The sequence below is a fragment of the Meles meles genome, chromosome X, assembly GCF_922984935.1.
Source record: "Meles meles chromosome X, mMelMel3.1 paternal haplotype, whole genome shotgun sequence".
Lineage (NCBI taxonomy): Eukaryota > Metazoa > Chordata > Mammalia > Carnivora > Mustelidae > Meles > Meles meles.
The window spans coordinates 129,279,541-129,423,719 of record NC_060087.1 but is presented as its reverse complement, the minus strand read 5'-3'; the positions used below and the strand labels follow the sequence as shown (position 1 = coordinate 129,423,719).

Genomic DNA, 144,179 nt, shown 5'->3' with positions numbered 1-144,179 from the left:
CCTGTGCCCTAGGATGTTTGAACACTCTCTTCTAGACCCCTCCCTGCTCACCTGGCCACCAGGAGGCACCAGTTGTAGAGGACAGGCATAGCAATGACAAATAGCCAGCGGTAGTACCAGTCTCCAGCTGGATCCAAGACAAATAGTTCAAATTTCTTCCTGAGGAGATAGACAGAGGCCAGGCTTAGGGACTGGGTCCTCAATGTGGCAGCACCCCAGTTCCCAGAGGCCAGGGGTCCTTTGAAAAATAATGCTTAAGAGGATGTACAGGACTGGATTGGCTCAGGACCCCATTTTCAGGGAGCCACAACTTAGTACTAGGCATCTGAGTAGAGCCCAGATGGGCAAGGGTCACCCCCTTCCTATTTTAATCCCACATAGACCCATTTTTTTCCCATGCCTTCTGGAGGCCCCTTGCCCAGAGGGCATGGCATGGCAAGGGGCAATCTTTTCAGTGGAGTGGGCCTCAGGGCCAGAGAAGGGACTTCCACAGGATGGTAATAAGTGCTCAGAACCCATTTCCATATCTCTCCTGGGAAGAGAGAGGCACTCCAAGAATGTAAGTGCCACATGCATCCTGCCCACTCCACCCCCCCGTTAGGTCCCTGGCCTCCATCTCCCAAACTGCTTTCCCAGATGCTACATCCTAGCTTGGCAAAAGCTCTTTTGCTCCACTGGCCAGAAGTGGGGAATGTCGGCTTGGCCAGACATCCCCAGTCGCCAACTCATTCCTCAAAGAACGACCCTCCAGCTCCACCTTCTCCATCCTCCCCAATCCCTCCTGCTCAGTTGTTCCTAGGCCTTGTCTAGCCAGTCAGCCCCCAGGATGGCCTCCTCAAAGGCCCACCTCTGTACTGACATTAGGGTTGATGTGGGCATACTCTCAGCAGCAATCCCTAAATGCACCCTCTTCTGCATTTACTGACTACAGGAACTAAGACTGGGGCTGGCACACATTCAGGTGCCCCTGTTGTTTGTTTCATGATCAGCAGGAGGACATCTGGTGAGGGGCAGCTTGTGGAAGAAAAGCTACCAGGGGTTCCCATGGTAATTGGCTGCTGGATGTTGGAAAGGCTGTGAACAGGGACAATGGAAGTGTACTAGAGTTAAAACCATAGGATGGATGTCTCCCCTGCCAACTCCTTTCCCTGCCATGGCAAGGCTTGGTATAGACCCCAGTCTTCCTCTGTCAGTGGCATAAGAAATCCCACCAAGCCCTACAATTTCATGCTTGAGAGCCCTGCTAGTCCTACAAGCTGGACAGCTATACTTTGTGTCCTTGTCCTCATTGTCCTTGTTGCCTTTGCCATCCCCTTGCTGCGTTGTCACGGTCTGGAGCTCAGGTCCACGGAAACGCTCAAGGAATGAGTCAGGACGAGGTTCCTCCTCACGGAAATTCTTGTTGGCCCACTCTCTGATGATCCCCACCAGGCGGACAATCCTAGAGATGAGAGGAAACATGAGCCAGAGAGGAGAATCATGCTGTTCAGAAAGGATGTGGACTCAAGAGCTCACTCTCTTGTGAGGGAGATGGAGAAGGGAACTTGGAAACAGGCCAGTCTATAATCTCCTCCATGCTGAGCTGGGATGGGGGCCAGCATTGAGAGCAGGGGGCTGGGGTTCAGTATGACTCTAAATGCAGCCTAAGGGGCAAGCACTTGCTCTTGGAAGACTTCCTGTCAGAGGTGCCATCTCAGTTGATTGTGGTGAACAGACAGTGCTCTCCAGGGCAAGATAAAAGTTGTGCTAATGGAGGACAGGCCAGGAGGAAGATTGACCCAGGCTTCCTGATTTCCCTATGGAGCCTATGACTCCAGGCTGCAGACCTCAGGAACCTCTACCTAGACCCCTTTTTTGGGAACAATTCTTCCCCTCTCTCCCAATAGTGAGAAAGACAACTCTGAAGGCAATACTCCACCGATTACTCCCAGCTTGTTCACAGGAGTCTCCTCAAGAGAAAAATCCTTCCCAGGGTTCCTAGCAGAAAGGCTCACTGCGATTGAGAGAAGGTGAGTTATTGTAGCCACTCTGACAGGCCCCATGGGCAGAAACAGGGAGCAGGAATGCAGTACTGGAACTCACCTATGGAAGCCACCCCTCCCCCGCTGGGGGGCATCCATCTCGGCCAACCTCTGCAGTTCTGAGGAGGTGTCATCGTCGGCTGCAGACTGGGGCCTATAGAGAAAGGAGCAGAGATGACCAGGGTTTCTCTGAGCATACTTTGTCTCCTATCAGCACTTTTCTCTCCTGGGAGGTACCTAGAAATCCCATAGTCCCTTTTTAGAGGGTATCCTTAAGCCAAAAGATGGTTTGCTCTGTGATAATGAGGCAGAGCTGGGAGAAAGTAGCTTACCAGGCCATCTCTGAAATGATCCAGCCTCAGCAGACTCACCTGCTACTGGTCCTGTGGTCATCTTTGCCATTGGCCTTGATGGCCGGAGGTACATGGTGGTTGTGGTTATTGGCTGGGGAACTCTTCACGCCATTGGATTTTTCTGTCATCCTCCATGTACAACCAGTATCCTCACCTGTCAGGGAGATGGCAAAGAGGAAGTCACAGAAGATCTTGGATACCATGTAAGGCAGAGGAGGTGCAAGTGAGCACTTAGAACAGAACCAGGGCTCACCTGGCAAACCCCAGCCTTCTTGGGTAGTGCTGTGGCAATGTAGGACAGAGGGATTCAGCATTGCCTAAGTTCCAGGCTCTAAACACTAAGAAGATGAAGGTGCTGTCTCCACTCTGCCAGGTGATTTAAAAGGCAAACAGCACTAAATTGCAAAATGTGCTTATTTCTCTTTCACTCCAGTGAATTTTTTGATATATGAACTATCAAAGCCAAAACAAAAAAAAATGGATTAAAAAAAAACCTAAGTTGGTACACCTGGATGGTACAGTCAGATGAGCATCTGCCTCTTAATTTTTCTCAGGTTGTGAACTTGGGGTCCTGCCATTGAGCCCCAAGTTGGGCTCCATGCTCAGCATGGACTTTGCTTGAGATTCTCTCTCCCTCTCCCTGCCCCTCCCACTTGTGTTCTCTCTTACTCTCTCTCTCTCAAATAAATAAATAAATCTGTAAAAAAAGAAAAAATATCCAAGACATCTTCTGGTACCCTGGCTTTGCAGGTATCTGGCACATGATTAGGCTGCTGAGTACCTCCAAACCAGCCACTGCCCCAAACTCTTGCCCCATGGGAAGAAATGTATCTCCTTGGCACAAAGCAGCTGCCACTCCACTACTCTCCCCTGCTCTCTGATTCTTCTGACCTGAGACCACCTCAGAGCTCATGTTCCTCAGGTGAGAGTCATCTCTCATTGACTTCTTCAACCTGTGGTACTGTCTCTAGGGCTCCTTCCTTTCGTCTCTACTCACATTCTCCCCAGTATCCTCCCAAGTAATGTTACACAAGCTGAAGAACAAAGAGGAGCCCATGGTTGGGACAGGGAGTGAGGGTGAGAGAAGGGAAAGCTCCCATGGGCTCCATAGGCAGTGGTACCAGTCAGAACTCTCTCCTTTGGGCTACAGGGAGCCTTGGAAGGGCTGAGGAGGTACATGGATAGAACAGAATTATATTCCAGAAAGAGCCTCTGGCTGCTATGTAGAGACTGAATTATATGGGGAGAAAGATCAGAGGCAAAGTGGCTGAAGAAGATGGTGCCAAAGGAGCTCGAAACAAGTTGGCAGTGTGGAGAACTATTCAGGAGGAGAAAGGACAAGACTCAAAGATGGATGGGGTGTGGGAAGCACTGAAGTACAAGTTGGTGGGATTACACAGAGAGAAAATACAGATTGAGGGACCAAGTCAGAGCTCTAGAGAATGCCAAAGTTTAAGATATGAGTAGAGGAGGAGGTGTCCACAAAATAGACTAAGAAGGAGCAGCCTGAGAGAGCAAAATCCTGAAAAGAAACAGGAGATTACATTCATTCTGCCATGTTTCTTGCCATGGGGTCAGACAGGCTGGGAAAACAGATTCAGAGTAGCTCTTCCCTGCTCAGGCTGGTCAGCATGCCCCATCAGATTTGATCAGAAATGATCAGCACACCCCTCAGGATGCCTATGGCCCCTACTGCTAAAACTCTGCCCCACTCCCCATCACCTCATCCCCCCCATCTACCCATTCCAGCTTCCAAAGCTGTCACCATGGTGATGGCAGGCACACCATGCTCTGTGGTGAGTGGTAATAACAAGCAGCCTCAGAGCTGCTCGCTTGGTACTCTCTGTGGGACTATGACACTGGGATGTTAATGAGGGTACCTGAGGGATAGAACCTGCATCTCTGAATCCCTGCTTAGACCCTAGAGGTAGCAGACCATGGAGACAGAAAGTTCCAGGCAATGCAAACAAAGCTGGTAAAATTCACACTGATCAGAGTTGGCCTCAGTGGAGCACTGTTCAGTGAATGAATAGCAGGGGTACAGGTGGGACAGTAAAGGGCAAGGCCTTTGCATGGATGGCAGAGACACTAGTGTGAGGAGGTTGGACCCAGAACAGAGTAGGGCAGAGGCGGCCAAGCCAAACCAGGGAGGCTGCAAATAGCAGGCAGAAGATCACTGATAGAGATCCAGTGCAGGCCCTGCTCACCACCACTTGAACTTCTTCCTTACTAATCATCCCTAATAGCAGTGGCCCTCAGCCCACAATAGGGATAGCTCTGGGGGCACATGGCAACGTTATGGCCTTTCTAAGTTTCTAGCATCGAGACGAAGTCCTCTCCCACTATTCCTGCTCCCTTTCTGCAAGGAACAGGCCTTTCTTTCATTCTGGTCACCCTGCATCTGCCCTGCCACACACGATTCTGTTCATCAGAAACTCACCCTCCCTCCCTGCCACAAGGCTGCTTGCCAGGGAAAAAAGGAAGGCAGCTATCTCCTGGCACTGCACACAGCTAGGCCAGTGGTTCTCACCTGCACTGTCTCCAAGAAATTTCATCTAGTCCTAAGGTTTCTATTACCATCATGTTCCAAATTAAGGTGCCAACCCAGGCATCTCTCCCAAGTTGCCTACCCATATCTCCAATTGCCTGGTAGACATCTCCTCTCAGGCACCTCAAATACGACATAACTAAAACTAAACTTGACACCCTTACTTACAAATTGGCTTCCTCAAGTTACCCATCTCATAAAGGAGAGCTGCCCTCTACACAGTCATCCAAACCAGAAACTTAGATGTCAACCATAATCCCTTATATCCTTCAATCATCATATCCAGATAGCCTCTGTCCTCAATCAGTTTTTCACCAAAAGTGTCAAAGATCTGTCTGTCCACTGCCTTGTATGCCCGAGGCCCTGACCTGGTCTCAAGCCTTGACTGTTGCTATCCAGACATGCTGCAACAGACTCTGACTGCCCCAACCCTCACATGACTCTTGAATGGAGGGGATAACATGGACACCATCAGGGTTTTCTGGGAGTTAAAGCTCTCAGAGGGGATGAGAGCAGAGAAGGAGGTTGAGGGTAACATTCTCAAGATCTGCATGGATGGGACTGGAGAAGATTATGCTGAGTGAACTAAGTCAAGCAGAGAAAGTCAATTATCATATGGTCTCACTTCCTTGTGGAGCATAAGGAATAACATGGAGGACATTAGGAGAAGGAAAGAAAAAATGAATTGGGGGAAATTGGAGGCAGAGAAGAAGCATGAGAGACTGTGGACTCTGAGAAACAAACAGGATTTTGGAGGAGAGGGGGTGGGGTTTACATGAGTCTGGTGGTGGGTATTAAGGAGGGCATGGATTGCATGGAGCACTCTGTGTGGTACATAAACAATGAATCTTGGAACATCGAAAAAAATAAAATTAAATTAAACAAATATACATATAAAGGTGACATGCAGCCCAAGGAGCTGAAAGAGTGGAGGAAACTGGTGACCTTATCAAAAGCATCCTCTTATCCTTCTCCCCTCTAGCAGCAATTAGTTTGTTCTCTGTACTTACAGATTTGATTCTGCTGTTTGTTGGTGGGAAGATAGATAAAATGGGTGAAAGGGGGTGAGAGATACAGGCTTTCAGTTACAGAATTAATAACTAATAAGGATTAAAAAGATACAGTGTGGGGAATATAGTCAATGGTGTTGTAATGGCTTTGCATGATGACAGATGGTAGCTACACTTGTGGTGAGTACAGCACAACATAGAGAGAAGTTGGATCACTATGCTGTACACCTAAAACTAATGTAAGATTATGTATCAACTATGCTTCAATTTTCTGTTTTTAAAAAGGCAGCCTCAAGGAGAGGTGGTAAAAGACATGTTTTGCAGGGTTTCATAATGAGTAGTAGTAGGTGAGGAAAAAAAGATATGAATATGTCTAACTCTTTCCAGAAACTTGACTGAGAGAGAAAGGGGAGAGATAGAGTAGAAACTGGAGAATATGGGGTTGCAAAAGCTTTTCTGTGTTTCTCATGTTATTCTTCTACTGGAATGAGATAATAATGCAGGTATAAAGTTTCTGAGGAGGTATTCAACAGATAATGAAAGTATCTGTGCATTTGACCAACTCCAGGTAAGGCTGGAACCCATGAAAGATGGATAAAATGGGTGGGTCCACATACCAGAGGAATAAAAGGGGACTTATCAAGAACATGGGCCAGGAGAGAGGGAGCTAACAGTTTAGATGTGCATAGGGGTACAATAAGAAAGAGCTGAAGGGGCTCACTCATGTAAAACTCCAGCATTCTCAGCGAAATGAGAGGAAGTTTCATCTTCAGGAGACCCAGGGGTACAGACTTTGGAGACCAAACCTTTTGCAAACCAAAAGGTTTGCAATAGCTGCCACAGAGATGCACAGGGGAATCTGAGCAAGTATGAGGGCGGGACTAGGCTGAGCAAAGAAGATAGCAGACCACGTAATTGTCAAAGAGAAGTGAAATGGGCTAGATCCTAGATGGAAAGTGGGATCTTCAAGGAAAGAGGCTTTCAAACAGAGTAAGGCGCAATGATTCTGTAAGAAGCCTGACATCAATCATTATATACTTGTGGACCTCTTTCTTCCTCATCTACAAACTGAAGAACAAACCCAAGACTTTTATAGAAAAAACAGCCCTGGCCCAAGGAGTCTCTTGGACCCTCGTTGAAAGCATTCTGAGGACAATTACTTCAGAGATGCTAAGACCAGGGACAAAAGGAACAAGTTAGTCATACAGCAAAGATAAGAAGCCAGAACTACTAACTTTCAATTTGTGGTTCATTCAAGTGTTCACTGCTGCCTGGTGCTCTTTTATTCACTCATCTAGCCCAGAGAGATATTCACACATATTCCCAGAGAACCTGTTGTGCATCAGATCTGTACTAAGTGTTGAGGTCAAAGAGATGAGTCTGGCAATTCTCTGACCTCAGTGTTGCTCTCAGAAGGGTCCTACTACTCTAGTGGGGAATAATTTGTCCCTATACTGAACACTGTTCTGGTCCCACTGAAAAAATCTGAAAAGCAAGACTCAAAAGGATCAAACTCTTTCCAAATAAGTTAACTTCACATCAGAGCAAGACCCCAAAATATTATTTTTTAAATACTTTTTTAAAAAGTATACAACATCCAACAAGGTAAAATTCACAATGTGTTGCACCCACTCAAGAATTATCAAGCATATTAAAAAATGTCTCCATAATGAAGAGGAAATGATCTATTAATTAAAACAAACCCAGAACTGATATAAATGTAGAATTACCAGACAAAGGTGTTAAAACAGTTAATAAAACAAAGAGAAAAAAGAATCAGAAAAAGAAAGAGCAAAGCATCACTGAGCTGTGGAACAACTGCAAGTGGCTTAATACTGCAGCTGGTTCCTGGAAAGCACTCCACACATATTGATGGAAGGAAGTATGAAAGGAAGGCAGGCAGGCAGGCAGGCAGGCAGGCAGGAAGGAAGGAAAGATGGAAGAAAGGAAGGGAGGAAGGAAACATAGTTTGGAGTTTAGTCCTTGGTGCAGTTCTGAGAAATTTCAGAAGACAGAGCTTAGAAGAGGGAAGTGCTATTAGGGAGACACTCCAGTGAATCCTTTCAGGTGACTGGGTATCCCAAATTCTTTTATAGTCCTGGCCATCAAGGCCTCAGATTCAAGTTAATATCAGCCAGATCTTTTCTATGATTGGGAAGGGAACTCTTCCATGACTGATAGCCTGGAGATGCAGGCTTCAAGTCTCAGCCAGAAGCTAGTTCTCCAGATATTCAATTCCTGTCATTACAGCGGAGAAAGTCCTAGGCTGTAGGCAGAGAATGGTACCAAGGGGTGAATCATGCACATTATGGGTGGCAAGGCAGTAGGGGCAAGAAGCAGGAAAGCAGGAATATAGGCAGGCAAGTAGACAGTGACAAGGAGAGCCAAGAAGAAGCTAGAACCTGGGGGTGCAGGGACAGTTTCTCATTCCTTGAGCAACTACCATATACTAAATCCTAAACCTATGTTAACTCATTTAATCCTCATAACAATCTGACAAGTATGATGTTATTATTAGCCCCACTCTACAGATTCACACCCAAGCAATCTCAAGCACTCTCGTTCCAAAAGCACACTCAGCCACAGGGCGAGCTTGGCAGGTGAACAGAGCCAAGGACCTGGGTATGAGTACCAAGAGGAGAGTTAGGTCAGAACTGCACCAAGGACTGCAGGCTCTTGTGGAGCTGAAGCTTCAGTGACCACCCTAAGTCCCAGAGCTAAGGGTAGTGTCAGGTATTTATTGAATGGATGAGGGAATCATCTACATGACAAATTCCAAACTCTGCATTGGGGCATGCAGATCCCTTCTGGATCTCACCAGACCCATCTTTGCAGCCTCATCTCTTGTGGGACCATTTCATGTTGGAGTTTGGTGAGGTATGGCTATGTCTGGTCCTAGCAGTTCTGAGGTAATCATGGCACCTAAAGGCCAACCAGGTATACACGCTGTCAACCAGCTGGGGCTCAACTCGAAGGTCATGTGCCCAGTCCAAGCACTCAGTGTCAACTTCCTCTAGGAAAGGCAGCCATCATCCTAGAGGCCCTGCCTAACAAGTAGTGCTAATGGCTCTGCTCATTATCTGCCAATAACAGGGCCAGGACAATGGCAGGAAATCTAGAGCCTGGCCACCCCAACATTAGCTGCTTCTTATGGCTACAAGCCAACATGGATGGAGCTGACACTTCCTGGTCTAGGGTAAAGCTCAGCTGAAGAACCAAAATGGAGAGTCTGCCCCTGCCCTATGCCTGGTTATGGAATCTTCCCTCAGCCAGAAGCTCCAAAAACTTCATTGTGTACTTTTGCTCAAATGGCAGAGAGGCTGGGTTCCAAAGCCGGAGAGACCTGCAGTGGGCACTCTACTGCAAGTCTCTTCTAAAGACACCAGAGTGCATTTGAAGGACTGAAAGCAAAGACTGCAATCCAGTAGAATTTCTGGGAGAAGCATAACATAACCCTTCCCCTTACCTCCATTACTTCTCATATGCAGAGAGCCATGGAGCTCCAGGTAGCATATCTGACATGTTTTGAGGCTGGGATGTCCAGAAGTGCCCTGGGCCAGGCAGGCAGTGGATGCAGGGGCAAGTGGTAAGGTCTATAGACTTCTCTGTCCCTCCCACCAAAGCTTGCTTGGCCAAGCAGCCCCTCAGCCCCTCAGTCCCTATACTCCAAATCTTCTTCAGTCACTCTCCTAGAAGAGAACGAAGACTCAGCTGCTTTGGGCCTAGCATGGCACTCAGTGTCTTCATACTCCTAGAGCCCCCAGGATTTCATTCAGCTGCTTTGACAAGAGTCAATGGTTCCCCACACAGCCACTTTCCCCCAACTGAGAAAGACCAGTCAAATGAAAGCACATATCAAGACAGGCTCTAGGACCTGCACACTTTCATGGACTCCAGCTCCTACCCCATGGAGGCCATCAACCCTGGCTACAAGAAGGTGCCAGCCTTTGATCAGTGGCTGCCTCAACCCAATGCCATCCCCTTTCCTTACCAATCAGATGGCTTCAGAGGCAGGGTGTCCCCTGACCACAGTCAGCATCCGTTGGTCCGTCTATGAAGCCTCCAATCAGAGACAAGCCCTCGGGGACTCATCAGTGCCTGAAGCCAGAAGTGACCTCCTGGTGTTCCTGTTCCCAGGCCAGTGGGGTCCCTGAACTCCCACACAGCTGGCAGCCTCTCAGTCAGAGAGCTGCGTCACCCTGCCTGACACCAGCAGGGGAGGCTGGCAGTGGCCTAGAGGAGCTCATGCCCACGGCTGCAGCAAGCTCAAGACCCTGGTCCAGGGTGGCACCCACCCACTGGAGAAGCTGCTGGGCCTGCTGGCTGGATGTGCGACCCTCTCACTATGAGCCTTGTACAGCTCAGGCTGTAAGCAGGTGAGGGCTGGATGCTGGGCTGCCTGGCTGTGGAAGCTGCTTGCCTGCCCAGATCCAGGAGTCAGCCCCTCCCAAACTCCCTGAGGAATCCTCCCTTACATGCATCGCTCAGGGCTTTGTGTCTGGGGACTCAAAGCTGCCAGCTCACTGCCCCCATGTACCTGCCTCCCACGCTGGTCACAGTCCCAGCCAGCCTACCTGCCAGATGGCAAGCCAGGGAGAATACCTGGGAAAGAAAAGAGGTTCCTGGGGTGGAGCAAGTTTGGAAAGGAAGCCATTCCTTTTTCTCCAGGGCTACCTGGACTTGGCCTCTAAGAGAGGCCATGGCTGGGGAAGTGAAAGAGGGCAAGAACCCTTGGGTGCCAAATCCTTAGATCCTTTTCAAGAGGCTAGGTACAAAAAAAAAAAAAAAAAACCCCTCCGTGCATCCCACATCTCTCTCTCCCCATGCCCACTTTCTTCTGCTTGGCTTCCCCTGCTGCTAGGAAGCCAACCTGAGACAGAAGAACCAGAATATTGAGTTTCAACATCTGCATCTGCCAGGGATGGCAAGGGTTTAGGTGCCAGCCCAGTGGGGCAGGCATGACCAGAGGCTTTCTGATTTCCCCACCTGTCCACACAGCTGGGGAACTGACCCATCTCTCAGTGGGTTGCATGAGGTGACTTACATGAGATCCCATGCACAAAGCCCGGAATGCATACAGGTACACATATCTGCACAAGACCAAGAGGTCACTGCTAGCTGTGTAACATATGTGGCAGTGAGAATTTACAGGGATGCACACCAAGCTGATCATGGGAGTTAGTTCTATAGCAGGGCTTAACATTATGGAACAAGGGACTTTGTTAGCTACACCTGTAATGTTTGCCTTTTTCAGGAGGATATCATCAAGCAGGACTTGTGTAATTATTTTTTATGCACAATGTGCTGGTGCATAGTAGATGCACCAGAGAAATTAGTGGTCAGTATTGGCTTACTTTTATGTCCACTTTTCCACAGTGGACATGCCCTAAAGACCAGGCTTGTATGACCAAGGCAAGTCCAGCCCTCAATTCAGGAGGCCAGAATTGCTCTCCAGAGACCCTAGTCAGAGGCCATCCTGCAGGCCTTTATTTCTGCTAGGTGCCAGCGATGTGGAAGGCAATGGAAGTTAGTCCCTTTGCTTTAGCAGCTCCTGATCCAGCACAGGGACAAACTATGTACCCCTCTAGGGCCAAGCCTAGGCAGCCCATAGGAAGTTTCACAGAGGAGCAATGAACAACACACTGCAGAAGAACCCCTTCCCCCATACCCAAGTATGAATGAGTCCCTCCCCTCCCCTACCAGCCCATGGGGAAGTTCAAGGCTTCTTGGAAGAATGGGTTGCACTAATGCTGGAGGGCTTGGACAAGGCCAGGGCAGCTTGGTAGGGAGCTAGCATCAAGGGGTGAAATGAACTGACAGATTTTAGCCAGAAGGTTTGGTAGGAGGTGCCAGCCCCTACAATAGGGCCCTTCCCAGAACTCTGCAGAGGAGCCTGGTGCCTGTCTCCCAGGTCATCATGGGGACCAGCACAGGGCAGCTCGAGCTCCTTTTCCCTTCTGGAGGCCTCTGTAGATGAAGCAGGCAGGCAGAGTTAGCAAAAGCCAAACAGTCACACCACAGGGTAAGGTTCCAGGCTAGTGCTCCACCTTAGCTCACCTGGCCCAGCAGGCATTTCTCCAGGGGGTTGCCACACTGTTTGTTTGCAACTCAACTAAATTGCTCCCAAGGGTGAAACTTTGTTTCGCAACATATCTTCAGCCAGACTTCTGAAAACATGTCCGTGTCTGCTCACATACACACGCACACCCATGTCCCAAAGGGTAGGCCTTGCCCCAACCTGCAGCAGCCTTCTCTTCCTCTGAGCCTTCTGGCATAGACAGCTGGAACAGAAGAGAGTATCAGCTTTCAGAGAACTACTCAAGGGCAGCCCTCATGGCATACTTAAATCCACGTGTCTCCCCTTTGCTTAGCTGGCCTCCTTCCATTTGCTCAAAGGCAGTGGGGACTTTGGGCTTATGGCTGTTGCCCTTAATAAGTCCCTGCAACTTGGACCCTGGTCTTTCTTGAGGCTATGGGGAGGGAAGAAGAGGGGTGGTCTTCAACAAGTTTTCCCAGCCTTCCTTTTAGTCCTCAGTTGATTCCTGGGCACCAGTGGCCATTTGGAGGGGGGAGGGAGGCTCCCCCGAGCCTCTTGGCTGTCCCAGCTAGAAGCACTTGTGTCTGGATGTGGCTCTTTCCCCATTCCACAGAGGGCTTTCCTCTGGCACTCCATTACCCTCTCTACTCTGGGACCACAGAGGAAAGCTCCTAACTGATTCTTCTTTAAGTGTTCTTATATCCACTTTCAGCAGGGCCCAAGCCCCAGTGGCCACATGCATGGTACTCCCCAGGGCTAACAGGAGGCCTCTGAAAATCAAGAGTAGAAGAACCCCCTCATTGTATGAGGGTCACTGAGTACCAGAGAAGGGTGGGGAGGAGGCAGAGCATGTTCACATCTCCAGGCTCTGTCTTTCCTTCCTTCTTTCCTTCTTTCCCTGTCCCAGTCTCTTTCATCTTCCCTGTCCTCCTACTGTCTCTTTCTCTATTTTTTGCCTCTGTTTCTTCATCTCTGTCTCTGTCTCTGTCTCTCTCTATCTCTCTCACACATACACACATACAGACACAGACTTACACACACATACAATCATGTTTGTTTTACATCTAATGACTAACATACCCTCGTATTTTATAGATGGAGAAGCCTTGACAGATTTGGAAGTTCCAATTAGCCATAAAAGCCAATGAGAACTTTCTGGGTCCGTGCCCCCAAGAGATACATATTTATTCATTGGCCACAAGGAAAGGGGCAACAGCTCTTCCCAAGGCCTCCTGTAGTCCAGCACATCTACCCTGTGGTTGGGTCCCAAGCAGCAACATTCCTGTCCGCTCAGCCCAAGTCCTACTGCTCCACCAGCAATCTGCCCTGTTTGAGGTTAGCTTCATGGGGCTGTGGACATAGGGGAGTGGGGTTCAAAGTCCCTCCATGTGGCCTCCCGTCCAGCCTCCAGAGCTGAGGATGGGCCTTGCTCTCAGTCAGTCTATATGAGACAGGCAGAACCCTAGGCTGGAACACAGGAAAATCCATTCTAGACCTAAACCTGTCCTGGTCTTGCTGGATGACCTTGGACCATGTTCTCCCTCTCCAGCACTCAGTTTCCTCCTGGGCAAATGGAAAGGTTTCTGGTACATTCCAGGTTTCCTCTGATTGAGTCCCTGCAATGTCTGGCCCGGACAAGCTGCTGAAGAACAGCTTATCCACAAGCCCTCACTGGCACGATAACAACAGGAAAGACTTTGCCAAGCTGTTTCCCTAAAAAAGCTCCCTGCCTGGACAGGGGACTTTGGGGAGGAGGGAAGGGAGGGAACCAGGACCCCTGGGGTGGGGCATCAGCCCAGTCCTTGCAACAATGACTCTGTTCAGAGGGGCTGTCCCTACATGAATCCTGGATATAAGAAACTCAACCACCAGGGTTTGCTGCTATCAGTGAACTTTTATTGAGCGCATTTTCTGTGTAGAGCCCTGTACACAAAGTGGAAGAAAACTGGGAAAGCATAGCCAAGCCCCTTCCACGGAGGATGGAACAGAAGGGACGATGAGGGCACAGAGGCAAGGTTCAGCTCTGGGACAGTCACTACGAAGCACCTGCCACTGGTGTTACTGTGGAGATGAGATGCCACCCACCTCACTCTCCAAAGTGGCTACATTTCAGCCAATGCAGACCTTCGGAACACCACACTTCTTTTACCTCCCAGCAGCTAGGGCCTGCTCCAGGCAAGCAGAGTAACCAGAGTTGGAAAATGGCTCTGATGCTGCTAAGGACTGCTGGCAGATAAAAGGAAGATGGGCAAGGGCAGCCCAGGGAGAAAAGGGAAGAAGAGGAAGGAGAAGCGGGCTCAGGCAGCATGAAACATCACTGGCGCATCCACAGCCACAGGTTGGCAATGCAGGCCGACACCAGCATGGTGAAGAACAGAGCATCCCTGTGGCGCCAGGTAGCGCCCTGGTCCTCCAGGGCACGCAGCCGGCCGGTGATCACGTGCAGCTGCAGAGACCAAAGGGGCTAGTGAGAGATCCTCCTGAGGAAGCCCACGGTTTACCACTGGGGAAAGTATGAACTTAGTATAGGAAGGGGATGTGCTGCCCTTCTGGAAGCCAAAGTGCTTCTGGGAGAGAAGCAGGCAGAGCAACTGAAACAGGGGGCTGGGGTGGACCAGTGGGACCAAGGGCCAGGCTGTGTATGTTTGCAGGCCCAGCAACCTTGCCCCCTTGCTGGTGTTCACCCAGTCATCTGAAAGAAACCAGCCTGTCCCAGCTGTACGGGGGGAGAGGCGGAACAAGACATTTCCGTCCTGGGGCAGGCTGGCATGGCAGCAGCTGCAGCACCAGAGACAGGGCAAGGCTCCAGGATAGGTGACACTCAGGGGCTGGAGAGGGCCTGCTGTGGTCTCTCCCCAAGAAGACAACCCCTCCTCTTAGTGCCATTCTCTGCACAGTGCCATTCTCTGCACAGATTTCTGTCCTCTTCTGTTGCCTCTTCATTCTCCTTTTGACTTCCCCTTTTCCCTTCCCACACATCTCAGGGAGAGAGGCAGGGCTGAGACTGCCATTAAGGTGGGACACTAGAGCCCTGAAGACTGGGAGGAAAGAAGGGGAGCCTGACCTCACCTCCACTGCTAAAGGCTAAGATGACTTCAAAGGGGGTGGTCTCATTGTTGCCAAGGCCCACTTGCCCCAAGACACCATGATTCTGCTTCTACCCTCCCAGTGGGAGATGCTTACCTGTCTTCTCATGACTTCCATCTCCAATCCATTTAGCTCTTCCAAGCCGATCTCTGCCACCATATCTGCCTCTGGGTCACTGGGAAATAAGAAAAGAAAGAGGTTTGTGAGTTGCTGGTGGTCCCAGGCCAGGTATGGCAGGGACCATAGGAAGGCCATGAGGGCAAGCAGGCAAGGTCAGGAGCTTTTCTAGACAATGACTCCGTCATCCTCAGTCCTTCTCTTTCCAGGTAAGCAGGTCCTGGGGCCTGAGGACTATGAGTTACCCCAGCCTGGCCTCAGTGTGCTCAGAGGCCCCAAATGGGCAAGAGGCGAGGAGGTTCAGGGGCTCTTGTGAGGAGACAATAGAGCCCCAACCTTCCAAGCATGACCAGCTACTCAAAGCCTTCCTGGTCAGTCGGCTTGCTAGCCCATCTGATCCACCCTGGTCCCTGCCCAAAGAGCTCCAGCTTTCCTCCTACAAGATCCCTGGGATCCTTCTTACCGCTCATAATGGAACCTCATGTTCTGGAAGCCACCAGGATACTCCTGAGGGTGAGCATTGCCATGGCCTTGTTCTCTCAACATTCTGGGCAATGGCAGCTGGGGCCCCTAAAGAAAGGAATGGTTAGTAAAAGTAGCTTATTCAGTCTCAGCTGAACAGCTGTCCCACACCTGCTCCAGGACCAATGGTGTACCCTGTCAAGAGTCATGTGATACCTGATCCTCTAGAATCAGGGGTTGGCAGCTTCAGACCACTAGAAGAGCTTGGGAATCTCACAAGTTGGCCAACTGCCACCACTCCACCCACACCATGCTCCTCAGTAGTTTCTAGCCATCCAAGCTATGGGAAAGGAAGCGCAGTGACAGGGATCCCTGTGATCTGCCAGTACTGTCACAAGCAAACATCAGTCAAGTCAGAGAGGAGAGTGGGAAACCTCAATTTTAAAGTCAAGGAAATTGAGGTCTGGCAAATGACTGCACTTCCCAAGGACATACAGTAAATATTGGAGCTCAGGATAGAACCCAGGCCACTGGGAGACCATAACATCTTTCTCTGGGTGAGCACAGCTATCCCAGTGGTTTTCATTTTCATCCATCTGCTAATTACTGCTTGGAGTGGATGTCTCTGCCCCACAGCTCTGGGGCTAATGTATCTCATGCCTTGAAGAGACAATGTGGGCTAGAGGAACAGAATGTGCCAGACCCACCTGGGTTCAAATCTCGGCTCCAGGTGTCCAGGGCAAGATGAAAATTTTCACAGACTATTTGGTTTAACACATGCCACATGCTGCCCTCTAAGCCCTTACCAACATGAAGTCATTAAATCCTCTTCATGACCATTCAAAACAGGTATTACTATCATCCCATTTTGAAAGATTAGAAAACTGAGAGAGAGAGAGGTCACATTAGTTGTCCAAGTCTCACAGCTGGTAAGAAGCAGAACAGTTAATTAAAGCCAGGATAGTTTGCCACAGAGGTTGTGCTTGTAACCATTATCCTAGGATGCCTCTCATATTTGACGCCACTTCGCCTTCAGACTCCATTAAAATGAAAGCGAAGTCAGTAAAATGGTATACAACCTGCAAGAAAGAAGGTAACGGGAGAGGAGAGGCCACAAATGAGAGAGCTCAATAAGACTGTGGCATTGAGAGAATGCTGAGAACAAAGCCAGGGGAAGTGGGCCTTGTGGCTCAGAAGCAAATGGCAAGCAATAGAGGAGAGAGTCCTCCTCCTGCCAGTGTCCAGAGGAGACCCAGACCTGGAGGTTGCAGGGACACTGGGGTGGTATTGAGGACCCAGTGAGTGGGGGTAGGGGACAGCAGAAGGTCTGTACATGGAACAGTCATCCAACCCTCTTACCCCACCTGGCTGGCAGCCATTTCTCCACAAATTCAAATGAGCTAAATGAATGGAGAAGCAGGGGCGGTTGTACCACAGAGCAGAGCCCTCTCCACTCTGGCATTTACAGGTTCCTCCTACACAACCAACTTTGCTGAATTAGAACCTACTGTCTCACAGGCCTCACCAAGACACAGAATTCTGAGTTGTCTCTATTTGCCTCACTTTTAACAAGAAACAGACAAACAATAGTAAATGCAAGGTTGAACCATTTCTGTATAAAGGATTTTCATAGAAACTTTACCACCATGTTCCATTTGTTGTAATAACGCAAAATTTCTTTCTTAAAAGTGCACACTGATATTGGTGTGACATTTTCCATGTGAACAGTACTTGACAGTCATGCTACTATTTTATTTTCCTCTTCATCTTCTTCTTATGATACCTCAAAAATCGGTTGAAAATGACAGTGTGTGTCAAGAAAACCTTAGGACAATGAAGGGGAATTTGATTGAGAGTTTCTCCTAGAACAATTTCCACACCATCCCTTTGATTTTCCTACAGATTGGGATCAGAAAGACCAAAAGGTTTTTTTGAGATATTTGAGAGCAAATAAGGATGAGTAACTGGTGGCTGGGGTTTGTTTGTTCAAAATAACATAGTTTGTTTTTACACATAAATATAACAAGAATTAATGTGACAAAATCTGCAAGTCAATGATAGCCTATTGAGGTTGCCCATCATAAGACAGGTCTAACTGTTCAAAACCAGTTGTTTTTTTTTGCTTTTTTTTAATTTTAGAAACACTTTATTTAGAATTATATGCATTATAAAGCATAAGGCTTTTATAGCAATTTGACAGAGATCAAGAAAATCTATGAACTTAAGCAAGTTCTAGCTTCCATCTACTATTTCAAACAGTGTTATTTTTATTTTCATGTACTTTTTAAGGCACACTACTTCCCCCACACCCAAATCAGCAGAACAGTATAATGAATATTTTTTGTCCTTTAATGTTGTGGTTCTCAGAGGTGGTCACGGTTCCATTTTGGGGGGGGGGGGGACTCAAAAGTAAATAATAAATAGAACTGATAAATTTCTTAATTTAAATGTCTAGTTTCTAAATTCATTATAATGACTGTTTCTTTTTAAAGTACTCCTGTGGTCCTAATAGGTAATTATAATTAATTCAGAGATTAAATCTCCCCATTGCCCCCAAAGATCCCATTCTCCCTCAATCTCATGGGCATGACTGGCTTCCTGGAGCCTGAGCTGTTGGAGTAATTTGACTTGACTTCCACCTTTGGACATAAGAAGCCAATTCAGTATTTTTGGTTTATTTTCATTCCCAGAAGGTCCCTAATCTGGGAGCTCTATTTTTCTTTATTCATTAGCTGTGGAATCATTTGGGCATTTATCATAACTCATTCCCTAGAACAGCCAGGCCTCCCTACTCTCCAACCCTGTTGCCTTTCCCCACTAACCTCTGCAACACTGTAACACCAAGGTGACGCTAGCTAACAGAATCCACTACAGAGCTACCAGACTTAAGTGATTCCCTAGAATAGTAAGGTCATCCTCCTCTCCAAAATGACTGCCTTTTCCCAGTACAGTTTGCGGCAATATGGCTGCCATTTTTTCCCCTAGAACATTCCCTCACCCCAGGTGAATGTAGCTTAAAGGATTATCTACAGAACAATGGGACTCAGGTGATTTCCTAGAACATTGGGTCTCCCTCCCTTTCCAACCCAGTTGCCTTTTCCCAATAAATTTTGCAACAGTATAACAACCATTTCTCTAAAACTCCCTCACACATAGTAAAAGTAGCTTTAAAGGATTGGCTACAGAACTTGAAACTCACATGATTTCTTCCAACTTGGTTATCTTTTCCCAGTAACCTTTGCAACAGCATAGCAACCATGTTTCTAAAACTTCCCCTCACCCACCAGTGAATATACTCTAAGGAATGAATACACAGTGAGAGAACTCACGTGATTCCCCAGAACACTGAGATCTCCCTCCTCTCCAAAATGGCTGCCTTTTCCCAGTATCCTTTGTAACAGTGTACCTGCCATTTTTCTTCTAGAATATTCCTTAACTCATATTAAGTGTAATTTAAAAGACTGGCTTCAGAACAGTTAAATTCAATTGATTAGAATTCCTAATAGTCAGGGAGCATAGGAACCTACCTTGCCTTACCTTTGTCCCAGCCCTGAGAAATATATTTTATTTATATATATTTATATTTAATCTATTAAATGAGGCCCATCCACATATCAAGGATTAGGAATGTCCTTTACTTAAAGTCCACAGAGTGTAGATGTTAACAAAGCTACAAAATACCTTCATAGCAACACCTAAACTAGAATTTGATGGAATACCTGGGAACTATAGGCTACCCACATGGACAGGTAAACTTGACCCTCACAGTAGTCTAATCACTGGGGAAGCTGAGGGAAAATTTGGACTTTGACCAGGGACTGTAGGGCTGGCCTGGGGACTTCTTTTCTGCCCTTCCCTCCTGTGGTTCTCATGGTTCCTACCAAGGCTTATTATTTAATAATTAAATAATTTATATAATTATAATATAGATATTTATATATAAAATATAGCTATAGAGAGAACTATAGATATAGATTTGTTTATTTAAGAAAGTGTCATTTCACACATATTAGAGTTTTGTAAAGTGTATAGGTAGTCCCCAAGTAATATGTGATTCAGGTGTTTTGGACTCTTAAGGTGGAACTCCCAGCCTACCAAAAGATAGCTGTGACTTCTTATTGGACATCCCTGCCTTCACTGCCTCACTGGTACACAGGAGCTTCCTTCCTTGCCCCCAAGTCAACATCTGGCTTTGTTCAACCTACCGTCATCAGCCTAAAGCCCCTAGAGCCTGTACTCCCAACCCCAACCCAGCTGTTGCATGTTGAGGGCTCCATACAGTACCGCTTTCTTGGGCCGGTTGGCCGTCATATTCCAAGCCGGTTGACGTGTACCAGAGCCGGCAGCCTTTGGATCCAACTTTTGTCGCCGCTGAGAGGTACCCAGGGACTGGGATCCACGTGCCATCATTTCTAGGAAGAAGAAGAGAGGCACCAGGAACACTCATAGTGGCTGTGCCAAGGTTTCCTGGGCACAGGGTACACCAGACAAAAGACAGGATACCCAAACTTCTTAGGAATCATTCAACAGTCATTCACTGCTGTCCATTGGCAGATCCCAGGCCTCAGTCTGTTCATCTATTCAAAAGTTTTGCAGCCATACACACACTTTCTCCATCACACATGTGCAGGTAGGGACACCCAAGGAAAGGGGCATTACAGGGGCTCCTCACCTGCTATCACCAGATGCTCTTGGCTTTGCACATAGCTTTCAGGAACCAGCTCTTCAGCCATGGATGTTTCCATCTCCTCCTTGATGCTAGGGGGGCCTCCTGCCATCACAGCCAATTTTTCACTTTAAAGCTATAGCCAAGGATACACAAGAAGCAAGGCCAGAACAGGCACTTGGAAAATCAGCTCTGAGAGGGGTAGGTGCTCAAGCAAGATATATCTGGAGATGGGGGTGGAGCTAGACTCCCTCGCAGGGCTTAGGCCTTGGACCCAGTACCTTGTGTTCCTGCTGTATCTTGTTGGCTGGGTCCACAGCCTTCTCCCCTGCTACTCTGTAACCAACTTAGGAAGAAAGATAAGTGTCAGAAACTTTGCCTGGGAGGACTACACTGGCTCTCAGGTCACCTGATTTGGCCCTATTGAGGAGCAGGTGGGATCCACTCTCCATCACTTCTAAAGAGAAACAGGTACTGAAAAATAAATAAATAAAATAAAAAGAAGCAGTTACTGGCACAGTACCCCAGAGCCGGTCAGTAGCCAAAATAAGGTTAAATCCCAAGCCTGACGTGGCTTCTGCAAGCCCAGATCTGGCAAGCAATCCAGGCCATAGCACCCCTTGGAAAGCTTCCTCTGCAGAGCACATCCTGTCTCCCCCTACCTGGGGTTCCCAGGCAAAGGATATGGCCTTTTGATGCCCTGGATCAGCCTGGGCAGGAACCATGAGAACCACAGGAGGGAAGGGCAGGAAAGAAGTGATCTGCCTACAGCCACTGGGGAGGCCCCACTGTCCCCAGGCCAGCCCTACAGTCCCTGGTCAAAGTCCAAATTTTCCCTCAGCTTCCCCAGTGATTAGACCACTGTGAGGGTCAAGTTTACCTGTCCATGTGGGTAGCCTATAGTTCCCAGGCATTCCATCAAATTCTAGTTTAGGTGTTGCTATGAAGGTATTTTGTAGCTTTGTTAACATCTACACTCTGTGGACTTTAAGTAAAGGACATTCCTAATCCTTGATATGTGGATGGGCCTCATTTAATCAGTTGAAAGGCCTGAAGAGCAAAGCCTGAGGTTTCCTAGGGAAGAAGAAATTCTGCTCAAAACTGCAGCATCAGGAAACAAAAGCAAACATACACTACTGGGATTATATCAACATAAAAAGCCTTGGCACAGTAAAGGAAAGTGAATGGGAAAAGATATGTGCAAATGTTATAACTGAGAAGGGCCTAAAATCCAAAATATATAAAGAACTGATACAACTCAACACTAGAAAAACAAAAACTCCAATTTAAAAAGGAGCAGAGGACCTGAATGGACATTTCTCCAAAGGAGACATCCAGTTGGCCAACAGATACATGAAAAGATGCTCAACATCAGTAATAATAGGGAAATGTAAATCAAAACCACAATGAGATACCACCTCACACCTGTCAAAGTGGCTAAAATCAACAATACAAGAAATAAGTGTTTGCAAGGATGTGGAGGAAAAGAAACTCTCATGCTCAGTAGGGGGGAATGTAATTTGGTACAGCCACTGTGGAACATAGATTTGAGTTTCCACCAAAAATTTTAAATAGAAATACCATATGAAACAATAATTCCACTACTCAAAGATTTACTTTGAGTAGGTATTTACTCAATGAAAATGAAACAAAACAACAATAACAAAGAAAATGAAAACACTAATTTGAAAAGATATGGTCACCCCTATGTTTATTGCAGCATTATTTATAATAGCCAAGATATAGAACCAGCCCAAGTGTCCATCCATAGGAATATTGGATATTAAATAAGAAAGATGCGGCATATACATATACAGTGGAATATTGTGCAGCCATAAAAAAGATGAAATCGTGCCATTTGCAACAATGTGGATGGACCTAGTGGGTACTGTGCTACTGAAATAAGTCAGAGAAAGACAAATACCATATGATTTCACTCAAAAGTGGAATCTAAAACAAACAAAAAGCAGAATCACACCTATAAATACAGAGAACAAACTGATGGTTTGCAGAGAGGAGGGGGATAGGAGGATGGGTGAAATGGGAAAAGGGGAGTGGGAGATACAGACTTCCAGTCCTGGAATGAATAAGTCATGGGAATAAAAGGACAACATGAAAAATATAGTCAGTGATATTAAAATAGCATTGTATGGTAACAGATGACAGGTACACTTCTGCTGAGAATAGCATAATGTATAACTTGTTGAATCACCATGTTGTGCACCTGAAACTAATGTAACATTGTGTGCCAGCTAGACTCAAATTAAAAAGAAAAATTTAAAGACTGTAGCATCTATCCCTATTTAAGCTTCCAGTGTGCAGGCCTGCCCCACAAATTTTGGCCTTGCTAGCCCGGCAGTGGCAGGAGCCAATTTCTTAAAATAAATATCTATATACATACACGTAGGCATATGCATACACATACACATACATACATATATCCTACTGGTTTCTTTTCTCTAGAGAACCGTGACTGATACAACCACCAGAGGTGCACCCTCAGCTCTTGGGAACAACTCCAGAGTCCCTGGGGGAAGAGGAGGCTATTTGCAAAAGGAGTCAAGAACAGCTGGGGCCAGGTGGGAGAAAGAAGAGGAAGCAGGGAAGGAAAAAGGAAGGGAGGAAGGAAAGCGTGAGAGAGAAAGGGAGGGGCTGGAACTTGCCTAGAGAGGGTGGCATGGGATGCCTGGCCCCTCCCTGGCCCACCTGTCCAGCACTGGGACTAAGCACCCTGGAGCAGAGCTGACATAGGCCCTGCATTCCTGAGGGCCCTGAGGAAGCCCTTCCCAGATCCAGTGGAGCAGCTGCAATGAAATCTGAGCTTTCTGGAAGGCCACCTTAGGAGCAGAGAAGTGTGCTTTTGTGGGACTCAGGAGCCTGGAAAGCAGTAACCATGGGCTTCTGCCTGGTCAGAGTTGCCAGACTGAGCAAATACAGATACAGAATGCCAACTGAATTTGAATTTCAGATAAACAAGTAAATTTTCAATTGTTAGTACACTCTGTGCAACATTTGAGACAAACTTGCACTAAAAATTTATTCATGGTTTATCTGGTATTCACCTTAGACTATGTATCCTTTATTTTATATCTGGCAACTGTATGCCCTGCCCATCCTCATCATAATCTCAAGATTTGACCTTGAGCAAGTTTTTCCTTTTTTTGGGCCTCGGTCTCCCCATTTGACAATGGAGCTAACAATCCCTTCCTTAGCATGTGGCTGGAAAGCCCCCTCTGTCTAGTGTGCCAACCTTGGGGGCCCGAAGGCCTAGAGCATCCCTAGAGCACAGAGAACTCTGCCAGGCCTTCTGGGGACCCAGAGAATGGCTCATGGTTAGTGTAGGTATTGGGCACAGAGACCTAGGCCCCCATGGAAGGCTCCCAGAAAAGATGGGCAGAAAGCCCAAAGCTCTTTCCATTCCAGAGATTAGACAGATTCCACTGTAAAGGGGAAGGAGGGGTCCAAAGAACATCTGGCTGAGATGTATGTATACATATACATTTGAGATATGTGCCCATTCTGCAGTTTACTTTATTTTTTTGCAAGTACCTGACACATAGTAGGAAAGCCCTTATTAAAAAATTTAACAGAAAAACACATTAAAATGTGTAACCATACATATACACACTTACATGAAAGAAAGGCCAGGGGATTCTTATCTATCACTTTTTTTTTAAGGTTTCATGGTATTTTTTCCCAGTTTTACTGAGAAATTTGCAACTTATTTTTTTAAGTGCACAGTGTGCCTTGGGGATCTCACATGTCAGAACAGATCTCCCTCTTGTCTTTTAAACACTGCTTTCCTGCACAGCTGCGCCCCTGTTTATTGACCTGCTTGTGGACATTTTGGGTGTCTAGAGCTTTTTCACTTTTATAAACAAGAAACAGTGAGCATTCCTGGACATGCCTCTCTGCACACATATGTAAGTATTTTTGTAGAACAGGTGCCTGTAAGTGGGATTTGTGCAATTCTAGGGTATGTGTGTTGACAGTTTTTACTAATACTGACCCATATTATCAGTGGCCCTCCTAAGACACTGCACCAAGTGGGACCTCACCAAGGGGAATAAAGGTCTGTTTTCTTCACAGACTTATCAACAGAAGATATTATGGAACTTCCTAAAAGGCATCAGTATGTTTGGTAGAAAATGTTATCTATCTCATTGTTGCTTTAATTTTATTGCTTTAATTATGAATAAACCTGAGAAATTTTTCATATGTTTATTGATCTTCTGTATTTCTTTCTTGTGAACTGTCTGCTGGAGGGCTTGGATGTTTATTAAAATAAGAGCTGTTTTATTGACAGAAAGGGATGGAGATGAAATCTCTCCCTCCCTTCAAGCTTAGCTTTTCCAAAGAAAACATATCATCTTTTTCCCTAAAGGTGATCATGAGCACATAGCCTCCACTGGGGGCCAAACAAACCCAGTTAATTGCATCCAAGTTTGTGCTGAAATCTAGAGGGCATCCAGCCCCCCCCCCCCCCCACAGAGCAGGTGTCTAACTCAGGCTGTTGCCTGCCTATCTGCCTGCCTGTCTGCCCTTGTCTTATGTCTGTCTGTCTCTCTGCCTGCCCCACCACCTGCCTCCACCAATGCCTTCTAACCACTGGCCTCTTCCAGCAGTTCAGCCAGCCGTGCACTTGACTCAGATTTCCGACAAGCACGGGGAATCTGGCAGGCCTGTGTGCTGCCTGCTTCCACCTCCGTTGCAAGCAGGAGCAAAGGATGGCAGGAACCCAGGCCCAGGATCAGTACACCTGGGAGTGACATTGAAGCATCTTAGGCAAGTTGTTTCCCATGTTCTGAGCCTCTATTTCCCATCTTCACATGGAAGGTTGGGCTAACACCCAGTTTTAAACTATGTTTTATAGTTTGAGGGGTATATGTTGGGGCTACCTGGGCTTCAGGGCAAACTCCAGCCTCTCTTCACAGAGAACAGCTGGCTTTTATTACTTTCTCATATTGAGGTTCTGTGGATGAGACCATTCAAAGCCAATGAGTACAATGGTCTACCACATCCCAGGGCTGCTCAGAGCCCAGTTTCAGGCAGCTACAGTCCCAAGCCCAAGCGAACAACCCTGATTTGGGCTGCAAACCCAGATCGCAGACATCTGGGAGCTTCCTCCCCACTTGCTAATGAAACTTACAAACCTGTAAACAATTCACTTTCCTGCTCCTGGAAGCAGCTGGCACTGATGTCATCTCTAGAGCCCCAGGGCCTCCCAGACCAGAAGGGAAGGAGAAGGGAAAGGGAGAGTAGCAGAGCCTTGCAGCTGTCTCTTCATTCCTTAAAGAGACAGGAAGGACAGAGGCATAAACTTCAGGGAGTGTCAGGTCTGGGGAATGAGGACCACCTCATAAGCAGAAAGAGGGAAATAATCTTCGACAAAACAGGAAAAAATATGCAGTGGAAAAAAAAACAGTCTCTTCAATAAGTGGTGCTGGGAAAACTGGACAGTTATATGTAGAAGAATGAAACTCGACCATTCTCTTACACTGTACACAAAGATAAACTCGAAATGGATAAAAGACCTCAACGTGAGACAGGAATCCATCAGAATCCTAGAGGAGAACATAGGCAGTAACCTCTTCGGTATCAGCCACAGCAGCTTCTTTCAAGATACGTCTCCAAAGGCAAAGGAAACAGAAGCGAAAATGAACTTTTGGGACTTCATCAAGATCAAAAGCTTCTGCACAGCAAAGGAAACAGTCAACAAAACAAAAAGGCAACCCACGGAATGGGAGAAGATATTTGCAAATGACAGTACAGACAAAAGGTTGATATCCAGGATCTATAAAGAACTCCTCAAACTCAACACACACAAAACAGATAATCATATCAAAAAAGGGGCAGAAAATATGAACAGACACTTCTCCAACGAAAACATACAAATGGCTATCAGACACATGAAAAAATGCTCATCATCACTAGCCATCAGGGAGATTCAAATTAAAACCACATTGAGATACCACCTGACACCAGTTAGAATGGCCAAAATTAGCAAGACAGGAAACAACGTGTGTTGGAGAGGATGTGGAGAAAGGGGAACCCTCTTCCACTGTTGGTGGGAATGCAAGTTGGTGCAGCCACTTTGGAGAACAGTGTGGAGATTCCTCAGGAAATTAAGAATAGAGCTTCCCTATGACCCTGCAATTGCACTGCTGGGTATTTACCTCAAAGATACAGATGTAGTGAAAAGAAGAGCCATCTGTACCCCAATGTTTATAGCAGCAATGGCCACGGTCGCCAAACTGTGGAAAGAACCAAGATGCCCTTCAACGGATGAATGGATAAGGAAGATGTGGTCCATATACACGATGGAGTATTATGCCTCCATCAGAAAGGATGAGTACCCAACTTTTGTAGCAACATGGACGGGACTGGAAGAGATTATGCTGAGCGAAATAAGTCAAGCAGAGAGAGTCAATTATCATATGGTCTCACTTATTTGTGGAGCATAACAAAGAACATGGAGGACATGGGGAGATGGAGAGGAGAGGGAGTTGAGGGAAACTGGAAGGGGAGATGAACCATGAGAGACTATGGACTCTGAAAAACAACCAGAGGGTTTTGAAGGGGTGGGGGTTGGGAGGTTGGGGAAGCAGGTGGTGGGTAATGGGGAGGGCACGTATTGCATGGAGCACTGGGTGTGGTGCAAAAACAATGAATACTGTTACGCTGAAAAGAAATTTTAAAAAAGTGAAAAAAAAAAGAAAGAGGGAAATAAGTGGCAGGAGTATGTGGAAGCAGCCGTCAGACTCATCCCCATCCCCAAAGGGACAGGGCCACCAGCGGGAGGTTATAGGGAGCACCTCGATTTCCAAATGTGGACACCTCTCATTCAGCATGACTGTCTTGAATAAAGACTGACTGGGTGTCCGGCCCTGAGACTAGGGATAAGTTTCCTGTCTTCATGGAACTTATGCTTAGAGGGCAGATGGAAACAAGCAGACAGGCAGGAAGTCATGGGTCTGTGGGGACAGTAGCAGGGGCTTGTTTTTATGGCAGTCGTGCCCCAAATCCTGCTATGTTCTCCCTTCCTGGAAGTGTGGTGGGTGGTCCCTCGAGCTTTGTCAACCTAAAAGCAAGAGACTGACTCTTGCCCCCAGCACTGACAGCCTCTGACTGCATACCTCCAGGACAAGTCATAACTTCCTGAGGTGGCTTGGACTGGGTGGAAATACTGGTCATGCCCCACCTCTCCCCCAACCCCCACCAAACTCTGATCCAGTCTGGAGTGAGCAGCCCCAGCAGAAGTGGGTTGAAGACACAGACACAGTGTCACAGTCCTGATGGACAAGCTTACAGCTCAGGAGTCATGGCCCTCCTTGCAGCTCCTGGAGAAACCCCCACAGGAGCAGCCTGCCTGAAAAACTTCAGGACAGTTGCAACTGAGTATAGGGGAATTGTTGCTACCTAGGTGTCCAGAAAGAAGTTCAGGACTGCCCTGTGTGCAGGTGGGACAGAGCAACACCAAGGAGCAAGACTGGGAAGCTTGCTTTCTGCCCCCTGGTGTAGCCAGCTGCTGTCTCTGCTGCTCTTTCCTTCTCCCTGTCTCTTTGCTGGCCTGAGAATCCCTTGCCCCCAAAGCTGGCAGCAGATTTGGAAACCTGGAGGGGTTTAGCTGTCTGCCTGTCAGTTACCTTTGCTCCATGTACAGGGAACTGTTGGAGCAGGTGGGAAAGGCCCTCTTTCCTGATCCCAGGTGAGGACATTAGACGTCCGTGGCTTCGCCCGCATGGTGACTCCTCAGACTGAAAGGCATCTGCTTTCAATTGTTTACATGTCCAGTGACTGAAATGTGATATGTATGTAAAATTCAAGAGAATCAAAAGTCAAAGGAAAATAGCCGACAATAATAAAGAGGTGGAAAAAATGGTGCAAAGTCTCTAATACTGACCAGCCCCAAATCACAAGCAGCAACGCTCCTCTGAGCTAGAGAATGAGGTGGAGGAGAGGAGAAACCCAAGGTGAAAAACACAGACTTAAGAAGCCGCATGTTTTGGTTTTTTTTTTTTTCCAGACAAGCAGATACTCTTTCCAGTAGCCTCCATTTTGGGTGGATAAGCTGGACCCAGTTCACTTCACGATTCAGTGGCAGGGCCTAGAAGCAAAGCAGTGTCTTCAGACTGGTGATCTGGGGACCTTGGCAGAAGAGGAGGTAGTCCAAGTGGGAACTGGCTCAAGAGAGCCTCAGCAGGCATCCTCCAGCCCTGTGCCATTTTGATCTGCCCTTCAGACAGAGCTAGCAGGCAAATCCTAACACAAGGGGCACACAACAAGGAGGATGGTGTGGATCAGATCCCAGGCTCTGCACTCCAACTGTCCCCTCCCAACAACCCCTTGGGGTTAGAGTCCCAGGTCCTCACTGAGTAGCAATATGCCTCTGTGATCCTGTCAGGGAAAAGGCAGGTCAGGAGGCATGGAATATGAAGCACTCAGTTCCTTGCAGAGCTCATGCCTGAAGCCGAGCTGCTGGGATTCTCACCGAGGCCACAAAGCCTCCTGCTTGTTCATTATAAAAGAGGAGCTGGCAGAGCTGCTAGGAAGGCTGGTGGCCCCTTGTGCTTCGGCTCGTCTCCAGCTTTATCAGTGACCCACCTCTGCCTCCTCCAGAGTCTTCAGCACCTCCTCCTTGCCAGAATTATTGTCTTTAGTCAGAAATATCATCACATCTTTCCCAGCATAGGGATATTTGTTCCACGATGGCAGAGATCTTGTCAGCTTCATTCACCACTGTCTGTCTTCCATGCACTCAGCACAAGGCCTGACTCATGGAAGGAGCTCATTAAGTAGTTGTTGAGTTAAAATGATCTGAATATTAAAAAAAGAAGAAGAAAACTTCTGTCCTCTCTTGGAGTCTTGTCTCACTCGTGTTACTGTCCTTTCTCAACTCCTTAAAAATGTAGCCCACCACCATGGACAGTGTCTCCATTCCTTTACTTCCCAGACATTCTTCTCCTCATTCTAGTCTGCCTTTCTCATCCACAACTCAAGTGAAACTGCCTCAGGCCAAAGTAACCAGCAGCCTCCTGGCAGCTCCATCCCATGAACCCACTTCGCTCTTCATCTTACTTCTCATCTTATTTGACTTCTTTTTTTTTTTCCTTACTTGACTTCTTAGAAGCATTTCACATCATTGTCCTCTCTCTCTTTCTGGAAACCTACTCTTTCTCTGCTATGAAACTTCCCATTGAATGGCCCTGCCATCTGCCCCACAACATGAGCCCCTAAGCCTCAGAGTCATCTGGAACTTCAACCCCACCACTCCCAATAAATCAGTCACTATGCATAGTTCTATCTGACCTATGATCATTAATTTTATGTGTCACTTTGACTGGGCCATGGGGTGCCCAGATTAAACTGTTTCTGGATGTGTCTGTTGGGGTGTTTCTGGATGAGATCAACATTTGAGTCAGTGGGCTCAGTAAGCAGATGGCCCTCCCCAGTATGAGTGAACATCTCATAATCCACTAAGGGCTTGAATAGATCAAAATGTAGAAGAAGGGGGAATTCACCTGCTCACTCACCTTGTTCTCTCTCTCTCTCTCTCTCTTTCCCTCTCTCTCTCTCTTTCTGTCTCTCCCTACATGACTACTTCATCTGGGACACTGATCTTCTCCTGTCTTTGAACTCTCTCTGAACTTTCTTTCTCAGTGAACTCTCTCATTGGCTCTCTGGATCTCAGACCTTTGAACTCAGCTGGAACTTTACCAGTGGCTGTCCCTGGCCTCCACCTTGCAAAGGACGGAATGTGAGAACTCTTGGCCTCCATAATTACAATTGTATGAGGCAATTCCCTATAATAAATCACTCTCAGATAAATAGATTGACAGATAGATATGAATATAGATACATAGATATATATCTATAGATACATAGATACATATATAGAGATCGAGAGAGAAAAAAAGATAGAGATAACAGATACAGATACAAAGTCTGATTATTTTAAATGTAACAAGCCTGGCCATGTCACCTTGCTCCTCAAAGCACTCCTCAGTGCCTCCCCATTCTCACTAGAGAGTAAAGAATACAGCCCTGAGTGTGGCCTTGAAGCCCTACATGAGCTGCCTTCCCTTGGCCTCTCTAGTCTCATCTTGATCTAGGATTTCCCATTATGCTTCTTCTGTTTCCTTAAAAATATAATGGCCTTGCTGGACTCTAGGTCCCTTCACATGACATTCCTCTGCTTGATTTAATTGTCTTCCAGCCCTTTGTCTGGCTGATTCCTACTCATCCTACAAGCTTTAGGTGGGCCTGGCTTCCTCAGGAAGCTTTCTCTGGGAGCCCACAGGCCCAGCCCCCCAGACTTCCCTTACCAGAGAATTCAACATGATTCATTGTTATGGCTTATCTAATGCCGTCCCAAAAAGTTAGGCCCAGAGTTCCAGAAAGGCAAGATCTAGCATGTTGTTATACTCCCTTCTGGGGCCCCATGGCTTGGCTTGAAGCAGGGACACAGCCAGCTTCTGGAACACCATGCTCTGTCAGTACCTACTCCTGTATGCCCTTGTCAGTCCCAGGATTCAGGAACGCTACGCTGTTGCGATTTAGTGTAACCCGTCTGATATGAAATGTTAGCCAGCCTCTATTTTTGTAGCACATAAAGCCTGGTGAAACTGAATCCATCATGCAGTTTGTGTTCTTCAGAGAAATTGCCAAAAGTCATGGTTATTGGAGCTGCTAGTCTTGTGATTCCTAAAAACAACATATTTTGTCTATAAAAAAATCTGAGAGGACACAAAGACTTTGTCTATTCTTCGAGCTTTGGCTTCTCATATCAATCTTCACAGAGAAAGCCTGGGAAAATTATTTTGAAACCCACTTCTGTCCCAATCCCACCTGGCTTGTTGGGACATTTGGCAGGTGGCCCAGTCCTGTCCATTCGTGGTAGGGAAGAAATTGCTCTGGGGGCTTGATTTGAGACTGACAAGAAGTCTGGTGTCCATCCCCAAGCTTTTCCAGAGTGCATAATATGCTCAGGTTTGAGATAAGGAGCAATAACATCTCCCCCTGCTAGAAATGGAATGTTATAACCTGAATTGTGTTTCCTGCCCAACCCCCCTCCCCAATTCATATGTTGAAATCCTGACCTCCAATACCTCAGAATATGATTGTATTGGGAGATAGGCTCTTTAAAGAAGTAACTGAGGTTAAATGAGATCAAAAGTGTTTGCCCTCTATCCCTACACTTTGAAGAGTTTTGATCAGGAAGGGATGCTGTACTTTGTCAAATGCTTTTTCAGCATCTATTGAGAGTATCATATGGTTCTTGTTCTTTCTTTTATTAATGTGTTGTATCACATTGATTGATTTGCGGATGTTGAACCAACCCTGCAGCCCTGGAATAAATCCCACTTGATCGTGGTGAATAATCATTTTAATGTACTGTTGAATCCTATTGGCTAGTATTTTGGTGAGAATTTTTGCATCTGTGTTCATCAAGGATATTGGTCTGTAGTTCTCTTTTTTGGTGGGATCCGTGTCTGGTTTTGGGATCAAGGTGATGCTGGCCTCATAAAATGAGTTTGGAAGTTTTCCTTCCATTTCTATTTTTTGGAATTAGTTCTTCTTTAAATGTTTGGTAGAATTCCCCTGGGAAGCCGTCTGGCCTTGGCTTTTGTTTGTCTGGAGATTTTTGATGACTGTTTCAATCTCCTTACTGGTTATGGGTCTGTTCAGGTTTTCTATTTCTTCCTGGTTCAGTTGTGGTAGTTTATATGTCTCTAGGAATGCATCCATTTCTTCCAGATTGTCAAATTTGTTGGCGTAGAGTTGCTCATAGTATGTTCTTATAATTGTCTGTATTTCCTTGGTGTTAGTTGTGATCTCTCCTCTTTCATTCATGATTTTATTTGTTTGGGTCCTTTCTCTTTTCTTTTGGATGAGTCTGGCCAGGGGTTTATCAATCTTATTGATTCTTTCAAAGAACCAGCTCCTAGTTTCATTGATTTTTTCTATTGTTTTTTTGGTTTCTATTTCATTGATTTCTGCTCTGATCTTTATGATTTCTCTTCTCCTGCTGGGTTTAGGGTTGCTTTCTTGTTCTTTCTCCAGCTCCTTTATGTGTAGGGTTAGGTTGTGTACTTGAGACCTTTCTTGTTTCTTGAGAAAGGCTTGTACCGCTATATATTTTCCTCTCAGGACTGCCTTTGCTGTGTCCCACAGATTTTGAACCGTTGTATTTTCATTATCATTTGTTTCCATGAAGTTTTTCAATTCTTCTTTAATTTCCTGGTTGACCCATTCATTCTTTAGAAGGATGCTGTTAGTCTCCATGTATTTGGGTTCTTTCCAGCTTTCCTCTTGTGATTGAGTTCTAGCTTCAGAGTACAGCAAGAGGAGATTAGGACACCAACATATACATAAGGAAGAACATGTGAGGTCACAGGCAGAAAAGGGTGGCATGTAAGCCAATGGAAAAGACCTTAGAAGAAACCAACCTGCCAATACCCAATTCTCAGTGTACCAACCTCTAGAACTGTAAGAGAATACATTTCCATCATTTAAGCCATCCAGTCTGTGGTACTTTGTTATGGCCGCTAGAGCAAACTAACACAGGGAAGCTTGGGTCCTAATTGGAGAATATAATCAATCAACACGTTTTATTTCACTGAATACTGACCCAGAGCCAATGTGCCAAGTTCTAAGGAAGAAGTGAGGAGAAAAATGTTTTATATGGTCCCTGTTATTGTGAAATTAACAGTTGGGCAGGAGGAGGTGTGGGGACACTGGCAGGTTGGACAGTCAACAGGAAAACAAAACCAAAGTGACCTCCAAAGGAGACAAGTAGTGTCATATGAGTGGCTGGGGTGTGGGGCAATCAGGGAAGATGTGAGTGCCCGTGACAAGGACAGCACTTCCTATCTGTGAGCCCTTGGTCAAAGGGCCGTCCTTCCCTCAGCTCTCACAGGTGTGTTGGGAGGATTGTCTCAGTTAATGCATCCACAAGGCCTGGCATACCCTAAGTGCTCAGTAAATGCTGGCTATGATTATTTCCAAGCACAACTCAGGGATCCTTCCCACTATCCCTCCATCCCTTCACTCGGTGCAGTTTCGGACCAACAGCTCAAAGAGTTTGGCAGTAATACAGGATGGAAGCTTGGGGAAAGAATGACAAAAGGGATCCAAACCACAGCCGGAAGCAGTCTCTGCCCCCTTCCCTGCCATCATTCCTTTAAGACCCTGCCCCTGACTTGCCCTCATGGTCTATAAGCAATCCCAGTGCCTTGGCCCAACAACCTGTGGCCTTGTGGTACAGCAGGCAAAAAAGAAAGGGAGGCCCAGTCCCTCAGATGGGGCCCCAACAAAAACTTTTGGACCCTGAGGCCTCCCTCCTATATTACCTTCTTCACGTGGGCTAGCCTGGGACTCTAAGTCACTGCCTAGAATGCTGGTTTCTGACAAAAAGAATCTAATGTTCAAACCCCATATCTAGAATGTGATTCCACCTGTGTCCTGGAGTCTCCTTGAAGACTATTCATTTGACTTCTCCACATCCCCGGAAGGCTGGCATCACTCAACAAGCCAGTCCCTAATAAGAATGAAACCCAAGGCCCCTGGCTGTCAGTTCTGGCATTTAGCCTCCACATTGAATCCTCGAAGGAGGCCCTAAGATTCACTGTCATTTTCTCATCACTTCCATAGCTTTTCTTATTAAAGTGTGAATTATTTTCATTACTGGGGATTGGCCCAACTTATACTGGCAATGTCCCACAGCCATATCTCACCCCACACCAACAGGTGGGAGTGTTTGGAGCTAAGACTACACTTCCACGAAGGGGAAGCTAGGGCATCCTTGCCCTCTGAATGGTCTCTGACTTTTGCCATCATCTGAATTTGGGAAACAGAGCCAGGGCAAAGCCTGAGTTTTAAATTCTACCTTCACAGGAACAGAAAAATTTCTCCCTCCCACCCCTCCCCCAGTCTGAAACAGAGCAAGGCATCCTTTTAGCAAGAGACAGCTCTGTTAGTAACCAGGGATCAGGTGACAGGGAAGTTGCTAACTTGATTTGTGACAGACTTTACTAACCGCATCCCTGGGGGATGGGTCAGGAGATCGTCTTACACACATGAGGACAATCTTTAGGACCCAGGACTTCTCTACTTCCTGCTTCTAAACTGGTTTGGTCTGTTTCCTTATCTACAGTCAGACTTTTGGGAGAAACAAGTTTGGCCCACAACCATCCATTCCCCTGTGAAAGTTTGGGAGTCGGCATGAATCCAAGATTGATGAGGAGAAGACACAAGTGAATGCCATGTGCTCTTTATTATTATTAATTATCTTCTGGTACAGAAAGAGACGAAATTTAACAGCTAAACGCAACAATTATAAAAAGAGAGAGAGAGAATCAGAAGCAAGTGTGTTGCTTGCTCCCAGGCTCCAGCGAAATTCCGACATACTACTGAATGCACAGATTTCCCAGCTGACATGGGTCAACACATGAATACAAGCACAGTTTAAAGTGGTACAAAAATGAATCCATTTCACAGTAATCATGTCTATAAGCTCAGTTGCACATATCAGGGCTTCCGCTGTCACAAATTCACAATCACAGAGTGAAATAGCAGGTGTGTTCAGGCCTGGGAAAGTGGCATCCGGAAGGGGAGACAGATTGGGAGGCAAAAGCAGCTGTGGGATTTGTTCCAATCTTGAATATCTGTATTAATGCTCAGGCTGGGGGAGGGGGAAGGGCAGGCACTGTTCAACGGTCAGATGTCTCAGGACAGCGGAACAACTGTTGAGGCAATGATCCCGAGGGGATGTGCTATTTGGATATCCTTGTCAGAGAAATTCTTGCTGGAGAGAGACTCACTGCCCACAGCCTGTGAAAGGAAAAGCTCCCTACGTTTAACATTTGGGGGCAAATGATGGGAGTGGCCAGTGTGATAGCAAAACATCTGCCTTACAGAATATTTAGCAAGATACACAGTTACGTTACTTTAAATTACAGGTTGGGGGAATGACAAGCGGCAGCACCCACCCTTCTCACAATGGAGAGAGACCAAGAAACCATCCTACACAGAAAGAGCCTTACACACGAGAATTGCTGAACCCCAAAGCTGAAGGCACGGTGAAGGGATCCCTGATATCGTGAGCCTTTTATTTGAAAAAGGTGCTCATTTTAACTAGATCCCTCTTACACATAGGACTCCGAAAATTGACTAAAGAGAAGACTATTTCAAATTTTTCTACAGAGCAAGAATGGCAGATACCATGAATTATCTTAAGTTGTGATTTTCTGTAAGTTCTGAATCAGTGGGCTTCAAATTAATAGGCTTTTACCATAGTTGCAGGCAGTCTGATTACAGTACTTCGAAATTAGCTAATTATACTGATTAGTATGAGCAGAGTTCAGTGGGGAGGATGTGCTTGTTTCTGAATCGGCACAAGCCTGAAATGGAGCTTCATTACTTGTCAAGCTGAAAAGATTTGCTGCCCAGCTCTCCATCTCAGCCTTGAACAGGAGAGCACATGCAAGACATAGCACACGGGCACACTCCCGGAAGCACAGAGTGTAGGTGAATAGGAGTCCCGCACCCCCCCCACCACCTTCCCCCACCCCAGACAAAAGAACAATCTAGAGGCAGTGTTGTTTTTTCCTTCTTCTCATGGGATACCATTTGGTTGTCAAAAGATCAATCCTCAGCCAGAGAGGAACCATCTGGCTCCAACTCCTTAACAAAAAGACTTTCCTGTCCCAAATTCCTCATATTCAGGCCACCAGAAAGGCCACATCCAACACACCGGGCAGATTCCTGTTTTCCCAAGCACCCTAAGGAATTCGCACTAATGGCAGTGGCATTCGCCAGCTGAAGAGGAGGCACCTGCGTGCCTCACCCTTTCTCTTGTGCTTTCGTCTTGAAAACCCCAGGCAATGGGGAGTGGCGTGTAAGGACAGGTTTGCGATTCTTGTTTTAAAAAGTCTTAATACAAAGTTTTTTAAAGCCTTTTCTCTTTTTTCTTAATGAAAAATATCTGAATAACTAGCCCCACCAGTCCCAAAGTCAATAGTCACACATTTTCCCACCAAAAAATAAAAAGTAAAAAGGCCCAGGAGTGCTCAGATCTCCTTCAGCTGTTGTTACCCACAGAACAGGAGCAGAGGCGGGGGACACCATGCCAAAAGGGCGCGTGAGTGGGGGTCCCACAGAGCGGAGGCCCGCAGGGTGGAGCTGCTTAGTCTTCTTCCAAAACTTTTTGTGAAGTTGGGGCAGAAGGCGGTGACTTTGTGGGGCTTGGATGATTAATCTCAGCTTCCTCCCTCAGGGCCCTGTGAAAAGGCTGTCCAGCCCCAGGAGGTGACATTCCTCCCTTCAGACCAGAGTCCTCCGGGTACAAATATAGCCACACACTGGCTACGGTTTCAGATAAGCATATGAGAAAAGGCAACGTGCACACGTCTACAGGCACGCATGCACGCAAGCACGCACATGTGCATACACACACACGCACACACGCACACACACACACACACACAAAGTCCAAAAACAACCAAAAGTGGCTACTATAGATTTAGCATCGTATCAAACCAACGACCACACAAAGACAGAATTTGAAAAGATATATACAGAGCATTCATAAAAACCAAATGTGCACCACGAGCAGTTATGACCGTTGTGTACTGTACAGTCTTTGTTTCAACAATGTACTGCAAAAACGTCCCAGAGACCACAGTGGCAATCCTACCTGGGAAAATCCTGCAAAGCAACTTAACAGAACACAGGCTCCTAGGAGCTGCCTGTGCGCTCTCCCTGCAGGCCCTTGCTCAGCGCCTGAAGGACGGAACACGTGCTGTCCTCCACCAGGCCAGGCTCCCGCTGCCCACCTCCTCCCATCCCCACCCAGCTTGGCAGGGAAGGGCTCAGCAGATGCCAAAGGCGGCGGGCATTAATTGGCACACTCCCTTTGGCTCTGGTCACCGGGGCCCACGCCTGGCTCTCTTCTCCCACGCTCCCAGGTCACACACAGGCACCTGCCTGAGGAAATGCTGGGAGGGAAGGGCTGGCCCCAGAGATTCGGGCTGCCCCAGGTCCTCCAACATGGCCAAACAGGAGTGACTGCAGCCTCTGTCGTGGAAAAAGCAAGGCCTTTCTAGGCCAAAACTAACTTTGTGGGGAAGGGCAGGAGTGTAGTGTTGGAGGCCCAGAGAGAAAGGGGAAGGAAAGGTGGAATGTACCTGGGCAGCACCTCTAGCATCAGGGAGCTCTCCGGGAATGAGGAGGGGCAGAGAGTGTCCGCTGACAGGAGACTGGTTCCCCGAGTTGAGACTCACCGTTAGAGTGACATGAGGGCCTCCACTAAGACTGGTCTCCTATAAGCTACACCTTTCTAGAAGAATCTTCCTAAGGACAAACTGCACTAGCTCCCTGGTGCTTCAAGAACTGCGCAGGCCTGGTAGGTAGAAGGAAGGATGGAAACCCCCAACTGCCAGGTCAAGTTGTCAAAGCTGGTGGTCTCGTTGGGATAAGAACACAAGTTTCCTAAACTTGAAACTTGTCCCAAGCAAGTCCTCAGGATGGGAGAGGCCTCCAGAAGTCATATGGGGCCTTGAGGCAGGGCTGCAGTCCAAGAATGAGGCCCGATGCCTGGCTTGGAGAGCTGTTTGGACAGAAAGAAGCTTGTCTTCTCAGTGGGTTTTAAACTGTTGCGGTTGCTGATAGACCCTGGCTGTGCACTCTTTTGGACCCCACAAAAATTTGCTACATTTTAAAAAGCACCACAGAGGAAAGGTAATTTGGCACTGAGGCCTAGAGGATGGACCTGTAGGGGTGAGGGGATGCGGTGTCGAGAGTCTTTTACATGGTCATGGTCAGTTAAAGGGCAGGTCACTTCTGCCCCACTGCTGTCCAAAGCCTCACTGAAATGCAGAGGTGGACAGCTTCTGGGCCACAGAAAGGGGTTACTAAAGATGGACCAGCACCTGGCAATAACACAGCAAAGCCTAAATGGGCCTTGGACCCCACATCACAGGCCTCCCCACCTCCCCTGCCAGGAAATCTTTAAAAAGGTACATTTTGGGATCTTTTCCCCAGGTGGCCACCATCATTAAGGAGAAATCAGTCATCTGAAGTTCAAGTTCAACTCAATGCACCTGCTCATGAAAAGGGAAGTTTCCTAAAAGTTCAAAGCCAGAAAGCACAGTGCTGAGGAGGCTAAGTTCATGAGTTTAAGTCATTCTATTGGCCAGTCAGCCTCAGTAGGAGAAAACTGCAGCTCTCGACCGCAGGGCGATGACTGAGCTCACTCCAGTGGGTAGCACTTTTAGCACAGCCAGTCCACATGTCTGGAAAGGCAAGGTCTTCAGAAGGCCAAGCACACTAGAACCAGAGTTAGCCTCCGGGATGGCCAAGTTCACAGAGTCCTCTCACTCAGCCTGGCAGCTAGGCCCTTTCCCCTCATCCTTCACGTACCCTGTCTTCCTTCCCGCTTGCTCTAAATATTCCTATTAGCCTGGTCAGGAGGGTGGGGATGGATGTTGGGGCAGGGGAGCATCACAGATCTGATTGTCGTCAGTCTGCTATGAGTGGCCCAGGTTCTATTATTTTGTTTTATTGGGCTGGTCATTTATTTATTTGATATTACTCTTTTTTGTTGTTTTTGTTCAGCCTTTGTCCCTGTCCTCAAAATGTAAGTAAGGACAGAAAGCACAGGACAGTTGAGGAAAAGGGGTTGCTGAAGGGCTAGCTTCTGCCTCTCATCTCTGTGGCCTAGGCTTCCAGACAAAGACAGGTCTCCAGCCAGTCACGTGGCCCTGGGGCCTGAGCCTACGGACATTCTGGCCACAATCAGCTCAGTGGGGTAATACCTTTGGCATAAGAGAAGCCAGTTCCTGATGGGAGGACAGGATGGTGGGAGCATGGGCGCTTCTGGAAGAGCTGGGCTCTCTAGCCTGTGGCTCTCCCCAGGGGCTTTGACGCATGCGTGTTCCCTACCCCTCCTCCACCTGTCTCTGACAACCGACTTCCTACAAATCCAGGGTTAGGAAATTATTTGGCAACAGGAGGCTAAGGCTGTTTTGTGTTGGCACAGTCTTTAAAAGGTTAAAAAGAAAATAGGAGACCCCTGAAGGAGGCTTTCAATCCGGACAGGACAGAAGTCCTACTACTTGTCCGAGCCAGGGTTGGTGGCCACTATCTCCTCATACTTTGGGGGTGGGTCACTATAAGAGACACTTGCCTCCTCACTGCTGCTCTCCTGGGGTGCGGTCACCTCCTCATAGGATGGGGGAGGAGTGGCACTGGATAGCCTGGATAGAGAGAGCTCAGGGAGGTAGAGGGTGCTCTCAAGACGGACCGTCGTTCTGCCCCCTCGACTGGGCCCCAGCACCACCTGCGGGTTGCTCCCTGTCTCGCGGTGCCCAGAGGACTCCCCCTGGCTATGCACAGTGCCCCGGTACACCATGACCCGGGGGAGGCTGTGCCCGGCGCGACTGGCTAGGTACCGGTTCTGAGCATACGAGGGGTGATGACGAGTGGCTTTCTGCAGCTGGCATCTCCAGATGATGAACAAGGCAATGACAATCAGCAATGCCACCCCTAGAAGGGGCACCACCACGTACATGGCATCTGAACTCTGTGCAGGGTCGCGGACTGAGTAGACTGCATTCGGGTACCCCTTCCAGAACTCCATCTACGAAAGAAGAAGGGCTGCTTACACTTGCATGCAAGACCTCATGTCCCGGCTGAACCTCGGACACCTGCAGCTCGTCTGGCATGTTAGGCAGGGCCTGTGGCCGCTCTCTCCACCCTGCCCCACCTGACTGGCCTCTCGGAGGCATCCAAGAGCCTGTGGGGAAATGCTCCCAAGTGAAGACGCCCCCAGAATCATGCAGCTGGGACTCTAAGGACATGTTGTCTGTCCTCCTACGGCCCAAGACTGGGCTGCCTTTCCTTTGTTGCTTCTGACTGGCCTGAGATACCAGGGCCTGCTCTTGTCATTCCTGAGGCTCCCCCTGCTCCCAGCAGCCAGCCCTGGGGCAGCACATGCCGTTTTCTCTTTGTCCTCGAACACCTCCTTGACTTCTTCGTAGCTGCAGACCTCCTCCATGCACTCGCGCTCGATGGTGCCCTGGCGCAGCTCCTCCAGGAATTCGTTGGCACGAGGGAACCGTTTCAGGACCGAATGGGCATTCTTGGCCTCCAGAAACACTGAGGAGAGAGTTGCACTGAAGCCTGGAATGGGCAGGCGCCCAGGGACGCCTTCAAAGCAGACTCAGCCCAGAATCAGGAGTACAATGAGGAAGGGAAGCAAGACAAAGCCGGCAGGCAGGACATGGCCCCAGATACGGCGAGGCCTTCCTAAAAGGGACTAAAGGGCTGACTTTCTCTGATAACACAACATACCTGCTTAGAATACCACAGACCTGACAGGCCTCGGGCCTCGGGTGTTTCGGAGGAAAATGGGATCCAACTGAGAGGGAAGGGCATGTTGCTGCAACCAATACCAAATCACCCCATTGGACTCTACAGGGTGGCATCCTTCCATCTGAATGGCCTCCTGGGTCGTCTTCACTAGCCCGGCCCCAGGCAATCTAGTACTACACAGAGCCTTCGGGTGCATTCAAACCTGAGAGTGCCTCTGGGAAGGGGGTAGCAGGATCCACGCGAAGAATCTAAGCTTCTGTATGTCCCGGAGTGCCAGCCATATCGACTTATTCCAAAGGGAGAACCCAGCTGCTGTCGAGACGCCCGGCATGGTACCATCCGTATGTCTCTGCAAACCTGAGCTAGTTTTCCTGTCAACAGCCCCTCGTAGGGCCCAGGCAGGCAGGGCTCTACCAAAAAGCAGGCGCCCTTTCCCACAGCCTGTCATATTAGTTCCTCTCATAGTGCATAGCGCCCGGGCAGGCGTACATCTCCAGGGACAACCTGGGGACAGGCAAGCCGGAAAGGACTTGAAAAGCGAGCGTGCACCTTTTCTGTGAGCCAGTGGGCCTGGCCCCTCACCCCTCGGCCCGGGGCCTGGCAAACTCACCTGCCATTGCTGCTCCCTCAGGTCCAGCGTCTCACTTGCCTGGCAAAGAAGAGAAGCAGAGTCACAATGAAATCACACCCTCTTGGCCCTGGGATGTGACCCCCACCCCCACTGGTCAAAGGTCAATGAGGCACATCACCCTCTGTGCCACTCACAGCTTCCCATCGTTGCCCGAGCTCCCTGAGGCCCAGCAGAGTCCAAAGCTAACCTGCCAGCTCTTTGCCCCATGAACAGATTCAGAGACTGTAGAAGACCGAAGGGTTGACTTTATTCTTTGGAAAAAAAAAAAAAAAAACCCTCCTACAGGCCAAGGTTTCTCATTCCTCACTTCCCGCAAAAACTCTTTGCGCTGTTGAGTCGGAAAGGAACTCAGAGAGAGGGAGAATTACGTGAGATCAAGCACATCAGCCATGACAGAGACAGAAGCCACTTTCTGGAACTCATCTTTCTCACAATGGCAAGTCCCAGACACCTCTAATGACAAACATGTTCCCTGAAAACGGGCAGCACCTGTTGGAGAAGCAGGTCCTGGCAAAGCTTAATGCGGCAACGGCAGGTGACCCGCCGCGTCTGCCTGCACCAGACAGGGCACCGAGGATCTCCGGAAACCGAGATGCTAACTCCATGCAAGTGTTGCCTCTAATGTGAGCTACAGTCCAGAAGCCTTGCTCCTGCTCAGGAATCATCCTGCCACTACGGAAGCTGTGGCCACAGCGCAGTGCTCTCCTCACCGCACACGCCCCCTCACACACGCATTCCAGTGCAATGCCCGAGCTGTCCACATCTGAGAGCAGTCACCTTGCTGCTCTGCTCCCCAAGAAAAAGCTCTGGTTTTGTGACTAACTGGATGCAAACACATGAATGGCATTGTGCCGCCCTTTTTGCCTAGGCTGCCAGGAAGTTCAATGTTGACATTGACCATCAAGCACGTATGCTTTTCCCTTGCAGCGTGGTACACACTTTTCTATTTCTGCGTTCAGAGCCTCATGTCTGCGTCAAATATACCTTCTGATCCTTCCCGCAAACAGGTAGGCTACAAATCATACATAAAATTATAGCTAAAGGAAAAATAGCCCATCTCACATCTGTCTATGAAAGCACTGTGTCAAGGGAGATTTTCTCTTTTGAACCCCACAATGATCCCACCCAAAACTATCTGAGTGAATCTGTCAACAGATGGGTCTACCATTGTAAGAAAAGTTGGCCCTCGATGTTTTAAGAATGAAGACGGACTGTTTAATCTCAAAATTCTGCTTCATTACTGATCTCTGGGGTTGTGGAGGGGAGGGGCAATGCCAGTCACGGGGTGTTCAGGGTTTGAAAAGAATGAGTAAAAGCTGGACTAATAAATGAAGATAGAAAAACGCACACTTCATTGCCTATCACAGAGAACTGCCGTGTTGTTTTTGTTTGTTTTTATGTAGAGAAATTACATAGCAGCTTACATATAGCCCCCTCTTGTCCCCAACACACCTGACTTTGGTGCATACACATCCACGCAGATCAGAGCCATGAATGCGTGCTCTCCTGACACCTGCCAAAGTTACTAGCTCATTTTTAAGCCTCAGACAAGCCAGGAACTCCCCCCAGACAGCTCACAGGGCACAGCCTACTCCGTTAATAATTCTGTAGCTGCTGCTGCTATGAGGCCGCCTCCCCCACCTTCCCCAAAATTTAGCGCCTGCTTCTTTCCCTATAAATACACCATCAATAGGGCGTTGCTATGGCAACAGTGAAGAAGCATGAGGGCTCCAGGACAGAGAATGCTGCTGCAGTCACGCATGTACGTGTCCCTCCTACCCCTGGTGGATACTGTAAGGCTGACTGTAGGCCAAGGAATTTTTAACCCACTCCCCCCAGGAACACAGCTGAATCCTGAAGGCCTGGAAAGGAAGGAAGGCAGGGACGGGCCACCACAAAGACCTTCCTTAACCCCAGCCTAGGCTGAAGCTTCCAAATCACAGCCCTCTGAAACACTGCTCCCAAAGCCCCTCGCATGGGCACAGGAGGCCTTCAGAGCACCGGGTGTCCCAAGACGTGGCCTCCAAATCCTAGCCCTTTCCATTCCCCTCACTCAGAACTGGTCGCCAGGAAAGGCTTCTGTGATCGCCAAAGCTCATGACTCATCACCCTACCCAGTGACATGGAACTCCCAAATTATGCTCCAGCTCAAACTCTGGGCCCTCCTTGTCCCCTTCCACTCATGCCAGCCCTTAAAGCGCCCGTCCTTGCCCACCGTCGCCCGCCAGCTGCACCCTGCCCAGGAACTCCAGCTTCTGACCCAGCCACACTCTTCTCCTGGGTCTGCTCAAGACCCCCAACGCACTGGCCCGGCCGAGCCCAACCCCAATAGTGCCGCACGCCCAGCTCAGTGGCCCTGGACACCGAACCATGCCCTCGGGGCTGGGGCGCCCAACCCAAACGGCCTCACCGTTCTCTGGGCCCAGGAGGCGGCCGCCCTGTTTGCGCACGCAGCCCGCCACCTCGCTGCGGTGCCTCTTCCAGCAGGGCCCCTGTCCCCGCCCACCTGCTCCCCTTCTGCCAAGCCCCCGGCCCAGCCCAGCCGTCTCCTCCCTCCCTCGCTCCCGGCCCGCCGCCCTCCCGCCGCCCCGGGGGCCCCCGTAGCCGGCCCGCCCAAGGCCAGGGCCGAGGTGCGCCTGGAGCTCCCGCCCCTCGCAGCCGGGCGCCCGGGCCCTGCCCGTTACCTCTGCACCCCCCTGCCCCTGCTCTCCTCTGGGGACTCCGCCGCTGCCTGCCCCCCACTCCCCGCTGTGCCGGGTCTGGCCTCGCGCCCCGCGCCTTGCGCGCCACCCTCGAGCGCCACGACCACCGTGCCCTGATCGCCAGGCCGCGATCGTCGTGCCGCACCGCGCGCCGGGCCGCCGGGCAGAGGGCAGGAGAGGGCTGGGGGCGAGAAGAGCGGGCCGAGGGGGAGGGAGGGCAGGCCGGCAAGCTGGGCCGGAGGGGCGGCGGCGCGCACCGAGCACCGCGCGCCCGCGCCCCACTCCAGCGGCGCCGCCCCTGCCCCCGCCCGTGCTGCCAGGGGGCGGGGCCTGGCCGGCGGGCCAGGGGAGCGCCAAGGACCCCCGGCCAAAAGCGCGGGCACCGTCGTGCCTCCGGGCACCAGCCCTCGGAAGCCTGGGCACCAAGGCGGGCTGGGGCAGCTGCGCCCAAGGCCCATGCGCCAGGGGCCCCGCGCAGCGCACCCGCTCCCCAACCCCCGACTGTCCCCGACCCAGGCTCACCTGTCATTGTGGCCAGCCCGCCCCCGAGTGCCAGCCGAGAAAAGAAGGGGCTCGGGCCAGCAGCCAGAGCCCACCTAGCCGGGCTCCAGCGGGCCCGCAGAAGGGCTGGGTTGAGGCTGCGTTCCGCCAATGACTGGGTGACCTTGGCTTCTTCACTTACCTCCCCCCAACCCTGCCCCAGGACGGCAGGCTTCTCTCCTGTCAAATCTGGCAAATGGGGAGAATCCTGCCTCCTTCGCGGGACTGCAGCGAAATAACGGAGGAAATGGGCTTGGGAAACTCTTAAGGCTCAGAAAGGGGAGAGGAAGGGGAGCGCGGGGGTGGGGGTGTGTGGCGGGGAGGGGGCTCGGGAGCCCGCGGTGTGGGAAGTTCGGCATGACAGAACCAGACGCTGGTAGATGACACTAGTCCAAGCAGAACCACGCGACGAGAGTGACTGCTAAGGGAAGGCAGGGCCGTTCTGGGGGAGCTCAGGCTCTGGGTCTGCCAAATGTTCCGAAGAAGAGTCGAGTGCATCCTACTGGGTTTTCCGGGTTCTTTTTGTTCCCTGAACCTCTGGAGCCCACCTTGCAACTGAAGTGGGTGCCTTTCCCACCCCTTTTCCCATTTTGATGTTTGCGGCAGGATGATCCTGAGAAGGCATACCCAGAACTACCCCCGCCCCCATTCCGCGCCAAGAAATACCAACTGCCCTGCCGCCAGGGTCGTGGAAAATAAGGGAGAAGGCCTCCATCACCTTGGGCCTCTTCCAGTCCAGTTCCCAGAGCTGAGCAGCCCCTCCACCCCTCCTTGTCCCTGCTCTACTTTCTCCTCCCCCTCCCCCAGGGCTTTGCCCTCCACCCCTGCTGCCTGTTCTGAGAGTCTTCTCTGAGGCTTTCACAGAAAGAAATCAAGATCCCTGGAGATAAGAACGGGGGTCCTTTGGGGCCCAAAGGGCTGTGTATGCTTTAGAGCCTCTCTCAGTTCAGGGGGAGAGAGGGTGGGCCCTGGTTGGTAGTTTGGTTCTCTTCAGAAACTTACTTCCTGGGTCTCCTAGTCCACCACCAATTTCCCATCCGGATCTTAACCGTGTCCACAGGCAACTTCACACAACTTGCAGTGTGTGAGGCCTGGGTCTGTGGCTTTGGCACTCTTGGCAGCACCCCCACCTAAGCTTCTAGTCCCCTCCCTGCCCCGAATGCCTTTCCTCCCACTATCAGCCTCTGTGCAGCCGCATTCATTCTTCCCACATAGCTCAAATGACATCTGTCCTCAGGTCTCGCAGGATTCCCCGCCCCAGCCCGCGCTGACTGCTCGGTTCTCAGCACTCTGTCTGCAGATGCCAAGGGTGGGAAGGGTGAAGAGCAGCCCCTCTGCAGCGCGCTGCCTGCTTCAGCTCCTGACAAGACCCGCATAGCAGTTGGGATCCTGAGCAAGAGATTTAACCTCTCCGCATCTCGTCTCAATTTCCTCATCTGTCCAAGGAGAATGATGAGCATAAGAGTTCCCTCAAAGGCGGTTGCTCACTTGAGCTGCACACTCACCTCCTCTACCTTGGGGCCAAGGACCTTGTCTCTTCATGTGTCCCTTGCATCCAACAGAGTCTCGTCCATGGCACACTCACCTCATGCTCACAGAGCTAAGGTAAGGAGCTGGAGTAAAGGTCTGTCTTCAGCTTACCACCAGGATGTTGTTCCCAATACACCAGAAGCTCTAGACACTGTTTCCTCCCTGTGGGGATCCCAAGTCTAGGCTTCCTCCAGGCCTTGGCTTCCTCATTAGTTTTTCTAATTCCCCCCCAGGAGGGTTCCCACATTCCAGGGACCAGCTTCGGGGGACTGAAGGCCTCCTTTTCCCCAACAACTGCTTTGAGATCTTGATCTGAACAGCCCCTGGTCTGTGCCAGGATGGGAAAAGCTTGGCCACTGGCTTATCCACCTTGGCTAGGCACCTGACAGACAGGTTAGTGCTCTCAAGGACTTTATTTTCTAACCAAATTACACCTCCCCCACTAATGGTGCAGTCCAGACCCTCATTATCTAAACCCTAGAGAGAGGCTCTGGTCTCCCTGTGAGACTTCACTCTCCTCCATCTCCATCACACCCAACGTGCACCCTTCTCTTCCTTGCTACCAAGAGGTGTTTGCTATCTCAACAAACACACCTGGCCCACATCAAAATCACGTATGTAGGACACTAAGGATTGTGGGAGGACCCACCTCCAAAAGAGTGTACAGTACAGTTGTTAATAACAATAAAAGATGGCAAAAGGCAGACCATATTTTATTAAAAATTCCCCATGCATTGCAAGAGAAAAGACCTTTTTTTTTTACCCAAACTTGTCCTGACTTCTAACCTATCTCCATTCCTGATCCATATCCCATCAGGCAGGACCAGTTTTATGAGTGTGTTCCCTACGCTTGGTTTAAGGCTCTGCTATCTCCATCTTGAAATTATTAATTCTTAATACTTTTTGAACAAGAGACCTGTATTTTCATTTTGCACCAAGACCCACAAAGTATGCAGGCAATCTCACCTATTCTCAACATTCTCAATCCTATTCCAGCGTCTCAACCACCCCACTGCTATTCTGATTTCCTCCCCTCCCTTCTGCAAGCCTTGGCCAATCCTTCCTTTCCTCACCTCTCAACTGCACTGATTCCATCATCTTCTGCCCCATGGCCTCTCCCCAACCGCATCCTTATGTCTCATCTATTGGCTGAGACAAGTACACTCTTCCAGGGTCATTCACTCTTGGCACCTCATTCCCTACCCAACCCTCATCCATCCCAGAATTGAATCCTTCTATGAACTCTACTGCCCCCTACTCCTTTATATCCTCACCAAGCCTCACCTCTCCCTGAGCCTAAACACTGATCCTTACCCCATAGGAGACTCAGTGCATCTTTGCAGATGGAATAACCAATCAAGCAAGTACAGGGGCTGAATTGTGCCTCCCCAATTCACATGCTGAAGTCCTAACCCCCTTACTTCAGAATGTGACTGTATTTGGAGACAGAGTCTTTACAAAGGTCATTAAGTTAAAGTGGGGTTATTAAGGTGGGCCCCACTCCAATTTGTCTGATGCCCATGTGAGAAGAGGAGAATACGGCACAGGCACACAGCAAAAGGCACGTGAAGCATGTGAAGACACAGGTAGAAGGCAGCCATCTACACGCCAAGGAGAGGGGCCTCTGGATAAACCAATTCTGATGACACTTTGATCGCAGATTTCTGGCCTCCAGAATTGTGTGAAAATAAATTGCTGTTGCTTAAGCCAGTCTGTGGTACTTCGTCAGGGCAGGATGAGCAAACAAAGACATCAAAAATTTATTTATTTATTTATATTTATTTATGTGCCAGGAAGTATTCTAGGACTTGGGATTACAGGAGCCAATAAAATAAACAAAAGTGCCTACCATCATGAAGTTTAGACAAAAAAAAAAAAAGTCAAAGATACAAGATGTTGGGTAATGACTAGTGTTGTGGAGAAGAATGAAACAGAGAAGGGTCCTTGAGGTGCAGAGAATTACTGTTTCATTCAGGAGGCTGTTGTGCTGAAGTGGAGGGACTGAGAGAGGAGGACAGTGGGGATGAGGTCAGGAAGGTCACAACAGAAGGTGGTGAGAGATCATGCAGGGCCTTGCGTCCCATTGCGAGGACTTTGGCTGATAAAGTGATGTGGGGACACATTGAGGGGTACCATGATCTATTCTTATACAAGTGATCAATGGAGCGCCTTCCTGAGAACAGATTAAAGAGAGAGAAGAGTGGAAGCAGGGAGACTATTTTGGGACTCTTTGAAATAATCCAGGTGAGAGATAATGGTCTTTTACACTAGGTGGTGCAGTGAAGCACTGAGACGCAGGCAGATTCTGGGTAGGTTTTGATGACAGATTGGTATTGGGCTACCGCAGAAAGACAGGAGTCAAGGACAGCTCTCAGGGTTTTAGCCAGAGGAATGGGAAGGATGGAGGTACATTAATAGAATTGAGGAAGACAGTGATGAAGTCAGTTGCATAGAGGAGAGTGGAGTTCAGGGAAACTAGCAGGACTGGAGAATGAGAAGCGGTATTAAAAGTCATGAGACTGGATGAGGTCAACTACGGAGTGAGTATAGAAAAAACAAAGCAACCCATGAACTGAGCCCTGGGTAGCCCAACATTTAGAGGTAGGACAGATGAAAAAGAACCAGCAAATGAGACTGGGAAAGAATGAGCAACAAGGTGTAGGCAAACAGTGAAGAAAGTGGATCAAGAAGGAGTAATTGGCTAATTCTTCAAATCCTACCAACTGAACTAGAAAAAGGACAAAGAATTGACCACGGGGTTTAACAATGTGGAGGTCACTGGCGGCCTTCCAGAGCAATTTCCATGGAGATGTGGGGGGCTACATGTGGATCAGAGTCAGGAAAGAGAAATTGGAAATAGTGAGTGCTGACTAAGGACTCTTTCGAAATGTTCAGCTGTAAAGGAGAGCGGAGACCTAGGAGAATGATGGTTATAGGAATATGAGGGAACAAGATAGAAGTATTGTTTTAATGTGGGAGCAATTACAGCAGGGAACATGTTTGTGTGCCAGTTAAGAATGAAAAAAGTGATGGGGCGCCTGGGTGGCTCAGTGGTTTAAGCTGCTGCCTTCGGCTCAGGTCATGATCCCAGGGTCCTGGGATCGAGTCCCGCATTGGGCTCTCTGCTCGGCAGGGAGCCTGCTTCCCTCTCACTCTCTCTGCCTGCCTCTCTGCCTACTTGTGATCTCTCTCTATCAAATAAATAAATAAAATCTTTAAAAAAAAAAGAAGAATGAAAAAAGTGATGATGCAGGGAGGAGGGAGAGGTGGTGTTAGAGTTTGGAGCAGGTTCCTTCTAGTGGATTCTCTTTTCTCAGCAACACAGGAGGTCAGGCCATGGCTGGGAGTGGGGGTGGGAGAGGAGTATTGGTCGTTTAAGGAGACAAGGCTTAAAACAGTGTTCTGGGAGACAGGAAGGCTGGGTGCTCTATGGAAATGTAGCATGATTGCTAGGCTGCAGTAAGGGCCCACTTGAAGTTTAATGGCCATTAATTTAAAGTGAAATTACTCAGCGTGTCTCGCTGGTTTTCACCAGACATGTTCAATCTCAGGAACGCAGACCCAGAGTAGGTAGAAAGTTGGATTTTATCAACCCTGAATTTTCCTACATGAGTACAAAGAAATGACAGAGAGACACAGGAGTTTTGCATGGTTCTAGGGAGAAATGAGGATGATTGGTCATGGATTAATGGGCAAAGAGAGAAGTAAGGATAGAGTCGGTGTTTGGTGAAGTGAGAAAAACAGCAGAATTGTTTGTTGAAGGGTCCTGGTAGCAGTCAAAGGATTGCTGGAGTTCTTGTAGTTCTAAAAGGAAGAAGCTGGTTTTCAAATTTGGGGATATAATAGAGATTGTGGAGATGTGGTGGTGAGAGATAATGGCAAGATCTTAGGATATGACCACAGGAGTAAGGGGGAGGGAAAGAGTATCAGGGAAGAGCAGGTCAAGAGACTGGGAGACCAGGGGTTTGAACCATTTCTGTGGCTACTGACATCACCAAGAATGTACACATTTAGCCACGTCTTATACCAGACTCCTTGAAGCTTTATCTCCTCCCCAATCCCTTATTCCATTATTTGTCTTTAGCATCAACCTGAGGGGCACCCCATTCCTGAGACTCACCAGTTTCCAGAACCTCCTTCCTCTCTCAACTTCACTTCCTCTGAAGGTCACCCCACCACTGAGCTTACACCCTAGCAAGTGCCACACCCCATGTCTCAATCCACCATAAGTTCCCTGAATCTTGCCCCTGAACATTTAATTGGGCACCTACTATATGCCAAGTGATATGCCTGGTGCTGGTGACAGAAAGGTGAATCAAACAGACCAATGTCTTCTCTGCTTCTATTCTGGTCAGTGAAAAGAGACAGTAAACTAACAAACATGGAGGATACCTAAGAAAGCAGTTGGCAGAAGTACAATGGAGGACACCAAAGCTGGGAAGGGGGATAGGGGACATCGGGTCATCCTGATTCTAACCGGTTCCTGGAGCCTCCCAGTGCATGGGCTGCACAAGCCAGGCCAGTGCATGGTGACAATTTGTAGCTTCATTTATGCTCCCAGAGTCTCCCCACTTCAACCCTAGCACTGACCCTCACCTCACCTTCTCCTTGGGCTTGACCTCCAGATCAGCCCCCAGTGACATTCCTGCTTCTCATCTGTTCCTCAGCCATTAACTGAGCTTCACCATCAAGCTTCCTCTATCTGCTCCCTCAGCTTCATGTTGCCCAGAGGCTTACTTCCTCCACAAAGCTCCCCCAGCCCTGACCATCTCTCCTACACAAAAACTCTGTGTGTCTGTCCCTCAGCCCCACCCCATCTTGGACCCAGACCCCTTCTGGTTCTAGGTCTATTCCCGAGCATCAATACCTTCTCCCTTACTCCTATTCCAGCTCCTATTCTGGCTCTGACTATGTGAGAGCAGCTTCTGAAGGACAGCTGAGGAAGAGCCCAAGGCTGGAGGCTAGACTTTCCCTAAAGAGGAAGAGAGAGTTCCTTCAGAATCCCTGGCCCCTCTGCCTTGGCAGTGGAATTCTCTCCCTTTCCCTGGGCAGTCATCGTCCCTTTGGCCACCTGCCCTGATACGAGGGTGGAGGAACCTCTAGACCAGTATTTCTCAAAGACTTTGCTGCATAGGACTGGGGAACCAAAGACAGGTGTGCGTGGCCATCATCTAGCTCATCACAACCACACATCCCTACTGTCCCAACATACACACACACACATACCCTCCTCCGGAAAAAGATGCTTAAGCAGACAAGCAACCTCAGTCCTGCATTTTGTTTTCCCTACTGCCACCTCCTGGACACAGTGGACACTGTAGCCACCACCAGGGCCCCCCACAGGTCCATTCCTTTCCTGTGTCAGTCTTGTCTGGATCCCGTTATCACAGGAGTTCCATCAACCATGCTGGAGGGCTCCCACCTGCAATCCAAATACATCCCTTGTCCCTGACTCTTCTGTTTGGGGGGTGGGAAGCCAGAATCATGCTGGTGCTCAAAAGAGGACTGAGCTTCCCAGAGCCATTGACTGACTGGAAGGCTCACCAAGCAGCAGAGTTACCAGCCACCAGCCTCGGTCTTTGAGGGCAGACACTTAAGGGAAAGGATGCTAATGGAAGGTATGAGGTACCCAATGACAAGTGTGGTGGTCAGAAGGTACAGGGCTCTAGCTACAGGCCTCATTGCTATTCCAGGAACATCACGAACTCATCCCCACCTCAGGATGTTTGCACTTGTTCATTGAGCACTCACTATGCACAGGTATGTTCTAGAGGCTGGGGGCCACAGCATCCAAGTCAACTGAAGCCTTTGTCCGCAGGGACAGTGCAGTAGGGATGACAGATGACACATTAACAAATAAGCACAATGTAGACGTTTCATCAAGTCTGAGATGGCATCAGTTGCATGACCTAACAAGAGAGGACGACGGGGGAAAGTCCCAGCACTGACCTAACACTTGCCTGCATCCGGTAAGTGCTGGGACTTTCTCCCGTGGCCCTCTCCACCTTTCGGCGACAGTGCCAACTACACCAGTGCCTTGCTGAAGTATGGAATTGGCTCCTCAGTGCCAGAGCGCCCGCCTTATGTGCTGCCTGTCACCAGATCCTTGTGGAACGTGAGGCGGGGAGCTCCGTGTGGAGGAGACCACTCCCCTCTGCTCCCCGCTTCTAGTTACTTCCCAGCCCTGGGGTGCTTTCCTTCAGAGCACCTGCCACTCCCTGCCATTTTTCTGATTCATCTGTGTTTCCTTGCAGCGGGTTTGCCTCCCAGACCTGTTTGTAATTTGGACTCCTTCCCCCTTTTCTAATCTTGTTTCCCACCACCACACAGCCCAAGAATTGTATATTTTTTTTCAATTCTGATCATAAAAAAAGTAATATGCTCCCATTGTGGCAATTTTAGAAATCCCACCAGCCAGTAAAGCCATTATTAAAATTTGTATATATTGCCTTCCTGTTTTTCATTCCACAAATCTGATTTTACATCATTTAGTTCACACGATGTAAAGACTTTTTTAATTTCCTTTGTTTTTATCAAATTATGAAAGTCATAGCATGCACATTATTAAAATATTAAGACAAAACATCCATACATAAACCAAAAGGTTGAAATCACCCCTAATCACACCACCTGGTGAGAATCACGTTAGTAATTAGTAATTGGGGTCTATCCTTCTGATATTTTCTTCTACGTAGGTATTTTCTCTCACATACACACAAAGGGATGGTGAGTTTTTTCCCCTTCAGCAAGGCCTCGCGATCCCATGGGTGTCTCTCCCTGGCAGGGCAACAACGACTTCTCTCGGGCTTCCTATTCCTAGTTTCCGTTGTAAACAATGCTGTCGCTGGTACACACATCTGAGGCATTGGACCATTTTCTCCCTTTGCTATCTCATGCTTGAAACGGCCTTCTCCGCCCCCAACATTTAAAACGTTTATTGTTTTCACTGTACATATTTATGTTTTCATTAGTTAACGTAAGTTTTTTAAAGATTTGATTTCTTTATTTCAGAGAGGGAGCGCGCCTCGTGACACAGCGGGGTAAGGGAGGAGTGAGAGGGAGAAGCAGGCTCCCCACCGAGCCCGGAGCCCGATGCAGGACTCGATCCCAGGACCCTGGGATCATGACCTGAGCTGAAGGCAGAGGCTTAACCCACTGAGCCACCCAGGTGCCCCAACATGTAAATTTTTCATCTGTTCAGAATTGAATTTGGTTTAAGATTTAAACTAGGGTTTAAGCTGTATTTTTCTGTTTAATATTTGAGGAACACCATCATTTCTCCAGCAGCACTGGAGAGAAGACAAGGCTTATGGGGCTTGGGCCTCTGCCATATCCACTAACTGTCCCTTGCCCTGCATTTCTTTCATATGAACTATTTCCTGAGGCTTCATGAGTCCTCCCCGGACAGTCCTTCCTGACCCCGCCAAAGACTCACCTGTAAACAACTCTGAAGTCTCAGCTATGACACAGGGAAGCACCAGTCCTTCTGTATTGTTGGCTCTGTTTCTGGTCTAGTCCATTCATCTTCTTAGTCCAGTCACACACAGTGAAGTTCTAACGCGCAGGCAATACACAGTGGGTCAAGTACCCTCTCACCTATTGCCCCCAGTCAATTCTATTTCTTTCCTCCCAAATTTCATTATTGCTTATTTGCTCCGCCATCTAGACTCAGGAATAGTTTCATCAAGTTACGAAAGAAAAATAACACCTTTGTTATCTTGCTTATAATTGCTTTACATGTATGGATTAAATTTAGGGAGAACTGATACCTTTACAATGCAATTTCTTTCAGTCAAGCTTTTGGTATTTCTCAGGGTCCCTGGCTGGCTCAGCCAGTGAGCATGTGACTCATGATCTCAGGATCAGGAGTTCAAGCCCAAGGTTGAGGGTATAGATTACTGAAAAACAAACAGAAAAAAACAAGGTCTTGGTATTTCTCTTTATTTTCCTAAGTCTTGTGTGATGTCCCTCAGTAAGGTTGTCTACCTTTTTTCTTATTTATTCTTATAGGTTCTGCATATTTTTAAACATTTTTGTATAATATATATATAAACTATATATAATATATATATAAACTATATTATAAACACATTTATATATGTGTATGATTTATAATTTATATATATAAACCACACATGAAGCATTTAAAAATATGCATATATGTTATACATTATGTATTATAAGTATTCTATTATACATGGCATACATTATATATTTATATATTATATAACATACATATACTTCTTGCAGTTGCAAGTTGGATCTTTTTTTCTGTCTGCTTATTGTTGGCTTATGAGAAAGGTGCTGGGTTTTGTAAAAGTTATCCTGTATTTATCTGCCTTGTTAAAAACATTTCTTACTTTTATAAGTAGACAATCATAGAATTTGCAAATAATGATAAATGTGTCTTTTCCTTTCCAATATGCATGCCATTTGTTTCTTGTTCTGTTCCTACTGCAATGTCCTGTCCTTGGCTTTGATGGCAATGTCTCAGACTCAGGATGCATAACAACATTTTATCTACGGTTGGTTCAGATACATTTAAAGTATCATGTTGATGAAGAACTCCTTTATTCTGAGTTCACTACTTGTTATTTTAATCAGGAGTAGAATTGAATGTGATTAAATAACTTTTGTTTATTTGCAGTATTTTTTTAACAACAGTATTTTTAAATATTTTTAAATGTTCCTAACAATTCCTCAGGTAACTGGAGGCTTAGGTTTCTGTTTCTCACTATTGTAAATGATGCTGTGTATGGAAAAAAAATTTTTTAAATAAATATGCTGTTATTGCTCTTCTCCTCCTCCTCCTCCTCCTCCTTCTCGTTATCTTTCTTCTCCTCTCCTTCTCCTCCTTCTTTACATAAACAGGAAGACAAGCGACTGACCAAGATTACCAAACAGCACTTATGTGTATTGGACGGGGCTGGGGTTTCAAGTGTGAAAGTGACCTTTCGGGTTCACCTGTACCTGAATTAGTTGGGGGGCATCTCCAGCAGTTACATTTGAGTGAAGTTTTACAGAGTAGTCTAGTCCTTTCAGAGTTCTATTCATTTTTCAGCTTAATCCAACTCAATGAATAACCACTGAATTCTTGTAAATCAAGGGTGATATGGATTACAGAGAGTCTACCCAGCTCTGCATTCACCATGTCCTCATGTAAGTGAGAACTTCTTAAAAGTAGTACGGTGATTCCCTAGCAATAAAAGTCCTTGTTACAGAATATGAACCTTGAAAGGGTTTGACCCTGAAGAGCTGAGTTGTTATACAAGACTGTAACAAATCCCAGTGCAGAAAGGTGTTTTCAGCTCACCCTTTCCAGCAAGAAACTGTAACTCAATTTTTTGGTAAAAATTATTTAAATATTTCATTGTTTTGGATTATATTTTTATCATGTTTATTTTTTCAAACATTCACTATATCCCTTTTCTGTGAATTGTTTATGCTCTTATCTGGGCTGCAATCTTAGTGTTTTTCTTACTGATTCACATATGCTCTGTGCACATTAGGTACACGTATTTAAGCTCTTGCTTGCCTTTTACTGTTGCTTATCTTCTTGGCATACAAACATTTATTATTCAAATGAAGATAAATCTATTGTTTTGTTTCTCTTTTGCAATTCTTTCCACCTTTTTTTAAACATAAAAAGCCCCATTCACGCACGGATCAGAAAGATATTTCATACTTTTTTTATGGCTTTGCAATTAAAGCAAAACATAAATCCAGAAGCTTAGAGGGGGTTGAAGCTCTTGGAGTGAGGTGGGGTTATAACACTTTCATAGCTCCCAGGCCTTTATTGTGTCTATTTCCTCTTCCTATAATGTTCACCCCACCCACCCCCAACCTTCTCTAACTGGTGACATCCATTTAGAGCTAAGACCATTAGAAGCCTGTGCTGACATTCCCCCACAAACCACTGCTTGCTTTCATTAAACATCTCTATTTCTTTCTTCTTTTCAACATACACCTAATGATTGGCCACCCTATGCCCTGGACTTGGAGAGAGTGGGGAATCAATCTCCACCCCACTTTGCAATATAGTTCAGCTGTGGGGGCAGAAACTACATTGTTATTTATTCAATATGGGTAAGTCTATTTACCTACTTATTCAACAAATTCATATATGAGTAGAAGTGGAGATGATTTGTGTTGTTATGAGAGTTTCTAACAAGGGAGGCGATTTTAGTTAAAACAGTGTACTAAGATTAGGACAAGAAACAAGAGGCATACATATTGGAAAAGACACACTGCAGAAATGTATCATTTGCAAGTTCTGTAACTGCCTGCTTAGAAAGCTAACATGTTATGTAGTGTGGGAAATGATGGTGGGAACTTCTGGGGTGGAGAGCAGTAGATGGATTCTGGATCAACTTTGGAGGGAGAGCCAACAAGATATGCATGTTGGGTGGATGCAAAGGGTTTGGGAGAAAGAAGTAGTTCAGAGTGACCCTGAGTGCATTGGTTGTCTAGAGTGCCACCAACTGGGTACAGAATGGGGCAGGCTTCAACAAAAGACATCTATTTTCTCACAGTTCTCGAAGCTACCAATCCCAGATCAAGGTGCTTCAAATGCGGTTCTTGGCGAGGGCCTCCTTCCTGACTTGCAGATGGCTGCCTTTTCACTGTGTCCTCACATAGCCATTCCTCTGTGTGTGCCCAGTGAGAGAGGAATCTCTGATGTTCCTCTTCTTATAAAGACACCAGTCCTATTGGACTAGGTCCCAGCTCCTGACTCCATTTAACCTCAATTACTTCACTAAAAGCCCTCTCTGGAAATAGTCACATTGGGGTTTAGGCTTTTAACACATGAATTTTGAGGGGACATAATTAAGTCCACAACAGTGGTTTAAACAAGAGAAATGTATTATCTCACAGTTCTGGAAGCTAGAAGCAAAAGATCAAGGTGTTGGTAAGATTGTTTTCTTTGGAGGCTGTGAGAGACAATGTTCTCCCCCAGATTCTTGTAGTTCGCTGAGGTATAGAAGCATCCCCCCAACCTCGCATGTTCAAGTTGCCCCTTTTTGAGAGGATACCAATTTTATTGGGTCAGGGGCCTTCCCTACTCCAGTATGACCTCATCTTGACTAATAACATTTGCAATGACCATATTTCCAAATAAGGTCACATTCTGAAGTATTAGAGAGTTAGGGTTTCACCATATGAATGTTTGGAGGATACAATTCAAAGCATACCCCTGATAGTAGCTTAAGGAGTTAGATGAATGAGGGTCTGATCTACTGAAAGAGAAAAAACTATGAGGCAGGCTTGTGGGGTCTCAAGGTTTTGTTTGGGACATATTAAAATTTAAATGCCAATAAGTTATTTAAGTTTTGAATTATAAAGTGGGTAGTTGTTTATGAGTCTGGTTCAGTAAAGGAAGGGGTGTGTGTGTGTGTGTGTGTGTGTGTGTGTGTGTGTGTGACTGACTTAAAGCTATGGGACTGGAGGTAAAGAAAAGCCCAAGATTCCAGTTCTGTGCTTTCCAGGGTTTAAAAAGTGAGGAGGAAGAACCAGCACAGGATTGTAAGAAGGAGCAGCCAGTGAGGTAGGAGATGGGGGCAACAGAAGGGACTGTCCAGTGGATCAATACTGCAAACAGCCAGAGTAACAACACTTGGGAAGAGAAGTGCAGAAAGAACTTGACAACATGGAGTTCATCAGCAACCCTAGTAAGAGCTATTTCAGGGGTAGGAACTGAGGCTGGATCTGAGCTGTTGATGACGACACTGGGGAGAGACAGGAAGAAGAGACAGTACTTGCAGCCGGCACTTGAAAAGGAAACAGAAAAATGTGTTTGCTGAGGAGGAATGTGGGAGTCGAGGAAGGAGTTTTGTTCAAGACAGGAAATATTACAGCATGTCTGCATGGTGATGAAACTGGTCAGGTAGAGAGGGGAAATCAGGTGATGTGTGAGAGAGAGGGGTCTGTGAGAGGGGATGGCATTTAGAATGCAGAGAAGGCATTGGCCTAGAAAGAAGAAAGGATACTTCTGCCATTTTAGCTTCAGGAAAGGAGTACAGAGGAAGATAGGCTGAGAGGCTTGGTGATGGGATGACAAGGGAATTTCCATTCCACATCCTCCTATTTCTAAATCAAACACAGACGAGGCAAGCAAGAAGGAAATGAAAAGACATAAAGACTTTGAAAGAGTGAGTCACCATTCTGAGAATGGGACTGGCAAACACAAAAAATGGAAGACCTTCTGAGCACAAAGGTGTGTCTGGATGAGGCTGGAGATCATAAATCTATGGTAGTTCTCCCTAGCAGCCCAGAGACACTTAAGTGCAGGCACACAGAGGACAGATAGTTGGGTTCATGCAAAGTTGGGGATTTGCCAGCGATTTTGACAAAGCAAAGAAGGAACAGGAGTGACTACATAATGGACGGTGACTCTGAAAGCACTTGGAGAGTAGAGAAGTTGGGGATACCAGGGAGCTGACCAAGGGCTGGACCAAAGTCTTGAGAATAGAATTTTGCCAGCATAAGGTCTGGGCCGGAGTAGGTGCTCAGGAAATGTTACTTGGTTTGGTCACAAGGGAGGCCACGGGAGGGCTGCAATACTGCAACCGTACGCCAGGGGGCAAGAGACGACAAGAAATGAGTCTGACCAAGCCCCGCCTAAAGTTTGGGGGCCTGTGGCCAGAGCTCCAATGACCCTTCTGACTGCTCTAAGCTTCCCTAAGGCATGGGCGTGAGTGGTGGTGCCTACCAGCTGGAGCCTACTGTTGGTACCACCAGATGACTAGTGGTGGGGTGTGTAAGGCAGGAACAGAAGAAACCATGAGCCCCAAGGCACAGATAAGGGAAACATCTTCACTGGTACCAGTCCTGTGCTCCTGGCCCGTGTCTGGGCTCTGTCCAATACCCCAGCCTTGAGAAACCATAGGAAGAGACTCTGAGTGTTCTCTTGGGCACCCTGAGGTCTGGGAAGCTGGCACCAAGAAGCTCAGCCTATGTCCTAGCTCATCAAACCTACTTCTTGAGGCTGTTACCATAGTATATAGCCTCACAGGCTGGCCCCGACATCAAGGGCCTCTAGAGCCAAGTGTCCAGAGCTTGGAGGTGTGTTTGTGCCCAAGTAAGGGACTGGAAAGGCTCTGGTGGAGGCGAGAGAGTCCATTGCCCAACAGATCTTCCCTGATATCTACATGCCCAGACTGTGCTGGGCTCACAAAGACCGTATAAACCACCTAGCCCTCTGTTTATTCATTCACTCCCATATTCATTCACAGTTTCCCTGCTCCAGCTGTGTGTCAGTGGAGGAAACAGAGTGTTATGCCTAATAGGATAGTCTGGGGTAAGGCAGGAGTCAAGGACCATGTCTGACTGCTAGCTTGGGTGACTGAGAGGGGAGCTGGTGAAGAGATTGGGGGACACCCACAGGGAGATGTCCAATGTGCAGTGGGATCTTTTTTTGTTGTTGTTATTACATTCTATTAGCCAGCATGTAACACATCATTAGTTTTTGATGTTGTGTTCAATGATTCATCAGTTGCATATAACAACCAGTGCTCATCACATCAGGTGCCCTCTTAATACCCATCGCCAGGTGTGCAGTTGGATCTACAGGACTGGAGGCCAGCAGGGAGAGCAGGGGTGGGTTATTGAGGTTTGGGAGTCATGTATCATTTCCAGGTGGGGGTCAGAGAGCTGAGGGGGGAGGAAAGTTCAGCCATTAAAGAGGAAGTGGGTCTGAAGTGGGGGCTTGTCCTGAGAATGCTTGTAAGTTGAGCAGAAAGGACCAGAAAAGGGGACCTGAATGGACAAAGAGTGGGGTTGTGAAGGCAGCAAGTATCTGCAGTAGGTCAATCCTCTCAGGGACCAGACAGCCCTCTGTGTCTTCATTAGCACTGAGGAGGAGTCAGACGGGCGGGGGCCAGACTGACATTTGTTTGCTCATTCATTCATTTGTTCCTTCACCCAGGAAAGCTCATGGCTCTAGTCCCGGCTCTGGAGCAGGTCTCTTGTCTTTGTCCTTATGTTCCAGAGAGTCACCACTGGCATAGGGAGGTTGAGTGATCCGCCCAAAGTTTCACAGCAAGAGGGTAGATAGCAGGTAGAACTCTTCCATAAAAGTTCAATGTCCTGCTTTCCTCAGCACCACATTCCGGATGGAAACTGCTGGGCTTTGCCCTCAGGCAACTGAGGGGAAAGAATACAGGAGCAGCACTTACGTGGGTGGCCCCAGCTCCTTTCTGGGTCTCTTGCTGTCACAGACACTCATCCATGTGTGCAGTCTGCCTTTCTGAGCAGATCATGTGCTCCAAGGTTGTGAGTGTAAATCCTCCCCTTTGCCAGGTTCTCAGCTGAAGTCACAGCCCACCTCAGCTGAACTTTCAGCCCCCTCCCACCTACCTTCCCCACAAGCTGGTGGGCTAGAACTCTAAATAGATTACACAAACACTTGAATGCACGATTCTAAATACTGCAATTTGTCTGTCCTGTCTGTTGACCTTTGCCTCTGTGCCTTTGACATGTTTTGATTCTTCAGGGTTGTGGGTTTTGTTTCATCAACAAGGTGACCATGTGGTTAATTACCCTTTGACCCTCAGGGCCAAGGCCTCCATCTGGGCGGGAAACATCCATGGCTCTGGAAGTTTCAGGCCTCTTGGCATTTAGTTGTCACTGTCAATTCCCCCTGCTCTCCCCTCCCTGCCCCCATCTCCCTGCAGGGTTCCGAGTCTCTCCTTGAGGAAGAAGTCTGAGGAAGGGCTACAGGTTTACTGGTTAACACTGAGAAGCTTATGGGCGTATACACCTGAGCTAAATATTAGGTGAACAGAGGAGGAAGGCTTTGCTGGGGCCCAGGGCTGGGGCAGGGGGATACTTTTTGGCCCCAGGGACTTCATGGCCCCTCCCAGCTGCTGGGAAGTTGCCCAAGAAGAGGGCCTCACCAGCTTGACTTCCCACTCGATGATCCTGCCTCAGGTAGCTGGGTTTTTCTTTATGAAGTTTTCCAGGTGACTGCTAAGGACTCCATTACAAAGATGTTCACTGGAACATTTGTAGACAAAAGGCTCAATCTGTAAGGCAAGGTATTCTGTGGGCCTCTAAGACCTGTCCTGATCTCTGCCCACTGTAGCTCACTCTAGAAGGGGCCACGTGTGTAGTAGGAGGTGAAGAGAGACACAGATATTCTGAGTGAGGCACAAGCAGAGGTGGAGGGGGACATGGAACAGACTAGGGCTTCCCGTCTGAGTTCTGCATCAGGGACAAAGGTTGGAAATGCAGAGATGGGAGGGAAGGACATGCCAGGTATACAGAATAGGGACAAATCCACGAGTGCAGGAAGACCAGGGCTTGTGTCAAACCCAGTGTTTCAGAGAAGCTGGAGGCAGAGTCTATGAAGGGAAGAGGGATAAGAAGCTGGTAAGGAAGAGTGAGACCAGACCATGCAAGGCCGAGAACTTGTATTTTATTTAATAAGCACTGAAGAACCATTCAACATTGTCTACTTACCCATGAAAACAACACATCTCAATTATTTAATATCCCCTACAAAACAGGTAATTGGGTCCTAGCTATAAAGCAGTGGGTTTTCATTACAATTGTGGTAGCCCATTTTGAGAGCTGGGGATAAGATTTGGTGTGCTCTCTCCTGAGGCTGGATACAAGTTCTGGCCTCACCCTGGTGAGAGAAGCTGCTGTTCTAAGCTTCCATGCCTGCCTTCCCTCTTGCCCTCTGCACAGTCTTTCTCCCTCACCCTTTCCTTCCCAGTGATTTTGGCCAAAAAATGTTCACACCCAGAATGTCCCTTCACTCTCATTCACTACCTTTGCTCTCATTATCTTCAAAATGCTTGGAACACTGGAGATGCTGCAGAGGGCATCAGCCAGTGATGCACTGTCCATGGACATAGTCTTCTTTATTCATCAAAGGCATTCAGGAACAGGGACATTTATAAATTTCTGATGCCACATAAAACACATGAATATTGAGTTAAGGCTGTGTGTGGAGTACTCTATTCTGTCCAGACTTAATCTTGCTCACTGAGGAAGCTGTGCAGTCCACCCAGGGATGAGTTGATGTGTGGGTCATGGGAGTGGTGTCTGGAAGTTCTGACACATATAGTAGCTGGGGCACTTCGGTCACGTCCTTCCAGCCTCCCTGACCCCCACCAACCCAGAGAGAAAAGCAACTCCTGTGCTTTCCCAGACAGAGGAAGCCAATGTGGCTGGATGCTGGAGAGGTAAACAAATCCACACTGAGCCACCGTCGAGTCTTGTGCGCTCATGGTAAGGTGACAATGGTCTCAGCCAGCGGCCACCTTCTTTACGGCATTGCTGTGGGCCACCCTCTTTTGAATGTTGGGACTGCTGGTGACTGTGTTGTATGAAGGACAGCCAGGGCCCGAGGCTCCTGGATCTCCTGTGTAAGCAGCTGGGGTGAGGGAGGAAGCCACAGCTGTCCCAGCAGAGGTGCATGGCAAAGCTGGGAAATTTAGGGAACAGGCAACACTTGTATCCCAGCCAGTGATCAGAGTGTGGGCCATGGTGGTCAGGGGCCAAGACAGAATGATGCTGCCTCTTGGAGGCCACCCAGGCAGGAGAGCCAGGCAGCTGAGCCTGGGGTGCTGGGGTGGGTATCCTAAGAGCAAGACCTGCTTTGCCTTTGGAATCCCCCCTCCAACCCATTCACTGGGATCTGTCTGCCCTTGGGCTGCTGGAGAAATAGCTTTTCTTCCCCAGTTCACTCTCCCACACCCAAGAAGAGCCTGAGAGAGAAGACAAGGTGGCCCAGGCATATCATGCACCGTGTGTACAGAGTGTGGGCCGGGAAGGAGGGTGATAGAGCAGTTCCAGGTGTGGCATCTGAAGATTTCTCTGATGAAACTTGGTTGTTGTGGGCTGCGAAGTCCCCAGGGCCTCCTGGAGCAGTTTAGTTTAGCACAGACCGTGAGAATAGCTGTTAACTCTTTCCAGTTTGAGCAGTGGCCTTAGAAGCTTCTGTGACCACTCTTTTTGACTCAAGTCTTGTCCAAACTTCTGTCCTGCCCTGGGCAAGGCTAGTCCAGGCTCCACTCCTCAGTTCATGCCTGTTTCTGAGTCTGTTGTTGCTAAAAGCACACCAGTCACCCCTTGCCCTCGTGCTGCCCTGCCCTCCTCCACCCCGGTCAGCCTTGCCCCCTACAAAGCCTGAGAACACGCAGCTTTCTCCCTGGCTACAATCATCAGGAGACTCTCTGGAGCTGGGGGAATCAGTTCTCATGCCCGGGAAAATGAACCAAAAGGTAAGTGCCAGCCAACCGCAGTTAAAGCCCAGTCCAAGGTCTGGGCCAGGAAAAGCAGGAATGCCTTGGAGCAGAGAGTGGGCCTGGAACAGCCAGAGGGGCAGCAGAGAAATATTTGCCTGGTTCTCACCATGGTTTGACTTCAGTAACACACAGAACAAACTCACAACTGGCCCATCTTGCATGTGGGCATTGATTCTGGGATCTGGAGCCCTTGTGTCACTAAAATGGGGTGTCCTTCCAGCTATTCCTGTGGGGGATCTCTGAGAAAGAGCAGACCAAGATCTCTTTCCCCTCTGACCCTCTGACAACCTCATCCCAGGGCTGACTCAGGAGCTAAGCCGTTGATTGAGGCACAGCCCAAGGTGACCAGAGACCTTCCTAGTTCAGGGTCCTTGTCTGAATCCAGGGAGTGGTGAAGCATGAATCAACTGGACCCATTCAGACATGTCCTGGCCCAGCAAGGCACACTCTAGACATTGCATTCAAACAATAATCACGACCAAATGCCTTCAGGCTCATCAGCTTTTATGGTGCATTTCCCAAAACCTCTTCCAGCTCTACCGTTCCATTTATCCTTACCTACTCTGAGAGCTGCGCAGGAAAAACATCATCTCATTCTCCCTCCTTTTTTTTGGATGGAGAAACTGAGGCTCAGAGAGCTTAAGTGGCTTGTCCAAGGCAGAACAGGGCCTCAGCTGCATCCTGATGGGAGTGTGTCATTCTTATAAAGGGAGAAAGGAGGCAGGAGCAAATCATGTTCATATTAGGGACAGCAGGCCCAGCCATGGGAACCATTGTTACTTCACAGTAAGCCTCTGAGCCTCCCCCATGGTCGGAGTGGTCAGAACACTACCAGCTGACTGCATAGACTGAAGGAGCCTGCCGAGCCACATGCTACCCTCTACCCGCACAGGGACTACAAGGCAACTTCAGGACCTCTGAGCCTGGGCTTCTGTGCACACCCTCTCCTCACTCTGACAAGTGCAGCATGGTTTGTACACATGCAGTCCTCCCTGTACAGTCCGGCAGGAGGGGAAGGTGATCCCACGATCAAGAAAGGCAGCTACCAGGGCAGGAGGCCACAGAGTCCCTGCCAACACCCCCAGAATGCCCGTCACTTCAAACTCTGCTCATCCACAGTCAAGGTGGGTATCAAGGGCCTGACTTCTCCACTGCCATCTCTACAGGGCAGCCCAAGAGAACTGGTTCTTGGAAATTTTCTACCTCTGCCGAACACAATGGGCCGAGGAGTGACTGTGGCAGGTGAGCCTTCAGCTGCTCTTTCCCAATGGCTACAAAGGGACGTGCCAAGAAGCAAATAGCCCCTGTGTTTTGGTCAGCCCAGACTGCCATAACAAAATACCATAGATGGGGGGCTTCAACAGCAGACCTTTATTTTTCACAGTTCTGGAGGATGGAAGTCCAAAATGAAGGTTCCAGAGAGGTAGGTTCTATTCTGATACCTCTTCTCTCGGCTTGTAAGTAGCCACCATCTTGTTCTGGGCTGACATGGCCTCTTTTTTGTGCACACAAGGTGAGAGAGGGAGAAAGCTCCTTGTGTCTCTTCTTATAGGGGCATTAAGTCCACTGTGGGAGGCCCACCCTTATGACCTCATCTGAAGCTGAGCACTTGCCAAGGGACCTACCTTCAAATATGATCACATTGTTGGGTAGGGTTTCCATACATGAATTGGAGAGGGACACATTCAGTCCAGACCACACTGGTAGAGATCAGATTTCCTGAAGAATGCCCAAATCTTCCTGTGTGTGTGAGGCCTCATGAGCCCCCTTTAACTTCTCCCTAGAGACTGGGGGCTTCCTTTCACTTATTCAAAATAAGTAAGTAAGTAAGTAAGTAATAAAATAATGACTCATTATCTAAAGACGGACATTAAAGGCTCCGGATGACTTCTGATAAGGTTGTTCAAGCGCTTCCTGCTCTCCTCCTCTTGGCCCCTGTGCAGACAGTTGGAAAGATGCTCTATTTGGTATCTAGCCAGAGAACAAATCACCTTCCCTCCAGGGAGCACCCCCCTGGAGGAAAAGCTACAGGCAGGAGAGAAGGAACATGCATGCAAAACATCCAGGCTCACCTCAGGGGTGATGCATGAGGCAGAGCATGGTCTCCACAGAGTGGGTAGCCTAGTCTAAGCCCACTGGTTTGCACCCAGTAAGCCTGTGGCTGCCCTCAGCATCAATGAAAGAGCCAGCAGGCTTCAGCCACACAGAGGGCCTGGGTACACGGTTACTCAGGGTGGCAGAAGCCATCGGTCTCTGCAAATGTGGCAGGGAGCAGAGGTGCCCATGAGGGGCTCAAGTGCAGGAAATGAGCCCTTTACTCAGGACCCCAGTACCAGTCAACTAGGTCAGTACCATTTCTAGGTTCCAAAGACCAATCATAAGTTCACAGAGAGTTGCAATGAAAGGTATTTATTAAGCACTGGGCTGTGATTATTTTAGTACAAAGCACCTATGTTCACCTGATTTCAGCTTCCCATCATTGGAAGGCTGTTACCTGTGATTTCCCCAACATAACTGTGGCTTAAGACAAAACAGCATCTTACTAGATTGCACACCATGCTGGAAGATGTTTCTTGGCAGAAAAACAAACAAACAAATAAACAGACAAAAAAACAAAAAACGGTATTTGAACTTGAGTAGACTCTGCAGCCTGCTCGCCCATGGTAGAACAGGTGTGTGCAAGGCCAGGCAGGAAGGTGAGGGACAGCAGTCTCCTGCTGGGACCCAGCTGCTGTCACACATCAGCACACTGGAGATCACAGGCTGCCTCTGCAATATACCTTCCAAGAAATGGGTTGTGCTCGACAATCCCAGACAGAACTTATCAGGAAAGAAAAGAAAATATACACCCCCCCAACCCCTACTCCAGGGGACTCTGTGAGCCTTGGAGGTCCCCTGGCCACGCAGGCCTCATTGGCCTGTCTGCCCCTCTTCTCTCAAGGTTCGTTATGAAAGTACTGCTGGGGCTGGTTCTCGTCCAAGCTAGACTGCTCAGCAGACATGAAATAGCTGATATGGCCTGGTGAGTATTCTTCAGGGTCCTGGAAAGCCTCAGGACTTGCCTGAGGAGCTGACACCTGCCAAGAAAAAGGCAGACGAGGTGAAACGGTCCCTCTAGTCCAAGTCAGCAAACTGCTGAGAAGTATGTCTTTGGAACACAGATGTACAAGGCGCTGGCAGAAGGTGAAGATGGGGACAATGGGGTTCCTCTCCACTTTTGTCTTCCAACAACATCTTGCCTTAAAGACCAGCAAGAGTTGCCCTGGTCTCCCCCAAAGTTTTCTTCATGCCTAAGACTACGAGGTTCTGTGTCTGGCCCTCCCTAACCCAACTTCTCTCCCAGCCATGGCTAGCCGAAGGCTTGGAAGCTCTCTCCCTGGCCCTACACTTGGACCTTGCTATTACTCTGCTCAATCTAAGTAACTTGCATGCTGAGCTTGATTGCCAACTAAGGTTGTTGGGAGAATGCAGTAATACCAGCATGGGTTGTTGTTACCTTTCCCATCACATCGCATTCTCCCAACAACCTTCCAGGCATCCTCCCTTTTCCACTTCCTTGGGATACCTGTTCTGCTCCTAAGGGCCCATCCAGATGGTAGTGCCCTGAGAGCAGACATGATGAAGGGTTTCACCAGAGTCTGCCTTGGGAACTGAACCACAGGGTCCACTGAGCATCTATGTGCTCTTTTCATGTGAGCAGTCCCTCCTGTGGGTCAACTTTCTGGAGGATTGGCAGCCCAGCTGGTCAAGGTGTATATGTGCAAATAACCACACATTTAGCCATTTAAAATTCCAAACTCACTCATTCTGCCTTAACTTACTGGGTTCTTTTTGCCTTGTTGTTGTCATTTGTTTTAAAAAATCAGAGGTTAGGCTCCATTAAGATTTCTAAAGCCAGAATCAAAACACCCTTTATGAGTACTCTTAGTCAGATTGAGCGTGTTTGGTCCCAAGGAGCCTGCTGAGAGTCTCTCTGGGACCAAACCCAGTAAATGACTTCCATCTGGATCAGCTGCCAACACTGCCCTGGAAATATGACCGCAGCAGATGGTCCTTGAGGTGGGGGTCTTTACTGGCAAGTATGGAGCTCCATGTGGATAAACACCAAGTACATTGCACAGAAGGACCCTTGGTTTATTTTTTAGTACAATGAAACACACCCACACTAGGCCCAGGATTTTGCAGCAGAATGAATGTTCCACAAGTTCAGAAAGAGGTCTGGGCTTGGGCAACAAGCTCAGGATATGGCATGACTCACTTTATCCAGCTAACGTGCTTGAGAAGTTTCTACCTCTGATTGCATTTAATATCCATGAGGACAGCTCACTTTTTCACGGAAACTTGAAGGGAATCAATTTACTCAGCAGTGTGTGCCGCCACCATACGAGTAACTGCTCTTGAATTTACTGAGCTTTGAAGTCTGGATTTCACACTCAGAGCGTACTGCTATGGTGTGTCCTTTGGGGAAGGGGCCCAGCATCCATGCCGAATGCCCTGACCTAGGCTGGGAAGCATAGGGGACAGGAAAGGGTTATACCTGCGGCCAGGTAGCTTGGTCCTGCAGGCTGTTCTGCTCACTAGAAGGCCAAGTATTCACTTGGAGGTAAAGGTGATGCTGTTGCCAAAGCTGGATATAGTCCTGCGGGGTCTCCAGGGTGACTAAGCTGGAGTCGGAACGTGCAGGAGACTGAGGAAAGCTGGTAGAAGCGACTGTGTCAGAGCCGGGGCTATACACCACGGACACCTTCTGCTGCTCCTCAGGAACAAAACTGAAAAAAACATGTTATAGTGACATGGGTCTGGGACCCATGACCCAGGAGCCATTGCCTTGCTCTTTGGTAGGTGCTTATGGCACTACTGGTTTTGGTGGCTAAATCAGGATTCACTGGTTTGTATCCTCATCTTGCCCAAAGAAGATTCCATTTGCCGAAGTCAGGTGAATGTAAAGACTGAGGCGAATTAGTCTTTTGGCTCTAGTGGTTTTATTTGTATTACTTGGACTGTCCTGAATCTCCCACAGTGGTGATATCTCTGTGGCCTTGGGCCTGTCACTTTACCCACCCAAAGTCAGGGACATGCCCTTTGTTGCTGTTTGGGGCTGCCGGGCTAGTTCCTCCCTGCAAATCCAGTGGTGTCTCTACAAGAGCCCCGTTTATCTTGGGTAAATAGGGATTTCTGAATCTGTACTTCCTACAGCCTCCTCAAGTGGATTCTGGTGATCAGGCCTATGGGAAACACGGCACTAACCCACCCACCAGACATATCAGGGTCACTGATTGTACAGGGGAGGCCCAGAAGGAAATCTGGAGAGCTCTGGGAAGCCCGCTCAGAGAGCTGGCATTTGCTCAAAAATATTTACTAGACACCAAGCATGTGCTCTACCGCCCCTTCATTGCTGAGCAGAGCCTTCTCTTTCTGGCTTTTGGGACCACAGACTTATTACTGAGCAGAAAATGTGTTCATGTCTTCATAGTGCCTCCGAGAACTTAGTTCTTCTGGGAGCTTAGCTCCTTGGTATCCAACAGACATCTAGCAATTGCATCACACCCACTTCCCTCACATAGTCAGTTCTGTGGAGACCCCTTCTTCTGGTCTGCTGTGATCAACAGATTACAGCGGAGTGGGAGAAGAAAGCTGGGAGCCCTGGAGTCACTCAGCTATGGGCACATAAGACTTTGCTTTAGACGCCCTGTGCCCTAAGACTGGGCTTAGGTGGGTGGAGCCAAGAGATTTCAAGATCTGCCAGTTCCCTAGCTTGGAAGCTGCCTTATCTAGGCCTCCTATTTTCACAGTCTCCTCCGTTCCACCAGCACATGCGTGGCCATGCACTGTGCATGCAGAGGCGGGGGTCTGGAAGCCACAGAGCAAGGTGAGTGGGAGCACACTGCTTTTGATGAAGGGGCTTGGGTGCCCTGTGGGTAAGTCACTCATGGTCTCAGGCACAGTATCTGGCCATGAGGGGAAAGCATGGACTTCTGCACTTATCACTGTTCCATGCACTTCTTACCTAGAGCTGTCATCTTCTTCGTCCCCCAGGGTATCGCCTTGAAAGTAGCCAGAGGGCTGTTGTCCAGCTGCTAACTGGACAGGAACACTGGGCTGGGTCTGCATGAACGTCATGGGGTCCTCACAGAGGGGCACAGCTACGCCAGCCCTGGCTGGCAGGTATATCTGCAGCTTCTGCCTTCCCTCCACGGTGCTCGGCGGCTGGGGCTGCTCCTGCTTCTGCTGCTCTGACAGAAGCTGGTCCTGTGCCTGCTGCAACGGCTGCTGCAGGAATGGGTCCTGCCCCTGCAGCGGTGGCTTCAAAAGGAGATATGAAATGACCTCAGTGCCCGCAAGAGTCCCCCAGAAGCCAACTGAACAGCCCTGCTCCATTCTCCTAGAGCAGATGACAGCAGCCCTGTGCCTGCGGGTGTGGTCAGGGTGATGTCTATGTGTTTATCCGGGCACAAGGCGCTGCCATCCGGGACACACATACGTGTGCCTGGGAATGAGAGTCTGGGTCTAGCTTGCCAAGAACTTTTATCTCAGGCAAGTGAACCGTAGCCAACTGAATAGGCACCAACCCCTCAGGAGAACCAGGTAAGCCCCGGTGTTTATGACAATAAAATCTCCTTTCAGCTCCCCAGTTGAAACAGGCTTTCCATACCTGGTTGGAGTCATCAGAAGTCTCCTCCAGCTCCTCAGAGAATTTGAAAGAGCGGGGTGAACATGCACCACAGGAAAGGCTGATCTCCTTGAGGTCTGGGAGGGACTCCTTCATTTGCTCAGTGCGTTGTTTCTTGGGCACTGGCTCCAAAGACTGGAACTCAGGATGGTCAAGGTCATGTGAGATGGTTGGCTGCATCTGGAAGGACAGAGTATCATGGAGGTCTTATTTAGAGGCTGCACCTTTCCTCGGGGAACAGGACATGCCCGAGACAGAGTGGGACAGGTCCCCCGGGAAGCCTTGGCTATATAGGAGCTGTGTCTGCCACTGCCAGAGCCTGGCTGGGCCGATCTCAGCCACTACAGCCAAGAGACAAAGAGCACAGGCAAAAGTCCCTGCTGAAGACCACTCCAAATGCCCCATGCCGCCCTGGAGGCCTCAGTGATCGACTGCTTGACAACTGTCAAGGTCTCTTTTTTCCTCTCCCTTCTGCCACTTACTTACTTGGAACTGGCCTCTGACCTGAAAGGTGGAATCCTGTATTCTCTGAAGCTGTTCCTTCATCATTTCCATTGCATCCCGCTGGATTCGGATGTCAGCCTGCAGCATCCGTGTCTGCTCTTCCAGCTGCTCCCTGAACTTTTTCATGAGCTCCAGCCCCCACTTGTTGACGTATGACAGAATTGATGGCGGTGGTTGTATTGACTGTGGGGAGGAATTGCTTGTGGTTCACAGATAGGGACACCAGAGTCTCCAAATCCTACCAGACTGTTTTACTGCCAAGTCTGCAAAGACTGAGAATGAGAATGATTCCCGCACTCCCAATTTCCTTCGTGACTAGTCTGAAGAAATGGCTAGAGAATCCAAGAATTCAAGATCAGAAATGGATCATGGGAATCATGCAGTCTGATTTTTTTCCTCAAAATATAAAACCATGGAAGTGGACCCAAAGTGTGAAGCAGTGACCTGCCCAATATCCTTAGTGGGAGAGTCAGAGCTCAGTGGGTCATCATATCACAGACAAGGCACGTGGGAAACGTCTATCAGATACCCTCATTAGCAATGGGGTGAGCAGAAGAAGTTCAAATGGCACTTCCTTTGTTCCAGGCACTCCTCTAAGCACTTGCAAAGAAATTCATGGATCTGACCTTCACAACGTCCTAGAAATTACATACCTTCCATACACAGTTACAGTAGAGATAACAGGGACCTGAAACACACCAGAGGCAGGAGACATAGAAAGAAAGGGACACATTTGAAAGAAATTAAGTGGACATGGCTTCTTAAGTGACTGGCTGAGGGTGGAAGGAAGAGGCAGGGTTCTTGGGAAAGAACTATCTGTGGAAGCTATTATTTGCCTTGATCTGGGTTGGCACTGTGTGCATCAACAAAATGAGAGAGCCACAGTCCCGATATTAATGATGAGAAGGCACATATACATGCAACCGCTAGAGAACAAAAACAAGAGTCTATTCTATCATATACTGTGGCTAATGGAAGAGCACAGCTGAGTTATTAAAAAGAGACAGAGCAAAAATTACACAAGCTGTGTTTCTCGCTTGGAATAAAAAATTCTGTGAATTTTTAAGCCAGTGAAAATTGTCCAATTGTCCTTCTTTTGTTGTAAACTATGTCGATATTCATATAAAAAAGGAGGCATTCATTAAGCAAATAAATAAATGAATGAATAAATAAAATACTCTAAACTCGGGACTGGCAGCCACAGACCTTACAGGTTATCACATTCAAATCCCCATTCTCCAAGCAGGAATCTTCTCTCTGCTGTCCCTGGCAGATGAGCTACCAAGCTTGTCTCAGACGTCTCCTTTGAAGGGGAGGAAGCACACCACCTGGGGAAGGGACCTAATGCATCTGAGAATGGCTTTCTTGAGGGGAATGGAAAGCTGCCTGCCCTGAGCTGCTAGGTCTCCACCCTAGTTTGATGCACTGGAGACTCGCTTCCACTTCAGGAGCACGACGGCTGTTCAGCTACTTGGAGCAGGCTGTCTTGTCCCTTGCCAATCTCCCTTCTCCAATGCCTTCCACGGTGACTAACTTCCACTACTGACAACATGTCATTTTCCAGCCTCTCTCCATCCTGGGCTCTAGCTTCTGGATACACTCCAGTTTGTCAATCCATGGTACCCCACATAAGTCCAATATGCTACCACATGCAGGGCTGTACTACCCACACTCATTGCTGCTTATTCTGACTATTGTAAACAAAAGTTACATTTAAAGTTTAGTTATGACTTTATTCAAAGCAGAAGAGAAAGTTGTCAACGGGAAAGGGGAACCACAACTTTTTGGCAAATAAAAACATAAATAAAGACAACATGGATTGCTACAGAAATGTTTTTTAATTGTTCAAAAAATTTTCACAGCAGTCCAGAAATCCCTGCAAGGCAAGCAGACCATTTCGAGGTCGAGAAACTGAGGCTCAGGGATGTGGCAAGGTCAAGGTTGGGGGCAAATTCAAACAACTGTCTTCTAGCCCTCAGTTCTTCTGATTATAAAAGAGGGAGGGACTCATCTTAGGCTTTGTAATTAATGTACACAATTCCACATAACAGACCATAAACTCATTATCTTGCCTGCCAATCCTGATTTTAATAATCCTGCTATTATAAAAGATCATTGTCCAAATCTGTGATTATGTACACAAATTTGCGGATAGAAGAGCAACAGAATAGTAAATCCAACTGCACTGATTTGGCCTCGAACCATACACTGGTGCTGACATTTGAAGGTTGGATAAAACTAGCATTCTGAAAGGCATGTTTCTAAACTAAAAAAACAAACCAAAACAAATCAAAACAAAAAAACCCCACAAAAACCAAAAACCAACCAACCAAACAAACAAACAAAAAAACAAACTCCATTGGAGAAACCTAGCTTGTGGTGGAGAGGTGTTGGTATGGTAGCCAGGAAAGTCATCTTCCCCTGAGATGGTTAGCATCCCCTCCCAGGTGATAAGGAACATAGCTCTTAAAAATACTGCCTTTTCTTAGTAGATAAGCTGCCTATTTGGCCCAAACTTTCTCTCAAACCCAAAGTGTCTTCACATATTTTACATTAAGAGGAGAACAGAGATTTTGTCTTTCTTAACCTCCCACCTCCCTGTTTGCTGGGGTCCACTGGACTCCCAGCTGCATGTGAAAATCCAGTACGACAGAAAGAGTGATAAAAATAGGATGTTTTCTACAAAGCAAACTTGAACACAAGAGTGGAAATTCAGGGCTTTGCAGGGTTAGTGGTCCAGACAAATATATGGAGCAACACTCCCAGGTACCTCATCACTGATGCCAGCAGCCGCACTGGAGGGTGAGCTGGCCTCCTGCTCAGCCTGGTCCGCCTGGTCCTCCTGCTCCACTCGGTCCAGCTGTTTGTCCTCCTCCACCTGCTCCAGCTCCTCCATCTGCTCCGCCTGCTTCTCCTCCTCCACCACCTGCTCCACCTCTTCCTCTTCATCTACTTTTCCCTCCACATCCACCTCATCCATCTGCTCCATCTGGTCCACCTCTTCCATCTCGTCCACCAGTTGGACCTCATCCACATCAGACACCTGTTCCACCGCCAGCTGGAAGTCAAAGCTCTGCGAAGATGATGCAACTGAAGAAGAAAGCCCAGTGGAACGCGTGACCAAGAAAGCAGAAGTACCAACATTATCAGTGAGATTTACACATTTCTCTTTATTGCCTTTATAAGTCATAAAAAAACAGGAGAGTCCAGCGTTGTTCCATGTTAAGGATTAGATGTGCCAGGTACCAAGAGTAATTCAGAACATTCCTTTTAAATGCGTTCATATTTGAAAATAAAGAAAAAGGAAGGAGTGTCTGACTTCATCTCCACCCACCCAAACCATTCGTGTTGAGTGTCTTTTCATCATAAAATTCTTCTGGCCATGCTTCTGGAAATTTGGTACCTTCCAACTGATAATACCAAATCAAACATAATCATAAATCACTTCCCAAAATGTAGGTTCCCCAGAATGTGAGGATCTCTGGAGTGCTCTTGAAGTGCTGGTGGAGGTGTTGAGAAATGACTCTCCTTCAAAAAAGCAAGCTGGACAACATTATTTGAAGAATACAAAAGGGCAGAGTCATTTTGGATAACAGTTTGGCAGTTTCTTTCACACACACTTCCCATATGACCCAGTTGTCCAACTCCCAGAAATTTAACAAAGTCAATTAAACATTTCTATCCACACCCAAAAGCCTCTATGCAAATGGTTATAGTAACTTTATATAAAGTCACTGAAAAACATGGAAACAACCCAGATGTCCTTCCGCAGATGAGTGGATTTTTAAACAAATAACTGTGGTACATGCACAAGGTGCAGTACTACTAAGCAAGGAAAGAGGAATGAACCACTGATTCACGCAACATGGATGACTCTTGTACGCATTTCATTAACAAAGCCAGACCAAAAAGGTGAGAGACTGCATGATTCTGTCATTTATGTGACATTCTGGAAAAAGGAAACCAGAGACCAAATACAGACCAATGGTTGCCAGAGAATGAGGGACGGAGCTGGAGTTCAAAGACAACGCAAAGGAATCTGGGGATGGCAGAACTGTTCTTTCTGGCAGATACAGGACTCCTTGCCTTTGTCAAACGCACAGAAGCATACATCCCAAGGAGTGAACTTTACTGTGCGCAAATTCAAAACTAAATTTCTTCTTACACGTTTCAGAAATCACAAGCATGGGTTCACGGACATCCCCCTCCCCCCCCCCCCCGCAAATCAATTGTTTTGAAAAGATTTTTTTAAACAAAATTTGAGATCAGCAGTCATAATGTAAGAGTTGTTAGCTAGCTATTAAAAAATAGAGGTATTAGAGGTGCCTGGGTGGCTCAGTGGGTGAAAGCCGCTGCCTTCGGCTCAGGTCATGATCTCAGGGTCCTGGGATGGAGCCCCGCATCAGGCTCTCTGCTCAGCGGGGAGTCTGCTTCCTCCTCTCTCTCTGCCTGCCTCTCTGCCTACTTGTGATCTCTGTCAAATAAAATCTTTAAAATAAAAATTGAGGTATTAGTTAGCTATCAGTTTAGTTAGATATTAGATCAGTTATTAGTTAGTTACTAGCTAGCTATTAGGTTAGTTAGCTATTTAAAAATAGACGTATTAGTTCTATATATGAAGATTCCACAATGCAAACACTGCCTGCTAGGGTCAGCAAATTAGAGGACAGGATCTGCATTAAGCATCCGGCACCACCTCAAGTTTTGCATTTTTATACAATTATATTTATGAAATGTCTTTAATATTGAAACTTATATAATAAGTATCACTGTTTCTAAGAGACTATCCTTTTTGCCCTATACTAAAAATTCTTCTTATAGTACATTAAAAAAAAAAAAAAAACAAAGGGTTTCTTTGGACTACAACCACTGTGGCATAGCAGTGAAGATTGAGTAAGGACAAAGAGATGAGATGCTACTCCTCCAAGGGCTGAGCACTAGCACGAATCTTTAGAAGATTAAATGTTAATGGGACAGAATAATACCATTCCCAAGCACTTGAACCATTGATGAGATATTCACTTTCATCACTCTCAAATCATCATCTCAAAAAAACTTACAGAAGATGAAATAAGTTCAGTCTTGTGATTTTTACATCATTATGAACAGAACATTCTCATCCTCTGAAAAAACAAGAACTACCCTATGGGCCACAGTTTTTCTTCTGATAATCCCTATCCACACATCCAAATGTACCTACCTGGTGATGCCAGTATGCTTTCCAGAGACGATGTGCTGGAATTATAAGATGTGTCAGACTCTATCCTAATTACATGATCAGAGTCTTGGGGGCCATACTGCTCAGCTGTTCCAATATCAACTTGATCCTGGGAATTTCCAAATGAGGAGAAAATGACATTTCAATTTGGAGACAGATACATAAACAACAGGAAACACAGGCAGAACACAAACCATCATGAAACATGTCCTTGAAAAATATTGCTGGAAGGGAATAAGCAGTGATTATAGGTGCCACATGCTATACTCTGACAAAACTGAGAAAATAAACACAGTACAGATGCGCTAAAAGCACAAGCCTAAGAAAACTGTGTGTCACTCAAAGGCTGTGGCAGAAGAAAAGGAAAAGAAAAGAAGAGAAGAGAAGAGAAAAAAAAAACCCCGCCTTTCCCAGATGTTGGTAGGATGCTAACCCGGCCATGGGAGAAGGGCACTGCCACCAGAGGGCCTGCCAGATGGAGGCTGCTGGACAGCTGCTTCACGTCCTCAACATAGGTTGAAGTCAGAAGTATTATTACCAAAAAACATCTTTACTATAGTTGCACAGAGATGGAAATGGCTCTGGAGAGCTTCTAGTGCAACGTCCCCCTTTGATAGTGTCAAAGAGGACAAGGTCACACAGCAGGGCAGCAGCAGAGAGACAGAGAGAGTCCAAGGACTTCAAACCCAGTGCTCTCTTCCCTAACCCTGGTACCTCAATTGAAGCCATTTGCTGCTTTAAATTGTACACATCATATTCTGAGTTTAGTGATCCCCTTCCACTTCCTTAATGACTAGATCCTTTTTGAACGTCTGCAGCTCACTGCTCATATGAAATACAAGTACCTGGTTTAGCACAGGAATCTTTTACATTTCTGCTAAAAATTTTAGTGCCTCGGCTGTGTTTTATTTTATTTTGTTTTTTCCAGCCTGGATTAAGACATAGAACCATGCCAATTTTTCTACAAGGAACCTGTTTGTTGGAACATACTGGCCAGGATCAAATCCCAGCATTTGATCTTCAGGACACTGCACAATCTCCCCCGTTCAAGCGCACTATGTTTTGTACTCCTTAAAAGAAGCGATATGTTGCTGGGAATGTAACAATCTTTTCATTATTGAGACAGAAATTCTGGTGAGATGGTATTCAATAAAATGGGATATGACCTTTTTTCCCAGTCCTTTTCCTTTTGCTTTTTATCAAAGTCATATATCAATTTAGTCTTTAGTTCCTTGCTTCTTGGATGTTTCAATAGAAATGTTTATACTCGGGTATTGATTAAGATGTCCATTTTTTGTGTGTTCATATGTTTTATTTAGCCTATCAACATAAACTCACTAAGCTTAAACAAACTTAAAATGACAGAATCATGTGTACCAGTGGTAATTGGCCTGGGTGGGGGGGGACAAAGCAAGTAAACTATTTCAGAAAAAAAAAAAAAAAAAAAAAGATACCAGCGAAGGGGAGCAGATTTGCCACCTGGAAACTTGCTGTGGCAACTGCAGGGCTCTGATTGTTTCCCATCTCTTAGGAGTCCCTGTCCTTTGTTGCCTAATGACTGACCATTTTCTTGAAAACTATTATTTCATACATTTTTGTCATGGGTGCAGGAAAGTTAAATCTGGTCCTTAGTCACGCCATCTTGATTAGAAGCAGAAGTTTCTCAATTCTGTGAAATATCATACAGTTACTGAAATGATTAAAATTGGCAGACTGAGACTGAATGGGAATAAGCAAAACTAAACAGGAGTTGTGCCATAGTGGTGGGATTATGGGTTTCTTTAAAAAAATTCCATTACATGTTATAATTACTTAAGTTTTATAAGTTTATGAAGTGAGAATTTTTAAGGCCAACTTTCCCCAAGACACACTAAATTGAAGAATTCTGGGTGTTCACACATTACACACTGCAGATCCTCGGTGAGTATTTGTGGACTGATGAAGTCAGGCTGTCAGCAGTATAGACACTAGAATGATGGCCAGAGTTCTATGGATGTCTTGGCCTCTTTTCGTAGAATAACAGCAATTAGTTTGTGTGTAAACAGAGCACTGCTCTGTTTAAATTAGATATTTTCTACCTAATTTCAGCCATTTCATTCTTTCTTGAACAGAATGTTAGCAGATGTGCTGTCTTCAGAAAGTTTCATCTACATACAAGTAGCTTATTACCCTTGAAGTTTCTTCTGACTGGTCTAAGAATTTAAATTCACATTAGACAGATTAATAGGAGAAAATCAAACATGGATACCTCCTGTATCATGGGAGAGATCCGGGAAAACTGACTGACTCCCCAAGGTGGGAAAGCCATCACCTTAAATACATCTCCAGCTAAAGACAAAAGAAGATGTTGAGACTGGAGAAGTCATTTATGGGAGGTGACCAGGAGAAGCAGAATAATAAGGGTAAGATTGTTATGCAGATCTAAATCATTATCTTCTCCACTGAAGAGAGCTATCACCATGTACCATTATACCATGAACTAGGAATGGTGGACAGGGAGGAACCTAGTAGTGCCTGTCTGATCAAAGTCCTCTCTGTGTCCCATTGTTTCTGAGGGGCCCACCAACCATTTGTTTTCCAGACATTTAGCCTTTCTCATTCTTCCTGAGGACTGCATTCCTTCCCTTTGAAATCCCAGACCCCCTACCCTCTTTTCCTTAGTTCAGAATGACATATATACCTCATGCTCCTTGACTTCTTTGAAATGCCCATGCCTGTGTAGGTTCCCTCCATGTACGCTATTAAATTTGATTTTCTCCCATTAATGTAGCTCTATTTTCAACTTTTTGAGGAACCGCCACAATTTTCCAAAGTGGCTGCACCAACTTGCATTCCCACCAACGGTGTTAGAGGATTGTCTCACGTAGATTTGATCCTTAGTCTGGTTAGAGGGGCTTGAAGGGGACAGGATATTCTTGCTCCCCAATGCAAGCATGGTAGTTGCCAGCTCCCAGTAAGAAATGGCTACGAATGGGCACCTGGGTGGCTTAGTGGGTTAAGCGTCTGTCTTCAGCTCAGGTCATGATCCCAGGATCCTGGAATCGAGGCCCGAGTCAGGCTCCCTGCTCAGTGGGAAACCTGCTTCTCCATTTCTCACTTCTCTTGCTTGTGGTTCCCTCCCCTCCCTGTCTCTCTGTCTGTCAAATCAATGAATAAAATCTTTAAAAAAAAGAAAGAAAGAAAGAAATGGCTACAAAATGGCAGCTGTGGAACACTGCTCAAGTGCTATGCCCACATGGGATACTTCTCAAAATGAAAACTTTTTTCTATTGGGAACACACAGTAACTAAGGAGTCAATACTATAGGGAGAAGGATCCATCCATTTACCCTATGACTCTCTTATGTACATACCTCTGAGGCAGCAGCAGCAGCAGGACATTCAGCATGAAGCAATTCTATTCTAGAACTTCTCTTTTGGCCCTGGCTTCTGTAAAGAGATGAACAGAGAAATGGTAAGCACATCCCACTTGCCATTTAAATCTAAATTTTCTATTGTACGGTAAAAATAAGGTTCAAATAAGAACAAATATCTGAGGGATGCCTGGGTAGCCCAGTTGGTGAAGAGTCTGCTCAGGTCATGATCCAGGGTCCTGGGATTGAGCGCCACATTGTTGGGCTCTGCTTCTCCCTCTACTCCCCAATTACGCTCTCTGTTGCCATTTCTTTCTCTCCCAAATAAATAAATAAAATCTTTTTAAAAAAGAACAAATATTTATTTTTTAATACATCATATTAATCTTTGAGGTGCTACTATTCCTACAGGGAAAGTTGTTCTGCAGCATATCTATAAAATAAATCATCTGGACCCTCATTAGAATGAAGTTTGCTACAGGTCTCAATGCCTTTGGTTAACAGTGCTGAGCAAAGGAAGCTTAAAAAAAAAAGGCAAGGCGTATGAGTGAATTTTCTTAATCTTTAAACCAACTGCAATTACCAAAAAATGCCTTCAAGTCAAATTTAATTTTGTTTCCTGTAATTAGAGAAACTCTCTATTCTTTGGCTCATTAACAATTCATTTCTATCAAAATTAGAATTTTGATGCCCAAGGTGAAAATGCAGCTTCCTGGCACTGGAGTCTCAGTACTAGCTTACTTTTCACCAAATGAGTGGAAGGTAAGAGAGAACTCGGGGAGAGTTGGGGAGGGTGAGAGAATATGAATGAATGAGAATCTTGGTTTTAATACTGAAACTAATTTTTAAGACTTAAAAATTTCCCAAAGATCTGTTATGGAAATGTATTCTGTTTCCAAGAGCCACTCACCCAGTCACTCAAGATTAAAACCACAGAGTCATCTTTGACTCTTCACTCTTTCTCTACTCTCTTCTATATGAGTTTGTTACTAACTTCCTGTCCAACTTTTCTACTTGGTGAATTTCTTGAAGGCAGTGCACATGTGCTGAACCTCTTGTATCCCCAGCACCTAGCACAAGGGAGCACATACTAGGTGTTCCATGAATATTTGCTGAGTGAATAAAGGAATAAACAATATGACCAGCCAGCTCAATGGAAATATTTGCACATTCTTCCCTCACCCCAGGTTAGCTTGGCTTGACACAATTACTTTCAAGAACAAACTGAGGCTTCCATCTGTTCCTTAAAAGCAATTAAATGTCACTATATTGGCTTCTAAACAGCAAATATCTTTATACCTGAGATAACAGCATGTGAACGAATGTATTACTGCACTCTCCAATATGGCAGCCATTCACCACATGTGGCTAAATTAAAACCAAAATTAAAGAGAATTTAAAATTTATCTCTTCTGTCACGGCACCCACATTTCAAGTGTGCAGTAGCTACATGCGTCTAGCAGCTATGGTATTAGAGCATATTAAAGAGCATTACTGTTGGGACACCTGGTTGGCTCAGCTGGTTAATCACCTGCCTTCATCTCAGGTCATGATCCCAGGGTCCTGGGATTGAGCCCCACATCAAGCCCCACATTGGACTCCTGACTCAGCCAAGAGCCCTTCTCCCTCTCCTTCTGCTCCTTCCACTTGTTCATGCTCTCTCACACACTCTCTCTCAAATAAATAATGTATCTTAAAAAAATAAAGAGCATCATTGTCATCACAAAAGGTTCTATTGGACAGTGCTGTATCAAAAGATGCAGTGAGTTTTACTGGACAAGACACTGACTTTGACAACAAAACACCATGAGGTAATGATCATTTGCTTTAAATCCACTACTTGGATATCAAGAATGTAATTGTTTTCTAGATTCTTCCATGAATTTATATTTCATGCTTCTTTATACATCAATATAGATGGCATATTTGTGACTTGTAATCAGAATGAAAAATTAACAAACAATCACATACATTGCAAAAAAAAAAGCATTAAAGAGAATATTTAATACCTAACTAGTCTGTACATGTAAATGATGAATTCGGGCTCAGGACAGGAGATGTAATGGAGGGTTTGCAACCATAAAACACTGCTGCCCTTTGGTTTGGAGCAGACAGAAACAGAACTTTCCCTTACTAAATCTCATCAGTTAATCTCAAAAAGAAAGGAAATGACCAAAGAACACTTTGCTAGCTATATTTACATGGAAATAACACCTTCTAATTTTACAAAGAAAAGTACCTGTCTCATTATGTAAAACCTCAAAATGTTACTCTTAAATTGAGCCCTTAATACTTCTTACTCTCTCTATTTTACATCTTTCCCGAGGTTTGATATTCACTGGTAAAGCACTCGATGCTGCTGAATTACTTAAATGGAAGGTTATTCTTGGCTCAAAAAACACCATATACTTCTACTTGCTCTGTAGATGAAACTATAAATATGAAAAAGATGTTCAATGAATACTGTCCCTTCATACATCAATACAGTATAAACAAAGGTGTTGTTTTAACAGTTGTGGCAGTAAATATAATCTTAAATGTCTCTCCATGTTTAACTTAACAGCTGAGATGATCTCCTCTGAAGTGATGGCAGAAACGAAAGCTAGGTTTCCCTTCTTGGTCACAAGTTGTGACCAAAGTTTAAGAAACTAATTTTCAAGATAATTCTAACCGAAGTTAGGCCATAGGCTCACAGGAGAAACCCACTACAAACTCCCTGTCTGAAATGGGAAATCTTAGGTCAAGGTGTAAGCATCCACTTTTCCTCCAGGCCCAACTGCATCTCAGCCATCTTTGACAAGTGGATTAGTACTAGCATCATCTCCAGAGCCTACCTCTCCCCAAGTCACTACTCTCTTAAGTGGTCCCCTAGTGATAATGCCTGAAACAGCCTCCTATTTTTCCCTTTTCCCCAATTTCACCACTGTGTCCAGCATTCCAGAGCTGCTAAAGGAAGGTGGACAGATATTTGAGGTCACACAGACTTGGGTTCAAACATCAGCCCTGATACTACCTAGCTGTGAGCCTTAGAGCAAGTCCTTAGCTTCCCTGAGCTCCAGCTTATTAATGTTTAAAGTGATGTTCATAATATGTACCTTGCAACATTCTTGTGAAGATGAAATAATGTTTGGACAAAGTGCTTTGTAATCTGTGTAGTCCAATGTGATCACCTCAAATGCCCTCATTAGTCATTCTCCCTTTGATTGCTCCATTCCTCTAAGTTCTTCTCCACTTAAATATATGATTTGGGATATATAAGACTGTGATTTGCTCTAAAATGGTTCTTTGTGATTTTAATTCTCTCCCCTAGAAAATGTGTTCTATACATTTTCTGCATATGCTACCATTGCTCTATTCCTTTAGAACCAACAAGCAGACTCTCCAGTGTTAAGATAAGCAGACTGGGGATCAAGAAGTGCTATTACTGTATATCACCTAGACAGTTACTCCTTTGGGCAAGGGTTGGGGGAGGCAGAGGGGTATTGTGTAGCTACATGGCTGTGTACAACACATACTTGTAAAGAGCCCCTGGATCAATGTACAAATTGATCCCTACTAATACAAAATAACTACCCTGCCTTTTAAATGTTCCTTCTCTTTCACTATAACACTTTTTGTAAATAAATTAGAATGTCATCTTAATTGACTTACATTATTTGAAGATGGAATTAGTTTATTTGGGGGAAACTTACTGAAAGGCAGATAGGCAAAGGGGATAATTTTGATCAGTTCAAGAAATCCATAATTTGGAGTGAGTACCCCATCACCACCCTCAGTTCTATGACAACTGCTAACTAACCTTACTGCATACCTATCACCAATCTCATCTCTGACTGGCAGGGGAGACACTATTATTTACTGAGTTCCTACCATGTAGTAGGTGTCTTATACATAGTGCCGCTTTGGATCCTAAAATAACTCAATGGCATATGTTCTATTATCATCCCCACTTTATAGATGACGAAGATAAGACTCCACAAGGTGAATGATATATAAGGTCATAATCAATGACAAAGTCTGAATAGAAACCCAGTCTGCCAACTCCTTATGCCAGTGAGGGCAACACTTACATCATCACCATTAGAGTGGAAAGGAGCAATTTGCCATCCTGAAATGTGCCTCATTGTCACAAGGATTATCTTGAGCTCATTATTCTTTTTTTTCTTTTTTTTTTAAGAATGTGAACAGCACCAGCTGCATTGCAGTTTTGATTTAATTTTGCGTAGGGAAAAGAAGAGGGATAAACTGGCAATAGGTGCATAAAGGAAATGAAAACAGAACACCGCACATGTAGTGTCCACACACACACACACACACACACACACACACACACACACACACACAGAGGTCCTGGATTACACCAGTGGAGCTCTGAGCTCCACGATGCAAGGAATTCCAAGTTCTCAGGATCTAGAAAAATCTGGGGGCCAACAATCCTCATTATACTGCTTCTACCAGCTCAGAAGAGAAGCCCTGCCTAATATCATGAAATAAACGTGACTGCTTCTACCAGATGCAACAGAGGCAAAGAAGACCTTTTCCTTGCATTCACATAAGAATTTTAGTCTTTGAGCCCTTTTGTGCATAAACACACCATCCAACTGACCAGCTGCCACAGAATGGAGCTCTGTGGCCTTTTCTCCCCAGCCCAACATCTGACTGGATTGAATACATACCACAGATGTCAGCATCTCTCCCCACTTCAGAACCACATCCTTGGAGATTCTTCCATTAAGCATTCATGTAAACCCTTTCTTCTTTTTTTTTTTTTAAAGATTTTATTTATTTATTTGACAGAGACAGAGATCACAAGTAGGCAGAGAGAGAGCAGGAAGCAGGCCTCCTGCTGAACAGAGAGCCTGATGTGGGGCTCAGTCCCAGGACCCTGAGACCATGACCTAAGCCAAAGGCAGACACTTAACAACTGAGCCACCCAGGCGCCCCTAAACCCTTTCTTCTTCATAGCACACAAGAAGCTCCATGCCATCTGTGTTGAGGAAGAGGATAATTGCATGGGGTTTGATACCACACTGAATCATAGAGGGCAGGTTCCTTCTTATGTGTGTTGGTAGATAAATGTCATAGACCAATCCTGCATCCACATCAACAGCACGGAATCCAGCACAGGATCCATAGATCACTTTCAGCCTCTGGCCTTCCTCAACAGTGAGATCCACCAGTAATGGTTTATGTACCAATTCTCCGAATGACTTAAAGCCCATAAATTTTTTACATAGCCTGGGTGCCCACGCATAGACCCTCACAGAATTCTGCAATTACCAGAAATTTGATTCTTTCATATTTTACAAATTTATAGTGTACACATACTTCCAAGTCCCCCATGGTTGTTCATCCCTGCTTCATCTCAACTTCTGGAACATTGTGAAGTATTTTATTTCTTAACCAAGACTGATAATAGACAACTAACTTATCCTTTTTGCCAGACATTGTTAGCAAGACATTCAAACCTTCAAGGACATCCATTTGCTGAAATCATCTTCAGTTAATCAGAGGATCTATATTCCCTTGGCCACTTCTATCGAGCAACATCAGGTCCCTCTCTGTACCCTTTAACAAATTCATTCCCCTTAAGGTGGCACACAGAATCTCAGGATTAAATGTCATTTTATATTTATGAATCTCTTTGGTGTCACTCTGTGGTCTAGTGTTCATGGGATTCACATTGACTGCTGAGCCCTTCCTGGTAGGTCTTGCCCTATGGCTTCTAGTCTTTTTCCTTCACAGGAAAATCCCACCACAAAAGTCACTGTTGTCCCACTGGATGGAGAAATCTGTAGTAATCTGGGGTCTGTAAGATGTGTAAAGGAGGAAGAAGATTTGTGTTTCTGGAGAGTGTTACTAGTAGACTGAGGCTGGTGGACAATAAAAGTACCCTCCTTAGAAGAGGTCATGGCTGGTTCACTTTCTACATTATCATAGACAATCATGATTTTCACAGAATGTGTTTCACCATTGCTCAAATTCAGAGATGCTGCTGCTCTGGTGTCCTCAGGTCCAGAGGTGGGTTCCTAAGTCCCTTCTTGTTCTACATCATCATTTTCCTCATCTGTTGTCCCTGACTACTCACTGGATGAGTAGTCATCTGCCTCTTCATGTGGGGGTCACACATCTTCCACTGCTCGAAGCTCTATTGCCAATGTGGTCAAATTAACAGGCTTGAGAGGTGTAAAAACTCCTTTCTTATCTTCTCATTTTTTTTCACTGCATATACAAGGCGCTGAGGTGGACAGTCTACAGATTTGGATAGCTATCTCACTCTGAAACACTCTCCCGAGCCATTCTGAGACTCAGTGTTGGACACAGACTGGGATCCTGAGTTGCTGGACCCCAAGGAACTGCCACTACCAGTCCTGGACAACAGCTTCTCCACTCTCTCCCATAGCAGCCTGGGCTCAGTACTGCTTGGGAAAGATCTTGATGGACAGGAAGTTGTTCAAGATCATAGTCTCTTGCTAGCAAAGGGACAGCAAATCCCACCTCCAACTTTAAAAAAAAAACATTTTAGCATTTGTATTATAACACTTTTTTTATTGTGTTCAGTTAGCCAACAAATAGTATGTCTGAAGTTTTGTTGTAGTGTTCAGGAATTCATTAGTTGCATATAACACCCAGTGCTCACCCCTATACATGCCCTCCTTAACACCCATCACCCTGTCACCCCAACCCCACCACCCTCCTTTCTGTAACTCTCAGTTTGTTTCCTGGAATAGAGAGTCTCGTGGTTTGTCTCCCTCTCTGATTTCTTCCCATTCAGTCTCCCCTCCCTTCCCCTGTGGTCCTCTGCTCTACTCCTTATGTTCCACATATGAGTGAAGCCCTATGATAATTGTCTTTCTCTGCTTGATTTATTTCATTTAGCATATTCCCCTCCAGTTCCAACCTTGTCGAATGCAAATGGTGGGTAGTCGTCCTTTCTGATGGCTGAGTAATACGGTGCTTCCAAAAATGTTTTTTGGGTTAAATTGTTTTTAGTCTCAAAATTTTTTCTTTCTTTTTTTATGAGAGGGGCAAAGTATGATATTTCAGATACCCTGAATGAAATTACTGTGCTATTTGAATATCCAGTCTTCTCTTGTAATTTATGTTATTGCCTATGCTATATTGAGGACCCTGGCAGTTTTTAAATGCACTTTCTGGTTGGGGCGCCTGGGTGGCTCAGTGGGTTAAAGCCTCTGCCTTCGGCTCAGGTCATGATCTCAGAGTCCTGGAATCGAGGCCCACATCGGGCTCTCTGCTCGGCAGGGAGCCTGCTTCCCTCTCACTCTCTCTGCCTGCCTCTCTGCCTACTTGTGATCTCTCTCTGTCAAATAAATAAATAAAATCTTTAAAAAAATAAATGCACAACACCCAGTGCTCCATGCAATATGTGCCCTCCCTATTACCCACCACCTGTTCCCCCAACCTCCCACACCCGACAAAAAAAAAAAAAAAAAAAAAAAAAAAAAGCAAAAGCCAATGAAGGCTTCAACCCAAGAGAGAGGTGGTCAGAACTGCATGGTGTAGCCAGACCCCAGACAACAAGAGCAGAAAGAGGGTGGGGTAGCTCTTCACTTTGAGAGATCCTGAATGAGGGCAGTGAAAAATGAAACACTCAAGAGTTAACTGATAGATGGAAATAGTGAAGCAATGAGAGGACTCAAAGCTCAGTATAGGAATGACTTAGGGGAGTGATGGTGACATTAACAAACAGGAAGAAATTTAGAATGGCAGGTGCCCATTTGCAATGATGTGAATGGACCTAGAAGATATTATGCTAGGTGAAATTAGTCAGTCAGAGAAAGACAAATACCATATGATTTCATTCATGTGGAATTTAGGACACCAAGCAGATGATCATAGGGGAAAGGAAGGAAAAATAAAATAAGATGAAGTTAGAGGGGAAGGAAAACCATAAGAGAGGCTGAACTCTAGGAAACAAACTGAGGGTTACTGGAGGGGAGGTGGGTGGAGAGACATGGGGTCACTTGGGAGATGGGCATTAAGGAAAGCACTTGATGGAATGAGCATTGGATGTTTTATGCAACAGATGAATCACTGAATTCTATCTGTGAAACTAATAATGTTAACTAAATTGAATTTAAATAAAGAGCTTATTACTTTAAAAAAAATAAATGCACTTTCTGGCAAAACAAACAAATAAAAAACCAAAAAAAAAAAAAAACAAAACCCATATATTTTCTGACCCAATACTCTGGGGCCAAAAAGGATAGAACAGGAAATGTTTGGGGTGTATGTGTTTGTATGTAAGTGTGTGTGAGGGTTGGGAGGTAGGCAGAAAATGAAACAAGATGGCTTGGGAAATACTTGTTTCTTCTCTCAGATTCCTACTCTGAGCCCTGCACCCCTCATTGTTCCTTGGCCAAAGTGCCAAGAGAACTGGTGCTCCTAAGAGATGACTTAGGGTCTCTAAGCCAAATGTATCAGTGGCATATTCCCTAACCCCTAAACCTAAGCTGCTATTTTACCAAACCTATATCATACAGAAAGTTCAAATGTATGAGAATATGAAGATTTAAAACAAAATGTCGAGTTTCAAATGTTTAAAATACGGGGTCCCTTTTAAAATTATCTGGGAATAGGGGCTCCTAGATGGCTCAGGTGGTGAAGCATCTGCCTTCAGCTCAGGTCACGATCCCAGGATCCTGAGATCAAGCCCCACGTTGGGGGCTTCCTTCTCAGCCAAGAGCCTGTTTCTACCTCCCGCTCTGTGTGCCATTCTGCCTACTTGTGCTCCCTCTCCATCTCTCTGTCAAATAAATAAATAAAATCTCTTTTAAAAAGTATCTGGGAGGTACTTTTATCACATAGCTAAGAAAACTCAGTCCTTGTTTTAGTGATATGTAAACAGACTTGTTTCCAACCACTGCTGATACATAACTAAAAAGGAACAAAACTCAAATGCTCTGACCCTCATATATTTCAGTGTTTTACAAAGGATGGAGTCCAAATGGGAAAATTTCCATCAAAGGCTTACTCTATCCATTTCATAGAAAACAACTTCTCTAAAGGGCCAGTCTGAACTTCTGTAATGTGCTTTCTTGGTTACACCAGTTTTCCACAAACACATCAAAAGAGGAAAAATATCTACCACCACTCAGTGGTATTTCCTCACCAGAAGAGAAAAACAAGAAATGCACAATATTCATACCACTTAGAAAGTACATACAAATCGTCAACATGGTAAAAGCCATGGCCTGATGTCCCCTGTACCTCAAAGGGCAAGAAACCTATAATAAGCAATGCCCTGCTGTCAAAGAATGAAAAGAAAGCAAACCCCATATAAACAAAAACCCTATTGCTATGAAATGTGATCATCAATAACCAAAAGAAAAAAAATTCAACATTTTATCATCTTGAAAAGAACACTGCTCTTCTGACCAGCATGAAAATATTAAGCAAACAAGAAGGAACCTTTAGGATCTGATTAGTGTTCTGTGGTCTGCCCCGTTTTCAAACATAGAAAAGGTGACATATAGTGTTGGTTAGTGAGGCCCTGGAACGTGCCTAGACCTCAGCCTTGGTGCCAGCTGCTAACACTGTGAACATTCACAGGCAGACTGAATGTCAAAGCTACACAGTTCTCCATCATATATTTGTGGAAAATTCATGCCAGGAGAAATTCATAAATCAGACAGGAGACTATACTAAGACCAGCACTATGTGGGAAGATATAAAGAGAGTTGGCTCTGTTCCCTCCAGCGAATAAGCCTGTTAACACCAAGCTTTGCAGCACGGCACAGGGTTCTATAAGGATGTATCTCCTACTCCAAGAGAACAGTCTTTGAAGGACTGGAACTGATAGTTGAGATGCGTTTTTATAATTCATCTGCTACTGTATATACTTGCATACTTCATTATTCTCATGTTTAGGTATGTTATCAAATATTGCTTCCAGTTTGAAATGGTTTGAAAACTGTTTTATGAATTTAAGTTCATCATTGTTTAGTCTAAGTTATTACCTTGACAAAGCACTTCAAAAAAAAAAAAGGAAACATATGCAGTATTTTTACATGGAAAAAAACAGAGCTGGACCAACTTCTTTTTAATACAGTCAGTGGCTTCAGAGGGCCTGGCCTGGATACTTATGTTCATGGTAAGGTTTTATCAAACAGCCCCTGTTTTATTTGACATATCAATCTTCCTACTTTATAATCAACTGCCTTAATAATTTCTCAAAGGTGGCATTCTATTTGTTTCTTCCGTCACCTTCATAGGACTATTATTGAGCCATTTGGGAAAAAAAAACTATAGAGGTCAAATTCCAGCATATTTTAAAAGAAAAACTTTTTTTATATGTCTTCACTGCATATTAAAGCACTGATAACCCAAGTTTTGGCTGTGTAGTTATGAGGTATAACTTTAAATTTGGCTTTTTCCATTCTCCACATCAGCCCCATTAGTTTTTACTGGCAAGGTGGCACACGGCTACTCACATGTTTGTATCCTAGAAACCAGAAATGAGTTAATTTAATAAGAAAAACGATTCTCTTTATGGAGGGAGGCACAAGTTGAATGCAGTTTGAATACTTCCTTCTTGGAGCTTTTGATTCTGTAGCAGAAGAGCTAAGACTATCTGTGTAATCTCAAGGCAAAGTGGAGTGTGCCAAAGGGAAAGCAGGGAGGGGAGAGCGCTTCCAGCTCAGGCAGCAGGAAGGACTTCTGAGAGGAAATTCTGGAGAGGTGAAAAGGATCTGGACATAAAAGCTATAGAGGAGAAGGACATTTTCATTAGTGCAGAAAATAGGACCAAAAGTACAGTGAAAGAGCTGAGACACATTTACTTGGAATGGTGACTTTATTATAGTTACTTGTTTACTTGTCCATGTGTACACTAGGCAATAAGTTTTATGAGGGTAGGCACAGTGCTGGGCACTGAGAACACAGAACTCACAGGTTTGCAATTTCATGTGGAATTCAATGAACAAATAGAAGATACCTATATATTTATGAACTGTAAAAAGTGTGACAAACGAAAACGAGTAGGATGCCATGGGAGAGAACCAAAAGTGGATCTAGAGAACCATGGGACAAAACAGTGGAAGAATATTCCAGGTTGAAGACATAAGCATGTGCAAAGGTTCTGTGTTGGAAAAGAGCTGTGAGAATTCACAGTGCAGATGGAGTATGACAGGAGGAAGTGTGCCACAAAATGAGGTTTGAGGAACAGGTAAGCATGACAGCATTATGACTTACAAATCAGACCAAGTGCTTTCTAATTTCATTGTAAGAACAAGGGGAAACCACTGAGAGCTTTTTAGCAGGAGAGGGACAAGATGATATTTTAATAAATGGTTCTGGAACAAGCGGACATCCGTATACCAAAAAATATGAACTTCAACCTAAACCTAAACCTCACATCTTATAAAAATATTAACTCAAAATGGATCATAGCTACAAACCTTAAACACAGAACTATTAAACTTCCAGGGAGAAAAACACAAGATCTGTGATCTGTGGTTTGGCAATAAATTCTTAGACATGGCCCCAAAAGAAAAAAAAAGGAGAAAAAAATGGTAAAACTATTTTTCTTTAAAATTAATAATTTGGGGCGCACCTGGGTGGCTCAGTGGGTAAGGCCTCTGCCTTCAGCTCAGGTCATGATCTCGGGGTCCTGGGATCGAGCCCCACATCAGGCTCCCTGCTAGGCAGGGAGCCTGCTTCCCCCTCTCTCTCTCTGCCTGCCTCTCTGCCTACTTGTGATCTCTGTCAAATAAATAAATAAAATCTAAAAAAAAATTTAAAAATTAAATTAAATTAAAAATTTTTTGTTTTGCAAAAGACACTGTTAAGAGAGTGAAAAAAGAAGCTACAAACTAGAGAAAGTACTTACACATCAAATATCTGACAAAAGACTTGTATATAGACTACACAAATATTTTCAAAACTCAATAGTAAGAAAGTAAGCAACATTGTTTTAAAAATAGACAAAGCATCTGAATATTCAAATGATAAAAAGATGCTCAACATCTTTAGTCATTAGGGGAATGTGAATTAATACCATAATTTAATATCCTAGAGAAATGAAATGAAAATTTAAGTCCACCAAAAGCTTATATACAAATGTTCATAGCACCTTTATTGATAATTGCCCCCAAAATGGCAACAACCCAGGTGTCCTTCAACAGGTGAATGAATAAGCTGTGGCACGTCCATATACTGAAATGCAACTCAGCAATAAAGACTGCATACTGTAGGACTATATTTATAGAACATTCTCAAAAAGACAAAACTATTGGGATACAGAATAAATGAGCAGCTTACAGCAGTTGAGGGTGAGGTGAAGTAGGGATTACTATAAATGGACAGCACAAGGAGGTTTTTTTGGGGTGGTGGAACTGTTCTTTATCTTGACTATGGTCATGGTTACACAAATCAATGCCTGTGTTAAAACCATAGAACTGTACACCAAGAAAAAACAAATCAATTTTGCTGTATAATTTAATAAATTGTTTAACAATTTAAAAATGTAAATGTATGTCCACAAAAAGACCTATAAGAGAATGTTTCCTACAGCTCTATTTGTAGTAACCAAAAATTAGAAATAAATGTCCATCAAAGGAAAATGTCTGACAAATTGTGGCATATCCACAGACAAGAATACTCGTCGACAACAAAAAAGAATGAAAGACTGATACGTATGACGGGATGAATCGCAAAAGCATTATACTGAGTTTTAAGAAAGTAGACTAAACAGAGTATATATTATATGGGTCATTTCTATGAAGTTCTCACAAAGGGAAAATATCTATACTGAAAAACATCAATAGTGGTTGCCTCTAGGTAGTGGAATAACAGAAAGGGCACAACAAAGCTTTCTAGTGTGTTGAAAATACTGTATGTCTTGATGGGAATATGGGTTACATGTGTTTATGCATTTGTCCAATCTCATGGAATAACAGAATTAAGATCTGTGCTTTTTATTACATATAAATTTTATCTTAAAAACAAAAACAATATGAACTCAAATGAAGAAGTTTGCTTTTCTCAATGACATGAGTTGGCAACCTGAAAACTGCTTTCTGTGTATTCTAGACTTGAGCTAATAAGTAAATACATTGAGGATAATGGGGCCAAGCTAATCTGACTATTGGATTAGAGTGTTGCAAAAATGGAAATGAGAGGCCCAGAATGAACCTTGTGGTGCTGGTTTAGAATTGGAGGCAACCATATGAATTCACGGTTTGTATTATTTTATATACACATATATACCACGGTACACTTACAAAGAGACAGGTAGACCAGGAAAGAAATATAGATATAGGTCTTTATGCCTATGTGTGCATGTTTGTGGATTTGTGTCCTAGTTCTGAAAGCACTAGAAGCAGTCACAAGTCAGTAACAAGGAACAAAACTAGCAGCCAGATCTTGGCTTCTGAATACCTGCACTTAAGAAGCCAAGATTCCTTTGGCTAATGTTTAGAAAACCAGCTGATTTCATGGCTGAGGCAGAGAAAGGACAAAACAAACCCAGAATATCATTAGTGCCAGAAAGTAAGGAATGCTCCAAGAATGGTGAGAAGCACTCAAAAGACACAAGAACCAGATTTTCCCATGGGTCGACTCTGGGAAAATCCGAACATTGAAATAAATAATAATGGAAAAATATTATAATATTATAATCCAGTGAATAAACAAATGGATAAATAGTGCAGCAGAAGAGACAGAGAGAGAGAATAATGATAAATAATGATAAAGCAAATGCAGCAAAATTCCAATCATTTTGAGTACATGTAGAGGAGAACACATACATATAGTTCCTGCCGATATTCAAATAAAAGTTCAAAAATTAACAAAAAAGTTTAACAGAGCTGAAGCAGAAGAATATTCTGGAATACAAAAAGGGCAAAAAACATTAGGTTGAAGGAGAGCCAGAACATGTCCCACTTCCTCAGATCCTAATACCCAGCCTGACATCTTCATTACCGAAAGAAGAATGAACACCAGGAAGAGAGAAGATATTACATTGTTAACTGTCTGAGCAGAATTAACAGCTGTCAGTGTATTTACCCAAAACTACTTTTCATAAAATAGGCTAATACTTGATAATTTGTTCCCAGTTTTTCCAAACTTTGATGATATTTATTAGACTCCTTTTCATTATTATCTAAGCCCTCAGTGATTTCAGAGCTGCTTCAATGAGTTTTGAGTCTTACTTTGAGCTTTTCAAAAAATAGTAACAATGAAATTACTCTTATCAATTGTAAATCTAATAAGACAGTCTAATGACTGTATGCTCTGAGATGATCAAAATAATATGTCATATAGCTAAAGATGGAATATGGGTGGGCTAGGATTCATATAAACACAATGAAACATAAAACCCAGAATCCTGAGCCTGCTCTCCCTTCTTCTTTCTTCTTCCTTCTCCTTCTCCTTCTTCATTTTTTTAATGGCTTCCCTGCTCAAGAACCAGATCCTGTACATACTAACACAATAATTTAAATGGAAACCAAGAGGCTGGCTCCAGATCTAACAACTACAGCTGCATGGGAATGGACCCGAACTCCTTTCCTTATCTGTTAGAACCAGGAATCATCATGTGAGTGTCCCTCAAGCAGGTGTGAAAGCATGCAGTTATTAGAGTGGATATAACCTCTAAGCTGGGAATTCTGTCATGTTCAGACTTGGCCACAACTCCCCCCACTTCCCCCCAACACTCACACAGCAAGGCAAGGTGGACACTTTGCAGAGAACAAGTTGGGTGTTAATAGATATAGAACCATCTCATAAGAATTTAAAATGTGCTGGCTTTAAACAGAAAAAGAGAACAACCTTAAATTAATAGAAAAATAAGAGTATTTAAGATATCACCAGAGACAGACTTCAGATCATGACCACAAGCCAAGTTTACATGTAACCCTTTGCAATTAATAATGTCATTATAGCTCAGTTAAAGATTTAGTATAGATTTAAATTATAATTACTCTATTTTTGGAAATACTTTTTAATTGATAATAACTTGGCTTTGTATAGTATTTTACAAAGCAGATCTCATTTACTTATCAAAGCAGATAGCTCTCATTTCCTTATCTTATTGGATTATGATGCACATTCTGCAGTAATTATCTTTACTGTTTATAGATAAAGAACTTGAGAGTCAAGGAGACTTCTCCAAGATCACACAACTTATAAATGGTCAAGCTGAGAAGTAAAACCCAAATACTGTAGTTTAAAAATCCCAGTCCTATGTTGTTTTAAGTAGTACTATGCCACAAGACCTCCACACTATACGCCAAAGATGACGGCAGGCAGTGTGGAGTAGAATTAGCCAAGTAACTTGCACAGGGAGAGCAGGGAGACTTGACTGAAGGTTTAAGAGGCTGTGAAAAGGTCTCTGTGGAGAGTTGAGTTGGCCACCCTATTACATGACACCACTGGGAACTGCCAACATTGCACCATCTTTTAACTGATAAAAATGTCAACTGCATATGGCAAAACCTTCATCAAATGTAACCTCCCCCAGAAACCTTCCCTATCCCTCTTCATTGCTTAAAATTTGCCCTTGGCCTCCTCACCATCTTACCTACTCTGTTCTATTGATTTTTTTAAATTTATTTATTTATTTTCAGCTTAACAGTACTCATTGTTTTTGCACCACATCCAGTGCTCCATGCAATACGTGCCCTCTCTATTACCCTCCACCTGGTTCCCCAACCTCCCACCCCCCGCCCCTTCAAAACCCTCAGGTTGTTTTTCAGAGTCCATAGTCTCTCATGGTTCATCTCCCCTTCCAATTTCCCTCAACTCCCTTCTCCTCTCGATCTCCCCATGTCCTCCATGTTCTTTGTTATGCTCCACAAATAAGTGAAACCATATGATACTTGACTCTCTCTGCTTGACTTATTTTGCTCAGCATAATCTCTATTTGTCTTTCTCTTCCACTAGAATGTAAGCTCTAGGCAGTTAAGGATTTTTGTTCACTGCTGTGTCTTCAGAGCCTAGAACACAACTTCTCACAGAGCAGGTGCTAATAAACACGAATGAGGTTCACTGGGACTGGAATGATGAGATTGGCAAGCTAGCTCCTTAGTGGTAGAGAAATCCCATTGAACAGCGTGTGATACAATGATATGCAGGGTCTTTCCCTGCTCAAGATGGGGTGGACACGAGGAATCAAGTCAGTATAGAATAATACCAAGGCTCCATACAGCAAAAGTGTGCTTATTAGAATCATCATACAACTTTCTCAGCCGTAGCAACATCTTCCTAGGAACAACGGCAAAGGCAAGGGAAGCAAGGGCAAAAATGAACTATTGGGATTTCATCAAGATCAAAAGCTTTTGCACAGCAAAGGAAACAGTTAACAAAACCAAAAGACAACTGACAGAATGGGAGAAGATATTTGCAAACGACATATCAGATAAAGGGCTAGTATCCAAAATCTATAAGGAACTTAGCAAACTCAACACCCAAAGAACAAACAATCCAATCAAGAAATGGGCAGAGGACATGAACAGACATTTCTGCAAAGAAGACATCCAGATGGCCAACAGACACATGAAAAAGTGCTCCACGTCACTCAGCATCAGGGAAATACAAATCAAAACCACAATGAGATATCACCTCACACCAGTCAGAATGGCTAAAATTAACAAGTCAGGAAATGACAGATGCTAGAGAGGATGTGGAGAAAGGGGAACCCTCCTCCACTGTTGGTGGGAATGCAAGCTGGTGCAACCACTCTGGAAAACAGCATGGAGGTTCCTCAAAATGTTGAAAATAGAACTACCCTATGACCCAGCAATTGCACTACTGGGTATTTACCCTAAAGATACAAACATAGTGATCTGAAGGGGCACGTGTACCCGAATGTTTATAGCAGCAATGTCTACAATAGCCAAACTGTGGAAAGAACCTAGATGTCCATCAACAGATGAATGGATAAAGAAGATGTGGTATATATACACAATGGAATACTATGCAGCCATCAAAAGAAATGAAATCATGCCATTTGTGACGACATGGATGGAACTAGAGCGTATCATGCTTAGTGAAATAAGTCAATCGGAGAAAGACAACTATCATAGGATCTCCCTGATATGAGGACATGGAGAAGCAACATGGGGGGGTAGGGGGATAGGAGAAGAATAAATGAAACCAGATGGGATTGGGAAGGAGACAAACCATAAATGACTCTTAATCTCACAAAACAAACTGGGGGTTGCTGGCGGGAGGTGGGGTTGGGAGAGGGGGAGGGGGCTATGGACATTGGGGAGGGTAAGTGCTATGGTGAGTGCTGTGAAGTGTGTAAACCTGGCGATTCACAGACCTGTACCCCTGGGGATAAAAATACATTATATGTTTATTAAAAAAAAATTTGGAAGCGGAGGTGAACCATAAGAGACTATGGACTCTGAAAAACAACCTGAGGGTTTTGAAGGGTCAGGGGTGGGAGGTTGGGGGAACAGGTGGTGGGTAATGGGGAGGGCACGTTTTGCATGGAGCACTGGGTGTTGTGCAAAAAGAATGAATACTGTTACGTTGAAAAAATAAATAAAATGGGAAAAAAAAAGAATCATCATACAACTTTATAAAATTCTCTTCCCACCTTTGTACGACTAAGTCCTCACTGAAACAAGCTGAAAGGGGAATTAAGCAGGAACATTTTTTTTGGTGCAGCAGCTGACAGGTGGAGTCTCCCCAGAGACCAGTCCCAGCACTGTAGCAGTTTTTGAAGACTGCAAGCAAATATAAGAGCTACTAGAACCCTTGGAAATGCTTGCCATTTGATTTTCTTGTGTTCTTTACTCTATCGAAGGGCGAGAAGATGCTATCTTCATCAATAGTGTTAGGGTTAATCATTGTAGTCTCCTATCTATTAATTGTTCTCTCCTCTACATTTAAGGTGAAATTAAAGGGAAAAAAAGATTTTCTCTTAATAACATCCCAATCAAGGACTTCTTGAAGATTCCTTGAGTTTTTTCCCTGGAATCCCAAACTAGCCACAGCTCCTGAAACTCATGTCCTGAGAGGAATGAGCCCAAGAAAATCTGGGTCCCAATTCCAGCTCTACTGTGGAACCAACTGTGTGAGTTTGGGCAAACTGCATATGATCTATGACTATGTTCCAACAGGTCTACATCTACCTTATAGATTTGTTTATAACTAATTTAAGAAACATGAAATCCTATTGTGAAGGCTAAAGTACAGAATGCATTTGTATTGAGACAATGCTACAATGGGAATTTGGGCCTTACCTCTACGTACCACTGGCCAAATTGAGCGAGTAATTAGGTACATCCTTCTGACTCTAGCAGGAGACAGATAGGAGAAGGCTACATAGTATTCCAGCTTTGGTCTGCCCCTCACTGACTTTCGAGTACTCATGACATCTTTCTATCTTCAGTGGTCTAAGCAAACAAGACCTTCCACTCCAGTGCATATGAAATTTTAATGGAAAATAACCCAAACCTTGAGTCCCTCTCCTGAAATGAAATGTGCCTTAGCCTCAAATCTGAAATATGCAAGGACAAGATATCTTCCATTGAAACAGACTCTTTCTTCTAAAGGTCCCAAATTCCCCTCATTGTGTTTCTTTCATAAGCACAAAGTTTTCAAGCTTTTTAGCAAGATGCTTCTTACCTTTCAAAGAAAGTGTAGAATTACCAAGAAAAATTCCAGAAGCACTTTGGTCCCTATAGTCCCTATGACTTCTGTGCCTGATTACTTTTCTAACCATCCCTCAGTCTATAAAACTGAAGCCAGAATACCAATGACTACAAACTATGACCCTGACATACCACAATCTCTTCTCCTTCTTATTATTTAAAAATACCATGAGGACAAGGATCGAGTCTTTGACAAAAATAAGGCAATACTAATTTGCACCAATTTATAAAAATACTGCATTATGATTGAGAGGTTTCATGTCATGGAATAGAGTACCATTTTGATAGGATCAATTAAGCAGTCAGTCCCTAAGTAGATGTTTGTTTTCTGCTTACTCAACGTGAGGCTCTGTGCCAGACAGGGACAAGACTGACAGCTCCTCCCTTACAGATCTCAATATAGTGGATGAGCCTGGTCCACCAATAATCCATCATGTGAGAGTTGAGGTGGCTGAGAGCAGAGCAGTGACCATGGTGTTGGAGGAGAGGGGAAGGATATGAAAGGGACAGGGAGGCTGGAATTAAACAGAATTTTTTCATCAGACCCATCAGCTCTGTCCTAAGTGTTATTTTTCCATCTTACTGTCTACATGATATATAATCCATTGCATAATTTTTGAAGGAAATTTATTAATATTTTATAGAAGTACAGAACATATAAAACTAGAGTGCATTCATCCACACTGGAGTGATAATTTCTTCCATTATTAGAAGCAGTTTCAAGCCTCAAGAAAACACTTATTTTATATTCTATGTAGACCAGTGGCATAGATGTGGTAGCTGGCTCGCTTCTGCATCAGAATATTTTTCATCCAATTAAACTCTACTTAAAAGTAAAACACAGGTTTCCTCACTCTCTGAACTCTATCTGAATCTTTGCTACAATGATCTGCTGATTGATACAAAATTCATTACCCATGTGGTTTACTGCTATTGCATCTTAGATATTCTCCTGACAGGAGAGTGTCTTGAGTTCATGTTGTTTAAACATGTTATGTTTTATAAATATCCTCTTCCCCAGATTATTCAGTAAAATGTCTTCTAATAAAGTAGAGAACCTAATGAAGGAAATGCGTGCACTCTGAGAAAAACCAGGAGTGATAACACACATTGAGAGAGTGGAATGACTATTAGTCTTAAGCTTGGCCATGCATATGTCTGTCCCCAACACCTACAAACCACAAATACAATGCTGAATATTCACAAGAAATTGGAGATTCTGGAAAAAAAAAAAGTTTTGCTGGTGCAAGTGACTGTGATCCTGGCATGAGCAGACTTGTCACATTCACCCAATTACAAATGGTGTCCCATGTTAGTGAGAGTTGCAGTACACCAAGCCCAAGGAATGCAAACAGACTGCCATGGGAAGCTCTGCTTTCCATCCTACTGCTTTGTGTGTAGCTTCAGACAATGGTTCACAGCCAAACACCTCTGAACTCTCCTGCCAGGAAGGGAAGATTCTCCCCTCATTGCTTAGATCCAGACACAGATGAACATCAGACATTTCCTGTTTAACTCATTTCTTCACCAGCTCTTTCTTCCTTACCACCCCCCACCACCAAATAGCACCAGTGACCACTGCCTCCAGCTCCCTCCTCTTACCACCAGACCTCACACAAGCATGTCTTTAATCATAAGAAACCTCTTGAAAATTTATCTTGTTTATTTTATTTTGCTAAGTATTATTGGCATGTGTGCACATCTTTAATATATTATTTTCCCATTTACTTACATATACATATACACTGTGATGCAGAAGGAAAATGTAATCCACTCCCAACACAGGACAGTGTCTAGTATTATAGTTTTCTGCATACAGACATACCTACTAATGAATTTATCAAGTATTAAATAACTAGATAGTACCACAAACAATTTCTATTTTGTAGAAATCCTTGGTGGATAGTTAAATAGGTGTAAGAAGGGGTTTTAGTGGTACCTGCTCAACTGGCATTTTCCTGTGGGTTAGGAATGCGTTTTTATTTTTCTCATTCAAAATCATGGGATACTGCCTCCATTCTCTGAAACTCGGTTAACAAATGTTAAGAAACAGATTATAGGGGCACCTGGGTGGCTCAGTGGGTTAAGCCTCTGCCTTTGGCTCGGGTCGTGGTCTCGGGATCCTGGGATGGAGCCCCGCATCAGGCTCTCTGCTTGGCAGGGAGCCTGCTTCCCTCTCCTCTCTATCTGCCTGCCTCTCTGCCTACTTGTGATCTCTGTCTGTCAAATAAATAAATAAAATACTAAAAAAAAAAAAAACAGATTATATTCACCAAAAAAGGGACACCTAATAGCAGTTGCCACAATGTGAACCTGCTGTTCCACCATTTAAAGTATTTCAAGGAAAAGAAGTAATCAAGTACTACTTTTAAATGCATTGTCTTAATTTGAAAGTCAGTAAATATCTGTGTCAGTTAAGCGTGCTCTATTGCCTTTAAAAAAAAATAAGAAGCCAATCATCTGTATTTACATTCACCTGGAGAAGTAATATTTATATTAGCTGGACAAAGGAATTCAGCCTATAGATTGCTCTTCTGGATTCAATTGCTTGTTTTTTCATTTTAATGGGAAAAATATTTGTAGATACTATTTCTCTCATTTCAGTTTTGTTTAATGAAAGTGAACCCGAGGTCTCCCTCACTTATTTTAGCATTAGCTTCTCACCTGCACTCTGGAGATACAGGTTCCTCATCGGAGTCTTGTATCAGCAGAACCTCTTCTTCAGCTTTCTTTACAGTGAAAATTTCCTGCAGAAAAACTAGCATTTTAGATACTTAAAATGTACTTATATAGTAAAAATACCAACACGTTTGTATAGCATGTAGTAAATTTGGAAGCAATCTCATAACCAGTATCACAGCTAATCTGCATAGCAATATGAGAAAGGCACTTGATTTTACAGATGTGAACACTGAGGATTATAGAGATGTAATGATCTGGCCTGAGATGCACAGCTAGTAGATTCAAGATCAAAGTAGATCCATCCTACAGTTGTCCTCAGTTCACTGCTCTATCCTCTGCACTGCACAATCACACTGTGAAAAGTCTTCCTTCAAAAAGTCCTCTGTTCTCACAAGATTTGTTATCCAAAGTGACCACCAATATGGAACAAATATCCTAGAAACCCAGAGGAAAATACAATAGATCACAAATAAGGATCCTTGTTTCATGGGGGGGGGGGGGGGAGGACGAGGGTGAGGGGAGTGTGCCAAATGAGATTTTTTTTCTCAGAGGAGGAAGTAGATTTGGAGGTGACCCCCAAAATGGGATGCCTGCTTCTCTGTGGCAGATATGAGAGCTAAAATCCCAGAAAGCTGCCAGAGATGCACAATGACTGGGGCAATCAGACCAAGCAATTTCCTTCAATTGCTTTTTCTCTCTGCCACTTTTCTCACGATCTTAAATCTGCAAAAATGATGATATACATCACTGTTATATAACTGAATGTAAAGGGGTCCTTAACAGGTTTCTGAAATGTGGTCAGCTAAAGTTGGCATTCTAAACCAGAGAGGAAAAGTAAAGCAGGTCTTTTGCCCTCTCTCAATCCTGATGATCACAATAATAATGATAATGATGATTATTTACTTTTCCTCTCTGCAACCTCTTTCCCAAGTGCTTACCATGCATAAGGTGCCGTCTTACTCACTCTTCAAGACAACCCCTAAAAGAAGGTTCTAGTCTCACCATTTATAGAAAAAGAAACTGAAGCTGCAAGACGTAAGTGGCTTAGATGAGGTTTGCAGCTGGCCTGGATCCAGAGGCTTCTCTCGCAAGGCAGTTGGATGTGCTGTACATCACAGTTCATCATAATGTTAACATGGCTCTTGATTTGCACCCTCCACTCCCACATTGCCCTATCCAATCCATAGTGTCCCTGTCTTGGTCAAGTCATTTAGTGGCACTTCCATTCACTGAGCTGCTCAGACATAGGAGTCATTTTTCTCTCTTCTCCCACCCACTTTCATCACATCAGCAAGGACTTCATGCCCCATCTCCCAGTGATAAACCCAAATCTGTATACTTCTAATCTGTAAAACTTCTGACCCTAACCCTCATCACTCCAATCCTAGCCCAAGCCCCATCTCCCTTTATGGCACCCCTCTTGCCTAGGCTCTTGTTCCCCCAGATTCCACTTCCCACCCAGAAGCCAGCCTAATCTTTTAAAAACAAAAACAATGAAATCAGATCACGTCATCCTGCTTTCCACTGCACTTGAGTAAAACTCAAACTCACGATCATGGTTCTCAAAGTTCCCCATAACCTGGCCTCTGTCTACCTCTTATAACTTATTTTCTACTACTCCTTCCCTCTTTCACCTTCTTCTAGTCACATAATGGTATTTTTTTCCTTGGAACCCTCCAAGCTAGTTACTACCTCAGTACTTTTACAACTGCTGAACCCTATACTTGGATTGCCTTCCTTTCTTTGCTGGGTCAACATCATCATTGTGGGTCTCAATTCAAAAGACAGGTCATCAGATAAAGATCTTCAATGTCCACTGTGTCCAAACTCCCTATTCCCAGTCCTTAGCATATGACTGTTTTAACATCCCCGTGGCACTTTTCAATATTATTTGCGTATTGTCTATTTCCCCTAATATTACTCCAGGACCTAGCGCACATGACACATCGTAGGTTCTTACTTAATATGCTACTTAGTGAATAAATTCATTGAACTTGAATCTATCCAATGAATTCTAAAGACTGATTTTTGTTTTTAGAGACAGAATCTGGGAATGCTATTTAGCACAACACTGAGTGAGTAATGGTGGTGGGCGGTTGAGGACAGCTGCCTCAAAACTCACCTTGTGACAGAAACCTTACTTTGTCCACCTCCTAAAATGGTTTCTCTTCATATGTCCCACCCCCAGTCCCCGTATAACTCTTTCATATCACAGCAAAACCACTTGTAAATGACTGATTATGCATCTCTTTTGGGTGTGTTGAGATCTCCACTGACACGCTCACCTTCTGAAACTCAGAAGCTGATATTTCCTCAATCACGTATCTTACTTAGCACAACCCCCTGCACACATGGGTTTCCTCAGCAACACTGTCCAGTAGCTGAGGGACCAAAGGGAATATGGCCTTTCAAAGGAAGCCCACAAGGCCACAATAGGGAAGGCACACACACAACATACTCACCCATAGGGTCTGAGCCCTGAAGAGAAAGATGGACCCCACCAGATAAAACCGATCCTCCAGAGGAAGATATGTAGGAGATGACTCGGCATAGGCATGGCTGGGGAAGAAGCTGCTGAAGAGCATCAAAGGTTCTAAGGCAGACAGAGACACACATGTGACAATCAAATAGAAAGGCAGGCTGGCTACACAAGATGAACATCTGCCACATCAGTGGGCTATGTGCCAGCCCACTGAAAATTTGGGAGGTGGGATTGGGAGAGGGGCAGGGGGCTATGGACATTGGGGAGGGGAGGCGAACCATAAGAGACTATGGACTCTGAAAAACAACCTGAGGGTTTTGAAGGGTCAGGGGTGGGAGGTTGGGGGAACAGGTGGTGAGTAATAGGGAGGGCACGTTTTGCATGGAGCACTGGGTGTTGTGCAAAAACAATGAATACTGTTATGCTGAAAAAAATAAAATGGGAAAAAAAAAACAAAAAAAACCCCCAGAATTCTGAGCCTCAGATTTTTCCTGCCGTCCTTCTGTAGCAGCTACCCTCTTCACCCAGGTCTCCACCAAAACATGAAGTCACTACTGAGAAATAACTGTTGTTGACTTCGGGGTGATATTCAGCCTTGTGTTCTTATTCTGTGGATAGATGTTGTAGTCTCCAAAAGAAATTTATCTCATTCAGTTTCTTACATTTTTCAATATGGTTTTCAACGTGGTTTCAAAACAATACGGTTCTAAGATTTAACCATGTTGTAGTATGTATATCTACAGGTCATTGCTTTCAAAATTTTCCTTATTTTATATTTCCCACATTTTACTTGTTTATTTCCTTAATGATGCATACCTAGGCTATCTCCAACTCCCTCCTTACACAAACAACAATATGACATTCATTGTACATGTCCCCTTAGACACAGATCTCTCTGCAAATTCACCTCTGGTATATTTCTGCCCAGTGATGGGGATTGCTGAGTCACTGGATAATTTACAATTTAAGTTCACCCTGTGTTTCAGGAATGTACCATGAATTTACATTTTTTCTCAATGCTGTATTAGTGTTTTAATTCTTACTTCCTCACCAATATTTGCTTATTATTGGCCCAAAATTGGTATTTATATTCATTTCTTCACTTACAGTTCCTGAAACCTTAAAATTTGTAAATTTACATCCCATATCCATGCAACACAGATTTGGGTTTTAATTTCTTATAAATGACACATTTTTTCCATTCATATTCTGAGGAAGATAACAAACCTTTTCTTCCTCTAGGCCAGTGGACAGAATTTTCTGATCATTTGAAGTCTCTAGGTTTTATGTGTTGGTCCTTGAATGACTATTAGAACTGTAGACCCCAGCCAATGGAGCCCACATATGATTTACAGCCCACCTAGGCCACCACCTAGGCCTCCTGTTACCATGAGAGTCTTGTACTTTATCCTATAATTTCTGGCACCCATGGACTTCCCTTTCTTTAAGCTTGGCTATGCATCAAACTTCTTTGGTTATGTTTTAAGAACTGTTTCCTTGGGGTTTTTTTTGTTTTGTTTTGTTTTGTTTTTTAATTTTTTTAAAGATTTTATTTATTTATTTGAAAGACAGAGATAGGCAGAGGCAGGCAGAGACAGAGAGAGGGGGAAGCAGGCTCCCTGCTGAGCAGAGAGCCCAATGCGGGGCTCAATCCCAGGACCCCGGGATCATGACCTGAGCTGAAGGCAGAGGCTTCAACCCACTGAGCCACCCAGGTGCCCCTGTTTCCTTGTTTTTATAGAAGGAAAGAGTCATTCTTATTAGCTCAGTCCACCATGTTACCATGTGGCCCTACCTTGTAAATTTCACCTTGAATTGAATTGGATATGTAATATACTTTTTAATTGAATACGTAATATATTTTTAAGAATATAAGGAATTCAACAAGGATTAGAATTTTATAACATACATTAGATATTTCTGTAAAAAAGTATTCCATTTTCAAAAGAGTTTCCCCTATTTCCCTCTCATCTCTACTTTCCTCGGAGCAATAAAACAGTAATTACAACTCTCATAAGTAAGCTGCTCCATTGTACTGGACAGTATTATATCTTTATGTTTCAAGTCCTCATCATCTCCAAAAACCCCCTTTCCTTTCACTGCACAGTCTCACTGCACTGTTTCACAGTAACACTCTGCTCAGATTCAAAGAGCCTGAACAATAATACTAAAGGCCCAAGGATTTTTGGGTACTGATTTAGTAGCAGTGTCTTCTGGCACAAACTTTCTATCTATTCATAACTGCAATAGCAAAAATGAAAGTTACTTTAATGAACAAGTAACTGAGGAATGAAATCATGAAATATAACTAAACATATTTAAAATATAATATCATATATTTTCTGATTAGTGTCAGGTAATTATATAAGCTATATATCCCAAATTCTGGTCTCAGAGTTAAAGATCAGAGACAGTTACAAGCAAGGTGCTTCATATTACCAGGTCCATTTTTAAAACAATGAGATTCTTTGGAATAATCACCTTACTCTTTCTATCAGAGCTTTCCTTTGGTCTTTTTCTTGGTAATCCATTAATGTCTGTGTCATTATTGTCTACTCTGCCTTTTTTTTTTTAAATCATGGGCTTCTTTTTTTTAAAAGTCTGATTGTCTATAACTAAAACCTGTGCTCATAGGAATATCAGAGAATGTGAAAGAATCAACAGTAGAAGGGTGTTTATGTTAGCAATGATGGGCTAGTTAATCCATTAACCTCATTTAGATCAGATTAAAAACTTAACTGCTTACCATTTGAAATATCTTGTACTGTTAGGATGAGTTTCACATATTCATAAGTAGGTTCGCTAGTATGTACAACATTTCCTCTCTTTAAATGACAGCAAAAATCAATATGTTTTCCCACTAAGGAAAAAAACAAATACAAAACAAGTTTACAATTGTACATTACCATATTTGGCAGGATTATTTCATAGGACTATTATCTTACTTAGAACGGATTTTACAAAAATATTTTCTTTCCAGGAACATTAGCACTTGCATAACTATCTATGCTGTATCTGTAGAGTGGAATACCATCTAGAACATTATTTATATAACACTAATGCAATTATACAAGCTGAAATAATCAGGTTCATGATAAAGAGCAAGATTTAATGGAGGAGAAATTTTTTAATATGGAAATATAATTTGTGAAATTATATTAAGTTAATATATAATAAGCAGCTATATTGGCCCTAATGTTTTCATTTTTATTACTCCTCTGAGTGACTGTTACTTGTCTCTTAAAATCTAAGAACTTACAACTGAGAAAAAACAATCTGTACCTGAGTTTGACAAAGGAAGTTTGAGAGCAATCTTTCGGTAGACTTCATTTTTCTCATGATCAGGCAGAAGACTTAATAACTTTTTACCTATGATCTCATTCTTGAGAAAGAGAGAAAATACATTTTGTTATGTGTGCTACTACTGGTCACTTCCTCTACCTCCTTACCTCCAGTAAGTTTATCATCTGCTCCCTCTCAGCCACCTTGTGGTCATACCTATTATACCTCTACATGTCCCAGTTCACGTTATCCCATTCCATGACCATTACCTCCTACCTTTCCAGTGTACTCATGTAAGTACCCCACCTCTTCAACAATTATTCCGCACACTGAGACCTCCAGTCCAGTCCATTCCCATCACATTTTCACTGGGCATTATCTCTTGCAAATTGTCACATTCCCTCCTTACCCAGCTCAGATTCCTTGGTGGATCATTATCATCACTTCCATGTTCTCTTTCTTTCTGATATATATGTCTGGGAAAACCCCAACTCTGGTTCATTTCAACTTTTCATCTACCTTATAACTTCACAACTGCATATCTATGGAGAAAAATCCATAACCATACTGTATGTTATTTTAAATGGGCACTCAGATCTGTCTGGAAATTGTCTACTCTTCATTGTGACCATGACTTGCCTTTTCCTCCTTCTTCAAACCTCCAACCCTCCCCCATCCTCCTCATATTCAGCTGGGGATCTCATTTCTTATTGTAATTAAAAGCAAAGAGTAAAAGAAACACCAGTATCTTCCTGCTATCAGATCTACCAACCTTTCTGTTCCTGCGGCTAGAAACCTCCTTTTTCTCCTATTCCAATGACCAAGCTTCCAATGAAGACTAGTGCACTGCCCTTCATCCTTTCTCAACTAGTCAAGGACATCATTCCAGAAATTTCCCCTTGTTCCCCACAATGTCAAGCTTTCCCTCTCTACCAGGTCTTTCCCACAGCATGCAAATGCTTTATCAGAGATGCTATAATATCAGTCATCTTAAAAACAAAAACAACACAAAATTTCCAAAATCCAAAACCTTCTTTGACCTTACACTCTCTCCCCCAGCACTTCTCTGGTCTACTTCAGAACAAAAATCTTTGAAAGAAACTATACTTGCTGCCTCTCATTTCTTCAGCTCTCAATCTCCCTTGAAACCACATTAATGACTATTTTTACCTAATCACTCCAACTTTGTCAAGGTCACCAGTGAGTTCCACACTGCAAAATCCAATGGTCAATTCTCAACTCTCATCTTACCTGACATCGCAGCATTTGATAAAACAAATCCCTCCTTCTTCCTGAAACACTTCATTTACTTAGCTTCCAGGATACCATATAAATATGGATATCCTTCTACTTCAAAGGTTACATCTTCACAGTTTTCTTTGCTGGAGATTTCTCTGACTACTTGGCATCGGAGTGCCTAGAGTCATGTCACTGGACCTCTTTCATTGTACTGCCTCCCTGGGAGGGCTCTTCCAGTTCTAGCTCATTAAATACCACCTATCTTCCCACCTCTGGTGCAGACTTCTCTCTAAACTCTTCTAGATATCTTAGATGCCTAATAGGATTTCAATTTTAAGATATCCAAAACACTATACCTGGAGCTTTCCCCTCACAAAATATGATCCTCCCTCAGTCTTCTGCATTTCAGTAAAAGGCACCACATTTACCCACATGTTTGTTTTTGACTTGCCTATTTCCTCTTAAATCCCAAACCCAATCCATCAGCAAACTCTGTTGTTAATACAGTCAAAATACAGGCAGAATCTGTCCACTTTTCACCACATGGGCTAAGCCATTATCTCTAGATTGGATTACCACAAACAGACTTAACTGGTCTCCCTACATCTATTTTTGCCACACCCCAGCTCCCACTCTGTTCTTCACAGAGCAGCTACAGTGTTTTCATTTAAAACATAAGTCAGGTCAAGTTATTCTTCTATTTAACATTTTCCACCAGCTACCCAAGTTATTCAAAGTAAAAGCCAAAATACTGTTCATTTCCAAATACTTCAAATAGGAGCCCTTAAACTTGCTCTTAGGTCAATGTGAAACATTTTTTCCCAAATATTTATAATGACATTCTCCCTTACTTCAACTCTCTACTCAAAATATTTTAAATGGTACCAATTTCCTGACATTCTCTTCCAGTTTTTTTTTCATAGCATACTCATCACTACCTGACATTATAGTGTATGTTTTTGTGTTGATTATGTCTCCCTCAGTAAAATGTAAATTGCATTAGAACAGAGACCTTGGCTATCTTATTCACTGTTACATCCTCAACACCTAAAGCATAGCTTGACACACATGAGCACTCAATAAATGTTGGTTAAATGAATGAATAATGCTGTACCATGTAGCTGAAACACGGTGACACATGGATAAATTGAATATTAGGCATTAAGTTAAGTAATGAGTTTTTAATGTGATAGGAACAAAATAATAAACAAAGTATTCTTTGTAGTTGAATAATGGTTTTGGGTGATGAACCACAAATTCAAATAATTTTTAACTGATTAATATTAATATACAGTCGAAATTCAGAAATATGTTTTTATGGAGCATTTGTAGAAGCCAACCTATGAGTTAGCCAATGCTCAAATTAGCAGATGGATCCTGTCTCAATCAAGAAAAAGCATGGCTCAATTCAGGGCAGAAATATTACCTTAATTTAGCAAACAAAACATTATGAAATTAACAGGCAATAAATTTTGACAATGAAAGTCACCCAATAAGAAATTTACTTCCCAGAAGAAATAGAGGTATTTTTCATTAAACCTAACTTTTTCAGTAAAAATTCCTTCATTGGTTTAGTTATAAAATAAACTTTAGGAACCAAATCAAGTTACCTCTGGTCAGTGGAGATCACTCATTCATTTGTTTGTCTAACACATGATTAACAACTGCTCTATGCCTGACACTGTACTAGGTATATTCACACAAACTAGCTCACATAATGCCCTGTGAGAGGAAGAATTATCCCTTATTTTGTTTAAGAGGAAATTAAGGCTTGTCCAATTAATGAGAGGTCAGAAGTTCAGAGATAATATTTATACCCAAGTCCACCCAACTAATTCTATATCCATTGTTCCTCCACTACACCATAGCTGCCTCAAGTCCAACTGGTATTAGGAACAGCTGACTTGCTACTGGGCCAGTTTCTACCCTGTGAACATTCTACAGGAAGTAATTTATCAATTTCTTTTTTTACTGAGTACTTACATGGGTTAAAAATGATGATCCTGACATGAATTCTAATTTTAATGAATACACAGTTCAGTAAGGCAGATGAGACAGACACAAAATGATGATGTTAGCTATACAATAAGACCATAACAAGAGACACAAAGTGCCATAGCTCACCAGTTCTTTCATTAGTAGAATAAAGGACAGCACTGTCACATAAAAGAATTCAAAGTGAGCAGTCTTTTGATAGTGTACATTCCCTTGGATGGAAATACTGGCAATTAGTTTCTTATGGATTAATCACATTCTTTAAGGAACATGATAGTGACAATTAACGCCCTATAACTGACCACCAAGTAAAAAAGTGAATGTAACAATCATTCCAGTGGTCCTGCTCCATAGTTAAAGGGCAGAAATCTGAAAACATTATCAACACCATGTTATTTTTGTAAATCTTTGGCATTTGCTCTTCTTACTACACAAGGCAGAAAGATCAAGGCACTCAAAACTTAATGAAGTAAGGATAAATACCAGTGAAAAGTTAAGGAGGTTTCTCAAAAGCCAAGTGTGCAAATACCCATTAGTTTTCCCATGAATATTAGTATGGTGAGCCTCAATCATGTCAAAAAAAAAGTAAAAGAATTTACTCCACTTCATGACATTTACTGAAAATCCAGGCAAGAAATATCTTTTTGTTGGCAAAGACATTCACATCAAACATGCATTAGAAAACTGTTCAAATGTATAGGGCACAGGGAAGGAGAAGAGCCTCTGCATGAAATTCAGACTGCATTTTGAATCAAACAAGACTCATCACTGATAATTCTCTACTATACTGTAAGCTCTGCAGGGAGAACAGAGCAAAGCTCATCACAATTATCATGAACTAACCATATACCTATATTCAAAACCTCATAAAGTTTCTTAAAAACTTAATGCTGAGAAACTCTTTCCATGAGGAAATGTGTGTCTGAAAAGTTTCATTTGTTTGAAAATTGTAAGAGAACAACTACATGTAAATTCCCAGTTTTAATTTTTTTGGTGGGGGAGTGATTAAGTAGGTGAGTAGGAGGGCAGGCTGCTTGGAACTACTAGTACTACAAGTGACTGCAAGTTTTTCCAAAGGATAACACTGTCAAGGAAAATTAATGATTGGAAAAATATGATGGCAGGTTTCAGATGTAAATTTAATACCATGATGATGATAATAAGCCATCATTTTGGTCATAATTGTATGTGTTACAACGCCATACCTTGGACTCCTCACATCTTTTTGTTGCACCCCCATCTAATCCATCAGCAAAACTTATTTTACCTACAAAACACTGATGACTTCAACATCCAACCATCTAATTGCCTGGACTATTGTATTAGCTTTCCAAATGGACTCTCTACCTTTCATGCCTGCTCCCATAGCCTACTCTTTTTTTTTTTTTTAGTTCCGGTAGAGTTAACATACAGGGTCATACTAGTTTCAGGTGTATAATATGGTGATTCACCACTTCCATACAACACCTGTGCTCCTCACAACAAGAGCACTCTTTAATTCCCATCACCCGTTTCACCCACCCACCCCCACCTCCCCTCTGGTAACCATCAGTTTGTTCTCTTTAGTTAAGTGTCTGTTTCTTGCTTTGTCTCTCTTTTTTTTTTCCTTTGCTCATATGTGGGATTTAAGAAACAATACAAACAACCCATTGCCTATTCTTTTTTTTTCCCATAGGTGATATTTATTTATTTATTTGTTTGTTTGTTTGTTTATTTACAGCATAACAGTGTTCATTGTTTTGGCATCACACCCAGTGCTCCATGCAGTACGTGCCCTCCCCATTACCCACCACCTGGTTCCTCAACCTCCCACCCCCCCGCCCCTTCAAAACCCTCTGGTTGTTTTTCAGAGTCCATAGACTATTCTTAACATAAGAACCAGAGTGATTCATTAACCATAAATGACTCTTAATCTCACAAAACAAACTGGGGGTTGCTGGGGGGAGGTGGTATTGGGAGAGGGGGAGCGGGCTATGGACATTGGGGAGGGGAGGCGAACCATAAGAGACTATGGACTCTGAAAAACAACCTGAGGGTTTTGAAGGGTCAGGGGTGGGAGGTTGGGGGAACAGGTGGTGGGTAATGGGGAGGGCACGTTTTGCATGGAGCACTGGGTGTTGTGCAAAAAGAATGAATACTGTTACACTGAAAAAATAAATAAAATGGAAAAAAAAAAAAAAAAAGAACCAGAGTGATGCCCCAAGAATTTCCGATAATTTCCCTCATCTGCTCCAACCCCCACAATGGCTTTCTCCCATCTCAGAGGAAAAGGCACAGTCATTACAATGATCCTAAACAAGGGACCTTTGTTACTGCTCTGTTCTCTTCACCTCCTAGTATTTTTTCTTTTGCTCACAGTGCCCCCGTCACAATGGCCCCTCCACATCAAGCACATTTGGGCTAGTGCTTCCTGACTTGCTTTTGCTTCTGCCTGGAACACATTTGTTCCGGTTATCTGCATGACTCACATACTGTATTCAGGCTTCTGTTCAAACGTCACCTGATAAGGCAGGTCTTTACTAACCCCGTATTTGTAATAGCTCACCTCCAGTCACTCTCTAGGTAGTATTTCTTTCCACATTTACAGATGAGAAACTAAAGTTCATGTAGCTAGTGAGTGACTGAGCCAAATTTTAATCCCCAGATTATCTGACTTCAAAGACAAAGTTCTTTCCATCCACCATGCTATCAGTTTAGAGTTGCCCAAGAGACAGAGGTATCTTGATAGTTAATGAAACTGTAGACTTCTAGATCCAGGAAGATACTCTAGAAATGGTTTTGTCTCTACATTAATGTGAGTGACTTAAAAAATGAAATTTTTAATCAAAGCCTAGAAAAAGATTGTGTGTTGTTACAAATTAAGAAGACTTAGGATTTAATGAGGGAAAGTGTGAAATTATGTCTCAGCTAGTCTTTTTCAGCAAGGCTATATAACTTCATTCTCATTGAATGTTTATGTACAGACCTAATAGTCATAGCTTTAAGTATAGCCATTTCAGGTAATATCTCCATGGTTTAAGATTAGTCATTCCACCCCATGTCCCAGACCCCTCGACCTTAGGGTGAGTCCCTGTGTGTGTATTACCTAAAATTCTGAAATGTAAAAGATTCTCTTGAGTGGAAATTTTGAACCAAACTACACGAAGAAACAAGGATAATACAACTAAGACCATTACTATGCAAAACCCTCATTTTATAGGAAAAATTTACCATTCTCACTCAATGACCAATTTGGTAATATCTAATATGAGAATTTGGGAAGTTTTCTTGTCTTCACAATAATAAAACTTAACCTGTCATATATCATACTCATACATTCTTTCTTTTAATATAGCTTTAATAAGACCATCCTTCTTCTATAAATCCAATTCAATGAAAATCTCTAGCATTTGTATTTTATTCAGCTCTTTTGACATCCTACAAATATAAGCTGAATTTGAAAATGTAAAATGTTTTCTAAAAAAAGGAAAAAGAATGAGAACTAAAGATATGTATCATACTATCTGTAAATAAAGAGAAAAGAGTAGAAACAAAACAAACTTCTATGCTTCTAGCCACGCCACGGAACATGCTGGCTGGAATAGCATAACTGGTTGAATAAACTTCTAATCCTCCACTTCTAAATTAACAAAAGAATAATGTAACAAAACTATTAATTTACATGTTTCAAACTCAAGTACTATATAGATCTCTGGGTCAAGGTTTGTCAAGTTCTTTAGACAACTCTGTGGAATGAGGAATATACAATGAAAGCAGCAATCCAAATATGACTGACAAAACTAGCCAGATGACAGAGATTTCAGGAGTGGAGGAGGATGTATTCTAGATACCTTCTCTTCACACATATACGTTAATGGAATAGGAAGGAATGTAGTTTCATATTTAAGTGGCATATTTGTTGGATGTACAGCCTGAAGGTCCAGAAAATTTTTTTGGAAATCACGTATTCTAAGTCAATGTTCCTATGAAGAAAGAGAAAGCTTTCCTGAAGAAGAGTATAGTGACCAAGTGACCTTTATGGACACCACAGATCATGACTACAACTCATGGGTAGATGTCTCCAGCCAAACTATGTCATCACTTCTATAATTTTTTTTAATAAGATTGTAATTTGTTCTTCAATATAAAGAAAAAACGCAAATCAGTTCTGGGAGTAGATGCCATGAGCCAGCATGGACAAATCATGACACTCATTGTCTAATCAGTATATAGTGGACTCTAAAGAAATGTACAGAATCAAACACATCCATCACAGTGAGGGCAGCCTTGCAAAGCAGTCACCTTGGCAGCTATCCACTGATTCTGAGAAGACTGCCATTCCAAAAAGCACATTCTTCTTTGGAGATTACCTTCAGGGCAGTTTAGAAACACCACACACACACACACACACACACACACACACCTCACAGTATTGTATTACTGCATATTAGAATTTTTTATTATGGATTTAAAACTGAAACCAATGAAAATGACAATAAAACATGTGCACGTTTTGACAACACTGAGAGAACATCTCTGATGACTTGTATGCTCCTGAAAACAAATGATGAACCTCTAAATAATAAACCAGAATGATCCTTTCCCCCAAACTGGAAAAACTTACTGGTAAATGGCCAAGGAGACAAGTGATGTTTTCAGCGACAAAAATTATCACTCCATCTGTGCTTAGTATTATCATAAAGCCATCTAATGACTAATGAAGAGAGAATAATAATGTAATTAAATAGTGGAACAATAATAAAATGATAGTTTTATTTCAAAATGCATAAATAATTACAATAGCACACTGAAAATGTATTGTGGTCCTTAAATATCAATAAAGCAGGCACAGACTTAATTAAAATTCCATTATTCTGCCTCCTACACAGAATCTACTTAACCTTAAGCATGAGATGTTTATCAAATGATGTGTCACTTAGACAAACAAATTTTAATGTATACCCAATTAACACAAAACTCTCCAACACAAGCTATGAAGATTCATTTCCGTATGTAGGTTGTTTCACATTTAATTCAAAATTAATTTCAAAAATGCTAAGAATATTTTGCAGGGCATTTTTATTTGTGAATAGTTTAGTCATCTACTTATAAATATGGATATTGTCATTATTTTCCTGTTATATAATGGATTTGATATCCAAACAAATACCTCCTGGTAGAGAACACAAAAATGATGAATAAAGTATATAAAAACTTATATTTCAAAAAGAGACCAAGCTTATTGTAAAGTAAAACAAACAATCTGGTAACAGAAATGACTACAACATGGGATTTCAAAGGTAGGGGGATACTGGAGCCTGTATTTGCCTTGGAAATATCTGCACAACACTGATGGCATAGAGTTTGGGGGAGAGAAAGCAAACCCAGGCTACACAAGGTGGGAAATGAAATCAGAGACTTCTGCATAAAACCAAGCTTCCCAAAGGGTAACACTCTCAGCAGGCTGAGATCTTATCCATCAAAGAAAGACAGTGAATGCACACGTATGCCTCAGTTTCAGCTCTGGCTAGAGAGGGAAAACTAAAACTAGTCTCTTCTGAGAATTGCTAAACAGAAACCCACACTCACAGAGATTTGAAGCTGGAATTCACAAACTACCTGTGTAGACTTGCACAGCCCAAGCCCACTATTCAGTTTAAGGTGTTCCTGACCCCAGACATCTAGTAAAAAGAAACTGAAATCATCTCTAGAGAATCATTCTAAAACCAGGGTTCAAATAATTCTTGTGGATAAAGTTCCAAATAACATGAGTTTATAATAAGACATTCATAAGAGAGGAAGAAATGAAACATCATGAACAAGGGACAGTACAAATAATAAACTACAGAATCAGATTCAAGAACAGTAGATAATGGAATTATTGAAGATAGAATATAAAATAAATTTGCTTAAATGGCTTAAATAAATAACAATTTTGAAAATATGATGAAGGAACAAAAGACTCAAAACTCACCAGGCAGATGTGAAAAATAAACAAAATGTCTAGAAACAATATTATCATCAAAAATAAAAATTCACTATGCTAGAACATAGCTGGAAAGAAAACAGCTGAAGAAATGACTCAGACCACAACATGAGGAGAGACAGGAATGGAAAATATGGGAAACTGAACGACATGGAGAAGGGAGTGAGGAAGTGCCTACACATTTTACACCTATCCACTTTATTCTCACAACCCAGTGAAAGAAATTTTTTAATACCCATTTTACATAGAAAGAAATCAAGACTCAGAGGCAATAACTCTCTCAAGGATACAGAGCAAGTAAATGACAAAGACATGATTCATAACCATATCTGTCTGTCTCAAAAGACCATGGTCATTTGGGCTTTAGTTTGTGGCTTCTGAACTCAGTGAAGCTAACCAGTTTCCTTGGAGATAGAAACCATAAACACTTCAGGTCCTGGAGGGGAAAAGGTACGACTTGAAGGTGTTTTTTAGAGGCTAACAACCTATGTTGAGGTATCTGCCAGATATTACTTAATTTGCCCCTAACAAAGACTTATTCATATTTGTTGTCACTCAAGATGAGTTTTTCAAAAATCAGTTGGCATAAGCAGCTTCTGGAGAGTCTGTTAGAAATGCAGGCTCCTGGCCCTACCAGAATTGAGATTCTGACTCAGACAATTTAAGGTGGGTCCCAGGAATCTGGAATTTTACCAAGCTCCCTGGGTAATCCTGATATGCACGGTCTCTTAGCCACACTGTGAAAAACACTGTTCTTTATCTTCTATTGAACATATTCTAGCATATGAGGTAATCCAAGAACAAATCCCCTCTTACTTGCAGTGTCTTACACTTGAAGTCTTCATAGCTATGAAATGATTGAATCCAATTAGATTGCTCTCTGGAGGTTTCTGGATTGACTTTGCCTTTTCAGAAAAACAAAGAAAGGATAGAAAACTGTCACATTAAAATGATTAGCTATGGGTATTAGATTTTTCAAAGTTATAATTAATTTTATAGAAAAGACTCTCATGAGAAAATGCTGAGTGCTAATGAAGGAGCTGATGTGGACTAACTAATTGCTTATAAATGATCATAAACAGAGAAGTGTTTCAAATTGAAAAAGACCTTGAAGATCATCCAACTCAATTTCCACTGTACACACCTTTCCAAAAACTTTGATTTTCAACCTGTAGTTTTTTCCTTTTCTTGACTTCTTTATGTCCTCTGTATTCCACCAAAACCCAGTAATCATAATATGTCAGAGAAAGTACACACTGTGTCAAGGGCTCTAAGCAGATCAAGATACCTAACTAGAATATCTTTAAGCCCTATCTCATATCTCTTCAAAGTTGTTAACAAAGTTCTATCTCTCATCCCTTTCTTCATTCTTCAAGTTCTTCTGGTTTTCCCAAAGAGCACTGTTTCTGCTGCTGTGCTCACTCAGAGCCTTTGCTATCAACATCTCCCTGCATTACCTCCTCTAATCCCACCTACTCCACTAACTGCACTAATACAGGGATTTCCCTGACACAGCCCTCCTATCTCCAGTTATTTTAATGAATGTCAATAACTTAGTCTCTGCTCCTCACAGAACAGAGAACGATGGCATACAACTTTGATCCCTTTAAAAAATGTTCTGTCCGGGCACCTGGGTGGCTCAGTGGGTTAAGCCGCTGCCTTCAGCTCAGGTCATGATCTCAGGGTCCTGGGATCGAGTCCCACATCGGGCTCTCTGCTCCGCGGAGAGCCTGCTTCCCTTCCTCTCTCTCTGCCTGCCTCTCTTGTGATTTCTCTCTGTCAAATAAATAAATAAAATCTTTAAAAAAAAAAGAGTCCCTTATGTTTAAAAAAAAAAAATGTTCTGTCCCCTGACAAGGATAATTCCGAAAGCAGAGCTTGTTTTCTCAGTGGGTATAAGTCTCAGATCCTTTCCTATCAGTAGATTTGGATAAGAAGGAGGCCAAGCATGAGCAGAAAAGCTTCAGTAGATTTGGATAAGAAGGAGGCCAAGCATGAGCAGAAAAGCTTCAGAACCCTCACTAAAGAGGGAATGAAAAGTGGGTGTGTAACTGCCTGGGAAATGACAGAATATATAAAAAAAAAAACCACACCAACTGCACAAATGCTTCAAGGTCAGTGTTTCTGACCACTGTTCCAGCCTGGACACTCAATTCTGGCTCTAGCTCCTCGAGTCAAGAAACAACCCATGACACTCCCCCACAGCTGACTGCTGAAGTCATTTATTTCCCCACTGACTTTCAACTCTACCTAGTGATTTTCATCTCCTACATTCCCTCCAAAGAAATAGATAAGACTAAAGAGATTCTACATATTTCCAAGAAAATAAGACAAATGTATTTTATCAATCAACCATAAAGAGCTTTTTATATTACTATTATCCACAAATTTATTCTTGATTGGCTTATAGGATGGGGACCATATCCAATTTTTCACTAAAACCCCAGTATCTAGCATAATACTTAACTCATAATAGGGACTTGATAATTCTTATTAAACTAAATCTCACTCATTCATTTATGTAACTAATTTTTTAAAGATTTATTTGAGAGAGAGAGAGAGAACACAAATTGAGGGGCAGAGGGAGAGGGAGAAAGAAACTCAAGCAAACACCGCACTGAGCACAGAGCTTGACACAGGGCTTGATCTCATGACCCTGAGATCTACAGTCTGAGCTAAAACCAGAAGATGGATGCTTAACCAGCTGCACAACACAGGTGCCCCATTATTTAACTAATATTTACTGAGCTCCAACTACGTATATGCTATTTTGTTCTAGAGACTCAGTTTATAGTATGAACAAGACAAGAAACGTGACTATCCTTTTGTATCTTACAGAATGGAGGGTGTAGGTAGGTAATGAACACATGGACAAGAATGACAGGAAGACAGTCACAGGAAAACCTGGGAGCAAAGCAATTTGAGCAGAGGAAGCAGTAAGTACAAAGCAAAGCAGAAAAGAATTTGGCCTGTTTAAACTACAAACAACAGGCCAGAGTGGCTACAATAGGATGACCTAGGGAAAGAGTAGTAGGAAATGAAATCTGAAAGACAGGCAGGGCCAGATCATGTAGGTTATATGTTAATGAGTTAGCATTATTCTAAGTGGAATATGAGATACTTTCAAGCAGGAGAGTGATATGTGTTTTGGGGGGAGGGGCATAAGGAAAGAGAGAGAGAGATCCTTAAGCAGGCTCCATACCCAGTGCAGAGCTGGGTCTCACAACCCTGAGATCATGATCTGAGCCAAAATCAAGAGTCAGACACTTAACCAACTGAGCCACTCAGGTGCCTTTAGAGTGACATGTTTTTTAAAAGATCACTATGGGGACACACTATGGGTGGCTCAGTCAGTTAAGCATCTGCCTTGGGCTCAGATCATGATCCCAGGGTCCTGGGATCCAGTCCCTCATCGGGCTCCCTTCTCAGCAGAGAGCCTGTTTCTCCCTCTACCTCTGCCTGCCACTCCCTCTGCTTGTGCTCTCCCTCCCTCTCACTCTGTCAAATAAATAAATAAAATCTTAAAAAAAAAATAAAATAGGGACACCTAGGTGGCTCAGTTGGTTAAGCAACTGCCTTCAGCTCAGATCATGATCCTGGAGTCCTAGAATGGAGTCCCATATTGGACTCCCTGCTCAGCAGGGAGTCTACTTCTCCCTCTGACCCTCTCCTCTCTCATGGTCTCTCTCTCTCATTCTCTCTCTCTCAAATAAATAAATAAAATATTTCAAAAAATAAAGAAAGAATAAAATAAAAAATAAAAGACCACTATGGCTGCTTGTGCAAAATAGATCAAATTGGGGAGAAAGAATGAAAGCAGAATATACCTAGGAGGCATCTACAAAAGTAACAGATGCTGGTGGCCTGGTTTCAGTTGGTATACCAAAGTTATAGAAATGGGGAGAAGTAAATGGATTTGAGATATATTTTATAGGCAAAACCAAAAGGGCTTGCTATGAACTGGATGAGGAGGTGGAAGAAACGGAGAACACAGAATAATTTATATATTTTTAGCCTGGGCAGCTGGAAGAATGACTGGTGGTATCAGTTACTGGAATAACAAAAACTAGGTGGGGGTGGGGGTGACAGGCAATGGAATGGAGAGGGACCAAGAGTTCCTTTATGGCCATGTTAACTTTTCTATTAGATATCCAAGAGAAGAAGTCACATAGGAAATTCTTGCTGATTTAATAATGAGTACAATTATCAAGTATGGAGCTCATGTAGGTCAGGGCTAAAGATGGACTTAACAAGCAGGGGTCACTGACATCCAGGTAGCATGTCAAGTTAAGAGACTGGATGAGAAATGAGTGTCTCAAGGGAAGTAAAAATGTCCAATGACTGAGCTCTGTGGCATACCAGTGTCCAGAGGTTGAAAGGGAAAGTGGAAAGATAGAGATTAGGGGGAAAAAGCAAAGGAGCAGCCAATGATCTAAGACAGAAACCAGGTGAATGTGTTATTCTGGAATCCAAGAGAAAAATACTTCAAGAAGAAAGGAGTGGTCACCTGTCCAATGTTTTTAAAAGGCCAAGAAAGATGTGGAGAGTTAAGGACCAAATAATTCAGCAATGTGGAGGTCACTGTTATTCCTGACAAACACATGCCACTCTCCTGCTTTAAGCTATCTCATGTTCCACTTAGAAAAATGCCAACTACTTGACATACTGGAGCAATGAGCAGTGTGATCTCAGTGAAGTGGAATGAGGAAAGAATGAGGGATGAGGATGTAGGGGCAGGGCCTTTACAGTCCTTTCAAGAAGTTGTGCTGTGAAGAGGCCACAGAAACAGAGTAATAGAAGTATCATGGGGTCAAGAAAATATTTTTTTAAGTAACAGATTTTTACAGCATGATTATATGCATATGGGTATAACCTGTTCAGATGTTTTGAATTAAGCCTACTTAAGTATTATAGGTACTATTTTACACCCTCAGGGCCATGTTTCTCTTTGCAACATTTACCATATGCCTCAAGTGCCTAGGATACAGAAATCTGCATTATTATTGCCTAGTATTCTTCTTTTTTTAAGATTTTATTTATTTATTTGAAAGAGAATGAGAGAGAGAGAGCAAGAGAGGGGGGAGGGTCAGAGGGAGAAGCAGACTTCCTACTGAGCAGGGAGCCCAGTATGGACTTGATCCCAGGATTCCAGGATCAGGACCTGAGTCAAAGGCAGTTGCTTAACCAACTGAGCCACCCAGGCTCCCTACCCAGTATTCTTCTATTAATTCTCATTTCCTTGTTCCACTTTTGCCCGAACCTTAACAATATTTTCAGCATTGACTATAAACAAACTTTGGATAGAGAGAAAATAAGTGTTTCTACATTAGGAGGCTCTTCAGGAAATCCTCTATTCATTAATCCTCCCCAAAGATGTTTGAAGTAAAGAGAGAGACCCAGCTGTCCCACCCACAACCAATTTTCCATATGGCTAATCAAAAAGCTATAAGGATGGGTTGGGGTTCCCAGATCAAACCTTCCTTCTCCTGTGAAGCAACAGTAGTCCCCTGTGATGTTTTAGATCTGTCTCCTTTTATAGGGTAACCGTGAGTTTGAAGCATGGCACGTAGTTCTCTGAAAAAGGCATTGAACCGGTCCTTCCTTTTATTTTCAGTTACATCAAGTACATCCCTAAGTGACAAAAAAACAATCAGTGTTGTTAACAGTAAGGGAAGGTCTAGAAATTCAGATGATGAAACAATGGATGGAGAAGAAATAAGAAGAGAGAAAGGGAGTTAGTAATGTCAAACTTTGAGCAAAAATCCAGACCCTTGATCTACCACAAGACAAAAATAACTGTCAATATTAAAATGAGGCAATGAAAAAAAATGAGGAAATGAAAGCCAATCTCATCTCTCTTAGACTGTGAGGTCCTCGAGGGTAGGGACCACATCTGTTTCAGTGTCTTTCTTTTTTTTTTTTTTTAAAGATTTATTTATTTGACAGATAGAGATTACAAGTAGGCAAGTAGGCAGAAAGGCAGGCAGAGAGAGAGAGAGGAGGAAGCAGGCTCCCAGCCAAGCAGAGAGCCCGATGCGGGGCTCGATCCCAGGACCCTGGGATCATGACCTGAGCCGAAGGCAGAGGCTTTAACCCGCTGAGCCACCCAGGCGCCCCTGTTTCAGTGTCTTTCATAGCAAAACCCAGCACTGTGTCTAGCACAGTAACCTAAGAATTTATATAAAATAAGTTAAATCCAGATGAACTTGAATTAAATGGTGTATCTTTGTTCTACCATATATTCTTACCTGCTTTTACAAGAGTACTTCTGATTAAAGAAAATTCTTTCTAAATTATATATAATTACTCAAGAGGCTCTTGCAAAGCCATTGCTTCATCTGAGAGAGAAGGCCGAGCAATAAAGTGCTAATTGAGAGCTTTTTTTTTCTTTTTTTACCTTTGAAAAACAGAGCATACTAAAAAATTTGGACAAAAACTTTTCAATCAGTGCACTGGAATTTATTTTTTTAACTAACATATTTTTTGAAATTTAGATTTAATAACCAACCTATAGTATATCACTAGTTTCAGATGTAGAGTTCAATAATCCATCAGTTGCGTATAACACCCAGTGCTCATCATATCATATGTGCTCCTTAAGGCCCATCAGCCAGTTACCCCATCTCCCCTACCCACCTCCCCTTCAGCAACCCTCAGTTTGTTTCCCAGAGTTAAGGACTTCTCATAGTTTCTCTCCCTCTCTGATTGCTTCCCATTCAGGAATTTACTTTAGATGCTAGAACTGCAAAAATAAGGTAATTTATCTTTTCAAATATACATGAATTTAAGCTCTAGGCAAACGATGGCCCCAAAACAGGCTTCTAACCCTATCAGGGAGTGTAAAGCACTTATTTAGTGTCAGTTCTGGGCAGCCACTGTTTAAGTCATGGAAGACACAGTTTGATGAGGGAGGCTGTCATGTACATAGTCAATGCACTAAGTTTTATAACAGAGATGGAACTAGGAGTTATCGAAAACCCACTGGAGAGACCAAATTTCCCAGAGTCAGGCTTCCCAAAGGAAGCAGGATTTTACAAGATGTGAAACAGAAACAGAAGACAGGGGAATGGGCTTTGACAGAAATATCAGTCAGTTATGAATTCATACCTCTTCTCTTTTTCTCTCTCAGCTTCATCCATTATTCAGTGATGTAACAAAGAATTCTGAAATCAAAGTAGAACAATATTTTACTAAGAAATCAGTCTATGATGAATCACAATAAAGCAATAAAACTAATCAAAATTCTCAATTCCATAGCACTTTTCCCTTAAGAAATGCCTACTTCTTTTAAAGATAGAATTTCATTAAGTACCAATAACCCTCTCATAAGTTATGTAGATGTTGAAGACTTGTTTTGTTGTCTGATCCCCAATGAATGTTAGTCACAGTAGGATTACAAATGAATACATTTGAAAAAGTTACAAAAACACTGTGAAGTTACACAACTTAATCCCAAAGTATCTGTAGGTTTAACTCCATGCCCTTAAAATTCCTTTAACTTCCACTAACTTGAAAAACACTTAATGAAACAAAGACAAACATAGGTTAAAAGCTTCATATCTATACACAATACCACACTACAATAGAAAAAATATGCATTTATTGCTGCTATCACAGAAATCCTGGGCATGTAAAAAATGGCCCTAAAATCACCAAAGTCTTCTGCTTTGAATTGTGTAATGAGACTCACACATCACCTCAGGGTCAAAGCCTAACCTAATCTAAATAAAAGAGTCCTAAGGCATTCACAGACTGATACTTCTAAATTTTTAAATAATAAGTATATCATATTTCATGCAAATTATTCCAGAAAACATAGAAGTCACTCACCCAATTCATTTTATAATCATAGTATATTCTTTATACTAAACCAGATAAAGGAAGCATCAAAAGGGAAAATTTTATAAGCCAATTTTACTTATGATCCAGATGCAAAATCTGAAGTAAAGTTATCAAACCCAAACCAAGAGAGTATGTAAAAATTGGGGCTAATTCTATAAATACTAAGATAATTTCACATTAGAAAAAATATAATTCAGGGGCACCTGGGTGGCTCAGGGGGTTAAAGCCTCTGCCTTCAGCTCAGGTCATGATCCCAGGGTCCTGGGATCGAGCCCCGCATCGGGCTCTCTGCTTGGCTGGGAGCCTGCTTCCTCCTCTCTCTCTCTCTCTCTGCCTGCCTCTCTGCCTACTTGTGATTTCTGTCTGTCAAATAAATAAATAAAATCTTTAAAAAAAAAGAAAAAATATAATTCAATATATCAGACAAAAAGAAAAAAGAATGTGATCTCAGTAAATGCTGAAAATGAATTTGATATCATTCAAAACACATGTATAATTTTTTAAAAATTATTTTAACAGACTAGGTAGATAAAGCAGCTTTCTTAATCTGATAGAGGGAAACAACCAAAAGCACACAAAGATCATACTTGAACATTTAATATATAGTGCTAAAGGTACTAACCAACGCACTTAGATAAGAAAAAGAAATAAAATCAATAACTCTTGAAAGGAAAAATAAAAATCCTTAGTCATGAACACTATGATTATCTACGCAGAAAATCCAAGAGATCTGCAATTTACTAAAATAATAAAATACTTAAGCAAGATTGCTATATACCAGATTACTATATTAGACTGATTATATCAGATTACTAAATTAGAAAAATGTTTTGAAGATAGAATGGAAAGAGAAGTTTATAGGGACAACTGCTTATGGCCATGAAATAGCCCTCCTGCTATGAACAACTATGAGACTAAACAAATTAGAGGAAATACCTATTTGTAAACATTGGACAGCAGGCAGCACATGCCTGTGATCCCTAAGATAAGAGCAAAAATGAGATGAACCCTAGAATAATCCCACTCTCTACCTAAATGTACTTTCAAACCATGGTTCATGAAGCAGATTCCCAAGAAGAGTACAGGGGTCTCACTGAGATTAGGAGACAGAAATAAGAGTTCAGGAAAGCCAAGGTGGCTGGAACTTGTGGAGCAAAATACCAGAAAGAAAAAAGCTATGGCAAAACTAACAAACCCCAGAAATCTGAATAGAGTCCCTTGAACTTTTGGCTGAATACTTAACCTGTGTCTGTGCAAGGTGACACTCTACAAAATCAAGCAAGGAACACCTACCAGGGAAAGAACAAATCCAGTAAATTCAAAACTTAACAATCACAGTTTATGTGTGGCTGGAAGACAGATCTGAGCTTCATCCAGCAAATCGAAGGAAAAAGACTGAGAAAATGCACAGAGCCCATGGGATAAAATAGGAAATCTAAAATATATGTAAGTGGATTCTCAGAAAGAGAGGGCAAAATGACTTGAAAAATGGTCAATTTTTTCTATACTGAATGAAAAACATAAACTCGTATATTCAAGCAGCTCAATGAATCCAAGAAAATAAACACAACAGAAAACTCACTAAGGCATATAATAAACACACTGCTAAAAACCAATTAAAAAAGAAAATCTTAAAAGCAAATAGAAATAAAAAGCACTTTTAATACAAGAGAAAAAAGAATGATCTCTGTCTGACTTCTTATCAAACACCCCAAACCAAAAGAAAATGAAACATCCTTAAAGTGCTGGGTGGGAGCAGTTAGAATCAAACTATAATTCTATATCCAACTAAAATATACCCTTCAAAGAAGTTGAGAGTAAAGACGCCTTCAGGTGAACAAAATATGAAAGAAGGCAAGGCCAGTACCTAGCACTACCTGAAATGTTAAAGGAGCTATTTCAGGTAAAAGGAAAAGAATACCAGATGGCAACTCAGATTTACATAAAGACATGAAAAGCACTGGCAATAATATATATATATATAAATATATTTTTTTTCATCTTTATGCCCAAGAGAATTGAAATAAAAACAAAGGACTGTAGGGCTTGTAATATGTGTGGAAGTCAAAGCTATGACAATAACAACGCAAATGAGGGGAGGGTGGAGAAAACAATGTACTGTTGTCAGGTTCTTACATTATACATAAAGTGGCACAATAGAGCAACAAATAAAACACATATGTGATATGAACTATAAATCAAAAAAAGATAAAATGGCATACTAATTACTCATTTAATCCAAAAGAAGACAAAGATAACAAAGATCAAATGGGACAAACAGAAAACAAGTAGCAAGATGGTAGACTTAATTTTAACCACCACACTGATAATTATATTAACTGTCAATGGACATAAATGTTACGTCTGGAACTGCTAAAACTGGATAGAGAAGTAAGGCCAAGGGGAGCCTGGGTGGCTCAGTTGGTTAAGGGTCTGCCTTGTGCTCAGGTTGTGATCCCAGGGTTCTGGGATAGAGTGCCAAGTCGGGATCCCTGCTCAGCAGGAAGCCTGCTGCTTCCTCTCCCTCTGCCCCAAACCCCCTGGGCTCATGCTCTCTCTCTCAAACAAATAAAATCTTAAAAAAAAAAATAGGGATGCCTGGGTGGCTCAGTAGGTTAAGCATCTGCTTTCAGCTCAGGTCATGATTCCAGGATTCTAGGATCAAGCCCCACCTTGGGCTCCCTGTTCACGAGAAGTCTGCTTCTCCTTCTCCTCACTGTTCATGCTCTCTATCGTTCTCTCTCTCTCTCTCAAATAAATAAATAAAATCTTTTAAAAAGAAAAAGAAGGGGCGCCTGGGTGGCTCAGCGGGTTAAAGCCTCTGCCTTCAGCTCAGGTCATGATCCCAGGGTCCTGGGATCGAGCCCCGCATCGGGCTCTCTGCTTGGCTGGGAGCCTGCTTCCTCCTCTCTCTCTCTCTGCCTGCCTCTCTGCCTGCCTCTCTGCCTACTTGTAATCTCTATCTGTCAAATAAATAAATCTTAAAAAAAAAAAAAAAAAGAAAAAGAAAAGTAAGACCAAACTACCCTTGAATGATATGAGGGGTTAGGGCACTGATCCCTCCCCACATAGTTGAAAATGCACATTTAACTTTTGACTTCCCTAAAACTTAACTACTAATAAGCTATCTTTGAGAGGAAGCCTTACTGGCAACATAAACAGTCAATAAACACAGATTTTGGATGTTATATATATTATGTATGGCATTCTTACAATAAAGTAAGTTAGAGAAAAGAAAATGTTATTAAGAAAATCATAAGGAAGAGAACACACATTTACAGTACTGTCCTGTATTTATATAAAAAATAATCTACATATAAGTGGACCTGTGCAGTTCAAACCTGTGTCGTTCAAGGGTCAACTATTCAAGTGTCTACAAAATACCTCAATTATAAAGACACAGCTAGGTTACAAGTAAAATAGAAACATATATATAATATCCTAATGACAAAAAGCTTGAATGGCTAATTAATATCAGACAAAGAATACTTCAGGTAAGGCATAGTACTAAGGAAAAAGAGGGATGTTTCACAATGGTAAGTCTATCAAGAAAACGTAACAATCCTAAATAGATATGCACCAATTACAAAGCTTCAAAATGGAGTAAGAACTGAAAGAAAGATACCCATAATTTCACCTGGTGAGTTCAACACGTTTCTACCAGTAATCAATAGTGTAAGTAAATAGAAAATAAGTAAGGGTATTGAAGACTTACACTGCCAACAAACTTGGCCCCATGTGTTTACAGAACACGATGCTTAGCAACTACAGAACAGATATTTTCCATTCTATGTGTAACTGTTATAAAGATTCAAAATATGCTGGACAATAAAACCAGTTTCAGTAAATTTAAAGCATTAAAATCATATAGATTATGTTCTTTTATCAAAATGGAATTAAATTAGAAATCAATAATAAATAAATAATCAAATATCTGGAAAACCCCTGAACACTTAGAAATTAAATTAAAAAAATACTTCTAAATAATTTGGTCAAAGAAGAAACCTTTGAAAAGGTTTAAACAAGGGAAATTAGACAACTATAGCTGAATGATTATGAAAATTATGTTTTAATTTTACAAACTTCAATTATCAGATTATAATTTATTAAAACTGCACTATACATATTTTTGGTCTCATATATTTCCAAAAAAGTTATATATCTATAATTACACAAATCACTTTTTCATGTTTTTAAATAAATTTATAGGTTTCTTTATATAGAAAAGAAACTGATGGTAGCCAGAAGGGAGATAGTGGGGGGATGGGTAAAGTAGATGAAGGTGATGAAGAGGTACAAACTTCCAGCTACAAAATGAAGAACTCACAAAGAAGAAAAGTACAGCATAAAGAATGTAGTCAACAATACTGTAATAGCCTTGTCTGGTGACAGATGGAAACTACACTTATTGTGGTGAACAGCTCATAATGTACATAAATGTCAAATCATAATGTTGTACACTTAAAATGAATATAACATTGTATATCAACTACATTTCAATAATGAAAATATTTTTAAAAACTACTAGCCTACTTAAAAAAAAAAAAAAAACCTAAGTGGCAACTCTTTTGGGTCGTCTCCCTGTTCAGGAGCTTTGCACTTTATCATTCAATAAACTTTGCTTTGCTGCCCAAAAAAAAGAAGAAGAAAAAAGAAAGAAAAAAGAAACTACAGTGATCAGTAGCTAATCCAACAAAAATGTGCTATTTACACAGAAAATAACGTCTTTATTAAATCAGACAAAAGAAGATCGAAATAAATGGAAAGGTATGCCATATCCCTGGACAGAAAGTCCCCATATATCATAAATCTATCAGATCTCCCCAATTAATCTAGTAATTAACTTAATTCTGGTCAAAACCCAGTAGATTTGCTCAAATTTACTTTTCTATATGACTTCAGAAGTTAATTACACAGTTCCTATGGAGAACAATGAGTCAGAAATAACCAGGATAATCTTGAAGAACAACAACCGTGTAAAAGGATGTGTCCTACTAGTCACTGAGGCTTATTATAAAGCTGTAGTCATGTCAATTCATTAAATTCCTAATCCTGAAACATTTTCAGGGGCCACATCTGGGGCCTGTGTGACACACAGAAAACATGTGCCATCATCTCCCAGTAGAAATGGATGAGAATTAAATGACACTAGAGGCTTAATCCTGAATTAGAATCAAAGTGAACACATCATGCACCCTGCAGCCGTAGAGGGAATTAAGGCTGAGGGGCAAAAGAGTAGCAAGACCATGACTTTCTTTGGATGCAAACCTAGAGGAGTAGAAATGTCAGAATAAAGACGACATACAGCATTGCAATTCAAGGAATTTACTTACATATATTAGGGCTGATGATGATCTTTCCAACAAATTCTCCTCAATTTCAGACTCGTCTACCTTTGCTTATTCTGCTTGAGGATTTATAAAGTTGAATTTTAATGAAGCTCCATGTGAAATGTCTACACTTTTTGCATTCTTCAATTTGAACTAAAGTATTACTGGCCCGCCACTAGGAATCGAACTCCCTTTATCCTTCCTCCCGAGATTACATTTCTTATTTCATGGAAAGTCTCTGCATTCACGACATTACCCAGTGGATTTTTCATGTGTTTTTTAATCAGTGCAGAGGCCATTGAAAAGCATGTTTGTGAAGAATCTACATTAGGAAGGAAAATACTTGTTATAATATAGATGAAAAAGAAGGTCATAAATTGTATATGTTATATTAGCCCAATCATGTTCAACATGATACACAAACAAATAAAATCCTGTGTAGAAAACAGGACTAGGGAAAAACAACATCCAGAAGTGTCTCTGGCTTTGTGTTTAATATGTGATTAAACGTGTCTAATACGTGATTATGTTTAATATGTGATTAAATGTATTTTATTTTTATATAAGTTATTTTATTTTATTGTTTTCCAGGAGTGTTTTTTTTTCATTTCTTAAGTTCGTTATATGTGTAACATTCAAAATTAAGAAACACCTCTCAAAAATAACACAGAAGCCAGTGCTGAACAGTGAAGAGGTCGGGCTTCAAATCAATTGGACCTGGGTTCAAGTCCCAACTGTATCCCTTTAGAGTTGTGTAGTCTTTGTGAGTTCCTTAGCTTTTGAGTCTTGATTACCTGAAATGTAAAGTCTGAGTTGTATAACACCTACATGCCAAAGTTTCTGTGAGAATTAAGTTAAAGGACATAAAAAGTGGTTAGCATTGTGTCTAGCACATAGTAGCTACCCAATACATTATAGCTTTAATTAGAGATAGTCACATTAGCAGTAGTATACAGTCTAAAGGACCATAAGATGCACTCTTCTCAGGAAAGGAATCGAGGGCAAACAACTGGCAATACAGAGGTCCCTTAATGCCACTTGTGACAAGAATGAGAGAACCCTGAGATCCATCACCATGAAGTGGACCAGCTGGATCGATCTAACAGGGCAAGAGATAGAGTGAGGCTATTATACCACCTAACGTTGTCTTCATCATGAACGTGTGGTAGAAGATAATGACTCTGGAGTGGTCCTCAGCTGCACAGAAGCAAGATCTTCTCCAGAGCAACAAACAGCCCGCATATAGGAATGGACAAGGGAGATATTCAGATTGATCTTTGCTTGGCATTTTCCTGACCACCAAGGAAGACAAGAGGCCACTAAGGATATTGGCCAGAAAAAGTACTTGAAAGTTGGACCTCAATGTAAAGATTGACTAAGAAGTTGGAGACAAGGATGGGGAGGTTCACCAAGAAAAATTACAGCAGTCATGGAGCTGAAATCAATCTGAAGAGAGCAAAGAACAGGGCTGCTAAAAGTGCCATGGACAGAGCAACAGACGAATCAGAGGTTCTAGCATAACTGGGGAGGATTCAGTTGAAAATGTCACCATTAGTTTCTGGTGATAACCAAATGCAATCATGAAAATATCTGTTTCATAAAAAGAAAAATATAGCAAGAAAGACAGCACAGTTCACCTTGCCACATCTGAAGAGGCTGAAGTTAACTAGTTAGTGCTCTGTAACCAAGGAACAACTGCCCTCTCTGTAGGGCTGCCTAATCCCAGGCAGTGACTGGGGGGCCCAAGGAGCCGGTCAGCATATTTAATCCTTTCTCAGCAGCAGCCCTTACTGGGTTCCTCCAGATCAGTTTGTCCACTGCTCCACCCCCAAACAATCTGTCAGTCAGTCTGGCCCGACTGACAGAGAGAAGGAAGCCCTTGCAGCCTTCACAGACCAATAATGGCCAGAAAGTGTTTGGCTCATGTAAACATCATTTAAAATGTTTATATGGAATTCTAAAGAAAACCAGATAGGGTCTGAAGAAAAGCAGAATGTAACAGTGAATCCATCTTTGGCTATTACTCTGGTTACAATATTTGTTTATTTTAAAATAAAAACCTCAAAGTATTTAAAATGCCATTGTGGAAGATAATCATGCCATACATTAGTAGTTAGAAAATTGGCTGTGCATTATCAAGGACCAAGTCTTCCTTTATACAGAGAGAGAGGGAGAAAAAAAGAGAGAGAGACGTATACGCACACACTTTTTTTTTTTTTTATAAACAATTGCTCACATAAAGGAAAGTGGTCTTTCAAATCTCAGCGTGACTCTGGGGATTTTTTTAAGCTTATAAGGGGAAATGCATGATGGCATGCTTCATCAATTTGAATGAAATCAACATCTCTTACTCTTGTAAGGTTTATTAAAGATATTCAAACAGTGAGAATGAAATATTTACAATTCTCATGTAGACAGTAATGATGTTAAATGTGTATGGCATAAATATATCAACCAAGTCATGGAATTTTCCAATTTATTTTCCATCAAAATTTTCTTCAAAAAGTATACCTCGTAAGACTCTATTTACTCACCCACCTTTTTTTTTTATTTACTCACCCACCTTAAGGGAACATCGTTTTCTAATGGTTAAAATTAAGAATGAAAATTATCCTAGACTGAATTAGGTAACATGTATGCCAAGTACCATGAAGCATAAACCAGGAAATGGCAAGTGGCAAAGTCATGACCCAAAAGAGATCCAGAAACAGGATATCAGACTTTCTGATACCTTTGAATTATCCCCAGAGGATGGCTTTTCTTTTCTTGAACCTGAGATTTTTCTACCTAGCTCTCACTGCACAGGTGTGGGCCTTGGTCTAGGTGAGGTGATGGGGAAGTCAGGCACTGAAGAAAATGAACCTATCTATGTAAGAGCACACATACCTCCACGAGTAAAATGTCCACTCTTTCCTAGACCAATGCTGATGTTCATTTTGTGCACCTTCTACAGTTCCTTCTGAGGACAGGGCCAGGTGATCTGTGTCCACTGCTGTATTCCCAGCACCCCAAATTGCTCCTGGCAGAAAACCTATGCTGAATAAATGTTTGGTGGATGAATCAGTCAAAGAAAAAACACTGAGTCCTACCTGGCAAAATGCTGATGAACAGCCAAAGGTTGCTGAACATCTCTTATCCTACTAATTACGTTCTGTTCCTAAAAGAAAAACAGGTGAAAGGAAAGGAAATAAGGAAAGGAAAAGAAAGAAAAGGAAAGGGGAGAGAGAAAGAAGAAGGAAGAAAGGAAAAAAGGAAAGAAGGCAGGAAGACAGACAGGCAGGCAAATCCAGACGATAGAGAAACAAAGTTGGATCTACAAGTACATCTCTTACTGGTTTTGCAATTTGGGGATTTCTGTATGGTATGTTCTCTTAGCCTGAGGCAATACTACGAAGCAAAAAGTTTCTTACATCCTTCAACATTCTGCAGGATATTGCCAGTTTCTATATGGCGCAGTAAAAACTGAACATGTCCCTGAAAGAAAGCAGCAATTCATTAAATTCCCAATCTTGGTCATATTCCAATTAAAAATCTGGATCTCAGTCATATTCCAATTAAAAATCTGGATCATCTATAAACCCTTTGCATGGTCCTGCCAATTCTGAAATTTCAGCCTTTCATTTGATCCCTGTGCCCACTACACCCTGGCAGCACACCGGCTTATGGGAAAGACTGACATCTACCTAAATCCACTGATTCAAGTCAAGAGAATTATCACTACTGGACTAGAAACTTCACAGAAGGTGTCCGAGGTAATTGTGCAATGGATCCAAAAGACCTCAGCCAGTAGATGGAGGAGGAGAAGACATCACAGGCAGAAAACAAAGCCTGAGTAGAGGCACCGTCGTGGAACAGCATGGTATGGCGACATCAAATTGTCTTTACTGCTGCGTAGCATGTGAACATGGGCAAGTCACCTGACCTTTCTGGGCCCTAGTTTCCTCATCTAGAAAACGGGAATGATAATAGCACCACTTCATTGGATTGTTGTGAAGATTCACTGAAATGATGGATAGCAAACTGTATGAAGAAACAAAGTAAGACGGTGATTCCCAGGGGCTGGGGGAAAGAAAAATGGGGTGATACCGTTTACACGTACAGAGTTTCAGTTTAGGATGATGAACAAGTTGTGGAGACAGAAAGCGGTGATGGCCGCACAGCAGTGTGAATGCACTTAGTGCCCCTCAGTCACATGCTTTAAACGTGGTTAAATTGGTAAATTTTACATTATGTGTATTTTACTACCACAATAAAAATACAAAAGAAAACCAAAAATAAAGGGCCAGGCCTGCTCTGCACGCAACACAGTGATTGAAATCAAGAATATCAGGTGGAGGAGGAGTATGAACTTGATCTACCCCCCTAGTGTCACATGAGAACACGTGGAGGTGCTATGACGCGAAGCGATATTCTGTAAAGATCAAATGGATATTGGTATTTTCTAAAGATCACCCTGGGGGTGGGTGAGATGGTTACAAGGAAGTTGAGGCTGAAAGAAGGCTACTATTTAAAGCGTGGCCCCCAGGGTTCCCTGGGGGGCTCAGTCAGTGAAGCGTGTCTGCCTTCTGCTCAGATCATGAACCCAGGATCCTGGGATCGGCCCCCATATCTCATAGGGCTCTCTGCTCAGTGGGGAGTCTGCTTCTCCCTCCCCCTCTGCTACTCCCTCTGCTTGTACTCTCTCCTTCCCTCCTTTTCTCTGTCTCTGCATCAAATAAGTGAATAAAATCTTTAAAAATATATATTTAAAAAAGTTAGTGTGGCCCTCCTCTCAGCAGTTGGTCTTACCTGAAGCTTTGGGAAGCATGGGGTTAAAACACCCAAGGAATTCAGTCCAGAAAGGCTGAAGACTTACAATGGGACAGTGGCAGCACAGACAGGGCCATCATCACTAACAATTATGGAACTTACTACATACATGCTAGGTTCTGTGTATTTCAAAACCCACCATTTTAACCTCTCAACAGCCCTGTGTGACAGGTGCTACTACTCCCATTTCTCACATGGAATACTACTACCCAGTCATAAAAAGGAGGGAAATCCTGCCATTTTTAACAATATAGATGGAACTTGAGGGCATTATGCTAAAAAAAATAAGATGGAGAAAGACAAACACTGTATGATCTCACTTATACGTAAATGTTAAAAAAATGTTCATAGAAACAGCAGGTTGGTGGTTGCTCTAGGTGGGGGATGGGGGTGAAGGGTATGGGTGGAGGTGGTCAAAAGGTACAAACTTCCAGTTACAAAATAAATAAGCTCTGGAGGTATAATGTACAGCGTGGTGACTATAGTTAACAATACTGTATTTTATATTTAAAACTTGCCATGAGAGTAGATATTAAAATTTGTCATTACAAAGAAAAAGATTTGTGATCATGTAATGTGATGGATGTTTACTTATTGTGATAATCACTTTGCAATATATACATAAATCATGATGCTGTACACCTTAAACTTATACAATGTTATGTGTCAATTACATCTCAATAAAACTTTTTTTAAACTAATGACCAACTTCTCTCCATCATTTTTTATTGAGGTGTAATTAACATACGATATTATATTAGCATCAGGTGTTCAAGATAATGATTCAACAAATCTATACATATCTCAGTGCTCATCAAGATAACTGTGCTCTTGATTCCCTTTATCTATTTCACCCATCCCCCCAATCCCTTCTGGCAACCACAAGTTTGTTCTCTGTATTTAAGAGTTTGGCTTTTTTATTTTTCTTTGTTTTGTTTCTTAAATTCCATATAAGCCAACAAAACTGGAAAAAATTTTTTTAAAGATTTTATTTATTTATTTGATAGAGAGATCACAAGTAGGCAGAGAGAGGGGAAAGCAGGCTCCCTGCGGAGTAGAGAGCCCAATGTGGGGCTCGATCCCAGGACCCTGAGATCATGACCTGAGCCGAAGGCAGAGGCTTTAACCCACTGAGCCACCCAGGCGCCCCTGGAAAATTTTTTTTTTTCAGTTAGAGTTGAAGTAACTTATCTGAGGTTACATAGATAGTACCTGACAGAACTGGGATTCCAATCAGTCTGAAGACATTGGCTTTATCACCTCTTCTGTGCTGCTTTTCAAACCTCAGGGGAAATGAGCTTGCCCTGCCTTGCTCCACTACCCACTATCTCTGTTATTAAACTGTGAGATGATTACTCTGACATTTTGGAAGCCCACCTGATATGGATGACGGCATATGAATAAATGGATAACTTTTGAGCTTTCTAACTACCCACTTGGATGCAATCTTCTACATCCTTACTCCCACCTTTGCCTGGGTTGTACATGAAGTCCGAGTAATGTGCTTCCTCATCTGTGGTCAAACTGAGTGTCCCCTCCACAAGCCCATCCCATCAAGAATCCCAAGTCTATGCAGGAATTCAGCTGATCAGTGACAGAGAGGCATTTAATGTTTGTTCCTTTCCCTTCCTTATTTATCAAGAGAACTCAACATTTACTTCCCTTGGCAGCAACAACAGAAAGTTCTCCAGAATTAAATTTCCACCGTATTGTATAACAATCCTCTAGAAGGACTAGAAAGTCCAAATTCTTCATCTTTACCCAGTTATATGTCAGAACTCCTCAAGTGTGAGCATCAAAACTCTATCCTTACAAATCAAAGTTGCAAAATTACCTTCCATACTTCTCTTTCTTCTCTCTCCTTGTTTGAGCCCATCTAATCCGCATCCATGGAGCCCACCTCTGCACTGTGGCTCTTGCTTGCCTGCTTCTCTCTCTGTTCTCCATGCCAGAACTCAGGCTCAGGCCCTTCGCCTCAATTCCTAGAACCATCCTGTCCTCATTGATCTCCACTCTTACCCTGCTTCAGTCTATCCTCATATATTCAATACACCAACCTAATATTGTATCTACTCCCAGAGTCTTCCCCTGGGTCTCCCACTATCCCAGACTTACAAAGAGGCCCTGATCTCTCCAACAAGTAACTTTCTCGGTTCTCACATCACCTCTGTGAGGTAGGCTCTGATGCTGTCATCTCAGTTTCTCAGGAAACTGGGGCATAGAAGGGTGCCCAGCTTGTACATTTTCCATCTGAGATTTGAATCCCAGGAGTCTGGTATTGGGAGTTAAAAACTATACTACACTGTCTTCCATCACTATTTCCAGGAATTCTTCCCAGATTTCCCCCCACGTCTTCTCTTTGAAGACCCCTATATAAACTGTGCTCTGTGTACATTAGAATGTAAGTTTCCTCAGGGCAGAGGAGTCTTACTCTGCTTTCTATACCCTAGCATATTTAGAAGTGTTCTCCCTATGTACAAATTACTTGGTATTTGTTTAATCCAATTAAATGTGCATAAGCACAAAAGAGGATATAGAGAATTCATGCTACTTCTTGTGAGAGAGCTGGTCCCAACTACTTCACCTTCATAATTCTCCTTTCTCTTTGCCAAGTTCACAGTAACAGAATATAGTCCTATACACCCAGATGATAGAAGAAAGAAAATGGAAACTCAGAATACCAAAAATCAAAGGAATGTGGTCCTTAAGAGTCTTATGGTTTTAGAGAAGAAATGCTTCCAGAGAAATCCAGCCTATTCAATGTCCAAAGTGAATTTTGTTCACCAACCTTATCGTGGCTTAAGCTGTTTCAGAGTTGGAGGATGGTAATGGCCTATGGAAGCATTTAGCAAGATAAATGGATTCCAAGTTTCTCATACCTAATGGCTAAAGTACTGTTTTGTACTCTCTTGAACTGTCCAGGGCTATCTCCCCTCACAACAGGCAAAGGGAAGTTCAACATTAGTTTGATTTCCCCTAAAAGAGCAAGTTCCCTCTGAAGAACTTCACTTCCTAAAAAAGCAGGGTTCTTCCAAAGTCTGATAACCATGACAGCTAGACTACAAAATCTCGCAAATGAACCCTATAGATATGCAGGTGACAAAATTTGTAGGATTTCAGTCAGAACTGTAGAACTTCATGGTTTCACTTAATCCCAAAGCATGTCCTAGTACTAAACACAGAAATCAATCCTTATAGAAGTCTTCACCCCCGAGATGCAGAAAAGGAGCTTTAATACTGCAAGATTCATGAGAACAGTGCCCGTTTTCTTATGGATGTCCTGTCTGGTGCTATTTTCCCCTGACTGATTCCTTCAATCTCTATTTCGAGGGCTAGTCTTTCCTTACAAAGACAGTGTCTGTGGGGTTTGCAGGACAATTCTTTTTTCCGACTTTATTGAGGCATAATTGACACATAACACTGTATATATTTAAAGTGTACAATGTGATGATTTTTTTGTACATCTACACTGTGAAATGATTACCACGATCAAGATAATTAACACATCCATCACCTCACATAATCATCTTTTTTGTGGTGAGAACACTTAACATCTACTCTCAACAAATTTCAAGTATAAAGTGCAGTACTTTTAACTGCAGTCACATTACTGCATATTAGCTCTCCAAACTTAGTCATCTTACAACTGAAAGTTTGTACTTTTAAAACTATTGCTCAAAATCCCTATATTTTTTGCTAAGGCACTCTAAACCAACCTCAATTTTTTATTAATCTATGAAATGTATAATATTCTCCTAACTGACATTTAAGAAAGTCTAGTGAGAACTAACAGGGAAGCACCAGTAGGTTTTTATCATATTTTTTTTAGATCTTCTTTTGATTTTTCCTGGACTTACTCTGAATTCTTTTAGAACTAGGACAGATGAAAGCACATAGTCTGTGCCCTCATGAAGATGCCAGTCAATACAGGAAGAGGCAATTAAACCGATAGTTATAATCCCTCAATTAAAAAGGATTTCGTTGGGGTGCCTGGGTGGCTCAGTTGGTTAAGTGTCTACCTTTGGTTCAGGTCATGATTCCGGGGTCCTGGGATTGAGCCCAGCATCAGTGTCCTTGCTCAGCAGGGAGCCTACTTCTCCCTCTCCCTCTGCCCCTCCCATGCTAGGGCATGCATGATCTCTCTGTCTCTCTCTCTCTCATAAATGAATAAAATCTTTTAAATAAATAAATAAATATGATTTCACTAGGTTAAAACAGTCTGCGAATTCCAGAAAAACCCACACAGAACTGGAAAATATTGCAAACTTTTCAATTTAATCACCGAGGCTATGTTTCTTTTTTTTTTTTAAAGATTTTATGTATTTATTTGACAGACAGAGATCATAAGTAGGCAGAGAGGCAGGCAGAAAGAGAGGAAGGGAAGCAGGCTCCCTGCTGAGCAGAGAGCCCAACGTAGGGCTCGATTCCAGGAGCCTAGAATCATGACCTGAGCCCAAGGCAGAGGCCTTAACCCACTAAGCCACCCAGGCGCCCCCTGAGGCTATGTTTCTATCTCTTCTCTGAAATCACAAAGAAACTGGGGTGTAGTTTGCTTAGAATCTGTCTTAAGGCCTCTTGCTCTAAGAGTTCTGTGAAGATGTGAACAACCTCATCACAATGTTATTTTTACATTTAAGCCATAAAACTCCCTTGGGACAGGGCCCAGATTCAACCACATTTACTGAGTTAAGCTTTATAGCAGTAGGAAGACAGAAGATTTTTCAAAAAAGTTTAACACAGTAGGGCCGCCTAGGTGGCTCAGTGGGTTTAGCCTCTGCCTTCGGCTCAGGTCATGATCTCAGGGTCCTGGGATTGACCCCCGTATCTGGCTTTCTGCTCAGCGACAGCATGCTTCTCTGTCTCTTTCTCTCTGCCTGCCTCTCTGCCTACTTGTGATCTCTGTCAAATAAATAAATAAATAAAATCTTTAAAAAAAAGTTTAACAAAGTAATAACATTAAGAGACCTTTATTAAACACTTACTAAATCCAAGGTTCTATTATTATCATCCCCATTTGACAGATGAGGAAAATGGAGTCCAGAGAGGTTAGCTAACTTTCCCAAGGCTACCCTCAGAGTCAGTGGCAATGCTTCAGCATTCACTCCCTAGTGTACCACCTCTCCATGACTTGACATTGGCCTTCTTTCGACATCCTTGCCCATCTGCAAACGCCACGTGTCATCTCCCACCTACCCTCCTCCCACCCTCCCCCACCTCCATTTTCCACCCATGACCTTCCAGCAGACTAGAAGTAAGCACAAACATCTCATGTTTCTCTCAATTTCGGTTCCCTAGCCTATGGACAATCACTTTGAAGTTCTATACCAATCACACTTATGTCCAATAACCTTTCTGCAATTGATCATGTCCTTGAAACTCACCAAAAATCATAAATATGCTGACAAGCTGTCTAAACACATCAATGTCCTTTGCTAAAAAACATAGGGGAGTTTGGTTTCTATCCTGGTGAGAGCCCAGTCCCTTGACAGTGATTTGTGAGACACAAGATTTGAGTATTTGAGAATCTCTGGTCTATAGCAAAGAGTGACAGCCTGGTGTACTTCAAGACTCTAGACAGAATCAAGGCTGAAGTGCCAGAGCACTCGGGCTTTGTAAAGGGCAAGATTCTTGAACTGCATTCCATCCACTCCTTCCCACCTTGGCTCCCTCCAGTGGTTGGAGATTATGAGTTCCAAACCCCAGTCACACCTCTCTCCCACCCAAGAGCTCTACCAAAGCCCCCTTGTGTGTTTGCTGCTATGATTATTCAAGCAGATGAAGGCATCAAACCAAGGCTAACACTCTTAAACTCACTCAAGATCCAAGAATACGTTGTCGAGACTATTGTCCCTGAAGTTTCTTACTCATCTAGTTACACAGAAAATTTTCCTCTTCTATCCTTCACACATCATAACTCTGTCCTACCTATTTCAGCTACTCACTGATACTGCACAAAACTGAGTGAGTAGGGTTGGCTGTGCAATGCCTCTCTTTCCAGGCTTAGTCAAAGGACACTTTCTTCCCATATCCTCCTCTTTTCTTCTCTTTTTCATCAGTTAGTCCCCATATTCCAATACTGTCTAATCTGTAAAAGAACCAAGTCAAGAATTTACCAAAACTGAAGAATGAGAAACGCAAAAGGTGTAGCTGATAGTTCATCTGTAAGGGAAGAGTACAGAGAAGATGTGAAAGGGAAAGAGCAATAAGGAGAAGCTCTTATATCCCAATACTCTGGTTCTTTTTCCCAGATAGCTCTAAGTGAAAAGTAGACATTCAACTGTTGAAGTAAAGGAATGCTTCCCTTCATCAGACAACACACCTTTCCTGAAGGGTTACATGTAATTTAAATCCCATTTATTTATTAACATTTTCTTTTTTTTTTAAGATTTTATTTATTTATTTGACAGAGAGAGATCACAAGTAGACAGAGAGGCAGGCAGAGAGAGAGAGAGGGAAGCAGGCTCGCCGCTGAGCAGAGAGCCCGATGTGGGACTCGATCCCAGGACCCTGAGATCATGACCCGAGCCGAAGGCAGCGGCTTAACCCACTGAGCCACCCAGGTGCCCAATTTATTAACATTTTCTAAGTTATGACTCTCTGGCAGACTCTGGGGGATAAAGAGATAAAAGTTGACATGGATTGCCCTTTGAGAGATTAGACCTGCAAACAGATAACTAACTAGAATATAAGGTTGAAACTGGCAAAATTTAAATTCACATAAAGTGTATGGAAGCTGAGAAGAAGGAACCGAGATGGCAGGCACGGAGGGAACATAGAAACAGAGGCACAGAAGCTGGGACCTGATGTTAAGATTGTAGGGGAGCATCTCGGTTAAAAGAATCATACTTTTTCTTAAATGTAACTCTCTAAACTCTGCCACAGTGAAGCCCAGAGTTCCCTAGCTAGTAGAAATCTTCGGCTGTCATACTTAGAGCTACAGAGAAAGTAAACCTGAAATTGCTATGGAGGAAAGAACAAACCATTATCAATGAAAAATTATTTTGATCCATTATATTTCAACCCATTCTGGGAAACCGATGTGTTTAACTTTGTCTAATAATAAAAATAATGCAAAGCACCAAAGTATAGCCTCCAAGATTCTAAAAGATAGGCTCACTCTTGCCTTCCTTCTTTCCTTCCTTCCTTTCTTTCTTTTTCTGTGCACGAAATCACTGACCCCAGGAAAATGGTCACACATGTCTAGAGGTCCTGGATGCCTGAAATCTAGTACATGGGAAGAAACAGTGTTTTTTGCATGACTCGGTACCCAGGCTCCCTGGGCCTGTCTCTGGGTCCCGGGAGTATATGGTCAGGCAGGGCTACAAGCAGGCACTTCTGGGTGGACATGCCAGACTGCCAGGGTCATTCTTGCTCTTAGACTGAGCTGCTAATTGAGAAGTTCTTCCTTGCCTGAACATCTCCCCTGGAACTTAAATCCTCGCTTTTGCCCCAAAATTGTTACTGAATGAGTAAATAAATTAGTAAATGAAGTAACCATGTTTTGGTATTGGTTAAAACACTAGAATTCACAAATTATTATGTTAAAAATTAGAGTTGAATCAAGATTATCCCCATGTCACTCTCAATTATTTCACTACACCTCCTTCGCTAAAATATCTAAGGTTTGTAGGCTTCCTACAGAGTTACTCCTTTGCTCCTCACAAAAGTTGAGTAATAACTCAACATTTGACTTGGATTCTATAAATCTGTGAAACACTTTACTCTTCTACTTTTACTTATGCAGAGGAAAACCTTCATCGCGCATTATATTAGAACTTAGAGAAACTAAAGATTACTCCAGTTACTCCAGTAATTCAAAAATTTTATTAAAATGACAAAATGCACCACACCCAAGTAAGAGGCTTATGTTGAACTTTCAAGATTAATTGAGTCTTTACTGGCTCATAAAATAAACACTTGCTATTAAACTTTCCATATTAGATTCTACCTTATATGCTATATAAACAGAAACTGACTTTTTAAAATCAAATATTAAATAGGATTCCAATCATATTCATTGAAAAGAAAACCCACTGAAACTTGATACCAAGGATTTCAAAATTTTTTGCAGAATGGGTAGATTACTTTTTACTTTTCTTTAAAGAAAAGTTAATTTGTTAAACCATACGCAAACTCAGTTTTCTACAATGGAAGAGATGGGTTCTCAGAAACATGGAGTTGAATTTGGTCTGTGACCTTAATGGCTCAACAGATGATTTTTCAGAAAGAAAAAAAAAATCAAATAATGTATTCTGAAACTCTTTTATTTAACTTGTCTCTGAAGCAATACATCCTCTGAGCTTTCTTCAAAGGGAAGAGACTCTTTGTCATCACAGGTGTGATGCTGGTCCCCACACTTCCCCTCCAAGGACATGGACACGGTCACCAAGGTCCATCCTCTCAAAGCCACTCAATACATAGGAAGAGGGGAAGAGATCTCTGTGGAATGTCATCCCAGTGCAATAGCATCTAAGAGCAGAGGGAACTATGCCAATGAGGCTCATTCTTCATTTTGGGGGCTGACCATTGTTTTCCATCATCTCTGTAGCAGAGAAAGTGCTAAGCCTAGAAAGCCAGTTTCTGAACCTACTGGAGATACCACAGGAGTTTTTGCTACCTTCAAACCTGCTGGAACCTAAATCAATGTAAACATTCATGGCCAGTTATCCTACGAAGCTTGAAGTTGTGATTAACTGCTGCTAATCTTCTTGCTCAGAGATGGCTGGTGAATCTTATTCCTGGGGAGTCTGAGAATGCCCGGCTCAGATGCCATTGCTTACATGCATAAAATGGCCTCATACAAGTAACCCAGACCTTCCCAAAAGTTATTGCTTCCACAGAACACAACACAAAAGGATATTAATATATGTGAAGCAAATATTAAAATGAAGTGTTCCTTGGTTGGGTACACATGGAAAATGCTCAGTTAAATATAGTGAAGCAGATTTTTTACTAGAGGATAGACATCTCAGGGCTTTTCACAGGTTTTAGGAGCACTGGGACTCTCCAAGATGACTTCACTGAGTCCTTGGTTTGCTTTACCTTCCATCCACAGGCACATTCAATGACAAGAAGTATTTTAGCTTACGAATGACAAAAAGGAAGCTTTGGAAACCTAACAATAAATATTTCATGAACTTTGGGATGCAAACCCCAGTTTAGGATTCCCTGAAAGATTAGGAAGGGTCCAGCAGAAAATGAATGTGGTAAGTACAGAGGTTATTTTTAACTGGTTCATTGGTTTCAGTCCAAGATGCTCCACAAAAAGGCCCCAACAAAGCCTGCCCAGATACATGGGACACAACTCTAGGGATAAAGGGCTCACACCTAACCTTTCTTTTAAAGAACAACTGAAATCAGTGCTCGCTTGGGTAGCACATACAGTAAACTTGGAATGATACAGTAAGGACTGGCATGATCCCTGTGCATGGGTGACACCCAATTCATGAAGCATTCCATAATTTTTATATGTTAAATATATTTCAGTAAACCTGGAATTTAAAAAAAGGAAAACAGAAAAGACTTTCTTCTAAATGAAAAACAATTACAATGATCACATGAGACACAAATATGCCTCACTCAGAATTATCTATGTAAGAAAATGTTCTCCTTCCTGCATAGTATGAGCCAAATTAATATACCCTTAACACTTAACATCTAAATAACTCTGAAGCCAGAAACGTGGTAAAATCCATTCACCAGGTATAACCATCACAGTGGAATTTCTATATTAAAGAATATTCATGGTATGGAATGTCAAGGATGCATAAGGACAAATTTGTGTTTCTATTGAGATATTTTTATAAAATGAACAATTTGGCCTGTGAGACATATAAGTTCCATGCAATATTTGAAAATATCTTTGTGGAACTGACCAGCTGCATTCCTAGGAAAATGTCCCTTCTGAAAGTAATGGTTGAGAATGAGTATAAGGGTTCAATCTTATGATTTATAAACAGATTTTTGTATATCTGCTCACTTTTTCAGTACAGAAGCATCAAAGTTCTCAGAGAACTTAAACACCAAATTACATTTATTGCAGTAAATGTATGTTACATTCTATTTTATACATTACAGTTCAAGGGAAATATGTAGGTTGAGTTTTCATTCATAAGAGAATATGATTATATACATGTCTATATAAATATAAAATTAAATGCAAATAATCAACATTCAAGTTCAGTTCTGTTTGCATTTGTTCTCCGAGTTTGCATGTGTGCATGTGTATAAGCGTCCTTGTGTGCAGGCACACATACACATACACACACATACTCCTCAATCCAAAATCCACAATTTATTAAAACAAAAACATCTTTTCTTTTCTTCACTTCACTTTACAATTCTCTCAGGATATGGGTAGAATGCTACATTTAGAATGACCAAGTATAGAATATATATTTTTTCTTTTTTTTAAATATCTAACTTCATATTTGACACAAAGAGAGCTTGAGAGAGCAGAAGTAGGGGAAGTGGGGGAGGGACATGCAGGCTCCCTGTTGAGCAAGGAGACCAATGTGGGGCTTGATCCCAGGACGCTGAGACCACGACCTGAGCCGAAGGCAGAGGCTTAACACACTGAGCCCTCCAGGTGCCCCCCCATAATCTCTTAAAATAAAATATTATTTGAATTCAAATCTGTAGCTGGTGAAAATCAAGGACATCTATAAACATATATTTTTATTTGTGCTATACAATTTCACATGCATTCAATTCACTGGTGTAGGACTGGAAGAAATTATGCTGAGCGAAATAAGTCAAGCAGAGAGACTCAAGTATCATATGGTCTCACTTATTTGTAGAGCATAACAAATAACATGGAGGACATGGGGAGATGGAGAGGAGAGGGAG

The 144,179-nt window shown here is 43.6% G+C and overlaps 4 protein-coding genes and 1 non-coding gene across 7 annotated transcripts in view; 1 reads left to right on the top strand and 4 right to left on the bottom strand.

Annotated features, from left to right (window-relative positions):
* Positions 1-2,502, bottom strand: part of CNGA2 (cyclic nucleotide gated channel subunit alpha 2) — a 6,089-nt gene extending 3,587 nt beyond the window's left edge. Inside the window, exons 1-4 of the mRNA XM_045994843.1 lie at positions 2,393-2,502; positions 2,083-2,175; positions 1,271-1,441; positions 52-159 (exon numbers count right to left, since the gene is read on the bottom strand). Coding sequence (XP_045850799.1) covers positions 52-159; positions 1,271-1,441; positions 2,083-2,175; positions 2,393-2,502 — 482 coding nt within the window. The remainder of the gene's footprint in view (positions 1-51; positions 160-1,270; positions 1,442-2,082; positions 2,176-2,392) is intronic.
* Positions 2,503-14,283: 11,781 nt separating this feature from the next.
* Positions 14,284-20,413, bottom strand: FATE1 (fetal and adult testis expressed 1). Its single transcript, XM_045994478.1, has 5 exons — positions 20,308-20,413; positions 19,920-20,047; positions 15,637-15,743; positions 15,153-15,231; positions 14,284-14,415 (listed from the first exon to the last, which is right to left on the bottom strand). Exons 1-5 carry the CDS (start codon positions 20,411-20,413, stop codon positions 14,284-14,286), a joined length of 552 nt encoding a protein of 183 aa, XP_045850434.1.
* Positions 20,414-34,557: 14,144 nt separating this feature from the next.
* On the bottom strand, positions 34,558-44,607 carry PRRG3 (proline rich and Gla domain 3). Of its 3 annotated transcripts, none has more exons than XM_045994475.1 (4): positions 44,530-44,607; positions 41,285-41,323; positions 40,298-40,458; positions 34,558-39,940 (listed from the first exon to the last, which is right to left on the bottom strand). In XM_045994475.1, exons 2-4 carry the CDS (start codon positions 41,289-41,291, stop codon positions 39,413-39,415), a joined length of 696 nt encoding a protein of 231 aa, XP_045850431.1. In that variant the 5' UTR covers positions 41,292-41,323; positions 44,530-44,607; the 3' UTR covers positions 34,558-39,412. The 3 variants fall into 3 exon arrangements, with proteins under 3 accessions (XP_045850431.1, XP_045850432.1, XP_045850433.1); XM_045994476.1 differs by lacking the exon at positions 44,530-44,607 and adding an exon at positions 43,716-43,778; XM_045994477.1 differs by lacking the exons at positions 41,285-41,323; positions 44,530-44,607 and adding an exon at positions 40,877-40,977.
* A 21,661-nt stretch (positions 44,608-66,268) lies between these two features.
* On the bottom strand, positions 66,269-122,485 carry PASD1 (PAS domain containing repressor 1). Its single transcript, XM_045994842.1, has 15 exons — positions 122,458-122,485; positions 116,167-116,255; positions 113,989-114,078; positions 106,143-106,251; positions 105,616-105,729; positions 102,850-102,980; positions 100,370-100,452; positions 79,077-79,152; positions 75,707-75,833; positions 73,277-73,596; positions 70,489-70,689; positions 69,985-70,182; positions 69,340-69,635; positions 67,870-68,101; positions 66,269-66,409 (listed from the first exon to the last, which is right to left on the bottom strand). Exons 1-15 carry the CDS (start codon positions 122,483-122,485, stop codon positions 66,269-66,271), a joined length of 2,235 nt encoding a protein of 744 aa, XP_045850798.1.
* Positions 122,486-142,690: 20,205 nt separating this feature from the next.
* Positions 142,691-142,796, top strand: LOC123935695. Its single transcript, XR_006816974.1, has one exon. It is a non-coding gene; the product is annotated as a U6 spliceosomal RNA (small nuclear RNA).
* Positions 142,797-144,179: the final 1,383 nt, after the last annotated feature.

Excerpts from the sequence above, each read along its gene's own strand:
- PASD1 (XM_045994842.1), bottom strand. The coding sequence starts at position 122,485 with ATGAAGCTGAGAGAGAAAAAGAGAAGAG. Across the intron at positions 116,256-122,457 it reads GAGAGAGAAAAAGAGAAGAG|GCAAAGTCAATCCAGAAACC; the intron begins GTATGAATTCAT and ends TTTTCTGAAAAG. Across the intron at positions 79,153-100,369 it reads CCTGTATCTCCAGAGTGCAG|AAGCCAGGGCCAAAAGAGAA; the intron begins GTGAGAAGCTAA and ends ATCTCTTTACAG.
- FATE1 (XM_045994478.1), bottom strand. The coding sequence starts at position 20,413 with ATGGCAGGAGGCCCCCCTAGCATCAAGGAGGAGATGGAAACATCCATG. Across the intron at positions 20,048-20,307 it reads AGAGCATCTGGTGATAGCAG|AAATGATGGCACGTGGATCC; the intron begins GTGAGGAGCCCC and ends TCTTCTTCCTAG. Across the intron at positions 15,744-19,919 it reads CCAACCGGCCCAAGAAAGCG|GGGCCCCAGCTGCCATTGCC; the intron begins GTACTGTATGGA and ends TCCTTTCTTTAG.
- PRRG3 (XM_045994475.1), bottom strand. Across the intron at positions 39,941-40,297 it reads TCGAGGACAAAGAGAAAACG|ATGGAGTTCTGGAAGGGGTA; the intron begins GCATGTGCTGCC and ends CTTCTTTCGTAG.